At 46.5% G+C, this 144,179-nt stretch overlaps 1 protein-coding gene and 2 long non-coding RNA genes across 3 annotated transcripts; all 3 read right to left on the bottom strand.

Moving 5' to 3' along the window:
• Positions 1 to 15,821: 15,821 nt before the first annotated feature.
• On the bottom strand, positions 15,822 to 103,175 carry LOC138367736 (uncharacterized). The gene is made up of 3 exons (XR_011229424.1): positions 103,030 to 103,175; positions 102,680 to 102,780; positions 15,822 to 16,583 (listed from the first exon to the last, which is right to left on the bottom strand). It is a non-coding gene; the product is annotated as an uncharacterized lncRNA (long non-coding RNA).
• Positions 103,176 to 126,853: 23,678 nt separating this feature from the next.
• Positions 126,854 to 130,027, bottom strand: LOC138367923 (uncharacterized). The gene is made up of 2 exons (XM_069330206.1): positions 128,002 to 130,027; positions 126,854 to 127,610 (listed from the first exon to the last, which is right to left on the bottom strand). Exon 1 carries the CDS (start codon positions 129,901 to 129,903, stop codon positions 128,743 to 128,745), a length of 1,161 nt encoding a protein of 386 aa, XP_069186307.1. The 5' UTR covers positions 129,904 to 130,027; the 3' UTR covers positions 126,854 to 127,610; positions 128,002 to 128,742.
• A 2,160-nt stretch (positions 130,028 to 132,187) lies between these two features.
• LOC138367735 (uncharacterized) lies at positions 132,188 to 133,670 on the bottom strand. Its single transcript, XR_011229423.1, has 2 exons — positions 133,336 to 133,670; positions 132,188 to 132,944 (listed from the first exon to the last, which is right to left on the bottom strand). It is a non-coding gene; the product is annotated as an uncharacterized lncRNA (long non-coding RNA).
• Positions 133,671 to 144,179: the final 10,509 nt, after the last annotated feature.

Below are 144,179 nucleotides of genomic sequence, written 5' to 3' on the forward strand. Positions count from 1 at the left end.
GGTTGCATACCCAGCAGGTGGCACACCCAGAAGGATGTATACCCATCAGGTGGTATACCTAGCAGTTGTTATACCCGGAAGGTGGTATACCCGGCAGTTGGTATAGCCAGCAGTTGGTATATCCAGCAGGTGGTATAGCCAGCAGGAGGTATCCCCAGCATGTTGTATACCCAGCAGGTGGTACACCCAGCATGTGAAATACCCGGAAGGTGGTATACCCGGCAGTTGGTATTCCCAGCAGTTGGTATATTCAGCAGGTGGTATAGCCAGCATGTTGTATACCCAGCAGGTGGTACACCCAGCATGTGGTATACCCGTAAGGTGGCATAACCGGCAGTTGGAATTCCCAGCAGTTGGTATACCCAGCAGGTGGTATTCCCGGCAGTTGGTATACCCAGTAGGTCGTATACCCGGCAGGTGGTATACCCAGTATGCCGTATACCCGGCAGGTGGTATTCCCGGCAGTTGGTATACCTAGTAGGTGCTATACCCGCCAGGTGGTATACCCAATAGGAGTTATACCCAGCAGTTGGTATTCCCAGTAGGTGGTATACTCAACAGTTGTTATACCCAGTAGGTAGTATACCCGGCAGTTGGTATACCCAGCAGGTAGTATACCCAGCAGGTTGAATATCCAGCAGGTGGTGTACCCAGCAGGTGGTATACCCGGCAGTTGGTATACCCAGCAGGTGGAATAAACAGCAGATTGTATACACAGCAGATCGTATTCCCAGAAGGTTGAATATCCAGCAGGTGGTGTACCTAGCAAGTGGTATTCTCAGCAGGTGGTTTACCCAGGATGTTGTATACCCAGCAAGTTGTATACCCAGCAGGTGGTATACCCTGCAGGATGTATGCCCAGCGGGTGGTATAACCAGCAGGTTGTATACCCAGAGAGTTGTATATCCAGTAAGTGAAATACCCAGCCGTTGGTATACCCAGCAGGTAGTATACCCAGAAGGTTGTATACACAGTTGGTATACCCAGCAGGATGTATAACCAGCATGTGATATACCCAGCAGGTCGTATACCAAGCAGGTGGTATACCCAGCAGTTGGTATACCCAGCAGTTGGTATACCCAGCAAGTGATATAACCAGAAGGTGGTATACCCATCAGTTTGTATACCCAGCATGTAGTACACCTAGCAGGTGGTATACATAGAAGGTTGTGTACCCAGCAGGTTGTATACCCAGCAGGTGGTATACCCTGCAGGTAGTATACCCAGCAGGCTGTATACACAGCTGGTAGTATACCTAGCAGGTGATATACGCAGCAGGTAGTATACCCAGCAGGTGGTATTCCCAGCAGGTGGTATACCCAGCAGGTGGTATACCCAGCAGGTGATATACGCATCATGTGGTATACCCAGCAGTTGGTATACCCAGCCGAAGATATACCCAGCAGGTTGTGTACCCAGCAGGTGGTATACCCTGCAGGTAGTATACCCAGCAGGTGGTATACCCAGCAGGTGATATACGCAGCATGTGGTATACCCAGCAGTTGGTATACCCAACAGAAGATATACCCAGCAGGTTGTGTACCCAGCAGGTGGAATACCCAGCAGGTGGTATACCCAACAGGTGGTATACCCAGCAAGTAGTATACCCAGCAGGTGGTATACCAAGCAAGTGGTATACCCAGCAGGTGGTATACCCAGCAGTTGGTATACTTAGTAGGTGGTATACCGGGCAGTTGGTATACCCAGCAGGTGTTAATCTGGCAGGTGATAAACCCGGCAATTTGTATACCCAGCAGGTAGTATAGCCAGCAGTTGGTATACCCGAAAGTTGGTATACCAGTTAGGTGGTATACCATGCAGGTGGTATACCCGGCAGTTAGTATACCCAGCAGGTGAAATACCCAGCAGGTGGTATACCCATCAGGTAGTATACCGAGCAGGTCGTATACCCAGCAGGTATTAGACCCAGCAAGTGGTATACCCAGCAGCTGGTATACCCAGCAGGATGTATACCCAGCAAGTGATATACCCAGAAGGTGGTATACCCATCAGTTTGTATACCCAGCATATAGTACACCTAGCAGGTGGTATACATAGAAGGTTGTGTACCCAGTAGGTTGTATACCCAGCAGGTGGTATACCCTGCAGGTAGTATACCCAGCAGGTTGTATACACAGCTGGTAGTATACCTAGCAGGTGATATACGCAGCAGGTAGTATACCCAGCAGGTGATATACGCAGCAGGTATTATACCCAGCAGGTGGTATACCCAGCAAGTGGTATTCCCAGCAGGTGGTATACCCTGCAGGTAGTATACCCAGCAGGTGGTATACCCAGCAGGGAATATACACAGCATGTGGTATACACAGCATGTGGTATACCCAGCAGTTGGTATACCCAGCAGAAGATATACCCAGCAGGTTGTGTACCCAGCAGGTGGTATACCCTGCAGGTGGTATACCCAGCAGGTGATATACGCAGTATGTGGTATACCCAGCAGTTGGTATACCCAGCAGGTTGTGTACCCAGCAGGTGGAATACCCAGCAGGTGGTATACCCAGCAGGTGGTATACCCAGTAGGTACTATACCCAGCAGGTGGTATACCCAGCAAGTGGTATACCCAGCAGGTGGTATACCCAGCAGTTGGTATACTTAGTAGGTGGTATACTGGGCAGTTGGTATACCCAGCAGGTGTTAATCTGGCAGGTGATAAACCCGGCAATTTGTATACCCAGCAGGTAGTATAGCCAGCAGTTGGTATACCCGAAAGTTGGTATACTAGTTAGTAGGTATACCAGTTAGGTGGTATACCCGGCAGTTAGTATACCCAGCAGGTGAAATACCCAGCAGGTGATATACCCATCAGGTAGTATACCGAGCAGGTGGTATACCCAGCAGGTATTAGACCCAGCAGGTGGTATACCCAGCAGTTGGTATACCCGGCAGTTGGTATACCCAGCAGGTGGTATACCCAGCAGGATGTATACCCAGCATTTGATATACCTAACAGGTTATATACCCAGCAGGTTGTATATCAAGCAGGTGGTATACCCAGCAGGTGGTATACCCAGCAGGTGATATACCCAGCAGGTGGTATACCCAGCAGGATGTATACCCATTAGGTGGTATACTTAGCTGATAGTATACCTAGCAGATTGAATACACAACAGGTTGTATACCCAGTAGGTCGTATTCCCAGCAGGTTGAATATCCAGCAGGTGGTGTACTCAGCAGGTTGTATACTCAGCAGGTGGTTTACCCAGTAGGTGTTATACCCATCATGTTGTATACCCAGAAGGTGATATACCCAGCAGGTTGCATTCCCAGCAGGATGTATACCCATCAGGTGGTATACCCGGAAGGTTGTATACCCGGCAGTTGGTATTCCCAGCAGCTGGTACCCCCAGCATGTGGTATACCCAGCAGGTGGTACACCCAGCATGTGGTATACCCGGAAGGTGGTATACCTGGCAGTTGGTATACCCAGCAGTTGGTATATTCAGCAGGTGGTATAGCCAGCAGGTGGTAACCCATAGCATGTGGTATACCCAGCAGGTGGTACACCCAGCATGTGGTATACCAAGCAGGTGGTATACCCGGAAGGTGGTATACCCGGCAGTTGACTTACCCAGCAGTTGGTATACCCAGCAGGTGGTATTCCCGGCAGTTGGTATACCCAGTAGGTCGTATACCCGGCAGGTGGTATACCAAGTAGGTGCTATTCCCGGCAGGTGGTATACCCAGCAGTTGGTATACCCAGTAGGAGTTATGCCCAGCAGTTGGTATACCCAGTAGGTGGTATACTCAACAGTTGGTATACCCAGCAGGTGGTATACCCGGCAGTTGGTATACCCAGTAGTTGGTATACCCAGCAGTTGGTATACCCAGCAGGTGTTAAACCGGCAGGTGATAAAACCGGCAATTTGTATACCCAGCAGGCCGTATTCCCAGCAGGTTAAATATCCAGCAGGTGGTGTACCCAGCAGGTGGTATACCCGGCAGTTTGTATGCCCAGCAGGTGGTATACACAGCAGGTGAAATACCCAGCAGGTGGTATGAACAGCAGGCGAAATACACAGCAGATTGTATACACAGCAGGTCGTATTCCCAGAAGGTTGAATATCCAGCAGGTGGTGTACCTAGCAGGTGGTATTATCAGCAGGTGGTTTACCCAGGATGTTGTATACCCTGCAGGTGGTATACCCTGCAGGATATGTGCTCAGCGGGTGGTATAACCAGCTGGTAGTATACTTACCAGGTTGTATACCCAGAGAACTGTATATCCAGTAAGTGAAATACCCAGCCGGTGGTATACCCAGTAGGTAGTATACCCAGAAGGTTGTATACACAGTTGGTAATATACCCAGCAGGAGGTATACCCAGTAGGTGGTATACCCAGCAGGATGTATAACCAGCATGTGATATACCTAGCAGGTTATATACCCAGCAGGTTGTATACCCAGCAGGTCGTATACCAAGCAGGTGGTATACCCAACATGTGATATACCCAGCAGTTGGTATACCCAGCAGGTGGTATACCCAGCAAGTGATATATCCAGAAGGTGGTATACCCAGCATGTAGTACACCTAGCAGGTGGTATACATAGAAGGTTGTGTACCCAGCAGGTTGTATACCCTGCAGGTAGTATACCCAGCAGGTTGTATACACAGCTGGTAGTATACCTAGCAGGTGATATTTGCAGCAGGTATTATACCCAGCAGGTGGTATACCCAGCAGGTGGTATTCCCAGCAGGTAGTATACCCAGCAGGTGGTATACCCAGCAGGTTATATACGCAGCATGTGGTATACCCAGCAGTTGGTATACCCAGCGGAAGATATACCCAGCAGGTTGTGTACCCAGCAGGTGGTATACCCAGCAGGTAGTATACCCAGCAGTTGGTTTACCCAACAGGTGGTATACCGGGCAGTTGGTTTACCCAGCAGTTGGTATACCCGAAAGTTGATATACCATGCAGGTGGTATACCCAGCAGGAGGTATACCCAGCAGGTGAAATATCCAGCAGGTGTTATACCCTGCAGGTGGAATACACATCAGGTTGAATATCCAGCAGGTGGTGTACCCAGCAGGTTGTATACCCAGCAGTTGGTATACCCGGCAGTTGGTATACCCAGCAGGTGGTATACCCAGCAGGTGGTATACTCAGCAGGTGGAATACATAGCAGGTTGTATACCCAGCAGGTCGTATTTCCAGCAGGTTGAATATCCAGCAGGTGTTGCACTCAGCAGGTGGTATACCCAAATGGTGGTATACCCGGCAGTTGGTATACCCAGCAGGTGGTATACCCAGCAGGTGAAACACCCAGCAGGTGGAATACCCAGCAGGTGGTATACTCAGCAGGTGGAATACACAGCAGATTGTATACCCAGCAGGTCTTATTGCCAGAAGGTTGAATATCCAGCAGGTGGTGTACCTAGCAAGTGGTATTCTCAGCAGGTGGTTTACCCAGGATGTTGTATACCCAGCAAGTTGTATACCCAGCAGGTGGTATACCCTGCAGGATGTATGCCCAGCGGGTGGTATAACCAGCAGGTTGTATACCCAGAGAGTTGTATATCCAGTAAGTGAAATACCCAGCCGTTGGTATACCCAGCAGGTAGTATACCCATAAGGTTGTATACACAGTTGGTATACCCAGCAGGATGTATAACCAGCATGTGATATACCCAGCAGGGCGTATACCAAGCAGGTGGTATACCCAGCAGTTGGTATACCCAGCAGGTGGTATACCCAGCAAGTGATATACCCAGAAGGTGGTATACCCATCAGTTTGTATACCCAGCATGTAGTACACCTAGCAGGTGGTATACATAGAAGGTTGTGTACCCAGCAGGTTGTATACCCAGCAGGTGGTATACCCTGCAGGTAGTATACCCAGCAGGCTGTATACACAGCTGGTAGTATACCTAGCAGGTGATATACGCAGCAGGTAGTATACCCAGCAGGTGGTATTCCCAGCAGGTGGTATACCCAGCAGGTGGTATACCCAGCAGGTGATATACGCATCATGTGGTATACCCAGCAGTTGGTATACCCAGCCGAAGATATACCCAGCAGGTTGTGTACCCAGCAGGTGGTATACCCTGCAGGTAGTATACCCAGCAGGTGGTATACCCAGCAGGTGATATACGCAGCATGTGGTATACCCAGCAGTTGGTATACCCAACAGAAGATATACCCAGCAGGTTGTGTACCCAGCAGGTGGAATACCCAGCAGGTGGTATACCCAACAGGTGGTATACCCAGCAGGTAGTATACCCAGCAGGTGGTATACCAAGCAAGTGGTATACCCAGCAGGTGGTATACCCAGCAGTTGGTATACTTAGTAGGTGGTATACCGGGCAGTTGGTATACCCAGCAGGTGTTAATCTGGCAGGTGATAAACCCGGCAATTTGTATACCCAGCAGGTAGTATAGCCAGCAGTTGGTATACCCGAAAGTTGGTATACCAGCTAGGTGGTATACCATGCAGGTGGTATACCCGGCAGTTAGTATACCCAGCAGGTGAAATACCCAGCAGGTGGTATACCCATCAGGTAGTATACCGAGCAGGTGGTATACCCAGCAGGTATTAGACCCAGCAAGTGGTATACCCAGCAGTTGGTATACCCAGCAGGATGTATACCCAGCAAGTGATATACCCAGAAGGTGGTATACCCATCAGTTTGTATACCCAGCATATAGTACACCTAGCAGGTGGTATACATAGAAGGTTGTGTACCCAGTAGGTTGTATACCCAGCAGGTGGTATACCCTGCAGGTAGTATACCCAGCAGGTTGTATACACAGCTGGTAGTATACCTAGCAGGTGATATACGCAGCAGGTAGTATACCCAGCAGGTGATATACGCAGCAGGTATTATACCCAGCAGGTGGTATACCCAGCAAGTGGTATTCCCAGCAGGTGGTATACCCTGCAGATAGTATACCCAGCAGGTGGTATACCCAGCAGGGGATATACACAGCATGTGGTATACACAGCATGTGGTATACCCAGCAGTTGGTATACCCAGCAGAAGATATACCCAGCAGGTTGTGTACCCAGCAGGTGGTATACCCTGCAGGTGGTATACCCAGCAGGTGATATACGCAGTATGTGGTATACCCAGCAGTTGGTATACCCAGCTGGTTGTGTACCCAGCAGGTGGAATACCCAGCAGGTGGTATACCCAGCAGGTGGTATACCCAGCAGGTACTATACCCAGCAGGTGGTATACCCAGCAAGTGGTATACCCAGCAGGTGGTATACCCAGCAGTTGGTATACTTAGTAGGTGGTATACTGGGCAGTTGGTATACCCAGCAGATGTTAATCTGGCAGGTGATAAACCCGGCAATTTGTATACCCAGCAGGTAGTATAGCCAGCAGTTGGTATACCCGAAAGTTGGTATACTAGTTAGTAGGTATACCAGTTAGGTGGTATACCCGGCAGTTAGTATACCCAGCACGTGAAATACCCAGCAGGTGATATACCCATCAGGTAGTATACCGAGCAGGTGGTATACCCAGCAGGTATTAGACCCAGCAGGTGGTATACCCAGCAGTTGGAATACCCGGCAGTTGGTATACCCAGCAGGTGGTATACCCAGCAGGATGTATACCCAGCATTTGATATACCTAACAGGTTATATACCCAGCAGGTTGTATATCAAGCAGGTGGTATACCCAGCAGGTGGTATACCCAGCAGGTGATATACCCAGCAGGTGGAATACCTAGCAGGTGGTATACCCAGCAGGATGTATACCCATTAGGTGGTATACTTAGCTGATAGTATACCTAGCAGATTGAATACACAACAGGTTGTATACCCAGTAGGTCGTATTCCCAGCAGGTTGAATATCCAGCAGGTGGTGTACTCAGCAGGTTGTATACTCAGCAGGTGGTTTACCCAGTAGGTGTTATACCCATCATGTTGTATACCCAGAAGGTGATATACCCAGCAGGTTGCATACCCAGCAGGATGTATACCCATCAGGTGGTATACCCGGAAGGTTGTATACCCGGCAGTTGGTATTCCCAGCAGCTGGTACCCCCAGCATGTGGTATACCCAGCAGGTGGTACACCCAGCATGTGGTATACCCGGAAGGTGGTATACCTGGCAGTTGGTATACCCAGCAGTTGGTATATTCAGCAGGTGGTATAGCCAGCAGGTGGTAACCCATAGCATGTGGTATACCCAGCAGGTGGTACACCCAGCATGTGGTATACCAAGCAGGTGGTATACCCGGAAGGTGGTATACCCGGCAGTTGACTTACCCAGCAGTTGGTATACCCAGCAGGTGGTATTCCCGGCAGTTGGTATACCCAGTAGGTCGTATACCCGGCAGGTGGTATACCAAGTAGGTGCTATTCCCGGCAGGTGGTATACCCAGCAGTTGGTATACCCAGTAGGAGTTATACCCAGCAGTTGGTATACCCAGTAGGTGGTATACTCAACAGTTGGTATACCCAGCAGGTGGTATACCCGGCAGTTGGTATACCCAGTAGTTGGTATACCCAGCAGTTGGTATACCCAGCAGGTGTTAAACCGGCAGGTGATAAAACCGGCAATTTGTATACCCAGCAGGCCGTATTCCCAGCAGGTTAAATATCCAGCAGGTGGTGTACCCAGCAGGTGGTATACCCGGCAGTTTGTATGCCCAGCAGGTGGTATACACAGCAGGTGAAATACCCAGCAGGTGGTATGAACAGCAGGCGAAATACACAGCAGATTGTATACACAGCAGGTCGTATTCCCAGAAGGTTGAATATCCAGCAGGTGGTGTACCTAGCAGGTGGTATTATCAGCAGGTGGTTTACCCAGGATGTTGTATACCCTGCAGGTGGTATACCCTGCATGATATGTGCTCAGCGGGTGGTATAACCAGCTGGTAGTATACTTACCAGGTTGTATACCCAGAGAACTGTATATCCAGTAAGTGAAATACCCAGCCGGTGGTATACCCAGTAGGTAGTATACCCAGAAGGTTGTATACACAGTTGGTAATATACCCAGCAGGAGGTATACCCAGTAGGTGGTATACCCAGCAGGATGTATAACCAGCATGTGATATACCTAGCAGGTTATATACCCAGCAGGTTGTATACCCACCAGGTCGTATACCAAGCAGGTGGTATACCCAACATGTGATATACCCAGCAGTTGGTATACCCAGCAGGTGGTATACCCAGCAAGTGATATATCCAGAAGGTGGTATACCCAGCATGTAGTACACCTAGCAGGTGGTATACATAGAAGGTTGTGTACCCAGCAGGTTGTATACCCTGCAGGTAGTATACCCAGCAGGTTGTATACACAGCTGGTAGTATACCTAGCAGGTGATATTTGCAGCAGGTATTATACCCAGCAGGTGGTATACCCAGCAGGTGGTATTCCCAGCAGGTAGTATACCCAGCAGGTGGTATACCCAGCAGGTTATATACGCAGCATGTGGTATACCCAGCAGTTGGTATACCCAGCGGAAGATATACCCAGCAGGTTGTGTACCCATCAGGTGGTATACCCAGCAGGTAGTATACCCAGCAGTTGGTTTACCCAACAGGTGGTATACCGGGCAGTTGGTTTACCCAGCAGTTGGTATACCCGAAAGTTGATATACCATGCAGGTGGTATACCCAGCAGGAGGTATACCCAGCAGGTGAAATATCCAGCAGGTGTTATACCCTGCAGGTGGAATACACATCAGGTTGAATATCCAGCAGGTGGTGTACCCAGCAGGTTGTATACCCAGCAGTTGGTATACCCGGCAGTTGGTATACCCAGCAGGTGGTATACCCAGCAGGTGGTATACTCAGCAGGTGGAATACATAGCAGGTTGTATACCCAGCAGGTCGTATTTCCAGCAGGTTGAATATTCAGCAGGTGTTGCACTCAGCAGGTGGTATACCCAAATGGTGATATACCCGGCAGTTGGTATACCCAGCAGGTGGTATACCCAGCAGGTGAAACACCCAGCAGGTGGAATACCCAGCAGGTGGTATACTCAGCAGGTGGAATACACAGCAGATTGTATACCCAGCAGGTCTTATTGCCAGAAGGTTGAATATCCAGCAGGTGGTGTACCTAGCAGGTGGTATTCTCAGCAGGTGGTTTACCCAGCAGGTTGTATTCCTAGCAGGTTGTATACCCAGCAGGATGTAGGCCCAGCTTTTGGTATACCCAGCTGGTATTATGCTTAGCATGTTGTTTACCCAGAGGGTTGTATACCCAGTAAGTGAATTACTCAGCAGGTGGTATACCCAGAAGGTTGTATACACAGCTGGTATTATACCTAGCAGGTGTTATACCCAGCAGGTAGTATACCCAGCAGGAGGTATACCCAGCAGTTGGATATCCAGCAGGATGTATACCCTGCTGGTGATATACCTAGCAGGTGATATACCCAGCAGGTTGTATACCCAGCAGGTGGTATACCCAGCAGGTGGTATACCCAGCAGGTGATACACCCAGCAGGTGGTATACCCAGCAGGATGTATACCCATCAGGTGGTATACCTAGCTGATAGTATACCCAGCAAGTTTTAAACCCAGCAATTGAAATACTCAGCAGGTGGTATACCCAGCAGGTAATATACGTAGCTGGAGGTATACAAGAAGGTGGTATACCCACCAGAGGGTATATACCCAGCAGTTTGTATACCCAGCAGTTTGTATACCCAGTAGGTTGTATACCCAGCAGGTGGTATACCCAGCAGGTGATATATCCAGCAGGTTGTATACATAGCAGGTGGTATACCCAGCAAGTAGTATACCTAGCAGGTGGTATACCTTACAGGTAGTATACCCAGCAGGTAGTAAATCTAGCAGGTGGTATACACAGCATGTAGTATACCCAGCAGGTAGTATACCCAACAGGTGACATACCCAGCAGGTGGTATACCCAGCTGGTAGGATACCCAGCAGGTGGTATACCCAACAGGATGTACGCCCAGCTGGTGGTATACCAAGCTGGTAGTATACTTAGTAGGTTGTATACCCAGAGGGTTGTATCTCCAGTAAGTGAAATACTGAGCAGGTGGTATACCCAGCAGGTAGTATTCCCAGCAAGTTGTATACCCAGCAAGTTGTATACCCAGCAGGAGATATACCCAGCCGGTGGTATACCCAGCAGGTAGTATACCCAGAAGGTTGTATACACAGCTGGTAGGTTACCCAGCAGGTAGTATACCCAGCAGGTGGTATTCCCGGCAGTTGGTATACCCAGTAGGTCGTATACCCGGCAGGTGGTATACCCATTATGCCGTATACCCGGCAGGTGGTATTCCCGGCAGTTGGTATACCTAGTAGGTGCTATACCCGGCAGGTGGTATACCCAGCAGTTGGTATACCCAGTAGGAGTTATACCCAGCAGTTGGTATTCCCAGTAGGTGGTATTCTCAACAGTTGTTATACCCAGTAGGTGGTATACCCGGCAGTTGGTATACCCAGCAGGTAGTATACACAGCAGGTTGAATATCCAGCAGGTGGTATACCTAGCATGTGGTATACCCGGCAGTTGGTATACCCAGCAGGTGGTATACACAGCAGGTGAAATACCCAGCAGGTGGTATACCCAGCAGGTGGAATACACAGCAGATTGTATACACAGCAGATCGTATTCCCAGAAGGTTGAATATCCAGCAGGTGGTGTACCAAGCAGGTGGTTTACCCAGGATGTTTTATACCCAGCAAGTTGTATACCCAGCAGGTGGTATACCCTGCAGGATGTATGCCCAGCGGGTGGTATAACCAGCAGGTTGTATACCCAGAGAGTTGTATATCCAGTAAGTGAAATACCCAGCCGGTGGTATACCCAGCAGGTAGTATACCCAGAAGGTTGTATACACAGTTGGTAGTATACCCAGCAGGTGGTATACCCAGCAGGTAGTATACCCAGCAGGAGGTATACCCAGCATGATGTATAACCAGAATGTGATATACCTAGCAGGTTATATACCCAGCAGGTGGTATACCAAGCAGGTGGTATACCCAACATGTGATATACCCAGCAGTTGGTATACCCAGCAGGTGGTATACCCAGCAAGTGATATACCCAGAAGGTGGTATACCCATCAGTTTGTATACCCAGCATGTAGTATACCTAGCATGTACTCACCTAATTGTACTCACCTAATTGTGCTTGCGGGGGTTGAGCTTTGGCTCTTTGGTCCCGCCTCTCAACTGTCAATCAACTGGTGTACAGATTCCTGAGCCTACTGGGCTCTATCATACCTACATTTGAAACTGTGTATGGAGTCAGCCTCCACCACATCACTTCATGTGTGTTGTATGTGGTATACATAGAAGAATGTGTACCCAGCAGTTTGTATACCCAGCAGGTGGTATACCCTGCAGGTAGTATACCCAGCAGGTTGTATACACAGCTGGTAGTATACCTAGCAGGTGATATACGCAGCAGGTAGTATACCCAGCAGGTGATATACGCAGCAGGTAGTATACCCAGCAGGTGGTATACCCAGCAAGTGGTATTCCCAGCAGGTGGTATACCCTGCAGGTAGTATACCCAGCAGGTGATATACGCAGCATGTGGTATACCCAGCAGTTGGTATACCCAGCAGGTGGAATACCCAGCAGGTGGTATACCCAGCAGGTGGTATACCCAGCAGGTGGTATACCCAGCTGTTGGTATACTTAGTAGGTGGTATACCGGGCAGTTGGTATACCCAGCAGGTGTTAATCTGGCAGGTGATAAACCCGGCAATTTGTATACCCAGCAGGTAGTATACCCAGCAGTTGGTATACCAGTTAGGTGGTATACCATGCAGGTGGTATACCCGGCAGTTAGTATACCCAGCAGGAGGTATACCCAGCAGGTGAAATACCCAGCAGGTGGTATACCCATCAGGTAGTATACCGAGCAGGTGGTATACCCAGCAGGTATTAGACCCAGCAGGTGGTATACCCAGCAGTTGGTATACCCGGCAGTTGGTATACCCAGCAGGTGGTATACTCAGCAGGTGGAATAAACAGCAGGTTGTATACCCAGCAGGTCGTATTTCCAGTAGGTTGAATATCCAGCAGGTGGTGTACCCAGCAGGTGGTATACCCAGCAGGTAGTATACCGAGCAGTGTGGTATACCCAGCAGGTATTAGACCCAACAGGTATTAGACCCAGCAGGTAGTAGACCTAGCAAGTGGTATAACTAGCAGGTAGTATACCGAGCAGGTAGTATACCCAGTAGGTTGTCGGATGGTAATCTTGGGCATAAAATGCTATGCCCAAGATTACCATCCGAGTGCCGGCGGGGAAGTGGTTCGAATAGCTTCGGCTATCACTTCCTTATGTCCAGTCATGATGGTCAAGCGGATTAAGGCGTCCTGTAGATACCAGTTGCGTTGCTCCTGGGAGTATGGGTTCGAGTCACTTCTGGGGTGTGAGTTTTCAGTCGCTTATAGTCCTGGGGACCATTCAGGCTTGTTTGCATTATATATATATATATATATATATAATGCAAACAAGCCTGAATGTTCCCCAGGAGTATAAGCGACTGAAAACTCACACCCCAGAAGTGACTCGAACCCATACACCCAGGAGCAAAGCAACTGGTATGTACAAGACGCCTTAATCCACTTGACCATCACGACCGGACATAATGAGGTGATAGCCGAAGCTATTTGAACCACCCCACCGCCGGCACTCGGATGGTAATCTTGGGCATAGCATTTTACCAAATCACCTCATTCTTTGGGGCACACGTGAGGAACACAAATGCGAACAAGCCTGAATGGTCCCCAGGACAATATGCAACTGAAAACTCACACCCCGGCGGTGGGGTGGTTCAAATAGCTTCGGCTATCACCTCATTATGTCCGGTCGTGATGGTCAAGTGGATTAAGGCGTCTTGTACATACCAGTTGCTTTGCTCCTGGGAGTATGGGTTCGAGTCACTTCTGGGGTGTGAGTTTTCAGTTGCATATTGTCCTGGGGACCATTCAGGCTTGTTCGCATTTGTGTTCCTCACGTGTGCCCCAAAGAATGAGGTGATTTGGTAAAATGCTATGCCCAAGATTACCATCCGAGTGCCGGCGGTGGGGTGGTTCAAATAGCTTCGGCTATCACCTCATTATGTCCGGTCGTGATGGTCAAGTGGATTAAGGCGTCTTGTACATACCAGTTGCTTTGCTCCTGGGAGTATGGGTTCGAGTCACTTCTGGGGTGTGAGTTTTCAGTTGCATATTGTCCTGGGGACCATTCAGGCTTGTTCGCATTTGTGTTCCTCACGTGTGCCCCAAAGAATGAGGTGATTTGGTAAAATGCTATGCCCAAGATTACCATCCGAGGGCCGGCGGTGGGGTGGTTCAAATAGCTTCGGCTATCACCTCATTATGTCCGGTCGTGATGGTCAAGTGGATTAAGGCGTCTTGTACATACCAGTTGCTTTGCTCCTGGGAGTATGGGTTCGAGTCACTTCTGGGGTGTTAGTTTTCAGTTGCATATTGTCCTGGGGACCATTCAGGCTTGTTCGCATTTGTGTTCCTCACGTGTGCCCCAAAGAATGAGGTGATTTGGTAAAATGCTATGCCCAAGATTACCATCCGAGTGCCGGCGGTGGGGTGGTTCAAATAGCTTCGGCTATCACCTCATTATGTCCGGTCGTGATGGTCAAGTGGATTAAGGCGTCTTGTACATACCAGTTGCTTTGCTCCTGGGAGTATGGGTTCGAGTCACTTCTGGGGTGTGAGTTTTCAGTTGCATATTGTCCTGGGGACCATTCAGGCTTGTTCGCATTTGTGTTCCTCACGTGTGCCCCAAAGAATGAGGTGATTTGGTAAAATGCTATGCCCAAGATTACCATCCGAGGGCCGGCGGTGGGGTGGTTCAAATAGCTTCGGCTATCACCTCATTATGTCCGGTCGTGATGGTCAAGTGGATTAAGGCGTCTTGTACATACCAGTTGCTTTGCTCCTGGGAGTATGGGTTCGAGTCACTTCTGGGGTGTTAGTTTTCAGTTGCATATTGTCCTGGGGACCATTCAGGCTTGTTCGCATTTGTGTTCCTCACGTGTGCCCCAAAGAATGAGGTGATTTGGTAAAATGCTATGCCCAAGATTACCATCCGAGTGCCGGCGGTGGGGTGGTTCAAATAGCTTCGGCTATCACCTCATTATGTCCGGTCGTGATGGTCAAGTGGATTAAGGCGTCTTGTACATACCAGTTGCTTTGCTCCTGGGAGTATGGGTTCGAGTCACTTCTGGGGTGTGAGTTTTCAGTTGCATATTGTCCTGGGGACCATTCAGGCTTGTTCACATATGTATATATGTATATATATATATATATATATATATATATATATATATATATATATATATATATATATATATATATATATATATATGCATATATATATATATATATATGCATATATATATATATATATATATATATATATGCATATATATATATATATATATATATATGCATATATATATATATATATATATATATAATGTTGTACCTAGTAGCCAGAACGTCGTACTAGGCCCACTATGGAAAGCCCGATTTGCCTAATAAGCCAAGTTTTCCTAAATTTATATATTTGTAAAAAAAAATTCTAATGAAATGATAAAGCTGTCCATTTTATTATGTATAAGTTAATTTGTTTAAATTTTAGTTAAAACTAACGTAGATATATGACCGAACCTAACAAACCCTACCTAAGCTAACCTAACCTATTTTAACGTAATCTAAACTAACACAAGTCAATAAATTATGGTCTTGATATAAAATAATAATACTAATTCAAATAAACTATTTGGAAAAAAATTATTGATAATAAAGAAAATCACTCGGCCTATTAGGCAAATAGGGCCTTGCATAGTAGGCCAAGAAGTGCGTTCTGTCTACTAGGTACCACATGTATTTATAAATATCCCTGCTAGAGCAGCATATAAACAATCAAACACTTTATATTCATCCGTGTAAAGTGTGTTATAGAATTGTTCTGCGAAGTTAACACTTATTTAACACTTAAAACACTTGGTCTAGTTTACACTTAAAACTATAATGTCAAAAGGTAAACTGACGACAAAAAGAAGTCAGTGAACAATTTTAAGTTTGTTCAAATCATGGTGAGAATCATTATGATCTAGTATGATGTTATAGGTCCTACACAACGTGTATTATGTTATGGGTCCTAGACAATGTGTATGATGTTAGGGGTCCTAGACAAGGTGTATGATGTTATGGGTCCTAGACAATGTGTATGATGTTATGGGTCCTAGACAACGTGTATGATGTTAGTGGTCCTAGACAACGTGTATGATGTTATGGGTCCTAGACAATGTGTATGATGTTATGGGTCGTAGACCACATGTATGATGTTATGGGTCCTAGACAATGTGTATGATGTTATGGGTCGTAGACAACATGTATGATGTTATGGGTCGTAGACAACATGTATGATGTTATGGGTCCTAAACAACGGGCAAGTTAACAACAATAATGGTCTAATAAACAAAAATGTAAACTATAGTTACCTTGTCGTAGATCTTACACAACTCATCGTATTTAGCGATGAGTTGATGGGGATCCTGGCCGGGTTGACGGAACTCTTCCAGAAACTTCCCAGTAATCTCCTCCATCTCGTTCGTGCTGCTCATCTGATGAATCAAACAAACCCAGCTTCAGTATTTTGGAAATTAAACGTCAATTCAGAAAAAAAGCTTCAAGAAATTAAATTGCACTTGATTATATACATCTCCTCCAGGATGGTATATGGGAAAAAAATAGAAAGAACATTTACACACTAAAAGATTCAAAAGTCCCAGGTGTGGATGGAATCCTATCCAAAGTCATAAAGGAACTGTCAGAAGAACTATGCCTACCACTGAAACTACTTTTCCCAAAATCTCTGACCCAATTGGGGTAGTTCCCCAAGATGGGAAATATGCAAATGTTACCCGTATTTTCAAAAAAGGCAGAAAGACCTCAGCAAAAGACTACCGGCCGATTAGCTTGACATCACACATCTGCAAGCTCATGGTGAGAATCCTCAGGGAGAGAATCATTCACCATCAAAGTGAACGACCTTGTACAATCAACACATCATGGCATTGTTAAAGAGAGATCCTGCTCTACAAACTTGCTCACATTTTTTATAGCGGTTACCAGGTACTCAGCTACTGGATGTAGTATACATAGATTTTGTTAACGCTTTTGATAAGGTACCACATGAAAGACTGGCAAGGAAATTACAAGCACATGGAATAAATGGTAAAAATATTAGAATGGGTAAAACAATGGTTGAAGGAAAGAAAATAAAGGGTCGTGCTAAATAGGAATGAGTCAGAATGGAGAAATGTGATAAGAGGGGTGCCACAAGGGTCCGTTTTGGAGCCAACCCTTTTTGTCATATACATCAATGACATAGACGAGAATATTACAAACCACATCATCAAATTTCCAGTTGACAAAGATTTATGGTAAAGTGGAAAATTATAGTGAATTTGAATCTTTACAAAGAGATCTATATGAACTTCATAGATGGTCAGAACACTTGCAAATACTTTTTAATATCGACTCGTGCAACTACCAAATTAATAGCATTACATTACAGCAGATTGATGAAGAAAATGACCTTGCAGTCAAAATACACCACTCACAACAGGTGGGAACAGCAGTCAGAAAAGCTAACCAAACCCTTGGAATTATCAGGCGTACCTTTGACTTTAAGGAAATGAAGGTAATGATTCAACTGTATAAATCTCTGGTGCGTCCTCATTTGGATTACTGTATCCAAGCATGGCGACCTCATTTTTAGAAGGATACAGCTGCTCTAGAGAAAGTGCAACACCAAGCAACAAAAGTCATTCCAGAGTTAAGTCATCTCTCGTATCAGGAACGGCTGAAGGCCAGAGGGCTAACAACACTGCAAACCAGGCGTGACAAGGCGGATCTCATTGAAACTTTTAAAATACTGAACAATTTGGAGGATATTGATCCAGAAATTTTCAAATTTTCTTCAAGAGGTCAGATGTAACACTACTGTATTCTCATGCTTGGCTCAAGGAGCTAGTGACCACTGTATTCTTATGCTTGGCTCTAGGAGCTGGTGACCACTGTATTCTCATGCTTGCCTCTAGCAGCTGGTGACCACTGTATTCTCACGCTTAAAGACATAGTGAAATTGTCGGAGTTGGTGACACAAGTCCTCGGCTGAGGACATTGAAAAACTTCAAGCTGATATTAATAAAGTTTTCGACTGGGCATCAGAAAATAACATGATGTTCAACAGTGATAAATTCCAGGTACTCAGGTACGGTAAAAATGAGGACCTTAAACATAATACAGAGTACAAAACACAATCAAATGTACCCATAGTAGGAAAACAGCATGTAAAGGATTTGGGAATAATAATGTCTGACGACCTAACGTTTAAGGAGCATAACCAAGCAAATATTGCGACAGCCAGAAAAATGATAGGATGGATTACGAGAACTTTCAAATCAAGGGATCCCATCACAATGGTTGTACTCTTCAAGTCACTTGTGTTGTCCCGTCTTGAGTACTGCTCAGTACTCACTTCCCCCTTCAGAGCAGGAGAGATTGCTGAAATAGAGGGAATACAGAGAACATATACGGCACGCATAGACGCAATAAAGCACCTAAATTATTGGGATCGTCTCAAAGCCCTCCAAATGTACTTACTAGAAAGAAGACGAGAGAGATATCAAATAATATACACCTGGAAGATACTGGAGGGCCAAGTACCAAATCTACACAGTAAAATAACAACGTACTGGAGTGAACGACATGGAAGAAAATGTAGAATAGAACCAGTGAAGAGCAGGGGTGCCATAGGCACAATCAGAGAACACTGTATAAACATCAGAGGTCCGCGGTTGTTCAACGTCCTCCCAGCAAGCATAAGAAATATTGCCGGAACAACCGTGGACATTTTCAAGAGGAAACTAGATTTATTCCTCCAAGGAGTGCCGGACCAACCGGGCTGTGGTGGGTATGTGGGCCTGCGGGCCGCTCCAAGCAACAGCCTGGTGGACCAAACTCTCACAAGTCGAGCCTGGCCTCGGGCCGGGCTTGGGGAGTAGAAGAACTCCCAGAACCCCATCAACCAGGTATCAACCAGGTAAGGAAACCTGTTGAAGATATGAGAATTACAAAAAATGAACTTTCTGTGTGAAATTGAATGGGAAAGACAAATGGAAGGGAAGATAACACATGTGATGATGGAATTTATTGCTGGGATATGTGCTGATGCAACGAGCAGTTCGTTCCTCTCAAGAATTAGGGGAACGAGAAAATTAAAGCTCAAAAGGATATGCAGAGAAGCTATGAACGAAACCCCTGAAAAAGTACAGAGAAATAAGAACAGAGGACAATAGAGATGTACCTGCCGGATCATCTGGAGACTACCAACTACCTGACAGAGTAACTGGAGACTACCAACTACATTAACTACAGGACGGAGCATCTCGAGATTACCAACTACATGACGGAGCCTCTGGAGACTACCAACTACATCATCAATCTAACGGAGCATCTGGAAACTACCAACAACATCAACTAAATGACAGAGGATCTAGAGACTACCAACTACCTGACGGAGCATCTGAAGACAACCAAATACATCAACTACCTGCCAGAGCATCTAGAGGCTACCAACTACCTTGCGGAACATCTGGAGACTACTAACTACATGACGGAGCATCTGGAGACTACAAACTATGTGACGGAGCATCTGGAGACTACCATCTACCTGACGGAGCATCTGGAGACTACCAACTACCTGACGGAGCATCTGGAGACTACCAACTACATCAACTAGATGAGAGAGCATCTGGAAACTACCAACTACTTGACAGAGCATCTGGAGACTACCAACTACCTGACAGAGAAACTGGAGACTACCAACCTCATTAACTACATGATGGAGCATCTGGAGACTACCAACTACATGACGGAGCCTCTGGAGACTACCAACTACATCATCAACCTAACGGAGCATCTGGAGACTACCAACAACATCAACTACATGACGGAGCATCTAGAGACTACCAACTACCTGACGGAGAATGTGAAGACTACCAACTATATGACGGAGCCTCTGGAGACTACAAACTACATAAACAACCTGACGAAGCATCAGGAGACTACCAACTACATGACGGAGCATCTGGAGACTACCAACTACATGACGGAGCTTCTGGAGACTACCAACTACATGACGGAGCATCTGGAGACTATCAACTACCTGCCGGAGCATCTGGAGACTATCAAATACCTGACGGAACATCTTTAGGCTATTATCTACCTTACGGAGCATCTGGCGACTACAAACTACATGACGGAGCATCTAGAGACTACCAATTACCTGACGGAGCATCTGAAGACAACCAAATACATCAACTACCTGCCAGAGCATCTAGAGGCTTCCAACTACCTTGCGGAACATCTGGAGACTACTAACTACATGACGGAGCATCTGGAGACTACCAACTATGTGACGGAGCATCTGGAGACTACCAACTACCTGACGGAGCATCTGGAGACTACCAACTACCTGACGGAGCATCAGTGGACTAACAACTACCTAAAGGAGCATCTAGAGACTACCAACTACCTAACGGAGCATCTGGAGACTACCAACTACCTGACGGAGCATCTGGAGACTACCAACTACCTGACGGAGCATCTGGAGGCTACCAACCAGCTGAGGGAGCATCTGGAGACTACCAACTACCTGACGGAGCATCTGTAAATTACCAACTACCTGACGGAGCATCTGGAGACTACCAACTATGTGACGGAGCATCTGGAGACTAGCAAATACCTGACGGAGCATCTGGAGACTACCAACTACCTGACGAAGCATCTGGAGACTAGCAAATACCTGACGGAGCGTCTGGAGACTACCATCTATCTGAAGGAGCATCTGGAGACTACCAACTACCTGACGGAGCATCTGGAGACTACAAGCTATCTGAAGTAGCATCTGGAGACTACCAACTACCTGACTGAGCATCTGGAGACTACAACTATCTGAAGTAGCATCTGGAGACTACCAACTACCTGACGGAGCATCTGCAGACTACCATATATCTGAAGGAGCAACTGGACACTACCAACTACCTGACGGAGCATCTGGCGACTACCAACTACCTGACGGAGCATTTGGAGACTACCAACTACATCAACTACCTGTCGGAGCACCTGGAGACTACCAACTACCTGACGGAGCATCTTGAGATTACCAACTCCCTGGCGGAGCATCTGGAGACTACCAATTACATGACGGAGCATCTGGAGACTTCAGACTACTGGAGAATACTGGAGCATTTGCAGACTACCAGAGTACTGGAGACTATCAGAAAACTTCCTGACGGAGCATCTGGCGACTACAAACTACCTGACGGAGCATCTGGAGATTACCATCTACCTGACCGAGCATCTGGAGACTACCAACTACCTGACGAAGCATCTGTAGACTACCAACTACCTTACAGAGCATCTGGAGACTACCAACTACCTGACCGAGCATCTGGAGACTACCAACTACCTGACGAAGCATCTGGAGACTACCAAGTACCTGATGGAGCATCTGTACGCTACCAACTATATGACGGAGCATTTGGAGACTACCAACTACCTGAAAAAGCATCTGGAGACTACCAACTACCTGACGGAGCATCTGGAGGCTATCAACTACCTGCAGGAGCATCTGGAGAGTACCAACTACCTGATGAAGCATCCGGAGACTACCAACTACATGACGGAGCATCTGGAGACTCCCAACTATCTGAAAGAGCATCTGGAGACTACCAACTACCTGAAGGAGCATCTGGAGACTACCAACTACCTGACGGACCATCTGGAGACTACCAACTACCTGACGGAGCATTTGGAGACTACCAACTTCCTGACGGAGCATTTGGAGACTACTAAGTACCTGACGGACCATCTGCAGACTACCATCTATCTGAAGCGGCATCTGGAGACTACCAACTTCCTGACGGAGCATCTGGAGACTACCAACTACCTGACGGAGCATCTGGACACTACTAAGTATATGACGGAGCATCTAGATGTTACCAAGTAGCTGACGGAGCATTTGGAGACTACCAATTGTATCAACTACCTGACGGAGCGTCCGGAGACTACCAACTACCTGACGGAGCATCTGGAAACTACCAACTATATGACGGAGCATCTGGAGACTACTAACTATTTGACGTAGCATCTGGAGACTACCAACTACCTGACGGTGCATCTAGAGACTACGAACTACCTGCCGGAGCATCTGGAGACTATCAACTACCTGACAAAGCATCTGGAGACTACGAACTACCTGACGGAGTATCTGGAGACAACCAACTACCTGAAGGAGCATCTAGAGACTACTAACTACCTGTCGGAGCATCTGTACACTACCAACTATCTGAAGGAGCATCTGGAGACTACCATCTACCTGACGGAGCATGTGGAGACTACCAACTACCTGACGGAGCATCTGGAGACTACCAACTATCTGAAGTAGCATCTGGAGACTACCAACTACCTGTCGGAGCATCTGGAGACTACCATCTATCTGAAAGAGCATCTGGAGACTACCAACTACCGGACGGAGAATCTGGAGACTACCAACTACCTGACGGAGCATCTGGAGACTATCAACTACCTGACGAAGCATCTGGAGACTACCATCTATCTGAAGGAGCATCTGGAGACTACCAACTACCTGACGGAGCATCTGGAGACTACCAACTACCTGACGGAGCATTTGGAGACTACCAACTACATCAACTACCTGTCGGAGCACCTGGAGACTACCAACTACCTGACGGAGCATCTTGAGATTACCAACTCCCTGGCGGAGCATCTGGAGACTACCAACTACCTGCCGGAGCATCTGGAGACTACCAATTACATGACGGAGCATCTGGAGACTTCAGACTACTGGAGAATACTGGAGCATTTGCAGACTACCAGACTACTGGAGACTATCAGAAAACTTCCTGACGGAGCATCTGGAGACTACAAACTACCTGACGGAGCATCTGGAGACTACCAACTACCTTACGGAGCATCTGGAGACTACCAACTACCTGACCGAGCATCTGGAGGATACCAACTACCTGACCGAGCATCTGGAGGATACCAACTACCTGACGGTGCATCTAGAGACTACGAACTACCTGCCCGAGCATCTGGAGACTACCAACTACCTGACGAAGCATCTGTAGACTACCAACTACCTTACGGAGCATCTGGAGACTACCAACTACCTGACCGAGCATCTGGAGGATACCAACTACCTGACGAAGCATCTGGAGACTACCAAGTACCTGATGGAGCATCTGTACGCTACCAACTATATGACGGAGCATTTGGAGACTACCAACTACCTGAAAAAGCATCTGGAGACTACCAACTACATTAACTATGTGTCGGAGCATTTGGAGACTACCAACTACCTGACGGAGCATCTGGAGACTACCAACTACCTGACGGAGCATCTGGAGGCTATCAACTACCTGCCGGAGCATCTGGAGAGTACCAACTACCTGATGAAGCATCTGGAGACTACCAACTACATGACGGAGCATCTGGAGACTCCCAACTATCTGAAAGAGCATCTGGAGACTACCAACTACCTGACGGAGCATTTGGAGACTACCAACTTCCTGACGGAGCATGTGGAGACTACCAACTACCTGACGGACCATCTGCAGACTACCATCTATCTGAAGGAGCATCTGGAGACTACCAACTTCCTGACGGAGCATCTGGAGACTACCAACTACCTGACGGAGCATCTGGACACTACTAAGTATATGACGGAGCATCTAGATGTTACCAAGTAGCTGACGGAGCATTTGGAGACTACCAATTGTATCAACTACCTGACGGAGCATCCGGAGACTACCAACTACCTGACGGAGCATCTGGAAACTACCAACTATATGACGGAGCATCTGGAGACTACTAACTATTTGACGGAGCATCTGGAGACTACCAACTACCTGACAAAGCATCTGGAGACTACGAACTACCTGACGGAGAATCTGGAGACAACCAACTACCTGAAGGAGCATCTAGAGACAACTAACTACCTACCGGAGCATCTGGAGACAACCAACTACCTGTCGGAGCATCTGTACACTACCAACTATCTGAAGGAGCATCTGGAGACTACCATCTACCTGACGGAGCATGTGGAGACTACAAACTACCCGACGGAGCATCTGGAGACTACCAACTATCTGAAGTAGCATCTGGAGACTACCAACTACCTGTCGGAGCATCTGGAGACTACCATCTATCTGAAAGAGCATCTGGAGACTACCAACTACCGGACGGAGAATCTGGAGACTACCAACTACCTGACGGAGCATCTGGAGACTATCAACTACCTGACGAAGCATCTGGAGACTACCAACTACCTGACGGAGCATCTGCAGACTACCATCTATCTGAAGGAGCATCTGGAGACTACCAACTACCTGACGGAGCATCTGGAGACTACCAACTACCTGACGGAGCATTTGGAGACTACCAACTACATCAACTACCTGTCGGAGCACCAGGAGACTACCAACTACTTGACGGAGCATCTTGAGACTACCAGGTCCCTGGCGGAGCATCTGGAAACTACCAGCTACCTGACGGAGCATCTGGAGACTACCAATTAGATGACGGAGCATCTGGAGACTACAGACTACTGGAGAATACTGGAGCATTTGGAGACTACCAGACTACTGGAGACTATTAGAAAACTACCTGACGGAGCATCTGGAGATTACCAACTACATGACGGTGCATCTAGAGACTACGAACTACCTGCCGGAGCATCTGGAGAATACCAACTACCTGACGAAGCATCTGGAGACTACCAAGTACCTGATGGAGCATCTCTACACTATCAACTATATGACGGAGCATTTGGAGACTACCAACTTCATAACGGTGCATTTGGAGACTACCAACTCCATCAACTATGTGTCGTAGCATCTAGAGACTACCAAATACCTGACGGAGCATCTAGAGACTACCAACTACCTGACGGAGCATATGGAGGCTATCAACTATCTGACGAAGCCTCTGTAGACTACCTAGTACCTGATGAAGCATCTGGAGACTACCAACTACCTGACAGAGCATCTGGAGACTACCAACTACCTGCCGGAGCATCTGGAGACTACCAACTACCTGACGAAGCATCTGGAGACTACCAACTACCTGACGAAGCATCTGGAGACTACCAACTACCTGACGAAGCATCTGGAGACTACCAACTACATCAACTCCCTGCTGGAGCATCTGGAGACTCCCAACAATCTGAACGAGCATCTGGAGACAACCAATTACCTGACGGAGCATCTGGAGACTACCAATTACATGACGGAGCATCTGGAGACTACCAACTACCTGACGGAGCATCTTGAGACTACCAACTGCATCAGCAACCTGACGGAGCATCCGGAGACTATCAACTACCTGACGGAGCATCTGGAGATTACCAACTATATGACGGAGCATCTGGAGACTACCAACGATATGAAGGAGCATCTGGAGACTACCAACTACCTGACGGAGCATCTTGAGACTACTAATTACATGACGGAGCATCTGGAGACTACCAACTACCTGACGGAGCATCTTGAGACTACCATCTAACTGACAGAGCATCTGCAGACTATTATCTATCTGAAGGAGCATCTGGAGACTACCAACTACCTGACGGAGCATCTGGAGACTACCAACTATCTGAAGTAGCATCTGGAGACTACCAACTACCTGACGGAGCATCTGCAGACTACCATATATCTGAAGGAGCAACTGGAGACTACCAACAACCTGACGGAGCATCTGGAGACTACCAACTACCTGACGGAGCATTTGGAGACTACCAACTACATTAACTACCTGTCGGAGCACCTGGAGACTACCAACTACCTGACGGAGCATCTTGAGACTTCAGACTACTGGAGAATACTGGAGCATTTGTAGACTACCAGACTACTGGAGACTATCAGAAAACTACCTGACGGAGCATCTGGAGACTACAAACTACCTGCCGGAGCATGTGGAGACTACCAATTACATGACGGAGCATCTGGAGACTTCAGACTACTGGAGAATACTGGAGCATTTGCAGACTACCAGACTACTGGAGACTATCAGAAAACTAACTGACGGAGCATCTGGAGACTACAAACTACCTGACGGAGCATCTGGAGGTTACCAACTACATGACGGTGCATCTAGAGACTACGAAATACCTGCCCGAGCATCTGGAGACTACCAACTACCTGACGAAGAATCTGGAGACTACCAACTACCTTACGGAGCATCTGGAGACTACCAACTACCTGCCGGAGCCTCTGGAGACTACCAACTACCTTACGGAGCATCTGAAGACTACCAACTACCTGCCGGAGCATCTGGAGACTACAACCCATATCAACTCCCTGCTGGAGCATCTGGAGACTTCCAACTTCATGACGGAGCATCTGCAGACTACCATCTACCTGATGAAGCATCTGGAGACAACCAACTACCTGATGGAGCATCAGGAGACAACCAACTACCTGACGGAGCATGTGGATACAACCAACTACCTGACGGACCATCTGGAGACAACCAACTACCTGACGGAGCATCTGGAGACTACCAACTACCTGACGGAGCATCTAGAGACTACCAACTACTTGAAGGAGCATCTGGAGACTCCCAACTATCTGAAATAGCATCTGGAGACTACCAACTACCTGACGGACCATCTGGAGACTACCAACTACCTGACGGAGCATCTGGAGACTACCAACTACCTGACGGACCATCTGGAGACTTCCAACTACCTGACGGAGCATCTGGAGACTTCCAACTACCTGACGGAGCATCTGGAGACTACCAAATACCTGACGGAGCATCTGGAGACTACCAACTACCTGACGAAGCATTTGGTGACTACCAACCACATCAACTACGTCACGGAGCATCTGGAGACTACCAACTACCTGACGGAACATCTGCAGACTACCATCTATCGGAAGGAGCATCTGGAGACAACCAACTACCTGACGGAGCATCTGGAGACTACCAACTACCTGACGGAGCACCTGGAGACTACCAACTACCTGACGGAGCACCTGGAGACTACCAACTACCTGACGGAGCACCTGGAGACTACCAACTACCTGACGGAGCATCTACAGACTACCATATACCTGATGGAGCATCTGGAGACTACCAACTACCTGACGGAGCATCTGGAGACTACCAACTACCTGACGGAGCACCTGGAGACTACCAACTACCTGACGGAGCACCTGGAGACTACCAACTACCTGACGGAGCATCTACAGACTACCATATACCTGATGGAGCATCTGGAGACTACCAACTACCTGACGGAGCATCTGGAGACTACCAACTACCTGACGGAGCATTTGGAGACTACCAACTTCATGACGGAGCATCTGGAGACTACCAACTACCTGACGGACCATCTGCAGACTACCATCTATCTGAAGGAGCATCTGGAGACTACCAACTTCCTGACGGACCATCTGCAGACTACCATCTATCTGAAGGAGCATCTGGAGACTACCAACTACCTGACGGAGCATCTGGAGACTACCAACTACCTGACGAAGCATTTGAAGACTACCAACCACATCAACTACCTCACGGAGCATCTGGAGACTACCAACTACCTGACGGAGGATCTGGAGACTACCATCTATCTGAAAGAGCATCTAGAGACTACCAACTACCTGACGGAGCATCTGGAGACTACCAACTACCTGACGGAGCATCTGGAGACTACCAACTACCTGACGAAGCATTTGGAGACTACCAACTACCTGACGGAGCATCTGGAGACTTCCAACTACCTGACGGAGCATCTGGAGACTACCAACTACCTGACGGAGCATATGGAGACTACCAACTACCTGACGGAGCATTTGGAGACTACCAACTACATCAACTACCAGACGGAGCCTCTAGAGACTGCCAACTACCTGACGGAGCATCTGGAGACTTCCAACTACCTGACGGAGCATATGGAGACTACCAATTACCTGACGGAGCATTTGGAGACTACCAACTACATCAACTACCTGACGGAGTCTCTGGAGACTTCCAACTATATGACGGAGCATCTGTAGGTTACCAACTATATGACGGAGCATCTGGAGACTACCAACTACCTGACGGAGCATCTGGAGACTACCAACTACTTGACGGAGCATCTGGAGACTAGCAAATACGTGACGAAGAATCTGGAGACTACAAACTACCTGACGGTGCATCTAGAGACTACGAACTACCTGCCGGAGCATCAGGAGACTACCAACTACCTGACGGAGCATCTGGAGACTACCAACTACCTTACGGAGCATCTGAAGACTACCAACTACCTGCCGGAGCATCTGGAGACTACAACCCATATCAACTCCCTGCTGGAGCATCTGGAGACTTCCAACTACATGACGGAGCCTCTGCAGACTACCATCTACCTGATGGAGCATCTGGAGACAACCAACTACCTGATGGAGCATCTGGAGACAAATACTACCTGACGGAGCATGTGGAGACAACCAACTACCTGACGGACCATCTGGAGACAACCAACTACCTGAAGGAGCACCTGGAGACTACCAACTACCTGACGGAGCATCTAGAGACTACCAACTACTTGAAGGAGCATCTGGAGACTCCCAACTATCTGAAGGAGCATCTGGAGACAATCAACTACCTGACGGACCATCTGGCGACAACCAACTACCTGACGGACCATCTGGAGACTTGCAACTACCTGACGGACCATCTGGAGACTACCAACTACCTGACGGACCATCTGAAGACTACCAACTTCATGACGGAGCATCTGGAGACTACCAACTACCTGACGGACCATCTGCAGACTACCATCTATCTGAAGGAGCATCTGGAGACTACCAACTTCCTGACGGACCATCTGCAGACTACCATCTACCTGACGGAGCATCTGGAGACTACCAACTACTTGACGGAGAATCTGGAGACTCCCATCTATCTGAAAGAGCATCTGGAGACTACCAACTACCTGACGGAGCATCTGGAGACTACCAACTACCTGACGAAGCATTTGGAGACTACCAACCACATCAACTACCTCACGGAGCATCTGGAGACTACCAACTACCTGACGGAGCATCTGCAGACTACCATCTATCTGAAGGAGCATCTGGAGACTACCAACTACCTGACGGAGCATCTGGAGACTACCAACTACCTGACGGAGCATCTGGAGACTACCAACTACCTGTCGGAGCATCTGCAGACTACCATTTACCTGATGGAGCATCTGGTGACAACCAACTACCTGACGGAGCATCTGGAGACTACCAACTACTTGACGGCGCATCTGGAGACTCCCAATTATCTGAAAGAGCATCTGGAGACTACCAACTACCTGACGGAGCATCTGGAGACTACCAACTACCTGAAGGAGCATCTGGAGACTACCATCTACCTGACGGAGCATCTGGAGACTACCAACTACCTGAAGGAGCATCTGGAGACAACCAACTACCTGACGGACCATCTGGAGACAACCAACTACCTGAAGGAGCACCTGGAGACTTGCAACTACTAGACGGACCATCTGGAGACTACCAACTACCTGACGGACCATCTGAAGACTACCAACTTCATGACGGAGCATCTGGAGACTACCAACTACCTGACGGACCATCTGCCGACCACCATCTATCTGAAGGAGCATCTGGAGACTACCAACTTCCTGACGGACCATCTGCAGACTACCATCTATCTGAAGGAGCATCTGGAGACTACCAACTACCTGACGGAGCATCTGGAGACAACCAACTACCTGAAGGAGCATCTAGAGACTACTAACTACCTGCCTGAGCACCTGGAGACTACCAACTACCTGTCGGAGCATCTGTACACTACCAACTATCTGAAGGAGCATCTGGAGACTACCATCTACCTGACGGAGCATGTGGAGACTACCAACTACCTGAAGTAGCATCTGGAGACTACCAACTATCTGAAGTAGCATCTGGAGACTACCAACTACATGACGGAGCATCTGGAGACTACCATCTATCTGAAAGAGCATCTGGAGACTACCAACTACCTGACGGAGCATCTTGAGACTACCAGGTCCCTGGCGGAGCATCTGGAAACTACCAGCTACCTGACGGAGCATCTGGAGACTACCAATTACATGACGGAGCATCTGGAGACTACAGACTACTGGAGAATACTGGAGCATTTGCAGACTACCAGACTACTGGAGACTGTCAGAAAACTACCTGACAGAGCATCTGGAGACTACAAACTACCTGACGGAGCATCTGGAGGCTATGAACTATCTGACGAAGCCTCTGTAGACTACCTAGTACCTGACGAAACATCTGGAGACTACCAACTACATCAACTCCCTGCTGGAGCATCTGGAGACTTCCAACTACATGACGGAGCATCTGGAGACTTCCAACTACATGACGGAGCATCTGCAGACTACCATCTACCTGACGGAGCATCTGGAGACTACCAACTACTTGACGGAGCATCTGGAGACTCCCAACTATCTGAACGAGCATCTGGAGACTACCATCTACCTGACGGAGCATCTGGAGACTACCATCTACCTGAAGGAGCATCTGGAGACTACCATCTACCTGACGGTGCATCTAGAGACTACGAACTACCTGCCGGAGCATCTGGAAACTACCAACTGCTTGACAAAGCATCTGGAGACTACCAACTACCTGATGGAGCATCTGGATACTACGAACTACCTGACGGAGCATCTAGAGACAACCAACTACCTGTCGGAGCATCTGTACACTACCAACTATCTGAAGGAGCATGTGGAGACTACCATCTATCTGAAAGAGCATCTGGAGACTACCATCTACCTGACGGAGCATCTGGAGACTACCAACTACCTGACGAAGCATTTGGAGACTACCAACCACATCAACTACCTCACGGAGCATCTGGAGACTACCAACTACCTGACGGAGCATCTGCAGACTACCATCTATCTGAAGGAGCATCTGGAGACTACCAACTACCTGACGGAGCATCTGGAGACTACCAACTACCTGTCGGAGCATCTGGAGACTCCCAATTATCTGACGGAGCATCTGGAGACTACCAACTACCTGACGGAGCATCTGGAGACTACCAACTACTTGACGGCGCATCTGGAGACTCCCAATTATCTGAAAGAGCATCTGGAGACTACCAACTACCTGACGGAGCATCTGGAGACTACCAACTACCTGAAGGAGCATCTGGAGACTACCATCTACCTGACGGAGCATCTGGAGACTACCAACTACCTGACGGAGCATCTGGAGACTACCAACTACCTGACGGAGCATCTGGAGACTATCAACTATCTGCCGGAGCATCTGCAGACTACCATCTATCTGAAGGAGCATCTGGAAACTACCAACTTCCTGACGGAGCAACTGGAGACTACCAACTACCTGATGGAGCATCTGGAGACTACCAACTACCTGACGGAGCATTTGGAGACTACCAACTACATCAACTACCTGTCGGAGCACCTGGAGACTACCAACTACCTGACGGAGCATCTTGAGACTACCAACTCCCTGTCGGAGCATCTGGAAACTACCTGCTACCTGACGGAGCATCTGGAGACTACCAATTACATGACGGAGCATTTGGAGACTACGAGACTACTGGAGAAAACTACCTTAAGGAGCATCTGAAGACTACAAACTACCTGACGGAGCATTTGGAGATTACCAAATACATGACGGTGCATCTAGAGACTACGAACTACCAGCTGGAGCATCTGGACACTACCAACTACCTGACGAAGCATCTGGAGACTACCAACTACCTTACGGAGCATCTGAAAACTACCAACTACCTGCCGGAGCATCTGGAGACTACGAATTACCTGACGGAGCATCTGGAGAATACCAACTACCTGACGGAGCATCTGGAGACTACCAACTACCTGACGGAGCATTTGGAGACTACCAACTACATCAACTCCCTGCTGGAGCATCTGGAGACTTCCAACTACATGACGGAGTATTGCAGACTACTATCTACCTGATGGAGCATCTGGAGACAACCAACTACCTCACGGAGCATCTGGAGACTACCAACTACCTTACGGAGCATCTGGAGACTTCCAACTACATGATGGAGCATCTGGAGACTACCAACTACTTGACAGCGCATCTGGAGACTCCTAACTATCTGAAAGAGCATCTGGAGACGACCAACTACCTGACGGAGCATCTGGAGACTACCAACTACCTGAAGGAGCATCTGGAGACTACCATCTACCTGACGGAGCATCTGGAGACTACCAACTACATCAACTATGTGTCGGAGCATCTCGAGACTACCAACTACCGTACGGAGCATCTAGAGACTACCAACTACCTGACGGAGCATTTGGAGACTACCAAGTACCTGACGAAGCATCTGGAGACTACCAACTACCTGACGGAGCATCTGGAGACTACCAACTACCTACCGGAGCATCTGCAGACTACAATCTATCTGAAGGAGCATCTGGAAACTACCAACTTAATGACGGAGCATCTGGAGACTACCAACTATCTGACGGAGCATCTGGAGACTACCATCTATCTGACGGAGCATCTGGAGACTACCATCTACCTGACGAAGCATTTGGAGACTACCAACCACATCAACTACGTCACGGAGCATCTGGAGACTACCAACTACCTGACGGAGCATCTGGAGACTACCAACTACCTGACGGAGCATCTACAGACTACCATTTACCTGATGGAGCATCTGGAGACTACCAACTACCTGACGGAGCATCTGGAGACTACCATCTATCTGAAAGAGCATCTAGAGACTACCAACTACCTGACGGAGCATCTGGAGACTACCAACTACCTGACGAAGCATTTGGAGACTACCAACTACCTGACGGAGCATCTGGAGACTTCCAACTACCTGACGGAGCATATGGAGACTACCATATATCTGAAGGAGCATCTGGAGACTACCAACTACCTGACGAAGCATTTGGAGACTACCAACTACCTGACGGAGCATCTGGAGACTTCCAACTACCTGACGGAGCATATGGAGACTACCATATATCTGAAGGAGCATCTGGAGACTACCAACTACCTGACGGAGCACCTGGAGAATACCAACTACCTGACGGAGCAACTGGAGACTACCAACTACCTGACGGAGCATTTGGAGACTACCAACTACATCAACTACCTGACGGAGCCTCTGGAGACTGCCAACTACCTGACGGAGCATCTGGAGACTTCCAACTACCTGACGGAGCATATGGAGACTACCAACTACCTGACGGAGCATTTGGAGACTACCAACTACCTGACGGAGCATTTGGAGACTACCAACTACATCAACTACCTGACGGAGCCTCTGGAGACTGCCACCTACCTGACGGAGCATCTGGAGACTTCCAACTATATGACGGAGCATCTGGAGGTTACCAACTATATGACGGAGCATCTGGAGACTACCAATTACCTGACGGAGCATCTGGAGACTACCAACTACTTGACGGAGCATCTGGAGACTAGCAAATACCTGACGAAGAATTTGGAGACTACAAACTACCTGACGGTGCATCTAGAGACTACGAACTACCTGCCGGAGCATCTGGAGACTACCAACTACCTTACGGAGCATCTGAAGACTACCAACTACCTGCCGGAGCATCTGGAGACTACAACCTATATCAACTCCCTGCTGGAGCATCTGGAGACTTCCAACTACATGACGGAGCATCTGCAGACTACCATCTACCTGATGGAGCATCTGGAGACAACCAACTACCTGATGGAGCATCTGGAGACAACCAACTACCTGACGGAGCATCTGGAGACTACCAACTACCTGACGGAGCATCTGGAGACTCCCAACTATCAGAAAGAGCATCTGGAGACCACCAACTACCTGACGGACCATCTGGAGACTACCAACTACCTGACGGAGCATCTGGAGACTACCAACTACCTGAAGGAGCATCTGGAGACAACCAACTACCTGACGGACCATCTGGAGACTTCCAACTACCTGACGGACCATCTGGAGACTACCAACTACCTGACGGAGCATTTGGAGACTACCAACTTCATGACGGAGCATCTGGAGACTACCAACTACCTGACGGACCATCTGCAGACTACCATCTATCTGAAGGAGCATCTGGAGACTACCAACTTCCTGACGGACCATCTGCAGACTACCATCTATCTGAAGGAGCATCTGGAGACTACTAACTACCTGACGGAGCATCTGGAGACTACCAACTACCTGACGAAGCATTTGAAGACTACCAACCACATCAACTACCTCACGGAGCATCTGGAGACTACCAACTACCTAACGGAGCATCTGCAGACTACCATCTATCTGAAGGAGCATCTGGAGACTACCAACTACCTGACGGAGCATCTGGAGACTACCAACTACCTGACGGAGCATCTGGAGGCTACCAACTACCTGACGGAGCATCTGGAGACTACCAACTACCTGACGGAGCATCTGCAGACTACCATTTACCTGATGGAGCATCTGGAGACTACCAACTACCTGACGGAGGATCTGGAGACTACCATCTATCTGAAAGAGCATCTAGAGACTACCAACTACCTGACGGAGCATCTGGAGACTACCAACTACCTGACGGAGCATCTGGAGACTACCAACTACCTGACGAAGCATTTGGAGACTACCAACTACCTGACGGAGCATCTGGAGACTTCCAACTACCTGACGGAGCATCTGGAGACTACCAACTACCTGACGGAGCATATGGAGACTACCAACTACCTGACGGAGCATTTGGAGACTACCAACTACATCAACTACCTGACGGAGCCTCTAGAGACTGCCAACTACCTGACGGAGCATCTGGAGACTTCCAACTACCTGACGGAGCATATGGAGACTACCAATTACCTGACGGAGCATTTGGAGACTACCAACTACATCAACTACCTGACGGAGTCTCTGGAGACTTCCAACTATATGACGGAGCATCTGTAGGTTACCAACTATATGACGGAGCATCTGGAGACTACCAACTACCTGACGGAGCATCTGGAGACTACCAACTACTTGACGGAGCATCTGGAGACTAGCAAATACGTGACGAAGAATCTGGAGACTACCAACTATCTTACGGAGCATCTGAAGACTACCAACTACCTGCCGGAGCATCTGGAGACTACAACCCATATCAACTCCCTGCTGGAGCATCTGGAGACTTCCAACTACATGACGGAGCATCTGCAGACTACCATCTACCTGATGGAGCATCTGGAGACAACCAACTACCTGATGGAGCATCTGGAGACAACCAACTACCTGACGGAGCATGTGGAGACAACCAACTACATGACGGACCATCTGGAGACAACCAACTACCTGAAGGAACATCTGGAGACTACCAACTACCTGACGGAGCATCTAGAGACTACCAACTACTGGAAGGAGCATCTGGAGACTCCCAACTATCTGAAAGAGCATCTGGAGACTACCAACTACCTGAAGGAGCATCTGGAGACAATCAACTACCTGACGGACCATCTGGCGACAACCAATTACCTGACGGACCATCTGGAAACTTCCAACTACCTGACGGACCATCTGGAGACTAACAACTACCTGACGGACCATCTGAAGACTACCAACTTCATGACGGAGCATCTGGAGACTACCAATTACCTGACGGACCATCTGCAGACTACCATCTATCTGAAGGAACATCTGGAGACTACCAACTTCCTGACGGACCATCTGCAGACTACCATCTATCTGAAGGAGCATCTGGAGACTACCAACTACCTGACGGAGCATCTGGAGACTACCAACTACCTGACGGAGCATCTGGAGACAACCAACTACCTGAAGGAGCATCTAGAGACTACTAACTACCTGCCTGAGCATCTGGAGACTACCAACTACCTGTCGGAGCATCTGTACACTACCAACTATCTGAAGGAGCATCTGGAGACTACCATCTACCTGACGGAGCATGTGGAGACTACCAACTACCTGAAGTAGCATCTGGAGACTACCAACTATCTGAAGTAGCATCTGGAGACTACCAACTACCTGACGGAGCATCTGGAGACTACCAACTACCTGACGGAGCATTTGGAGACTACCAACTACATCAACTTCCTGTCGGAGCACCAGGAGACTACCAACTACCTGACGGAGCATCTTGAGACTACCAGGTCCCTGGCGGAGCATCTGGAAACTACCAGCTACCTGACGGAGCATCTGGAGACTACCAATTACATGACGGAGCATCTGGAGACTACAGACTACTGGAGAATACTGGAGCATTTGGAGACTACCAGACTACTGGAGACTATCAGAAAACTACCTGACGGAGCATCTGGAGACTACAAACTACCTGACGGAGCATCTGGAGGCTATGAACTATCTGACGAAGCCTCTGTAGACTACCTAGTACCTGACGAAGCATCTGGAGACTACCAACTACATCAACTCCCTGCTGGAGCATCTGGAGACTTCCAACTACATGACGGAGCATCTGGAGACTTTCAACTACATGACGGAGCATCTGCAGACTACCATCTACCTGACGGAGCATCTGGAGACTACCAACTACTTGACGGAGCATCTGGAGACTCCCAACTATCTGAACGAGCATCTGGAGACTACCATCTACCTGAAGGAGCATCTGGAGATTACCAACTACCTGACGGTGCATCTAGAGACTACGAACTACCTGCCGGAGCATCTGGAAACTACCAACTACTTGACAAAGCATCTGGAGACTACCAACTACCTGATGGAGCATCTGGATACTACGAACTACCTGACGGAGCATCTAGAGACAACCAACTACCTGTCGGAGCATCTGTACACTACCAACTATCTGAAGGAGCATGTGGAGACTACCATCTATCTGAAAGAGCATCTGGAGACTACCATCTACCTGACGGAGCATCTGGAGACTACCAACTACCTGACGAAGCATTTGGAGACTACCAACCACATCAACTACCTCACGGAGCATCTGGAGACTACCAACTACCTGACGGAGCATCTGGAGACTACCAACTACCTGACGGAGCATCTGGAGACTACCAACTACCTGACGGAGCATCTGGAGACTACCAACTACCTGTCGGAGCATCTGCAGACTACCATTTACCTGATGGAGCATGTGGTGACAACCAACTACCTGACGGAGCATCTGGAGACTACCAACTACTTGACGGCGCATCTGGAGACTCCCAATTATCTGAAAGAGCATCTGGAGACTACCAACTACCTGACGGAGCATCTGGAGACTACCAACTACCTGAAGGAGCATCTGGAGACTACCATCTACCTGACGGAGCATCTGGAGACTACCAACTACCTGACGGAGCATCTGGAGACTACCAACTACCTGACGGAGCATCTGGAGACTATCAAGTATCTGCCGGAGCATCTGCAGACTACCATCTATCTGAAGGAGCATCTGGAAACTACCAACTTCCTGACGGAGCATCTGGAGACTACCAACTACCTGATGGAGCATCTGGAGACTACCAACTACCTGACGGAGCATTTGGAGACTACCAACTACATCAACTACCTGTCGGAGCACCTGGAGACTACCAACTACCTGACGGAGCATCTGGAGACTACCAATTACATGACGGAGCATTTGGAGACAACGAGACTACTGGAGACTATCAGAAAACTACCTTAAGGAGTATCTGAAGACTACAAACTACCTGACGGGGCATTTGGAGATTACCAAATACATGACGGTGCATCTAGAGACTACGAACTACCAGCTGGAGCATCTGGACACTACCAACTACCTGACGAAGCATCTGGAGACTACCAACTACCTTACGGAGCATCTGGAGACTACGAATTACCTGACGGAGCATCTGGAAACTACCAACTTCCTGACGGAGCATCTGGAGACTACCAACTACATCAACTCCCTGCTGGAGCATCTGGAGACTTCCAACTACATGACGGAGCATCTGCAGACTACTATCTACCTGATGGAGCATCTGGAGACAACCAACTACCTGACGGAGCATCTGGAGACTACCAACTACCTTACGGAGCATCTGGAGACTTCCAACTACTTGACGGAGCATCTGGAGACTACCAACTACTTGACAGCGCATCTGGAGACTCCTAACTATCTGAAAGAGCATCTGGAGACGACCAACTACCTGACGGAGCATCTGGAGACTACCAACTACCTGAAGGAGCATCTGGAGACTACCAACTACCTGCCGGAGCATCTGCAGACTACCATCTATCTGAAGGAGCATCTGGAAACTACCAACTTAATGACGGAGCATCTGGAGACTACCAACTACCTGACGGAGCATTTGGAGACAACCAACTACATCAAATACTTGTAGGAGCATCTGGAGACTACCAACTACCTGACGAAGCATCTGGACACTACCAACTACATCATCTACCTGACGGAGCATCTGGAGACAACCAACTACCTGACGGAGCATCTTTAGACTACCAACTACCTGACGCAGCATTTGGACACTACCAACTACATCATCTACCTGACGGAGCATCTGGAGACAACCAACTACCTGACGGAGCATCTGGAGACTACCAACAATATGGCGGAGCATCTGGAGACTACCAACTACCTGACGGAGCATCTGGATACTACCAAGTATATGACGGAGCATCTGGAGACTACCAACAATATGACGGAGCATTTGGAGACTACCAACTGCATCAACTACCTGACGGAGCATCTGGAGACTACCAACAATATGACGGAGCATCTGGAGACAACCAACTACCAGACAGAGCATCTAGAGACTACTAACTACCTGCCGGAGCATCTGGAAACTACCAACTACCTGACGGAGCATTTGGAGACTACCAACTATATGACGGAGCATCTGGAGACAACCAACTACCTGACGGAGCATCTGGAGACTACCAACTATATGACGGAGCATCTGGAGACTACCAACTACCTGACGGAGCATCTGGAGACTACCAACTATATGACGGAGCATCTGGAGACAACCAACTACCTGACGGAGCATCTGGAGACAACCAACTACCTGACGGAGCATCTGGAGACAACCAACTATATGACGGAGCATCTGGAGACAACCAATTACCTGACGGAGCATATAGAGACTACCATATATCTGAAGGAGCATCTGGAGACTACCAACTACCTGACGGAGCACCTGGAGAATACCAACTACCTAACGGAGCATCTGGAGACTACCAACTACCAGACGGAGCATTTGGAGACTACCAACTACATCAACTACCTGACGGAGCCTCTGGAGACTGCCAACTACCTGACGGAGCATCTGGAGACTTCCAACTACCTGACGGAGCATAAGGAGACTACCAACTACCTGACGGAGCATTTGGAGACTACCAACTACATCAACTACATGACGGAGTCTCTGGAGACTTCCAACTATATGACGGAGCATCTGGAGGTTACCAACTATATGACGGAGCATCTGGAGACTACCAATTACCTGACGGAGCATCTGGAGACTACCAACTACTTGACGGAGCATCTGGAGACTAGCAAATACCTGACGAAGAATCTGGAGACTACAAACTACCTGACGGTGCATCTAGAGACTACGAACTACCTGCCGGAGCATCTGGAGACTACAACCTATATCAACTCCCTGCTGGAGCATCTGGAGACTTCCAACTACATGACGGAGCATCTGCAGACTACCATCTACCTGATGGAGCATCTGGAGACAACCAACTACCTGATGGAGCATCTGGAGACAACCAACTACCTGACGGAGCATCTGGAGACTACCAACTACCAGACGGAGCATCTGGAGACTCCCAACTATCAGAAAGAGCATCTGGAGACCACCAACTACCTGACGGACCATCTGGAGACTACCAACTACCTGACGGAGCATCTGGAGACTACCAACTACCTGAAGGAGCATCTGGAGACAACCAACTACCTGACGGACCATCTGGAGACTTCCAACTACCTGACGGACCATCTGGAGACTACCAACTACCTGACGGAGCATTTGGAGACTACCAACTTCATGACGGAGCATCTGGAGACTACCAACTACCTGACGGACCATCTGCAGACTACCATCTATCTGAAGGAGCATCTGGAGACTACCAACTACCTGACGGAGCATTTGGAGACAACCAACTACATCAAATACTTGTAGGAGCATCTGGAGACTACCAACTACCTGACGAAGCATCTGGACACTACCAACTACATCATCTACCTGACGGAGCATCTGGAGACAACCAACTACCTGACGGAGCATCTTTAGACTACCAACTACCTGACGCAGCATTTGGACACTACCAACTACATCATCTACCTGACGGAGCATCTGGAGACAACCAACTACCTGACGGAGCATCTGGAGACTACCAACAATATGGCGGAGCATCTGGAGACTACCAACTACCTGACGGAGCATCTGGATACTACCAAGTATATGACGGAGCATCTGGAGACTACCAACAATATGACGGAGCATTTGGAGACTACCAACTGCATCAACTACCTGACGGAGCATCTGGAGACTACCAACAATATGACGGAGCATCTGGAGACAACCAACTACCAGACAGAGCATCTAGAGACTACTAACTACCTGCCGGAGCATCTGGAAACTACCAACTACCTGACGGAGCATTTGGAGACTACCAACTATATGACGGAGCATCTGGAGACAACCAACTACCTGACGGAGCATCTGGAGACTACCAACTATATGACGGAGCATCTGGAGACTACCAACTACCTGACGGAGCATCTGGAGACTACCAACTATATGACGGAGCATCTGGAGACAACCAACTACCTGACGGAGCATCTGGAGACAACCAACTACCTGACGGAGCATCTGGAGACTACCAACTATATGACGGAGCATCTGGAGACAACCAATTACCTGACGGAGCATATAGAGACTACCATATATCTGAAGGAGCATCTGGAGACTACCAACTACCTGACGGAGCACCTGGAGAATACCAACTACCTAACGGAGCATCTGGAGACTACCAACTACCAGACGGAGCATTTGGAGACTACCAACTACATCAACTACCTGACGGAGCCTCTGGAGACTGCCAACTACCTGACGGAGCATCTGGAGACTTCCAACTACCTGACGGAGCATAAGGAGACTACCAACTACCTGACGGAGCATTTGGAGACTACCAACTACATCAACTACATGACGGAGTATCTGGAGACTTCCAACTATATGACGGAGCATCTGGAGGTTACCAACTATATGACGGAGCATCTGGAGACTACCAATTACCTGACGGAGCATCTGGAGACTACCAACTACTTGACGGAGCATCTGGAGACTAGCAAATACCTGACGAAGAATCTGGAGACTACAAACTACCTGACGGTGCATCTAGAGACTACGAACTACCTGCCGGAGCATCTGGAGACTACAACCTATATCAACTCCCTGCTGGAGCATCTGGAGACTTCCAACTACATGACGGAGCATCTGCAGACTACCATCTACCTGATGGAGCATCTGGAGACAACCAACTACCTGATGGAGCATCTGGAGACAACCAACTACCTGACGGAGCATCTGGAGACTACCAACTACCAGACGGAGCATCTGGAGACTCCCAACTATCAGAAAGAGCATCTGGAGACCACCAACTACCTGACGGACCATCTGGAGACTACCAACTACCTGAAGGAGCATCTGGAGACAACCAACTACCTGACGGACCATCTGGAGACTTCCAACTACCTGACGGACCATCTGGAGACTACCAACTACCTGACGGAGCATTTGGAGACTACCAACTTCATGACGGAGCATCTGGAGACTACCAACTACCTGACGGACCATCTGCAGACTACCATCTATCTGAAGGAGCATCTGGAGACTACCAACTTCCTGACGGACCATCTGCAGACTACCATCTATCTGAAGGAGCATCTGGAGACTACCAACTACCTGACGGAGCATCTGGAGACTACCAACTACCTGACGAAGCATTTGAAGACTACCAACCACATCAACTACCTCACGGAGCATCTGGAGACTACCAACTACCTAACGGAGCATCTGCAGACTACCATCTATCTGAAGGAGCATCTGGAGACTACCAACTACCTGACGGAGCATCTGGAGACTACCAACTTCCTGACGGAGCATCTGAAGACTACCAACTACCTGACGGAGCATCTGCAGACTACCATTTACCTGATGGAGCATCTGGAGACTACCAACTACCTGACGGAGGATCTGGAGACTACCATCTATCTGAAAGAGCATCTAGAGACTACCAAATACCTGCCGGAGCATCTGGAGACTACGAATTACCTGACGGAGCATCTGGAAACTACCAACTTCCTGACGGAGCATCTGGAGACTACCAACTACCTGACGGAGCATCTGGAGACTACCAACTACCTGACGGAGCATTTGGAGACTACCAACTACATCAACTCCCTGCTGGAGCATCTGGAGACTTCCAACTACATGACGGAGCATCTGCAGACTACTATCTACCTGATGGAGCATCTGGAGACAACCAACTACCTGACGGAGCATCTGGAGACTACCAACTACCTTACGGAGCATCTGGAGACTTCCAACTACATGACGGAGCATCTGGAGACTACCAACTACTTGACAGCGCATCTGGAGACTCCTAACTATCTGAAAGAGCATCTGGAGACGACCAACTACCTGACGGAGCATAAGGAGACTACCAACTACCTGACGGAGCATTTGGAGACTACCAACTACATCAACTACATGACGGAGTATCTGGAGACTTCCAACTATATGACGGAGCATCTGGAGGTTACCAACTATATGACGGAGCATCTGGAGACTACCAATTACCTGACGGAGCATCTGGAGACTACCAACTACTTGACGGAGCATCTGGAGACTAGCAAATACCTGACGAAGAATCTGGAGACTACAAACTACCTGACGGTGCATCTAGAGACTACGAACTACCTGCCGGAGCATCTGGAGACTACAACCTATATCAACTCCCTGCTGGAGCATCTGGAGACTTCCAACTACATGACGGAGCATCTGCAGACTACCATCTACCTGATGGAGCATCTGGAGACAACCAACTACCTGATGGAGCATCTGGAGACAACCAACTACCTGACGGAGCATCTGGAGACTACCAACTACCAGACGGAGCATCTGGAGACTCCCAACTATCAGAAAGAGCATCTGGAGACCACCAACTACCTGACGGACCATCTGGAGACTACCAACTACCTGACGGAGCATCTGGAGACTACCAACTACCTGAAGGAGCATCTGGAGACAACCAACTACCTGACGGACCATCTGGAGACTTCCAACTACCTGACGGACCATCTGGAGACTACCAACTACCTGACGGAGCATCTGGAGACTACCAACTACCTGACGGACCATCTGCAGACTACCATCTATCTGAAGGAGCATCTGGAGACTACCAACTTCCTGACGGACCATCTGCAGACTACCATCTATCTGAAGGAGCATCTGGAGACTACCAACTACCTGACGGAGCATCTGGAGACTACCAACTACCTGACGAAGCATTTGAAGACTACCAACCACATCAACTACCTCACGGAGCATCTGGAGACTACCAACTACCTAACGGAGCATCTGCAGACTACCATCTATCTGAAGGAGCATCTGGAGACTACCAACTACCTGACGGAGCATCTGGAGACTACCAACTTCCTGACGGAGCATCTGAAGACTACCAACTACCTGACGGAGCATCTGCAGACTACCATTTACCTGATGGAGCATCTGGAGACTACCAACTACCTGACGGAGGATCTGGAGACTACCATCTATCTGAAAGAGCATCTAGAGACTACCAAATACCTGCCGGAGCATCTGGAGACTACGAATTACCTGACGGAGCATCTGGAAACTACCAACTTCCTGACGGAGCATCTGGAGACTACCAACTACCTGACGGAGCATCTGGAGACTACCAACTACCTGACGGAGCATTTGGAGACTACCAACTACATCAACTCCCTGCTGGAGCATCTGGAGACTTCCAACTACATGACGGAGCATCTGCAGACTACTATCTACCTGATGGAGCATCTGGAGACAACCAACTACCTGACGGAGCATCTGGAGACTACCAACTACCTTACGGAGCATCTGGAGACTTCCAACTACATGACGGAGCATCTGGAGACTACCAACTACTTGACAGCGCATCTGGAGACTCCTAACTATCTGAAAGAGCATCTGGAGACGACCAACTACCTGACGGAGCATAAGGAGACTACCAACTACCTGACGGAGCATTTGGAGACTACCAACTACATCAACTACATGACGGAGTATCTGGAGACTTCCAACTATATGACGGAGCATCTGGAGGTTACCAACTATATGACGGAGCATCTGGAGACTACCAATTACCTGACGGAGCATCTGGAGACTACCAACTACTTGACGGAGCATCTGGAGACTAGCAAATACCTGACGAAGAATCTGGAGACTACAAACTACCTGACGGTGCATCTAGAGACTACGAACTACCTGCCGGAGCATCTGGAGACTACAACCTATATCAACTCCCTGCTGGAGCATCTGGAGACTTCCAACTACATGACGGAGCATCTGCAGACTACCATCTACCTGATGGAGCATCTGGAGACAACCAACTACCTGATGGAGCATCTGGAGACAACCAACTACCTGACGGAGCATCTGGAGACTACCAACTACCAGACGGAGCATCTGGAGACTCCCAACTATCAGAAAGAGCATCTGGAGACCACCAACTACCTGACGGACCATCTGGAGACTACCAACTACCTGACGGAGCATCTGGAGACTACCAACTACCTGAAGGAGCATCTGGAGACAACCAACTACCTGACGGACCATCTGGAGACTTCCAACTACCTGACGGACCATCTGGAGACTACCAACTACCTGACGGAGCATTTGGAGACTACCAACTTCATGACGGAGCATCTGGAGACTACCAACTACCTGACGGACCATCTGCAGACTACCATCTATCTGAAGGAGCATCTGGAGACTACCAACTTCCTGACGGACCATCTGCAGACTACCATCTATCTGAAGGAGCATCTGGAGACTACCAACTACCTGACGGAGCATCTGGAGACTACCAACTACCTGACGAAGCATTTGAAGACTACCAACCACATCAACTACCTCACGGAGCATCTGGAGACTACCAACTACCTAACGGAGCATCTGCAGACTACCATCTATCTGAAGGAGCATCTGGAGACTACCAACTACCTGACGGAGCATCTGGAGACTACCAACTTCCTGACGGAGCATCTGAAGACTACCAACTACCTGACGGAGCATCTGCAGACTACCATTTACCTGATGGAGCATCTGGAGACTACCAACTACCTGACGGAGGATCTGGAGACTACCATCTATCTGAAAGAGCATCTAGAGACTACCAAATACCTGCCGGAGCATCTGGAGACTACGAATTACCTGACGGAGCATCTGGAAACTACCAACTTCCTGACGGAGCATCTGGAGACTACCAACTACCTGACGGAGCATCTGGAGACTACCAACTACCTGACGGAGCATTTGGAGACTACCAACTACATCAACTCCCTGCTGGAGCATCTGGAGACTTCCAACTACATGACGGAGCATCTGCAGACTACTATCTGCCTGATGGAGCATCTGGAGACAACCAACTACCTGACGGAGCATCTGGAGACTACCAACTACCTTACGGAGCATCTGGAGACTTCCAACTACATGACGGAGCATCTGGAGACTACCAACTACTTGACAGCGCATCTGGAGACTCCTAACTATCTGAAAGAGCATCTGGAGACGACCAACTACCTGACGGAGCATCTGGAGACTACCAACTACCTGAAGGAGCATCTGGAGACTACCAACTACCTGCCGGAGCATCTGCAGACTACCATCTATCTGAAGGAGCATCTGGAAACTACCAACTTAATGACGGAGCATCTGGAGACTACCAACTACCTGACGGAGCATTTGGAGACAACCAACTACATCAAATACTTGTAGGAGCATCTGGAGACTACCAACTACCTGACGAAGCATCTGGACACTACCAACTACATCATCTACCTGACGGAGCATCTGGAGACAACCAACTACCTGACGGAGCATCTTTAGACTACCAACTACCTGACGCAGCATTTGGACACTACCAACTACATCATCTACCTGACGGAGCATCTGGAGACAACCAACTACCTGACGGAGCATCTGGAGACTACCAACAATATGGCGGAGCATCTGGAGACTACCAACTACCTGACGGAGCATCTGGATACTACCAAGTATATGACGGAGCATCTGGAGACTACCAACAATATGACGGAGCATTTGGAGACTACCAACTGCATCAACTACCTGACGGAGCATCTGGAGACTACCAACAATATGACGGAGCATCTGGAGACAACCAACTACCAGACAGAGCATCTAGAGACTACTAACTACCTGCCGGAGCATCTGGAAACTACCAACTACCTGACGGAGCATTTGGAGACTACCAACTATATGACGGAGCATCTGGAGACAACCAACTACCTGACGGAGCATCTGGAGACTACCAACTATATGACGGAGCATCTGGAGACTACCAACTACCTGACGGAGCATCTGGAGACTACCAACTATATGACGGAGCATCTGGAGACAACCAACTACCTGACCTGACGGAGCATCTGGAGACTACCAACTATATGACGGAGCATCTGGAGACAACCAATTACCTGACGGAGCATATAGAGACTACCATATATCTGAAGGAGCATCTGGAGACTACCAACTACCTGACGGAGCACCTGGAGAATACCAACTACCTAACGGAGCATCTGGAGACTACCAACTACCTGACGGAGCATTTGGAGACTACCAACTACATCAACTACCTGACGGAGCCTCTGGAGACTGCCAACTACCTGACGGAGCATCTGGAGACTTCCAACTACCTGACGGAGCATATGGAGACTACCAACTACCTGACGGAGCATTTGGAGACTACCAACTACATCAACTACATGACGGAGTCTCTGGAGACTTCCAACTATATGACGGAGCATCTGGAGGTTACCAACTATATGTCGGAGCATCTGGAGACTACCAATTACCTGACGGAGCATCTGGAGACTACCAACTACTTGACGGAGCATCTGGAGACTAGCAAATACCTGACGAAGAATCTGGAGACTACAAACTACCTGACGGTGCATCTAGAGACAACGAACTACCTGCCGGAGCATCTGGAGACTACCAACTACCTGACGGAGCATCTGGAGACTACCAACTACCTGACGGAGCATCTGGAGACTACAACCTATATCAACTCCCTGCTGGAGCATCTGGAGACTTCCAACTACATGACGGACCATCTGCAGACTACCATCTATCTGAAGGAGCATCTGGAGACTACCAACTTCCTGACGGACCATCTGCAGACTACCATCTATCTGAAGGAGCATCTGGAGACTACCAACTACCTGACGGAGCATCTGGAGACTACCAACTACCTGACGAAGCATTTGAAGACTACCAACCACATCAACTACCTCACGGAGCATCTGGAGACTACCAACTACCTAACGGAGCATCTGCAGACTACCATCTATCTGAAGGAGCATCTGGAGACTACCAACTACCTGACGGAGCATCTGGAGACTACCAACTACCTGACGGAGCATCTGGAGACTACCAACTACCTGACGGAGCATCTGCAGACTACCATTTACCTGATGGAGCATCTGGAGACTACCAACTACCTGACGGAGGATCTGGAGACTACCATCTATCTGAAAGAGCATCTAGAGACTACCAACTACCTGCCGGAGCATCTGGAGACTACGAATTACCTGACGGAGCATCTGGAAACTACCAACTTCCTGACGGAGCATCTGGAGACTACCAACTACCTGACGGAGCATTTGGAGACTACCAACTACATCAACTCCCTGCTGGAGCATCTGGAGACTTCCAACTACATGACGGAGCATCTGCAGACTACTATCTACCTGATGGAGCATCTGGAGACAACCAACTACCTGACGGAGCATCTGGAGACTACCAACTACCTTACGGAGCATCTGGAGACTTCCAACTACATGACGGAGCATCTGGAGACTACCAACTACTTGACAGCGCATCTGGAGACTCCTAACTATCTGAAAGAGCATCTGGAGACGACCAACTACCTGACGGAGCATCTGGAGACTACCAACTACCTGAAGGAGCAACTGGAGACTACCAACTACCTGCCGGAGCGTCTGCAGACTACCATCTATCTGAAGGAGCATCTGGAAACTACCAACTTAATGACGGAGCATCTGGAGACTACCAACTACCTGACGGAGCATTTGGAGACAACCAACTACATCAAATACTTGTAGGAGCATCTGGAGACTACCAACTACCTGACGAAGCATCTGGACACTACCAACTACATCATCTACCTGACGGAGCATCTGGAGACAACCAACTACCTGACGGAGCATCTTTAGACTACCAACTACCTGACGCAGCATTTGGACACTACCAACTACATCATCTACCTGACGGAGCATCTGGAGACAACCAACTACCTGACGGAGCATCTGGAGACTACCAACAATATGGCGGAGCATCTGGAGACTACCAACTACCTGACGGAGCATCTGGATACTACCAAGTATATGACGGAGCATCTGGAGACTACCAACAATATGACGGAGCATTTGGAGACTACCAACTGCATCAACTACCTGACGGAGCATCTGGAGACTACCAACAATATGACGGAGCATCTGGAGACAACCAACTACCAGACAGAGCATCTAGAGACTACTAACTACCTGCCGGAGCATCTGGAAACTACCAACTACCTGACGGAGCATTTGGAGACTACCAACTATATGACGGAGCATCTGGAGACAACCAACTACCTGACGGAGCATCTGGAGACTACCAACTATATGACGGAGCATCTGGAGACTACCAACTACCTGACGGAGCATCTGGAGACTACCAACTATATGACGGAGCATCTGGAGACAACCAACTACCTGACGGAGCATCTGGAGACTACCAACTATATGACGGAGCATCTGGAGACAACCAATTACCTGACGGAGCATATAGAGACTACCATATATCTGAAGGAGCATCTGGAGACTACCAACTACCTGACGGAGCACCTGGAGAATACCAACTACCTAACGGAGCATCTGGAGACTACCAACTACCTGACGGAGCATTTGGAGACTACCAACTACATCAACTACCTGACGGAGCCTCTGGAGACTGCCAACTACCTGACGGAGCATCTGGAGACTTCCAACTACCTGACGGAGCATAAGGAGACTACCAACTACCTGACGGAGCATTTGGAGACTACCAACTACATCAACTACATGACGGAGTCTCTGGAGACTTCCAACTATATGACGGAGCATCTGGAGGTTACCAACTATATGACGGAGCATCTGGAGACTACCAACTACCTGACGGAGCATCTGGAGACTACCAACTACTTTTGGAGACTACCAACTACATCAACTACATGACGGAGTCTCTGGAGACTTCCAACTATATGACGGAGCATCTGGAGGTTACCAACTATATGACGGAGCATCTGGAGACTACCAACTACCTGACGGAGCATCTGGAGACTACCAACTACTTGACGGAGCATCTGGAGACTAGCAAATACCTGACGAAGAATCTGGAGACTACAAACTACCTGACGGTGCATCTAGAGACTACGAACTACCTGCCGGAGCATCTGGAGACTACCAACTACCTTACGGAGCATCTGAAGACTACCAACTACCTGTCGGAGCATCTGGAGACTACAACCTATATCAACTCCCTGCTGGAGCATCTGGAGACTTCCAACTACATGACGGAGCATCTGCAGACTACCATCTACCTGATGGAGCATCTGGAGACAACCAACTACCTGACGGAGCATCTGGAGACAACCAACTACCTGACGGAGCATCTGGAGACTACCAACTACCTGACGGAGCATCTGGAGACTCCCAACTATCAGAAAGAGCATCTGGAGACCACCAACTACCTGACGGACCATCTGGAGACTACCAACTACCTGACGGAGCATCTGGAGACTACCAACTACCTGAAGGAGCATCTGGAGACAACCAACTACCTGACGGACCATCTGGTGACTTCCAACTACCTGACGGACCATCTGGAGACTACCAACTACCTGACGGAGCATTTCGAGACTACCAACTTCATGACGGAGCATCTGGAGACTACCAACTACCTGACGGACCATCTGCAGACTACCATCTATCTGAAGGAGCATCTGGAGACTACCAACTTCCTGACGGACCATCTGCAGACTACCATCTATCTGAAGGAGCATCTGGAGACTACCAACTACCTGACGGAGCATCTGGAGACTACCAACTACCTGACGAAGCATTTGAAGACTACCAACCACATCAACTACCTCACGGAGCATCTGGAGACTACCAACTACCTAACGGAGCATCTGCAGACTACCATCTATCTGAAGGAGCATCTGCAGACTACCAACTACCTGACGGAGCATCTGGAGACTACCAACTACCTGACGGAGCATCTGGAGACTACCAACTACCTGACGGAACATCTGCAGACTACCATTTACCTGATGGAGCATCTGGAGACTACCAACTACCTGACGGAGGATCTGGAGACTACCATCTATCTGAAAGAGCATCTAGAGACTACCAACTACCTGCCGGAGCATCTGGAGACTACGAATTACCTGACGGAGCATCTGGAAACTACCAACTTCCTGACGGAGCATCTGGAGACTACCAACTACCTGACGGAGCATCTGGAGACTACCAACTACCTGACGGAGCATTTGGAGACTACCAACTACATCAACTCCCTGCTGGAGCATCTGGAGACTTCCAACTACATGACGGAGCATCTGCAGACTACTATCTACCTGATGGAGCATCTGGAGACAACCAACTACCTGACGGAGCATCTGGAGACTATCAACTACCTTACGGAGCATCTGGAGACTTCCAACTACATGACGGAGCATCTGGAGACTACCAACTACTTGACAGCGCATCTGGAGACTCCTAACTATCTGAAAGAGCATCTGGAGACGACCAACTACCTGACGGAGCATCTGGAGACTACCAACTACCTGAAGGAGCATCTGGAGACTACCAACTACCTGCCGGAGCATCTGCAGACTACCATCTATCTGAAGGAGCATCTGGAAACTACCAACTTAATGACGGAGCATCTGGAGACTACCAACTACCTGACGGAGCATTTGGAGACAACCAACTACATCAAATACTTGTAGGAGCATCTGGAGACTACCAACTACCTGACGAAGCATCTGGACACTACCAACTACATCATCTACCTGACGGAGCATCTGGAGACAACCAACTACCTGACGGAGCATCTTTAGACTACCAACTACCTGACGCAGCATTTGGACACTACCAACTACATCATCTACCTGACGGAGCATCTGGAGACAACCAACTACCTGACGGAGCATCTGGAGACTACCAACAATATGGCGGAGCATCTGGAGACTACCAACTACCTGACGGAGCATCTGGATACTACCAAGTATATGACGGAGCATCTGGAGACTACCAACAATATGACGGAGCATTTGGAGACTACCAACTGCATCAACTACCTGACGGAGCATCTGGAGACTACCAACAATATGACGGAGCATCTGGAGACAACCAACTACCAGACAGAGCATCTGGAGACTACCAACTATATGACGGAGCATCTGGACACTACCAACTACCTGACGGAGCATTTGGAGACTACCAACTATATGACGGAGCATCTGGAGACAACCAACTACCTGACGGAGCATCTGGAGACTACCAACTATATGACGGAGCATCTGGAGACTACCAACTATATGACGGAGCATCTGGAGACTACCAACTATATGACGGAGCATCTGGAGACAACCAACTACCTGACGGAGCATCTGGAGACTACCAACTATATGACGGAGCATCTGGAGACAACCAATTACCTGACGGAGCATATAGAGACTACCATATATCTGAAGGAGCATCTGGAGACTACCAACTACCTGACGGAGCACCTGGAGAATACCAACTACCTAACGGAGCATCTGGAGACTACCAACTACCTGACGGAGCATTTGGAGACTACCAACTACATCAACTACCTGACGGAGCCTCTGGAGACTGCCAACTACCTGACGGAGCATCTGGAGACTTCCAACTACCTGACGGAGCATATGGAGACTACCAACTACCTGACGGAGCATTTGGAGACTACCAACTACATCAACTACATGACGGAGTCTCTGGAGACTTCCAACTATATGACGGAGCATCTGGAGGTTACCAACTATATGACGGAGCATCTGGAGACTACCAATTACCTGACGGAGCATCTGGAGACTACCAACTACTTGACGGAGCATCTGGAGACTAGCAAATACCTGACGAAGAATCTGGAGACTACAAACTACCTGACGGTGCATCTAGAGACTACGAACTACCTGCCGGAGCATCTGGAGACTACCAACTACCTTACGGAGCATCTGAAGACTACCAACTACCTGCCGGAGCATCTGGAGACTACAACCTATATCAACTCCCTGCTGGAGCATCTGGAGACTTCCAACTACATGACGGAGCATCTGCAGACTACCATCTACCTGATGGAGCATCTGGAGACAACCAACTACCTGACGGAGCATCTGGAGACTACCAACTACCTGACGGAGCATCTGGAGACTCCCAACTATCAGAAAGAGCATCTGGAGACCACCAACTACCTGACGGACCATCTGGAGACTACCAACTACCTGACGGAGCATCTGGAGACTACCAACTACCTGAAGGAGCATCTGGAGACAACCAACTACCTGACGGACCATCTGGAGACTTCCAACTACCTGACGGACCATCTGGAGACTACCAACTACCTGACGGAGCATTTGGAGACTACCAACTTCATGACGGAGCATCTGGAGACTACCAACTACCTGACGGACCATCTGCAGACTACCATCTATCTGAAGGAGCATCTGGAGACTACCAACTTCCTGACGGACCATCTGCAGACTACCATCTATCTGAAGGAGCATCTGGAGACTACCAACTACCTGACGGAGCATCTGGAGACTACCAACTACCTGACGAAGCATTTGAAGACTACCAACCACATCAACTACCTCACGGAGCATCTGGAGACTACCAACTACCTAACGGAGCATCTGCAGACTACCATCTATCTGAAGGAGCATCTGGAGACTACCAACTACCTGACGGAGCATCTGGAGACTACCAACTACCTGACGGAGCATCTGGAGACTACCAACTACCTGACGGAGCATCTGCAGACTACCATTTACCTGATGGAGCATCTGGAGACTACCAACTACCTGACGGAGGATCTGGAGACTACCATCTATCTGAAAGAGCATCTAGAGACTACCAACTACCTGACGGAGCATCTGGAGACTACCAACTACCTGACGGAGCATCTGGAGACTACCAACTACCTGACGAAGCATTTGGAGACTACCAACTACCTGACGGAGCATCTGGAGACTTCCAACTACCTGACGGAGCATCTGGAGACTACCAACTACCTGACGGAGCATATGGAGACTACCAACTACCTGACGGAGCATTTGGAGACTACTAACTACATCAACTACCTGACGGAGCCTCTAGAGACTGCCAACTACCTGACGGAGCATCTGGAGACTTCCAACTACCTGACGGAGCATATGGAGACTACCAATTATCTGACGGAGCATTTGGAGACTACCATCTACATCAACTACCTGACGGAGTCTCTGGTGACTTCCAACTATATGACGGAGCATCTGTAGGTTACCAACTATATGACGGAGCATCTGGACACTACCAACTACCTGACGGAGCATCTGGAGACTACCAACTACTTGACGGAGCATCTGGAGACTAGCAAATACGTGACGAAGAATCTGGAGACTACAACCCATATCAACTCCCTGCTGGAGCATCTGGAGACTTCCAACTACATGACGGAGCATCTGCAGACTACCATCTACCTGATGGAGCATCTGGAGACAACCAACTACCTGATGGAGCATCTGGAGACAACCAACTACCTGACGGAGCGTGTGGAGACAACCAACTACCTGACGGACCATCTGGAGACAACCAACTACCTGAAGGAGCATCTGGAGACTACCAACTACCTGACGGAGCATCTAGAGACTACCAACTACTTGAAGGAGCATCTGGAGACTCCCAACTATCTGAAAGAGCATCTGGAGACTACCAACTACCTGAAGGAGCATCTGGAGACAATCAACTACCTGACGGACCATCTGGCGACAACCAACTACCTGACGGACCATCTGGAGACTTCCAACTACCTGACGGACCATCTGGAGACTACCAACTACCTGACGGACCATCTGAAGACTATCAACTTCATGACGGAGCATATGGAGACTACCAACTACCTGACGGACCATCTGCAGACTACCATCTATCTGAAGGAGCATCTGGAGACTACCATCTACCTGACGGAGCATGTGGAGACTACCAACTACCTGAAGTAGCATCTGGAGACTACCAACTATCTGAAGTAGCATCTGGAGACTACCAACTACCTGACGGAGCATCTGGAGACAACCAACTACCTGAAGGAGCATCTAGAGACTACTAACTACCTGCCTGAGCATCTGGAGACTACCAACTACCTGTCGGAGCATCTGTACACTACCAACTATCTGAAGGAGCATCTGGAGACTACCATCTACCTGACGGAGCATGTGGAGACTACCAACTACCTGAAGTAGCATCTGGAGACTACCAACTATCTGAAGTAGCATCTGGAGACTACCAACTACCTGACGGAGCATCTGGAGACTACCATCTATCTGAAAGAGCATCTGGAGACTACCAACTACCTGACGGAGCATTTGGAGACTACCAACTACATCAACTTCCTGTCGGAGCACCAGGAGACTACCAACTACCTGACGGAGCATCTTGAGACTACCAGGTCCCTGGCGGAGCATCTGGAAACTACCAGCTACCTGACGGAGCATCTGGAGACTACCAATTACATGACGGAGCATCTGGAGACTACAGACTACTGGAGAATACTGGAGCATTTGGAGACTACCAGACTACTGGAGACTATCAGAAAACTACCTGACGGAGCATCTGGAGACTACAAACTACCTGACGGAGCATCTGGAGGCTATGAACTATCTGACGAAGCCTCTGTAGACTACCTAGTACCTGACGAAGCATCTGGAGACTACCAACTACATCAACTCCCTGCTGGAGCATCTGGAGACTTCCAACTACATGACGGAGCATCTGCAGACTACCATCTACCTGACGGAGCATCTGGAGACTACCAACTACTTGACGGAGCATCTGGAGACTCCCAACTATCTGAACGAGCATCTGGAGACTACCATCTACCTGACGGAGCATCTGGAGACTACCATCTACCTGAAGGAGCATCTGGAGATTACCAACTACCTGACGGTGCATCTAGAGACTACGAACTACCTGCCGGAGCATCTGGAAACTACCAACTACTTGACAAAGCATCTGGAGACTACCAACTACCTGATGGAGCATCTGGATACTACGAACTACCAGACGGAGCATCTAGAGACAACCAACTACCTGTCGGAGCATCTGTACACTACCAACTATCTGAAGGAGCATGTGGAGACTACCATCTATCTGAAAGAGCATCTGGAGACTACCATCTACCTGACGGAGCATCTGGAGACTACCAACTACCTGACGAAGCATTTGGAGACTACCAACCACATCAACTACTTCACGGAGCATCTGGAGACTACCAACTACCTGACGGAGCATCTGGAGACTACCAACTACCTGACGGAGCATCTGGAGACTACCAACTACCTGTCGGAGCATCTGCAGACTACCATTTACCTGATGGAGCATCTGGTGACAACCAACTACCTGACGGAGCATCTGGAGACTACCAACTACTTGACGGCGCATCTGGAGACTCCCAATTATCTGAAAGAGCATCTGGAGACTACCAACTACCTGACGGAGCATCTGGAGACTACCAACTACCTGAAGGAGCATCTGGAGACTACCATCTACCTGACGGAGCATCTGGAGACTACCAACTACCTGACGGAGCATCTGGAGACTACCAACTACCTGACGGAGCATCTGGAGACTATCAAGTATCTGCCGGAGCATCTGCAGACTACCATCTATCTGAAGGAGCATCTGGAAACTACCAATTTCCTGACGGAGCATCTGGAGACTACCAACTACCTGATGGAGCATCTGGAGACTACCAACTACCTGACGGAGCATTTGGAGACTACCAACTACATCAACTACCTGTCGGAGCACCTGGAGACTACCAACTACCTGACGGAGCATCTTGAGACTACCAACTCCCTGTCGGAGCATCTGGAAACTACCAGCTACCTGACGGAGCATCTGGAGACTACCAATTACATGACGGAGCATTTGGAGACTACGAGACTACTGGAGACTATCAGAAAACTACCTTAAGGAGCATCTGAAGACTACAAACTACCTGACGGGGCATTTGGAGATTACCAAATACATGACGGTGCATCTAGAGACTACGAACTACCAGCTGGAGCATCTGGACACTACCAACTACCTGACGAAGCATCTGGAGACTACCAACTACCTTACGGAGCATCTGAAAACTACCAACTACCTGCCGGAGCATCTGGAGACTACGAATTACCTGACGGAGCATCTGGAAACTACCAACTTCCTGACGGAGCATCTGGAGACTACCAACTACCTGACGGAGCATCTGGAGACTACCAACTACCTGACGGAGCATTTGGAGACTACCAACTACATCAACTCCCTGCTGGAGCATCTGGAGACTTCCAACTACATGACGGAGCATCTGCAGACTACTATCTACCTGATGGAGCATCTGGAGACAACCAACTACCTGACGGAGCATCTGGAGACTACCAACTACCTTACGGAGCATCTGGAGACTTCCAACTACATGACGGAGCATCTGGAGACTACCAACTACTTGACAGCGCATCTGGAGACTCCTAACTATCTGAAAGAGCATCTGGAGACGACCAACTACCTGACGGAGCATCTGGAGACTACCAACTACCTGAAGGAGCATCTGGAGACTACCATCTACCTGACGGAGCATCTGGAGACTACCAACTACATCAACTATGTGTCGGAGCATCTCGAGACTACCAACTACCGTACGGAGCATCTAGAGACTACCAACTACCTGACGGAGCATTTGGAGACTACCAAGTACCTGACGAAGCATCTGGAGACTACCAACTACCTGACGGAAGCATCTGGAGACTACCAACTACCTGACGGAGCATCTGCAGACTACCATCTATCTGAAGGAGCATCTGGAAACTACCATCTACTTAATTTAATGACGGAGCATCTGGAGACTACCAACTACCTGACGGAGCATCTGGAGACTACCAACTACCTGACGAAGCATCTGGACACTACCAACTACATCATCTACCTGACGGAGCATCTGGAGACAACCAACTACCTGACGGAGCATCTTTAGACTACCAACTACCTGACGCAGCATTTGGACACTACCAACTACATCATCTACCTGACGGAGCATCTGGAGACAACCAACTACCTGACGGAGCATCTGGAGACTACCAACAATATGGCGGAGCATCTGGAGACTACCAACTACCTGACGGAGCATCTGGATACTACCAAGTATATGACGGAGCATCTGGAGACTACCAACAATATGACGGAGCATTTGGAGACTACCAACTGCATCAACTACCTGACGGAGCATCTGGAGACTACCAACAATATGACGGAGCATCTGGAGACAACCAACTACCAGACAGAGCATCTAGAGACTACTAACTACCTGCCGGAGAATCTGGAGACTACCAACTACCTGACGGAGCATTTGGAGACTACCAACTATATGACGGAGCATCTGGAGACACCCAACTACCTGACGGAGCATCTGGAGACTACCAACTATATGACGGAGCATCTGGAGACTACCAACTACCTGACGGAGCGTCTGGAGACAACCAACTACCTGACGGAGCATCTGGAGACTACCAACTATATGACGGAGCATCTAGAGACAACCAACTACCTGACGGAGCATCTGGAGACTACCAACTACCTGACGGAGCATCTGGAGACTACCAAGAATATGACGGAGCATCTGGAGACTACCAACTACCTGACGGAGCATCTGGAGACAATCAACTACCTGACGGAGCATCTGGAGATTACCAACTACCTGACGGTGCATCTAGAGACTACGAACTACCTGCCGGAGCATCTGGAAACTACCAACTACCTGACAAAGCATCTGGAGACTACCAACTACCTGATGGTGCATCTGGAGACTACGAACTACCTGACGGAGCATCTAGAGACAACCAACTACGTGACGGAGCATCTAGAGACTACTAACTACCTGCCGGAGCATCTAGAGTCTACCAACTACCTGACGGAGCATCTAGAGACAACCAACTATCTGAAGTAGCATCTGGAGACTACAAACTACCTGATGGAGCATCTGGAGACTACCATCTATCTGAAAGAGCATCTGGAGACTACCATCTACCTGATGGAGCATCTGGAGACAACCAACTACCTGACGGAGCATCGGGAGACTACCAACTATCTGAAAGAGCATCTGGAGACTACCAACTACCTGACGGAGCATTTGGAGATAACCAACTAAATCAACTACCTGTAGGAGCATCTGGAGACTACCAACTACCTGACGGAGCATCTGGAGACTACCAACTACCTGACGGAGCATCTGCAGACTACCTTCTATCTGAAGGAGCATCTGGAGACTACCAACTACCTGACGGAGCATCTGGAGACTACCAACTACCTGACGGAGCATTTGGAGACTACCAACTACATTAACTACCTGTCGGAGCATCTGGACACTACCAGCTACCTGACGGAGCATCTGGAGACTACCAATTACATGACGGAGCATCTGGAGACTGCAGACTACAATAGAATACTGTAGCATTTGGAGACTACCAGACTACTGAAGACTATCAGAAAACTACCTGACGGAGCATCTGGAGATTACCAAATACATGACGGAGCATCTAGAGACTACGAACTACCTGCCGGATCATCTGGAGACTACGAATTACCTGACGAAGCATCTGGAGACTACCAACTACCTGAAGGAGCATCTGGAGACTACCAACTACCTGACGGAGAATCTGGAGACTACCAACTACCTGATGGAGCATCTGGAGACTACCAACTACCTGACGGAGCATCTGGAGACTACCAACTACCTGACGGAGCATCTGGAGATTACCAACTATATCAACTATGTGTCGGAGCATCTGGAGACTACCAACTACCTGACGGAGAATCTGGAGACTACCAACTACCTGATGGAGCATCTGGAGACTACCAACTACCTGACGGAGAATCTGGAGACTACCAACTACCTGACGGAGCATCTGGAGACTACCAACTACCTGACTGGAGAATCTGGAGACTACCAACTACCTGATGGAGCATCTGGAGACTACCAACTACCTGACGGAGCATCTGGAGACTACCAACTACCTGACGGAGTATCTGGAGACTACCAACTACCTGACGGTGCATCTGGAGACTATTATCTATCTGACGGAGCATCTGGAGACTATTATCTATCTGACGGAGCATCTGGAGACTATTATCTATCTGACGGAACATCTGGAGACTATTATCTATCTGACGGAACATCTGGAGACTATTATCTATCTGACGGAGCATCTGGAGACTTATCTATCTGACGGAGCAGGTAGTTGGTAGCCTAGCCTTCGTTTCCACACACCTCTCCCAGCTTCCTCCTCCACACACTCACACACACACACTTCTCCCAGCCTTCTTCACCACAACACACACCTACACAACACACCTCCCAGCCTTCTTCACCACACACACACACACACATGCACACACACAGCCTTTGACACAGTACCGCATAAGAGGCTGGTACATAAGCTGGAGAGACAGGCAGGTGTAGCTGGAAAGGTGCTCCAGTGGATAAGGGAGTATCTAAGCAATAGGAAGCAGAGAGTTACGGTGAGGGGGTGAGACCTCTGATTGGCGTGAAGTCACCAGTGGAGTCCCACAGGGCTCTGTACTCGGTCCAATCTTGTTTCTGATATATGTAAATGATCTCCCGGAGGGTATAGATTCATTTCTCTCAATGTTTGAGGACGATGCTAAAATTATGAGAAGGATTAAAACAGAAGAGGAATGTTTGAGGCTTCAAGAAGACCTAGACAAGCTGAAGGAATGGTCGAACAAATGTTTGTTAGAGTTTAACCCAACCAAATGTAATGTAATGAAGATAGGTGTAGGGAGCAGGAGGCCAGATACAAGTTATCATCTGGGAGAGGAAATTCTTCAGGAGTCAGGGAAGGAAAAAGACTTGGGGGTTGATATCACGCCAGACCTGTCTCCTGCAGCACATATCAAGCGGATAACATCAGCGGCATATGCCAGGCTGGCCAACATACGAACGGCATTCAGAAATTTGTGTAAAGAATCATTCAGAACTTTGTATACCACATATGTCAAGCCAATTCTGGAGTATGGAGCCCAGCATGGTGTCCATATCTAGTCAAGGATAAGACTAAACTGGCAAAGGTTCAAAGATTTGCCACCAGACTAGTACCCGAGCTGAGAGGTATGAGCTACGAGGAGAGACTGCGGGAATTGAACCTCACTTCGCTGGAAGACAGAAGAGTTAAGGGGGACATGATCACTACATTCAAGATTCTCAAGGGAATTGATAGGGTAGATAAAGACAGGCTATTTAACACATGGGGCACACGCACAAGGGGACACAGGTGGAAAGTGAACGCCCAAATGAGCCACAGAGATATCAGAAAGAACTTTTTTAGTGTCAGAGTGGTTGACAAATGGAATGCATTAGGAAGTGATGTGGTGGAGGCTGACTCCATACAGAGTTTCAAGTGTAGATATGATAGAGCCCAATAGGCTCAGGAATCTGTACACCTGTTGATTGACGGTTGAGAGGCGGGACTAAAGAGCCAGAGCTCAACCCCCGCAAACACAACTAGGTGAATAGGTGAGTACACACACACACCTCTCCCAGCCTGCTTCCCCACACACACACACACACCTCTCCCAGCATTCTTCACCACACACAGACACACACCTCCAACTACAGGTTTTTCTACTCCAACTACTTGTCCCACAACTACAGTGGAATCAACAGAAACTGAGGATGGACAGAAGAGAGTCAGCTTCAAGGTCATGTCCTCGAACATAGATGGGATCACAAGCAAGGTAAGTGTACTTTGGGAAAAAGCACAAGAAGCGAACCCAGATGTAATTAGACTCAAGGAAACAAAACTCTGACGAATCATAACGAATGCGTTGTTGCCCAAGGACTACACTGTAATAAGGAAAGATAGCGAAGGAAGTGGGGAAGGTGGAGTGGCTCTACTAATGATAAAGGAATGGAGTTTCGAGGAGATGGTTATTCCGGGTTGCAAGGGGTTCAGAGACTTCATAAGAGGCACCATGATGATGGGAGGACGAAGAGTACTAGTAGCAGTGATATATAACCCACCACAAATTGACAGAAGACCCAGGCAAGAGTACGATAGAAACAACATGGAGGTTAACTCAGTAATTGAAAGAGCAGCAGCTGCTGCCTGTATAAATCAATCCATCTGCTCATCATGGTGGACTTAAATCATGGAAGAATAGACTGGGAAAACAAGGGACCGCATGGAGGTGAGGAAACATGAAGAGCTAAACTGTTGGAAGGGGCGACAAGAAACTTTTTAAGTCAGCATTTCAGGGGGACAAAACAGAATGAGAGGCAATGATGAACCATGGAGACTCGACCTAGTCTTCACTCTGAACGATTCCCACATAAGGGAAATCGATTTCGAAGCTCCAGTGGGAATGAGTGTCCACAGTGTATTGATGTTTGAGTACCTTGTCAAAGTAGGGTTAAAGTACTCAATGAAGTGCCCAGAAAACAAAAAACCGGCATTCCGGATTAAATTAATTATCATGGGGGGAAAGTGCCAAACCACAACAACTTTATAGCACTTGGAAGGGGTTAGGAAAAGGATTTGGGATGGGACGGGGGGACGGAACAGTGCCCAGCCACTTGGACGGTCGGGGATTAAACGCCGACCTTCAGGAAACGAGACAGTCGCTCTACCGTCCAGTCCTAGTGGCTGCAGCAGCAGCATTTCTGAAGGGAAACTATGAGGCGATTAGGAAATTTCTAACAGATATAGTTTGGGAAAAAGAGCTCAGGGGAAAGACGGCCCAAAACATGATGGATTACATCACGCAGAAGAGTAAGGAGGCAGCAGACAAGTTCGCCCCAGTTCAAATGGAATAAAAGGAAATGGAGAGAAGAAACCCTTGGTTTAATCAGAGATGTAATCTTGCAAAGCAACTAAGTACAAGGGCGTGGAGAAACTATGAAAATAAAAGGCCACTAAAGAGCAGAGAAAGATAAAAGAGTGCCAGGAATGAATACGTCATGGTAAGAAGAAAGGCAGAAACACAATATAAAAAATGACATAACGAGAGAGACAGTGATTTAAGCTAAATTGCTGCACAGGCACATCAGGAGAAAAACAACGGTGAAGGAACAAGTATTGAAACTGAGGATAGAGACTGTTAGATTCACAACAAACGAAAATGAAGTGTGTGAAGAACTCAATAAGAAATTTCAAGAGGTCTGCACAGTAGAGCAAGGAGAAGTCCCAGGAATAAGAGAGGGAATATCTAACTAGACACCACTAGAGGAGTTTGTGATTACCAGTGGTGAGGTAAGGAAGCATCTGCTTGATTTGGATGTGACAAAGGCTATAGGCCCGGATGGAATCTCACCATGGATACCAAAGAAAGGAGCCAGAGCGCTGTGCCTACCACTCTCCATAGCGTATAACAAATCACTGGTAACAAGTGAATTTCGAAGACGGCCAATGTAGTACCGATATGCAAGATGGGTGATAGGCAGGAGGCACTGAACTACAAGCCAGTGTCCCTAACTTGCATACCATGCATGATGATAGAGAAGATTGTGCGAACAAAAAACAGTGGAACACCTGGAGCGAAAGAACTTTGTAACACAACATCAACATGGGTTCAGGGATGGTAAATCATGCCTCACAGGATTAATTGAATTCTATAACCAGGCAACACAAATCAGGCAAGAGAGAGGGCTGGGTAGACTGCATATTTTGGATTGCCAGAAAGCCTTTGACACAGTACCATACAAGAGGTAGGTGCAAAAGCTGGAGATGCAGGCAGGAGTCTCACAGGGATCAGTCCTTGGACTTATACTGTTTCTGATATGTGTACATGATCTCCCAGAGGGAATAGACTCGTTCCTTTCAATATTTGCTGATGATGAAAAAATTATGAGGAGGATTAAGACGGAATAAAACACTGAGCTATAAGATGACCTAGACAAACTGAATAAATGGTCCAACAAATGGCTACTAAAGTTCAACTCAAGTAAATGTAAGGTGATGAAACTAGATGGAGGAAATAGGAGGCCAGACACTGGATACCGAATGGGAGATGAAGGCCTTCACGAAATGGACAGAGAGAAGGACACAGGAGTTGATATCACACCAACCTTGTCTCCTGAATCCCACATCAAAAGAATAACATCGGTGGTTTATGCAAGACTGGCTAACATCAGAACTGCCTTCAGAAACCTGTGCAAGGAATCTTTTGGAACCTTGTATACCACATATGTAGGACCAATCCTGGAGTATGCGGCCCCAACATGGAGCCCCGTACCTTGTCAAGCACAAGACGAAGCTGGAAAAAGCTCCACACACGCACACATACGTCTCCCAACACATACACACACACATACTTCTGGATACCGAATGGGAGATGAAGGCCTTCACGAAATGGACAGAGAGAAGGACACAGGAGTTGATATCACACCAACCTTGTCTCCTGAATCCCACATCAAAAGAATAACATCGGTGGTTTATGCAAGACTGGCTAACATCAGAACTGCCTTCAGAAACCTGTGCACGGAATCTTTCGGAACCTTGTATACCACATATGTAAGACCAATCCTGGAGTATGAGTGTGTGTATACATACACACACTCCTCTCCCAACCTTTTCCAGAAACACACACACCTCTCCCAGCCTTCTTCTCCACACTCACTATTAGAAGATATTAAAGGGAATATCTAACCAGGCATCGCTGGAGGAGTTTGAGATTACCGGTGGGGAGGTGACAAAGCATTTGGTAGAGTTGGATGTGACAAAGGCTGTAGGCCCAGCCGGAATCTGACCTCGGATACTAAAAGATGGAGCAGAGTTTATACCTATTACTCTCCATAGTGTATAACAAATCACTGGTAACAGAGAAACTGCCACAAAATTGGTATACAGCTAATTCAGTCAGGATATACAAGAAGGGAGACAGACAAGAAGCACAGAACAACAGGCCAGTGTCCCTAACTTGGATTCTGTTACGGCGTCACTTAGCCAGTAATAGTCTTTCTTTCCACTCAAACTTTCTATGGAGCCTAATTGCCTCTTCTTACCAGATCCAACATCGAGTCAAAGGCAAGTAATTAGGAACTGGCAGTAATAGTCACTCAACAGGAATGGGAGTTAACAACACCAAACAAAACCATCACCACGTGTACTTCGTCACTATATACACTTATTACATATGTACAACACATATCACCGCAGGTGTCACTTTCATATAAAACCCTTTTGTCTTCTATGCATAACACTCTAGGTACATTCTCTGAGCCTTTCTTCTACGGTACTCACTCCGGCGAGTTCACCTTTCTCAGTAAATCATGGGCCAGTCCTACACAGTGTCAAAACAGCACTTCGACTCTACAGAAACACTCCTCTAGTGTGTTGCTGATCTCCAGCAAATCACTAGCTGGCTTCCCTTATAATAAGCCTTGACTTAGAGGACAGACAGATGTAAATTCCATCTATTTACAAATCTAGGTCATACCGTGAGCGTCGTCCCAGACATCAATATTTCACTGGTTATCACAGACAATTTACAGTCTCCACCGACTTGGCCCAACTTTTTTCCACAGGAACAAGTCTTGAGTTCAGGACTGTCCTGAGTAAACTGACATGTAGACCATGGTACTACCCACATCACTTCTGAGGAGTAAAAATTGTGTAGTAAGAAGAAAACTACTCAGGTGTCAATAAGATGCCTTCCACCGGGAAATAGAAATGTGGTCGGCTGCACTCAACAGATGGCGTTAACTTCGTCACTCCTCCCATCCTAATAAATTTGTTTTATTTGTTGACAAAAACAAATTATCATTTTAGATGCATGATAAGGCATGTACTACTCAACAATCTCAACTCCATTAATGTGTTCAATACTAAGGTGTAGGCTGCATGTGGTTAACCTGAGATTCTTATGGCTGAACTGTCCTAAAGATCCTAAAGGATTATGGTAAGATCTGACCAAAATCGGATAACCGTTACTCATCAGACGTCAAAGTGTTGCACATCGCTCACCTGGGCCAATGTTTCTTTTTCTATCACTGAATAATTCCGTTGACAATCAGACAATCCACAGTCGTGTTGGGTGTCGTTGGACAGCCCATGACATTTGCTAGCCATTGATTTCATTCTGATCGCTGTATCAGGTCTGTGAAGGAAATTACAGGAGGGAGATGATTTCAGGGAAATTTTGTACAAGTCAAGTGTAGAGAGGGAGCTATGGGGGGTTAATGGCCGTAGACCACCCCCCCCCCCTATCACGTGTCCACCTCGTGAGAGAGGGGGTAGCGTCATGGAGCAGGTGCGCCATTGGCCAAGGGCTCCTGGGCCTCAGAAATGCTGAACCGTGATTGGCCAAGACGCTGAGGGGTACCGCATGGTACCCCAGAGGCAACCTTGGCGGGAAAAGACATTCTTACCTAGAACGTTGATGACAGAGGACGTAATTTCCTGTGCTAGGCCAAGCATCGGGAAGTACCGCCTGCAACGTTACTAAAGTCACGCCTATCATCTTGCTATCTTCCCGTGTGCCATGCGTAAGAATCCGGTAATCGGAAAGGTGCTTGTACCGAACCGTGTGAACTTGTCATCTAGCCGCGTAATTGTGGGACACCATCTTAGAGTAACTGGACTGAGTGAGGCTGTTAATTATCGGGCTACGAAAGTGACATCCTCCGTCTATCGTATCTGTGCTTGAAGGTACTGCTGTGAGACGTGCTAGAGAAGGTTTCAGTGTTATGAGAGAAACCTTAAAAGTTCTAATTCTGAGGAACAGTGAACGACTCCATCTCGGGTCTCATGTACCGTCATATCCTGGGATATCGTGTCAAGTGGAAGGGCGTGGTACCGCATCCCTGCTGTTGTGCGCGCACCCTGGCCTGCCTGAGCCGACGTGTCGCGCCACCCTGGTCTCTGTGTGTGGAACTAACCCCGTGGTCTAGGACCCTGTGCTCCACCTGACAACGTGTAGGAAGTGAGGACTCCTACGTCATCAACCAGCAGCAGCAGTGGGAGTGTGATTTTGACGTGTGTATGAGTGAGTGGGAGAAGGTTGCGGGCCCGCATAATTGATGTAAGTACACTGTTTCCATTTGGGTAATAAAACTCTGAAGCTGGGTTCGCCCCCAGTGTTCCGTCTGTCCTCTGTCCCTGTGACCACCTGGTGAGGTGAATGGGAATTGGAGACGTGTGAGTCTACCCTGTTTGCCGTCATCAAGTTGAGGTTGGGCCCAACTGTGATTTTTGACGTGTGTGAAGACACCTAGTGACACATTCAGAGGAAGAGTAAAGTGAGTTATTTGCTTCTATTTTTTTCTATGTGCCGCGTATGTATTCGCTGTAATTTGATCCTCTTTTTCAGCAGTGGAAGTGGTAACAGGGAGGTTTCCCTTGGTTATAAATTTTACTGTTGTGTTGTGGTAAAGTGTGAATTATTGGTGGATAATTTACTGGGGGAAGTCATTTACAAGTTTTGCCGTGAGTGGCAAGGATGTACTGTGTTGTACTGTGATGTACTGTGTTGTACCGTGTGTAAACCGTAGACAAGTTGTCCTTGGTAGAAGGCGTTGTGTACTGTGAAGGATTCCGTGAGAATTAAAGTCAGTTAACGTCACCGGGAGTCACAATTTACTTAACGAGGTCACTTGTTCGTTGAACATTGTTGTGATTAACGTAGGGACGTGTAAAGGCAACAGTCACAGTGAAGTTCACGCAGTGGAGGAATTGTCAAGTGAAGACTAACGTAGTGTTAACGATTTAACGAGCTGTCGTTAATTGAGTGATTAACGTAAGGGGTTGATGGTCTGTTATGATCGGAGTCAATTGCGCTGTAATTAAGCTGCTGTAATTCGTTGGACTGATCAGATCTGTCTGCGGACAGAGTGATTAAGTACTCGTAGCTAATTAAAGATAATTAGTAATCGCCACTTAGTGAATTCACCAGGTGTTGATGTTGTTGTTTACACGGAGTGTTGTAACCTTGTGTGTGGTACAGTAGTCTACCCTCGTTAAGGTAATCTTGTCGTAAGACCGGAAGAAAACTGTCAGTTGAGAGACAGTAGGCTTTATCAATACTCGTCTGAATTAATAGGCTGTTGTATTCAGTAATTAATTGGGAATTACTCACCGAATGCTTGACTTTCAAGTTGATGTAATTAATTGATTTACAAGTTATTGCTGCCATTTAAGTGTCGTTGTGACACGTGTGTATTAACGTAATTGTTTAAATTCAATTAGAGTAACTTTTGTTTTGATTGTCCTGAGAGACAAGTGTTAACGTAAGATTTTTATAAGGGGTTATCATTCTTGGATTAACCGCCTTTTGTTACTTGGTACCTCGTTGTGGGCAGCGAGCGCCAGTCAAGTTTTTGTGATTATAGTATTGGTCACCGTGAAGCCGTGACAATATTGATTGCAAGCTTGCGTCACAGTGGGCACCACAGTGTTCAGTTAGTGTCATTAGTCAGTCAGCGACGACGGGATAAGGATACCGTGGGTCCATCAGGCTGTTGATTAGCTGTTCTTGAATGTGCCACTGGAGTGACAGTAAAGGAACGTAAATTCACTGTGTAGTAGTTTTAGTTTTGTTTTGTGAATAAATTGTTTTGTTATTGAAAACGGTCGTTTACGTCAAACCTTCCAATATTACTGCCCCACATTTTATGTTCTGCAACGCTTTGCCTGCTTATGTTCATATCAAGTCTGTATCTAAAGCTCGAGTCCATTGTACAGCACTACACATCTATAAATAAGAGGTGAGAATCCGTCGGCTGCCCTTTATTAGTTGTCAACTAGGAGGAGCCAGCGACCTAAGTGACAGGTGTTACCCGAGTGGTTTCGCCTGGCGGTTTGCTCCCGCGGTCCTATGATCTTAGGCTTTAAGATTAAATATCTGCCACTGGCAGCTCTTGCTGTTTAAGGTCTGCCTCTCTTGCCAGGTAGTTACAATTAACCTAACATCAATAGGACTTAATTCTTTTGATAACCTGTCAAAGAAAAAAAATCTCACAATCTTTTTAATGTATAAAAATACATTAATTTTAATCAAATCGTAGATCTTTTTAGCAAACGTTCAAATGAAGTTTTAAAAAATGTCTAATTTAAATTAAATACAATTACTTAATCTGTGGGTTGTAACACCAGATCATAACACCAGCATGTAACTCCCACTTTGACCCAAAAGTGTACTTAATAATTCTCTGTTAAATGTATTCTTAAAATCGGGGATTGGTGCTATGCTTTAATCTAAAACACTGTCACAACTCCCCCTGAACATGTGAGTATGACTGAGTAACTGGTCCCCAGGAGAAGACCGGGTCCAGTAAGATTCAAGTAAGTAGGAACTGGGAATTTAAATACTGGGAATAATTTATGGGATCTTTTTAACTCATTTTTAAAGACAAGGAGATATATTATACTCCTTATACTCCAAAAGGAAGTAAGTAGGGACACAGGGAAACTTCCAAAAATAATTAGGATCTTTAGGACTCAGATTAATATGGAGGGAAAATTAGCTAGACACAGGAAATTAGTTAATTGAAAACTTTATTAATCACATGACATTTCGATACCTAGAGACAATGGCTGGGGGTATTACTGTGCACATAAGTCTCATGAGCACTGTACCTTCTCCCTGCAATGTACAACCCAATGGTGTTGACCTCCCAGTCTTGGTGTTCCCACCTCTTCCTGCATCCACGACCACACTATCTCACAATCTGCTGACTCCTCCAAGGTAGGCCTCTTGGCTCCACCCACTAAGTCTTCTTTGGCCCTCTAAGATTTGCCTATCTATGTTTATTGTCAATCATTATAAACTAGGCCTGTAGTCTGGGCACTCTATCCTATGGCTACCTCCCCACCCCCCACCCTCTTCCTCGAGATCTCCAACGAATCAGCGACCACAGCCTGGGCACCCTAGCTCGTAGCCAATGACACCCCCAGGTCAGGTTAGGGCTTTCCCGGAAAGGTAAGTTTTACTACCGTAGGCTGGCACTTAAAACTGGTACAATCCAAACTGTGAGAACAGGCCTCGCCTGTCCTCCCGACATTTACACAACCCAGACTTTGGAACACGTATCCTTGTTCGGCCCAAGGGTAAAAAGAGAGAATGTTATGGTCCTGGACTGAGTGATTGCTCTACCTGTTATGGCCATGGTTAGGGAAATGGAGAGGGAGGGAAAAAGGTGTGGAGAAAGGGCTGATATGAGAGGGGTAGAGAGGGGAGTGGGAATGGGGGAGGGCGGAGGGAGTGAGTCTGGCCCTAGCTTCGGTGCGGGGCGGACGTGTTGAATCGGCGCTCCAGCAGTTTGGTGTTGTTTGCCCGTTTCGGCCGGTTGGGGGCGGGTGTGTGTCTGCTCGCCTGTGCTGACGTGGCGTAACGATGGGGGTCCCTCTACCCCCAGTCGTCCGGGCTCAGTCTGTGGGACTAGAGTTCTCTGTGCGGGCTGGTTACCCGGAGATTGCCCTGGCTTGTGAAATGCTCTCTGTCCCTGTGTTTGCGATTTATGGGGTCGAGTTGGTAACGGCCCGTAGGGCCATTGTGAAGTTTGCAGAGGAGGCGGCGTATCGCGATTTTCTCCGGCGATACGAGGGGCGGACACTGCCCCTGCCGGATGGTGCGGGCACTGTCACCCTCTCGGATAGAAGTGGTGCACTTACTTACATCAGTGTGCATGGGGCTCCCTTGGAGTTTCCAGAGGCTCTGCTACGGCGGTATTTCGGGCGGTTTGGCGCAGTTGTTAGTGTGAGAGTGAACGTGGTGTCTTCTAGTCCTCTTAAGGGTGTGAGGTCTAACATTCGCACCCTGGGCATGAGACTCCGGGCGGATATTCCGTCCTCTGTGCGCCTTATGGGGTACAACGTTCGGGTGTTTTACGCCCGTCAGCCGCGGACGTGTTATCGTTGTGGTCTTTTGGGCCATCAGGCTGCTGCCTGTTCTGCGCCTCCTGTTGCACCAGTGAACCTCTTCAGTGAGGAGGATTTTCCGCCCCTTCCTGTGGGGGATGATTCGGTGGGTATGGACGTCTCTTCGGCTGAGGAGGTGCCCTCTGTAGCAGCTGTTGCTCCGCCTGTTGCGCCCCCTGTTGTTGCCGTATCTCTTCCAGAGGTTGGGTCCTCGCCTAGTGCTCCGGCTGATGTCCCTGCGCCTCTTCCGCCTGCCGTTTGCTCAGACCCCTCGTCTTCCAGTTCTTCCTCTGCTGTGTCTGTCCCGGTCCCTGCACCCTCGCCGTCTGTTCCGGCTGCGCTGGGAGATGAGGTGGATCCGGAATTCCCTCCTGTGCCTGGCCTGGTGCCCCGTGTGGTTGAGGAGGCTGCCGTGCTGCGGCGTGCGTCGGTTCGCTCGGTTGGTGCTGCGCGGGTCGCTGAGTCTGCCTCCGGGTCTGATGATGTGCGGCCCGAGCCTAAGCGTTCCCGGCGTTCTTCTGTGTGGGCTGATGTTGGCGAATTCGACGAGTGTCGTCCTTCCGTTGACGGTGGCGTGGCTCCGGATGTGGTGCACACTACGGTGGTGGCGGAGGTACACTTGCCTGAGGATGCCGGTGCCGGCGTTTCGGCCTCCACTTCTGGTCCGGTGTCCGAGGGTCCTGCTTCAGGTGCGTTGCCTGCGTCGGATGGCTCCGGTTCTTCGTGGGCGGTGGTTCCCCCTGCTGTAGTTGGTGGAGAGCGGGGTGGCCTGGTGGTGATGTTGAGAAAGGATGCTCGCTCTGGATGTTCTGTGGCCCCTTCCTCGTTACCCGTTTCCTCGGCAGCGGTCTTGCCGCCTCTTCCGTTTCCTGCAGTCCCTTCCGTGTCTCCTGCGGTATCCGTGGAAGTGTTATCGTCTCAGCGTCCGACACCTGCTCCGATGGCGAAGGCGTGGCAGGCTCGGCGTCCCTCGTCCGCTTCTCCGGTGTCATCTGCTTCCTCGCAGGGCGTGGTTGGCGCTCCCCAGCCTCGTTATGCGACTTGCGTCAGTGACCTTAGACATTGGCCGATGCCGCCAGATATAGATGTTCCTGAGTTTATGATACCCGCTCGAGCGCAGGGGATCAAAAACCCTACCGACCTTGAAGATCTCGTCTGGGAAGCTTACAAGTCGAAATATCCTTGTGAGCTGTTCCCGGAGAAGTACGTTTCTTCCGATGTTCCTCGCAAGTGATTTCTCTGTATTTTGTGTTGCCTGGTTGTGGGGTGTGTGTATGTGTGTGGGTGGGGTGGGTATTGTTTCCCGGTTCCTGCGTGCTCCGGTTTGTTTTTTTTTTTTTTTTTTGTATGGCTCGTGGGGGGGTGTGCGGTTCCTATGCGTTTGTGTGTTCGGTTATGGATGTCGTGTGCGCTTGTTTGTCATATTGTGTGCCCTTCAGGCTGTTGGCGTGTGCTCTTTGTTATGTTTTGCCTTCCGTTTGTTATGGCGGATCTGTTTTCTTTATTGTTATTGTCCTTATTCTTGTATGTTTCTCGCCTCTCTGTATGTATTTGAGGTGTTAGCAGGCTTGTTTTGTGTGCATTTTGTCCTGGGGTTTTCCCTTATGTTTGTATTACACTGTGTTACTAATTGTGTATTGTTTGTATATGCATTTTTTTGTGGTCAGCCCTTCTGGCTGGTCTTCTATTGATTTGTTCCTTTGTCCTTGTACATATATGTGCTTTGTACTTTTGTTCTATGTTATATTTATGTTTTTCTTGTACATTATACGCATGCTTGCATGTAAAAATAAAAATAAAAAAAAAAAAAAAAAATTAGTCAGTCAGCGACGACGGGATAAGGATACCGTGGGTCCATCAGGCTGTTGATTAGCTGTTCTTGAATGTGCCACTGGAGTGACAGTAAAGGAACGTAAATTCACTGTGTAGTAGTTTTAGTTTTGTTTTGTGAATAAATTGTTTTGTTATTGAAAACGGTCGTTTACGTCAAACCTTCCAATATTACTGCCCCACATTTTATGTTCTGCAACGCTTTGCCTGCTTATGTTCATATCAAGTCTGTATCTAAAGCTCGAGTCCATTGTACAGCACTACACATCTATAAATAAGAGGTGAGAATCCGTCGGCTGCCCTTTATTAGTTGTCAACTAGGAGGAGCCAGCGACCTAAGTGACAGGTGTTACCCGAGTGGTTTCGCCTGGCGGTTTGCTCCCGCGGTCCTATGATCTTAGGCTTTAAGATTAAATATCTGCCACTGGCAGCTCTTGCTGTTTAAGGTCTGCCTCTCTTGCCAGGTAGTTACAATTAACCTAACATCAATAGGACTTAATTCTTTTGATAACCTGTCAAAGAAAAAAAATCTCACAATCTTTTTAATGTATAAAAATACATTAATTTTAATCAAATCGTAGATCTTTTTAGCAAACGTTCAAATGAAGTTTTAAAAAATGTCTAATTTAAATTAAATACAATTACTTAATCTGTGGGTTGTAACACCAGATCATAACACCAGCATGTAACTCCCACTTTGACCCAAAAGTGTACTTAATAATTCTCTGTTAAATGTATTCTTAAAATCGGGGATTGGTGCTATGCTTTAATCTAAAACACTGTCACAACTCCCCCTGAACATGTGAGTATGACTGAGTAACTGGTCCCCAGGAGAAGACCGGGTCCAGTAAGATTCAAGTAAGTAGGAACTGGGAATTTAAATACTGGGAATAATTTATGGGATCTTTTTAACTCATTTTTAAAGACAAGGAGATATATTATACTCCTTATACTCCAAAAGGAAGTAAGTAGGGACACAGGGAAACTTCCAAAAATAATTAGGATCTTTAGGACTCAGATTAATATGGAGGGAAAATTAGCTAGACACAGGAAATTAGTTAATTGAAAACTTTATTAATCACATGACATTTCGATACCTAGAGACAATGGCTGGGGGTATTACTGTGCACATAAGTCTCATGAGCACTGTACCTTCTCCCTGCAATGTACAACCCAATGGTGTTGACCTCCCAGTCTTGGTGTTCCCACCTCTTCCTGCATCCACGACCACACTATCTCACAATCTGCTGACTCCTCCAAGGTAGGCCTCTTGGCTCCACCCACTAAGTCTTCTTTGGCCCTCTAAGATTTGCCTATCTATGTTTATTGTCAATCATTATAAACTAGGCCTGTAGTCTGGGCACTCTATCCTATGGCTACCTCCCCACCCCCCACCCTCTTCCTCGAGATCTCCAACGAATCAGCGACCACAGCCTGGGCACCCTAGCTCGTAGCCAATGACACCCCCAGGTCAGGTTAGGGCTTTCCCGGAAAGGTAAGTTTTACTACCGTAGGCTGGCACTTAAAACTGGTACAATCCAAACTGTGAGAACAGGCCTCGCCTGTCCTCCCGACATTTACACAACCCAGACTTTGGAACACGTATCCTTGTTCGGCCCAAGGGTAAAAAGAGAGAATGTTATGGTCCTGGACTGAGTGATTGCTCTACCTGTTATGGCCATGGTTAGGGAAATGGAGAGGGAGGGAAAAAGGTGTGGAGAAAGGGCTGATATGAGAGGGGTAGAGAGGGGAGTGGGAATGGGGGAGGGCGGAGGGAGTGGCCCGCACTCAACAAGAAGGCACTTCAATGATTTACTGCTGAAATGCCAGGCCTCCATATTGCTCACCACGACAACGGACCGCCGGTGGTGAAGGGGAGGGGAGGAGAGGCGATGATAGGGGGTTGGAGTAGAAGGGGTAGGGGGCAGGAAGGGGAAAGCAGTCGGCTACAGTTTGATTGTTTTGTGTTAATTGGTTGGTGTGTACTTACCTAATTGTGCTTGCAGGGGTTGAGCTCTATCTCTTTGGTCCTGCCTCTCAACCGTCAATCAACAGGTGAAGGACTGTGTGTGTGTGTGTACTCTCCTAGTTGTACTTACCTACATGGGTTTCAGGAGTTGACCTCTGGCTCTTTGGTCCCACCTCTCAACTGTCAATCAACTGGTGTACAGGTTCCTGAGCCTACTGGGTTCTGCCATATCTATATTTCAAACTGTGATTGGAGTCTGCCTGTTAACTACTCTGACACTGAAAAGTAAAGTTCATTTTTTCAGTTCAGTTCAAGTTCTGTCCATTTCATGGAGTACTTCATTTCCCATTCAGTATCCTGTGTCTGGCCTCCTGTTTCCACTGCCTAGTTTTATTACCTCATATTTACTTGGATTGAACTTTAGTCGCCATTTCTTGGTCCATTCATTCAGTCTGTCTAGGTTATCTTGTAGCCTCCTACTATCATTCTCTGCTTTAATCTTCCTCGTAATTTTTGCCTCATCAGCAAACAATGAGGGGGGAACGATTCTATACCACTCTGGGAGATAATTTACGTATATCAGAAAGGTCCAAGGACTTAACCCTGCGGGACTCCACTGGTGACGTCTCGTCAATCTGAGGTCTCACCCCCTCACAGTGACTCGCTGTCCTCTGTTGCTTAGGTACTCCCTTATCCAATGGAGTAACTTCCCTTTCACTACTGCCTGCATCTCCAGAATTTGCACTAATCTCTTTTGAAGTACTGTGTCAAAGGCATTCTGGCAATCCACAAATATGCAGTCTGCACAACCTTTCATTTCTTGCCTGATTTTTGTTGCCTAGTTGTTGAATTCAATTAATCCTGTTAGGCATGACTTGCCATCCCTGAACCCATGCTGCTGTTGTGTTTCAAAGTTCCTTCAATCCAGATGTTCCACTAACTATTTTTAGCACAATCTTCTCCATCATCTTGTATGGTGTTCACGTTACGGACACTGGCCTGTAGTTCAGTGCCTCCTGTCTATCCCCCTTCATGTATATCAGTACAACATTTGCTGTCTTCAAAATTTTTGACAGTTCACCTGCTACCAGTGATTTGTTATACATCATGGAGAGTGGCAGTCAAAATACTTCTGAAAAATCCTTTAGTATTCATGGTGATATTCCATCCGGGCCTATAGCCTTTGTCACATCCAACTCTAGGAAAAGCTTCCTTACATCCCCACTGATAATCTCAAACTCCTTTAGTGGTGCCTAGTTAACTATTCCCTCTCTTATCATTGGGAGTTCTTCTTGCTCTAATGTGAAGACCTCCTGATAATTCTTATTGAGTTCCTCATACATTTCCTTGTCGTTTGTAGTGAATCTGTCTGTTCCTATGCTCAGTTTCATTACCTGTTCCTTCACTGTTGTTTTTCTCCTGATGTGGTTGTTGATGTCTCCTGATTTATTAAAAGCAATTTATTTCTTTGCCTTACTTGCTACGTCATTTTCATATTGTCCTTCTGACTCTCTTCTCACCCTGACATATTCATTCCTGGCACTTTGATATCTTTCTCTGCTCTATAGTGTCCTGTTATTTCTATAGTTTGCCCATGTCCCTTGTACATGGTTGCTGGGCTAGTTTACATCTCTGATTAAACCATGGGTTTCTCATCTCCATTTAATTTTTTTTTTCCTTTTGGACTGGGACAAACTTGTCTGCTGCCTCCTTAAACTTCTGCATGATGTAGTCCATCATGTCTAGGGGCCGTCTTTCCCCGGTCTCTGTCTTTCCCTGATGGATCTCTGTTTCCAAGTAATATCTGTTAGGAATTTTCTTATCTCCTCATAGTTTCCTTTTTGGAATGCCAGCCTTTTCTTTTCAGGTCCCATCCATGAGTAGAATACCCTCTTCTTCGACCAGATACTAATACATCAGTACACTTTGATACCTCATTCCTACTAGGGCCTCGAAAGCGATTTCTCTTATGTCGGAGTCGTTCATAGTTAAGATTAGGTCGAGTCTCGCTGGTTCATCATTTCCTCTCATTCTTGTGGGTCAACTGGTATGCTGGCTTAAAAAGTTTTTCATCACCACCTCCAATAGTTTAGCTCTCCATGTTTCCAGACCTCCATGCAGTTCCTTGTTCTCCCAGTCTATCCTTCTGTGATTGAAGTACCCCCTCATAATGAGCAGATGGGATCGATTTATGCAGGTAGCAGAGGCTGCCCTCTCATTTATTGTGTTAACTGCCATGTTGTTGTTGTCATACTCTTGCCTGGGTCTTCTGTCATTTGGTGAAGGGTTGTATATGACTGTTACTACTATTCTTGGTCCTCCCATTGTCATGGTGCCTGTTATATAGTCTCTGAATCCGTCGCAGCCCAGGATAGCAATCTCCTTGAAACTCCATTCCTTTCTCATTAGTAGGGCCACTCCACCTCCTCCTCTACCTTCCCTCACTTTCCTTATTACTGTGTAGTCCAGGGGAAACACGGCATTCGTTATGATTCCAGAGAGTTTTGTTTCAGTGAGTCTGATTACATCTGGGTTTACTTCTTGTGCTCTTTCCCTTAGTTCACTTGCCTTGCTTGTAATCCCTTCTATGTTCGAGTATATCACCCTGAAACAGACTCTCTTCTTTCCAACCTCTATACCTACGACACTATACTCCACAACACTGTCCTACCTACAACACTATACTCCACACCACTATACACCACAACACTATACACCATAACACTATACACCACAACACTATACACCACGACACTATACACGATAACACTATACACCACGACACTATACTCCACGACACAATACTCCACGACACTATACTCCACGACACTATACTCCACAACACTATACTCCACGACACTATACACAACGACACTTGTGACAGTAATCTCTTTCAAGAAAGATTGAGCCTACTCTTCCCTTCATAAAGTTACTTATATATATATACAACACTAAGATGCTACCTTCAAGATACGTCTACCAGTAGCACAAAACGTTTTGACCAGGAGGCAAACGTACCCTAAACTCCCCCCACTCCTCACTCCCTCCATGCCAGCCCGCCACAGACGTCAACCAGCAAACTACCATTCCAGCCTGCCTGCTTCTGATTGGTGACCCGCCGACTGCGCACCTGCACCTCAGCGCCCTCTACCAAGTCGATGCCTGGGCTTGAACCAGCCATTGAAGTCAGAATATCCTTGTGCTCTCAAGCTGTGAACTGATATACGCTCTGTTTATTGGTGGAGGTTCTCAGCTAGCGCTATATTCTCAGCACCTGTTAATCATTTTTCTGTCTTTATTTTATTTGTAGAGTAACGTCACCCTAGTTCTTAATTTTTATGTTATATTTTTTGACTTGTTTGTTTGCACTGTACATAGCCAAAGGATTCTCTTTGTTCATAATTTTTAAAGTTAATTAAAGTTTCATTGTTCATACTATGTGTTTTGCGTGTCTTCCCTTACTTTACCACAGACAACAGCCAAGCAGTCGATCTTTTTTTCTAAAATGTGATAGGCATTGACACCAGCCATTAGGAGGACTACCGAACACCTACACTTCTACACTTTCCCGTCACACACTATACTCCACGACACTATACTCCACGACACTATACACCACGACACTATACACCATGATACTATACACCACGACACTATAATCCACGACACTATACAACCACAACACTATACACCATGACACTATAAATCATGACACTATACTCCATGACACTATACTCCACGACATTATACTCAACGACACTATACACCATAACACTATACACCACGACACTATAAACTACGATACTATACTCTATGCCACTATACTCCACGACACTATACACCACGACACTATACACAACGACACTATACTCCACGACACTATACTCCACGACACTATACTCCACGACACTATACTCCAAAACACTATACTCCACGACACTATACACAATGACACTATACTCCACGACACTATACACCACGACACTACACCATGACACTATACTCCACGACACTATACTCCACGACACTATACGCCACGACACTTTACTCCACGGCACTATACTCCACAACACTATACTCCACAACACTATACACAACGACACTATATTCCACGACACTATACACCATGACACAACGACACTATACTCCACGACACTATACACCATGACACTATACACCATGACACTATACACCATGACACTATACTCTATGACACTATACTCCACGACACTATACACAACGACACTATAAACTACGATACTATACTCCATGCAACTATATTCTACGACACTATACACCACGACACTATGCTCCACGACACAATACTCCACGACACTATACTATACTCCACAACACTATACTCCACGACACTATACACAACGACACTATATTCCACTAATCCCTTCTATGTTCGATGAAGACATTGAGTCTCAATGAAGACATTGAGTTAAAACGACAGTGGTATGCCTGGTCAAGTCTCCTAGTACTGGCAGCCTTGGTGATATATTTAGCGCTATATGCTATATGTAATACTAGACCTTTTAGCTTGCTTGGGTAAATACGTGGTGGGGGTTTGTAGAGCTTATACGAAACTGCAGGAGACTGACTGCTGGCCAAGCGGGCAGATGTTGGGGTTAATGACCTGGGGGAACCACGAGGCCAGGGGTGTCTCGCGCGCCTGGCAACACACTCCCAGTACGACGCGGTCTCCCGCGCCACACACGAAACTTTCTTATTTACCCCGAGGAGCGAGTTTACTGGCAGTACGCCACTCATCCTGGGAGTGGACACACCGCCATAGCAGCATGTACAACACTCCCCAAAAAGGAAGAAAGAACTTGTTACTGCTCTACACCAGGGGAGGAGAAGCAACTTTATGCACTTTTCAACATTGGAAAAAATAAACATTTCAACCTTGGACTAAATAAACACGTTCACTAAATGTTTATCGTTCATAACACTATACATCATAACACTATACACAACGACACTATAAACTACGATACTATACTCCATGCCACTATACTCTACGACATTATACACCACGACACTATGCTCCACGACACTATACTCCACGACACTATACTCCACAACACTATACTCCACGATACTATACACAACGACACTATATTCCACGACACTATACACCATGACACAACGACACTATACTCCACGACACTATACACCACGACACTATACTCTACGACACTATACACCACGACACTATACTCCATGACACTATACACCCCGACCCTATACACCACGAACGTATACTCCACGACACTATACTCCACTACACTATACAACACGACACTATACACCACGACACAATACTTCACACCACTATACTCCACGACAGTATACTCCACGACACCATACTCCACGACACTCTACACCACGACACTATACTCCAAGACACTATAATCCACACTATACACCATGTCACTATACTCCACGACACTATACTCCACGACACTATACTCCACGACACTATACTCCACGACACTATACACAATGCCACTTTACACCACGACACTATACACCACGACACTACACACCACGACACTATACACCACGACACTATACTTCACGCCACTATGCACCACGACACTATACAGCACGACACTATACTTCACGCCACTATACACCACGACACTATACTCTACTAGACTATGCACCACGACACAATACTTCACACCACTATACTCCACGACACTATACTCCACGACACTATACTCCACGACACTATACACAACGACACTATACTCAACGAAACTATGCTCCACGACACTATACTCCACGACACTATACTCCACGACATTATACACAACGACACTATACACCACGACACTATACACCACGACACTATACTTCATGACACTATACTCCACGACACTACACTTCACACAACTATACACAACGACACTATACACCACGACACTATACTCCACGACACTATACACCACGACACTATACTCCACAACACTATACTCCAGACACTATACACCATGACACTATACTCCACGACACTATACGCCTCGACACTATACACCACGACACTATACTCAACGACACTATACACCATGACAGTATACACCACGACACTATACAACACGACACTATACCCCATGACACTATACTCCACGACACTATAATTCACGCCACTATACACAACGACACTATACTCCACGTCACTATACACCACGACACTATACACCAATGCACTATACTCCACTACACTATACTCCAGCATACTATACACCACGACACTATACACCACGTCACTATACTACACGACACTATACTCCACGACACTATACACCACGACACAATAATCCACGACACTATACGCCACGATACTATGCTCCACACCATTTTACTCCACGACACTATACACAACGACACTATACTCCACGATTCTATTCTCCATGGCACTATACACCACGACACTCTTCTCCACGGCACTATACTCCACAACACTATACTCCACGACACTATATACAACGACACAATACTCCACGACACTATACACCACGACACTATACACCATAACACTATAAACTACGATAATATACTCCGTGCCACTATACTCCACGACACTATACACCATGACACTATACACCATTACACTATACACCATGACACTATACACCATGACACTATGCTCCGCTACACTATACACCACGACCCTATACACCACGACAGTATACTCCAAGACACTATACTCCACGACACTATACACCATGACACTATACTCCACTACACTATACACCACGACACAATACTTCACACAACTATTCTCCACGACACTATGCACCACAGCACTATAATCCACACCACTATACTCCACAACACTATACCCCACGACACTATACTCCACGACACTATACTCCACTACACTATAATCTATACTTCTTGTTTGAAGAACTGTTCACTTGAGACAGTTAAAATAAGCACACGTCAATATATAAGACAAGAAAAAGTTTTAGAATGTTTCACACCTCAATCAAGCAACATTTACAATTTATATAAATTATTTTAGGGAATAATACAAAAAAATTATATTTAAACATGATATTAGTGTTTACCTGGACACATAAAGAGTCAAATTGTGTTATAAAAATCGATTTTAAGCAAAATTATGAAAATTAATTTGATCTGATCATAGAATAACTAAATGTATTTTGAATGTTTCATACAACCATTAAATATCATTCACAATTGACTAATGAATTTTACAAAAAAGACCATAAAATATATATTTAAACATGTAAAAACTATTTGTAATACATTAGAATCAACATAGTTTACAAAAAAAAACGTTTATTATAAAAGATATATATCTTTATATATATGTTTGATATATTATATCAAACATATATATGTTTGGATTTTTGGAGTAAAAGTTTCTCAAATGCTCTCTTGCACCATTCTCAAGACAAGTTATTCATACACCTATGGGAAACCGAAAATGTTTTCCTCCATCTTAATCCTCATAATTTTTGCATCATCAGCAAACAATGAGAGCAATGATTCTATACCATCCGGAAGATCATTTACATATATAAAAAACAGTATGGGTCCAAGGACTGAACCCTGGGGAACCCCACGGGTGACGTCTCGCCAATCTGAGACCTCAACCTGCACTGTGACTCGCTGCTTTCTGTTACTTAGGTACTCCCTTATCCAAGGGAATACCTTTCCTTTCACTCATCCCTGCATCTCCAGCTTTCGCACTAGTCTCTTGTTTGGCACTGTGTCAAAGAATTCCATTAATCCTGTGAGGCATGACTTGCCATCCCTGAATCCATGTTGGTGTTGTGTCACAAAGTTCCTTCGCTGCAGATGTTCGACTAGCTTTTTTTGCACAATTTTCTCTATTATTAAATTGCATGGTATGCAATTTAGGGACACTGGCCTGTAGTTTAGTGCCTCCTGTCTATCCCCCCTTCTTGTATATCGGGACTACATTTGCCGCCTTCCAAATCTTTGACAGTTCACCTGTTACCAGTGATTTGTTATTCACCATGGAGAGTGGCAGGCACAGTGCTTCTGCTCCTTCCTTTAGTATCCATGGTGATATTCCATGTGGGCCTATAGCCTTTGTCACATACAACTCTAGCAAAAGCTTCCTTTCATCCCCACTGGTAATCTCAATTTTCTCTAGTGGTGCCTGATTAACTATTCCTTCTCCTGTCTCAAGAACTTCTCCTTCCTCTAATGTGACGACTTTCTGGAATTTCATATTGAGTTCCTCGCTCACTTCTTTGTCGTTTGTAGTGAATCTGTCTGCCCCTATCCTCAGTTTCGTTACCCGTTCCTTCTCTGTTGTCTTTCACCTGATGTGGCTATGCTGCAATTTGGGCTGGGTCTGGCCTTGCTTGCTATGTCGTTTTATATTGCCCTTCTGCCCCTCTTCTTACCCTGACGTATTTATTCCTGGCTCTCTGGTAATATTCCCTCCTCTCAAATGTCCTGTTATTTCTATAGTTTCTTCATGCTTTTTTAATGTGTCAACTTTGTGAAAGAGAAAAAATGCACTGTCTTGAACATTATATTGTAGAATGTCCCATACTGACTGACTTTCGCCCTCCTGGGCTAAGGTATGCTGAACAATGTAATTACTATATGAGTACTGGAACACTTGATGATATATTGGACTTGTACCCAAGACTGACCATGTAATTAATCAATTATACAATTTATGTATGTGATATAACTATATAACCTGAGCTTGTAAAATCACCTTAATCACCTTCAGTGATTAAGTGCTTATTTGCACTCTAGTTTCTCTAGCAGCTATCTCACCCTGTCAGAGTAAAATAGACAAATGTATGTGAATGCATGTGTGTGTGTATATATATGTATTTGAACATATATGTGTGTGTGTATGTATATGTATGTGTATAAAGTATGTATGGAAGCTGATCAGAATTACATTTCACCTTTGTAAATGCACATTTTTTTTTTTGAGATATATACAAGAGTTGTCACATTCTTGTACAGCCACTAGTACGCGTAGCGTTTCGGGCAGGTCCCTGGAATACGATCCCCGCCGCGAAGAATCGTTTTTTCATCCAAGTACACATTTTACGGTTGCGTTAAACAGAGGCTACAGTTAAGGATTTGCGCCCAGTAAATCCTCCCCGGGCAGGATACGAACCCATGACATAGCGCTCGCGGAACGCCAGGCGAGTGTCTTACCACTACACCACGGGGACTAATGACACTATGTAAAAGACACATTGAACACTTTATGTAGGGCATATGTAAATCTGGGTATCTATGTATTTACGTATGTAGGTTAGCTTAGCACCGAATCACCTTCTGTAGTTGATTGTTCAATAAACCCCTGAACTATATGTTTAACACATCTCTAACCCTGTCCATGGAGGACAGAAGAAAATGTATATATTCTGGTTAGCATTGTAAATGTGTGGCCACGTCTGTGGTAGAAAATAATAATAATAAAAAAATTGTGTTGCTTAGCTAGCTTACATCTCTGATTAACCACTGTGCTGCACCAAGTTATTGTGCAATTCCCCCTGTGCGCATGAGATAAAGTGTTCCCAAAAAATTATTTTTTTTTTCAGTAAAATGATAAATTTCCTTCCTTGAACATGTCTATGTAAAAATAAATACCAAATTCCACTTACTTTGGCTGTAGAGACGTGGACAAGGTGCGATGTGACGTCATCAGGGCCTGGTCGCCCGTGCATGAATCGCCCAGACACGGTCGCGCAGGCCATTCAAGCACCGGGGGTTGCCACAAATATATTTTCAATTATTTGTTCTATGTATTTCCAATGCGGTTTTATTTGTTTCTTTATCGTATATGATGCATATTTGTGTCCTTTACAATATGTATACAGTAGAACGTTCATAATGTTCCATGGAACTGTGATACATGTGTCAGTAATGTGTCCACAATAAATGTTTCTCGCAATATTACTTGTCAAAAATTCACTAAAATTACAATATGTACAGTTTCACACACTATTTACACAGTAACACCCTGTATTACACACTCAGTACTTCAGAAGTGAGTAATAATCAAGGAAGTAGCCCATGGTGCACACCGCGACTTCGCTCTCGATGCACCAGGTACAGATAGATTTTCGCTTCATGCCTCTTTGTTCTGTGTGCTTGCAAATAATGCACTCACATACACCCTTGGCTTTAGTACTTGTAGGTCGTATGTAGCCAAGCTTGTAAAGCACAAGGTAGTATTGAAAACATTATAGAAAAAGATCAATTTGTAAGGTAGTCTTGAAAAGATCTCTTTGTAAGATCCAAAACTGGAAGAGATTTATCTAGCCTCAAAGAGTGTCCATCAGTCAGGAAGAGATTCAGTTAGCCTCAAAGAGTGTCAGTCTGGAAGAGATTCAACTATTCTTGAAAATATCTATGGAAAACACCACCATGGAAGCCGATAACACTGTTCATCTATGCTACTTGTATCAGATGCATCATCACTGAATGCAGAAAACGATTCATCTATATATCTTCTATATAAATTGGAGATAACATGGGTGGGCAAGGGTGCTGCTCAGAGCTACAATTGGATACTCTCGCTGTATCATCCTCATAGGTGCTGTATCATTTGCATCCAATCTTTGTGTTAGGTCCTTATTGCGCCTAGCTTCACCAATATTATGATCCTTATGTTCTTCAAACAATAAGGTTTGAATTTCACTGACAGAGCGCGATCTTTCAACACCCCGTCGGACAGGTGTTTGGGAGCCAGAGACGCGGGCGCCACCCATGGTTGCTCACTGAGTACTAACCCAGCCAGCAGCCCTAGGGTATTCTGAGAATTTTTTCCAAGATGGCTGCCTTTCACTGGAGGTCCTAAGAGTCCATTTCGTACACAGCCAACCTCGCACACATTTAGAATGGGCATGGAAAAATCAAAAAGAGTTTTCTCGGTTGGCTTAGTTTTTCCCGTCGACCGAGAATACTCGGTTGGCGCAGTTAAGTGGCTAAACCATGGGTTTCTCATTTGCATTTCATTTTTAACCTTTTGGGCTGGAATAAACTTTTCTGCTGCCTCCTTGCACTTCTGTGTGATGTGTTCCATCATGTCTTGAGCCGTCTTTCCCCTTAGCTCTGATTCCCATGTTATATCCATTAGGAATTTTCTTATCTCTTCGTAATTTCCCTTTCGAAATTCTAGCCTTTTGCTTTCAGATCCTTTTCTTGAGCACTTTAGCCCTTCTTCGAGCAGATATTCAAACGTCAGTACACTGTGATCACTCATTCCTACTGGGGCCTTGAAGTCAATTTCCCTTATGTCGGAGTCATTCAGAATGAGGACTAGGTCGAGTCTTGCTGGTTCATCGTTTCCCTTCATCCTAGTTGGTTCACTGACATGTTGGCTTGGAAAGTTTCTTGTCGCCACCTCCACTAGTTTGGCTCTCCATGTATATCCTCTCCTCCATGCGGTTCCTTGTTCTCCCAATCAATCCCTCCATGATTGAAGTTCCTCATGATGAGCAGATGGGTTTTATTTCTACAGGCAGCAGAGGCTGCCCTCTCAATTATGTTATTAACTGCCATGTTGTTTCTGTCATACCCTGGCCTGGGTCTTCTGTCATTTGGTTGAGGGTTATATATCACTGCTACTACTACTCTAGGTCCTCCCATTTTCAAGTTTCCTGTTATGTAGTCTCTAAACCCTTCACAGCCTGGGATAACCATCTCCTTGAAACTCCATTCCTTACTCAATAGGAGGGCCACTCCGCCTCCTCCCCTACCCTCCCTCTCTTTCCTTATTACAGTGTAATTCTCGGGGGAACCCCGCATTCGTTATGATTCCTGAGAGTTTTGTTTCCGTGAGTCCAATTACATCTGGGTTTGCTTCTTGTGCTCTTTCCCTAAGTTCACTCGCCTTGCTTGTAATCACATCTATGTTCATGTACATTACCTTGAAGCTGATCTTTTCTGTCCATCCTCAGTTTCTGTTGATTCCACTTGAGTAGGTAAACATGGAGGGTCTGGATGGTGAGGGGGAAGGGGGCCCCTGGGTTGTGAGGGGAGCTGAGAGAGAGGGAGGACCTGGGTTGTGGGGGGCTGGGAGGATCTGATTTGGAGAGGGTAGAGGCAAAGTCAGGGCATGGAGGGGTGGGGGAGAAGGGAGGGCTTGGGGTGAAGTGAGAGAAAAGAGGGGTTTGGCAGGGAAATGGGGGAGGGAGGGCATTGGGGGGAGGTAAGGAAGGCTTTGGGGGAGGGGGGAGTAAAGAGGGCTTGTGGGAGCAGGAGAGAAGAGAGGGTTTGGGGGGGTTGGGGAGAAGGGAGGACTTAGGGGGGTGGGAGAGGAAGCAGAGGATAGGGGGCTGGGGGAGAAGGGAGGGCTTAGGTTGGTGGAGAAATGTAGGGGCTTGGGCAGTTAGGGCTTCTAATGGGTGGGAGATAGGTGTTATCCTAATCCCACTGGGGCTGTTGAAACGCCTGTGGAGGGGTTCCCCACTCCTACATCCTCAAGTACATCTAGTTGAGTACATCCTAAAGCGATACATCTAGTCCTCCTCCTCCCTCTGTGTTACGTCTGCTCCCTGCCATGTTTGTTTCCAATTCCAGATGTCCAATCCAATGTGTGTGTGTGTTCACCTAGTTGTTGTGCTTGCGGGGGTTGAGCTCTGCTCTTTCAGCCCGCCTCTCAACTGTCAATCAACTGTTTCTACTACTACTATTTTTTTCCGCACCACACACACACACACCCTAGGAAGCAGCCCATGACAGCTGACTAACTCCCAGATACCAATTTACTGCTAGGTAACAGGAGCATAGGGTGAAGGAAACTCTGCCCATCGTTTCTCGCCAGCGCCGGGGATCGAACCCGGGACCACAGGATCACGTGTCTAGCGTGCTTTCCGCTTGGCCATCGGCTCCCTGTGTGTGTGTGCATGTGTGTGTGTGTTTGTGCGTGTGTATGCGTGTGCATGTGTGTACTCACCTAGTTGTACTCACCAAGTTGTGCTTGCGGGGGTCGAGCTCTTTGGTACCGCCTCTCAACTGTCAATAAACAGGTGTAAAGGTTCCTGAGCCTATTGGACTCAATCATATCTACACTTGAAACTGTGTATGGAGTCAGCCTCCACCCCATCACTTCCTAATGCATTCCATTTGTCAATCATTCTGACACTAAAAAAGTTCATTTTAATATCTCTGCAGCTCATTTGGGCACTGCTACTAGATAATAATTTTAGTTAATAACTCTCGGTTTTTTATTATTGGGAGTCATATTATCCGTAGTTAATTATTACACGGAATACTGATAATTTTAGAGAACCACATTCAATTCTCTAACATAATGGTAATAAGCGTGTCTAGATAGACATTATCTGATGCAATTTTGTTACTCGATGTCGTGAGAATTCTAGCACTAATGCGCAGATAAAAACTGTTAATTTATGTTGACATTACCGTTAGCGAAATTAATAACTATTGTAGTTAGTATATAATAATAATGATGTATTATACAATGGTAATTTGTTAGTGTTGGAAATTTCCAACACCTGTGACTCATCTGAGTTTCCAGCTTCAACCCATGTCCACACGTTCTGTTACTATTCCGTGTGAACATTTCGTCTATGTCAACTCTGTCATTCCCCCTGAGTATTTTGTACGTTCCTATCATGTCCCCCCTCTTCCTTCTTCTTTCTAGTGTCGTAAGGCTCAGTTCCTTCAGGCGCTCCTCATATCCCATCCTTTGTAACTCTGGGACGCGTCTTGTTGCAAACCTCTGAACCTTTTTCAGTTACCTTATATGCTTCTTTGGATGGGGGACTCCATGATGAGGCGGCATACTCTAAGACTGGTCTCACGTAGGCAGTGTAAAGCTCCCTAAATGCCTCCTTACTTAAGGTTCTGAATGATGTTCTAACTTTTGCCAGTGTAGAGTACGCTGCTGTCGTTACTCTATTTATATGTGCTTCAGGAGATAGATTAGGTGATACGTTTTTGCCCAGGTCTCTTTCACGCGTCGTCACAGGTATGCAGTTACCCTTCATTGTGTACTGGCCCTTTGGTCTCCTATCACCTAGTCCCATTTCCAGAACTTTACATTTGCTCTTGTTGAACTTTAGTAGACATTTCTCTGTCCATCTCTGCAACCTGTTCAGGTCCTCTTGGAGGATCCTGCAATCCTCATCTGTCACAACTCTTCTCATCAACTTTGCGTCATCCGCGAACATTGACATGTAGGACTCTACTCCTGTAACCATGTCGTTAACATATATTAGAAATAGAATTGATCCAAACATCGATCCTTGATGTACTCCACTCGTTACTGTTCTCCAGTCCGACTTCTCGCTCCTTACCATAACTCTTTGGCTCCTTCTTGTTAGGTTGTTCCTTTTCCATGCTAGGGCCTTTCCTCCCACCCCTGCCTGCCTCTCGAGTTTGAACAGCAGGTTAATGTGCAGTACTGTATCAAAGACTTTTTGCCAGTCCAGAAATATAGTCTGATTTCCCTTTCCAGAACCCATGTTCTGGAAAGGGAAATCGTGCCTGTTTGTTCACAAACCTAACGTTCTCCAGGTGTGCAACCAGTCGTAGCCTAATTATTCTCTCAAGTATTTTGCAGGGGATGCTTGTCATTGATACAGGTCTATAGTTAAGTGTCTCCTCCGTATCACCTTTCTTGAAAATCGGTACGCCATTTGCTTTCTTCCAGCAACTGGGCAATTCTCCCAACATAAGTGATTCATTAAAGATCATTGCCAGAGGCACGCTGAGAGCCTGCGCTGCTTCTTTTAGTATCTACGGTGAAACTTTGTCTGGTTCAACTGTTTTAGTTGCATCCAGGGTTGTCAACTGTTTCATTACCTCCTTTGCTGCCACCTCTATATCTGATAGTCTTTCATCTAGGGCAATCTCTTCTAACAATGGGAGCTGCTCAGGCTCAGTTGTGAACACTCCATGGAAACTGGCATTCAGTGCCATGCTGATTTCCTTCTCACTTTCAGTGTATGCCCCCTCTGTTTTTCTTAGTCTTGTCACTTGGTCGTTCAACGACATTTTTCTTCTTAAATGAATGTAGTAATTTAGGTTGCTTTTTCGCTTTGATCGCAATATCGTTCTCATAGTTCCTTTCCGATGTTCGGCTTATGATAATGTAATCGTTCCTAGCTCTGTTGCATCTGATCCTGTTGTCCTCTGTCCTTTGTCTTCGGTACTTCCTCCACTCCTACCAGCTGGCCATCTTTGCGTCCTGAAACTGTCTATTAAATCATTGGTTATTATATTCCCTCTTATTTTTTCACTTTACTGTTGGTATAAATCTCTCATCGGCCTCCTGGCATTTCCGTATGACTAGGTCCATCATATCTTGGAATGTTTTTCCTCTAATTTCTTCCTCCCACTGCACTTCTACCAGATATATCTCCCTTATCCTCCTGAAGTCCCCTTTCCTGAAGTCAACTATCCTTTCCCAGACCTCTTGTCCCATGGTCACAAGTTTGAATTCCATCATGCAGTCAAAGAGTAGGATACAATGGTCGCTGGCCCCTAGAGGTATTTCATGCTCCAAATTCTCGATATCTTCTACGTTCTGGGTGAAAATCAGGCCTAATAGGCTCGGTGCATCTCCTCCTCTTTCTCTTGTGTCTTCCTTCACATGTTGTGTTAGGAAATTCCTGTCTATAACATTTTCTAACCTTGCTCCCCACGTTTCGTCCCCTCCATGGGGATTCCTTGCTTCCCAATTTATCTCTACATGATTTAGGTCCCCCCATGACCAGCAACTTCGCTCTCATTCTGTGAGCTAATGTTGCTGCCTTCTGCAGTTCATCTATGCATATCTTGTTGTTGTCCTCATACTCCTTCCTTTGTCTTCTACTGTTTGGTGGGGGATTGTAGTTTACCAAGATCACAATCTTCCTCCCATCTGCTGTCAGAGTTCCATGTATGAAGCTTTTGCTCTCATTGGTAACCCGATTTCCCAGGTCTTCAAACTTCCATTTCCGCTTTATTAGGCGTGCCACTACCCCTCCCTATCTCTTTGTCCTCTCTTTTCTTATCACCTGGTAGCCCATTGGAAAGATTGCATCTGAGATCATGGCATTTATTTTAGTTTCCACTATTGTAACTATGTCAGGATCTGCCTTACTCACTCTCTCTTCTATCTCTTCTGCTTTATTAGATACCCCATCAGCATTGTTGCACCAAACCTTGAAATTCTTCATGGAAACTCTGGTACCAGAGTTCGCCCTTTCTCTGGGGGTCTGGGAGAGGGGGGATCTGGCGGGTGTCTGGGGGTGAATGGGGGCTGGGGGGATCTGGGGGGTGGACGGAGTCTGGAGGGGGTGCTTGGGGGGCGAAAGGGGGCTGGGCATCTAGGACGGAAGGTAGAAAGGTCTGGGGTAGAGCCTGGGTAGGTAGTTTTGGTGTAGAAAGGGCATACTGGGTTTGAAGATTAGGCATAGTCTGAGAGGCATAGAGGAGTTGGGAAGTAGCGTAATGTTGAGAGTCAGATAGAGGTTGAGAGGTTGGGGAGGGAGGAGAAGGATAGAGGGGGGTCGGGGGAAGAGGGGCAGATGGAACATGGATAGAGATAGTGGGAGGGAGGTTGTATTAGTCAGGGAAAACTCAGGGGTAGGTGTGGGCATTAGGGCAGAAGGGGGGAAAAGAGAAATGGAGTAAGAGGTGGGTGGGTCCCTCCATCCCCCACGGGAGGTCCATGTGCCCCCCGCCCCCTCGCAAGGGTAGAGGGTCACATGGAAGATGAGGGGATTAGGAGGGGTGAGGGCTGGGCCGTTTTGGGGGGTTGAGGGGATGAGGGCTGGGCGGGTTTTGGGGGTTGAGGGGATGAGGGCTGGTCAGGTTTGGGGGTTGAGGGGATGAGGGCTAGTCGGGTTTTGGGGGTTGAGAGGATGAGGGGGGGGGGGGGCTTGGAATGTGGGATGATTCAGATGGATTCGAATACAATGGGGTCAGAGGAATCAGGGGAGGTGTTGGGGAGATAAGCAGGGGCAGGGACGGCTGATTTGAGGAGGGAGTAACCTGGAAAGCAGGTGTGGGCTTGTTAGCACAGGGTGGGTCACGGGGTGGGTTAGCACTGGGGTAGGTAACTACGCTCAAATTTGAGGAGATATGTCGAGTACGGCTCACCCTGTGGGCTATCTGCTCATCTTTGGTCATGTATTTGTCAGTATTCACGTTGTAATAGTTTTCGCTACCTCTGAGTAAGTGCTTGTGTTGCAATATGTAATCCACAGCCTCCTTATTAGTGAACTGTACCAGGACAGATCGTTTCTTGTTACAGTTATACGCCCCAATGCGGCGGTGGATTCCCACCTCATTCCCTGCTATCTCGGCTCTGATATCTCTCAAGATCCCCTGTAGCTCAAAATCTTCAATCTCCATCCTATCCTGCCTCGCTGATGCATTGGCTTCAAGTAATCCATGGATTATGATTGACCTCCTCAGTGAAGGGTCATGTTGGTCGCCTTCCCCACTGGTTGACCCCCACCACTCCAACACTCACTACTTTGCCACTCCCCCTCCACTTTGCCATGCTACCCTTATTCCAGCCAAATTCAGTTGTAAGCCTAGTTATCTCACTTTCCCACGCCACTCTGCTCTTCTTGATTTTTTCTTGAATATAGATGTGTGTGTGTACTCACCTAATTGTACTCACCTTATTGTGCTTGCGGGGGTTGAGCTTTGGCTCTTTGGTCCCGCCTCTCAACCGTCAATCAACTGGTGTACAGATTCCTGAGCCTACTGGGCTCTATCATATCTACATTTCAAACTGTGTATAGAGTCAGCCTCCACCACATCACTTCCTAGTGCATTCCATTTACTAACTACTCTGACACTGAAAAAGTTCTTTCTAATGTCTCTGTGGCTCATTTGGGTACTCAGCTTCCACCTGTGTCCCCTTCTTCGCGTCCCTCCAGTGTTGAATAGTTCATCCTTGTTTACCCGGTCGATTCCCCTAAGGATTTTGTAGGTTGTGATCATGTCCCTCCTTACTCTTCTGTCTTCCAGTGTCGTAAGGTGCATTTCCCGCAGCCTTTCCTCATAACTCATGCCTCTTAGTTCTGGGACTAGTCTAGTAGCATACCTTTGGACTTTTCCCAGCTTCGTCTTGTGCTTGACAAGGTACGGGCTCCATGCTGGGGCAGCATACTCCAGGATTGGTCTTACATATGTGGTGTACAAGATTCTGAATGATTCCTTACACAGGTTCCTGAACGCCGTTCTGATGTTAGCCAGCCTTGCATATGCCGCAGACTTTATTCTCTTTATGTGGGCTTCAGGAGACAGGTTTGGTGTGATATCAACTCCTAGATCTTTCTCTCTGTCTGTTTCATTAAGTACTTCATCTCCTATTCTGTATCCTGTGTCTGGCCTCCTATTTCCACTGCCTAGTTTCATTACTTTGCATTTACTCGAGTTGAACTTCAACAGCCATTTGTTGGACCATTCACTCAATCTATCTAGGTCATCTTGTAACCTCCTACTATCCTCCTCTGTTTGAATCCTCCTCATAATTTTTGCATCGTCGGCAAACATTGAGAGGAACGAATCTATACCCTCTGGGAGATCATTTAAATATACCAAAAACAGTATAGGTTCAAGGACTGACCCCTGCGGGACTCCACTTGTAACGTCTCGCCAATCTGAGACTTCACCCCTCACACAGACTCGTTGTCTCCTGTTGCTTAGGTACTCCTCTATCCACCGGAGTACCTTCCCTTTCACTCCAGCCTGCATCTCCAACTTTCGCACTGGCCTCTTGTGTGGCACTGTATGAAAGGCTTTTTGACAATCCAAAAATATGCAGTCTGCCCACCCTTCTCTTCTTGCCTTATTTTTGTTGCCTGGTCGTAGAATTCAAGTAACCCTGTGAGGCAGGACCTGCCATCCCTGAACCCATGTTGATGCTGTGTTACAAAGTTCCTTCACTCCAGATGCTCCACTAGTTTTTTTCGCACAATCTTCTCCATCAGCTTGCATGGTATGCAGGTTAGGGACACTGGGTGTAGTTCAGTGCCTCCTGTTTATCCCCTTTCTTGTATATCGGGACTACGTTAGCTGCTTTCCAAATATCTGGCAGTTCTCCTGTTGCCAGTGATTTGTTATACACAATGGAGAGTGGTAGGCACAGTTCTTCTGCTCCTTCCTTTAGAACCCAAGGGGAGATTCCATCTGGGCCTATAGCCTTTGTCACATCCATCTCTAGTAAACACTTCCTTACTTCCCCGCTGGTAATCTCAAAGTCTTCCAGTGGTTCCTGGTTAGCTATTCCCTCTCTTACCTCTGGAATTTCTCCTTGCTCTAAGTTGAAGACCTCCTGGAATTTCTTATTCAATTCCTCACACACTTCCTTGTCATTTGTAGTGAATCCTTCCGCCCTTATCCTTAATTTCATAACCTGTTCCTTTACTGTTGTTTTTCTCCTGGTGTGGCTATGCAACAATTTAGGCTGAGTCTTTGCCTTGCTTGCGATGTCATTTTCGTATTGTCTTTCTGCCTCTCTTCTCATCCTGACATATTCATTCCTGGCATTCTGGTATCTTTCTCTACTCTCCAGTGTCCTGTTATTCCTATAGTTTCTCCATGCCCTTTTACTTTGCTGCTTAGCAAGCCTACATCTCTGATTAAACCATGGGTTTCTCATCTTCGTTTCTCTGTTTTCCTTTTGGACTGGGACAAACTGTGTGTGTGTGTGTGTGTGTGTGTGTGTGTGTGTGTGTGTGTGTGTGTGTGTGTGTGTGTGTGTGTGTGTGTGTGTGTGTGTGTGAGTAATTACCTAAATGTAGTTACAGGATGAGAGCTACGCTCGTGGTGTCCCGTCTTCCCAGCACTCTTTGTCATATAACGCTTAGAAACTACTGACGGTCTTGGCCTCCAACACCTTCTCACCTAACTTGTTCCAACCGTCTACCACTCTGTTTGCAAAAGTGAATTTTCTTATATTTCTTCGGCATCTGTGTTTAGGTAGTTTAAATCTATGACCTCTTGTTCTTAAAGATCCAGATCTCAGGAAATCTTCGCTATCGATTTTATCAATTCCTGTTACTATTTTGTATGTAGTGATCATATCACCTCTTTTTCTTATGTCTTCTAGTTTTGGCATATTTAATGTCTCTAACCTCTCCTCGTAGCTCTTGCCCTTCAATTCTGGGAGCCACTTAGTAGCATGTCTTTGCACCTTTTACAGTTTGTTGATGTGCTTCTTTGGATATGGGCACCACACAACCGCTACATATTCTAGCTTTTGCCTAACAAAAGTCGTGAACAATTTCTTTAGTATATCGCCAACCATGTATTTGAAAGCAATTCTGAAGTTAGAAAGCGTGACATAGGCTCCTTGCACAATATTCTTTATGTGGTCCTCAGGTGATAGTTTTCTATCTAGAACCATCCCTAGATCTCTTTCTTTATCAGATTTTTTTAAAGATTTCTCACATAATATATAGGTTGTGTGGGGTCAATGTTCCACATTCCATAACATGGCATTTATTTACATTAAATTCCATTTGCCAAGTGGTGCTCCATATATTTATTTTGTCCAGATCATCTCGAAGGGCATGACAATCATCTTAATTTCTTATCCTTCCTATTTTCTTAGCATCATCAGCAAACATGTTCATATAATTCTGTATACCAACTGGTAGATCATTTATGTAGACAATAAACATCACTGGTGCAAGAACTGAACCCTGTGGTACTCCACTTGTGACATTTCTCCAGTCCGATACATTACCTCTGATCACTGCCCTCATTTTTCTATCGGTCAGAAAATGTTTCAGCCATGTTAGAAGCTTACCTGTCACCCCCCTCCAATATTTACCAGTTTCCAGAACAACCTCTAATGTGGAACTCTGTCAAAAGCATTTTTTAGATCCAGATAGATGCAGTCAACCCACCCGTCTCTTTCCTGTAATATCTCGGTTGCTCGATCATAGAAACTGAGTAAATTCGATACACAGGATCTTCCAGATCGAAAACCATACTGTCTGTCTGATATTATATCATTTCTCTTCAGGTGATTTACCCATTTAGTTTTTATTATTTTTTCCAATATTTTGACTATTACACTTGTCAATGATACAGGTTTATAATTAAGGGGGTCTTCCCTGCTTCCACTTTTGTAGATTGGAACTATGTTAGCCTTTTTGCACACATCAGCTAAAACTCCTGTAAACAGGGATGCCTGAAAAATCAGTTGAAGTGGAATGCTGAGCTCAGGTGCACATTCTCTCAGAACCCATGGTGAAATTCCATCTGGACCAACTGCTGTGTTCTTGCTGAGCTCCTTTAGCATTTTTTCCACTTCGTCTCTAGACACCTCTATGTGCTCTATGTTGTTCTCTGGAATTCTTATTGTGTCTGGTTCCCTGAAGATTTAATTTTGTACAAACACACTTTGGAACTTTTCGTTTAATGTTTCACACATTTCCTTTTCATTTTCCGTGAATCTATTTCCCATTTTCATCCTCTGAATATTATCCTTTACCTGCAATTTGTTGTTTATGAATTTATAAAATAGACCTGGTTCTGTTTTACATTTTTCTGCAATCCCTTTTTCAAAATTTCTTTCTGCCTCTCTCCTCACTGCCGTGTAGTTGTCTCTCACATCTTTGTATCGCTGGTATGTTTGGGGGTTTGGCCTCTTCCTGTATTGATTCCATTTTTGTGTCTTTTGGTCTCTGGCCCTCTCCCAATTTCTGTTGAACCAATCCTGTTTCTTAGTTCTGCATCTCTGTTTTGGTATAAATTCATTCACTTCCTTGCCTAGCAACAAGTCTGTCCAATTATACTCACTAAATTTTTTCTAAGGTTGCCATAATGTCCTCTCCAAAAGCCAGGCTTTTCAATTGCATCAACCTTCTTATTTTCTTCCAGATTATAACGCATTGCATACTTTATTCCCAAAAAGACATGGTCACTTTTACCCAAGGGAGGAATGCACTGAATATCAAATATTTCTTCCTCCTTCCTGGTAAATATCAAACATAGCATGGAGGGAACGTCCCCTTCCCTCATCCTCGTAGCTTGTTTAACATGTTGATACAAGAATGTTTCCAGGATTAGGTCTACAAATTTACAGGTCCAAAAATCTTCTGTTTTAGCTTCATATGCTTCCCAATCTATGGATTTCAAGTTGAAGACGCCGACTATCAACAGTCGTGATCATATCAACAGATATGATCTATAGTCATAGCGAGATCTGCACTCGCTATGATCTCTCTCATTATAGTTATAAGACCTTCTGGTTTACTATCTAGCTCCTAATTTGACCATGTGCTGCTTGGCGGTGGACTATATGCATTTATGATCATTAGTTTGTCATCCTCATGGCAGATCTCTAGTGCTATTATGTCAACTTGTGGATTGGCAGTCATTATTTCGTTCACCTTTAGGTGTTCTTTCACGAGCACAGCAACGCCACTGCCTTTCCTAATTTTTCCGTCCCGTTTCCAAATTGAGTAGCTCCTTGGGAATATGACCTCATTTAAAATAACATCTTCAAGTTTTGTCTCCTTGAGTGCAACAATGTCTGGTGTCTGCAGCTGTATTACATCACTTAACTTCAGTATCTTCGATCTTACTCCATCTATGTTGGTGTATGCAATCTTGAGGAACTTGTTCCCCCTCTTCTTATTTTTCACTCCCCCTCTCTCTAATGATTTTGTTGGTTTGCCTTTATGTACCACTTTACTGGCCTACCTACCCCTATCACTTTGTAGAAAAAAGAATTGATTTCTTCTTCATTCCTGCTCTCATTTAAACGTTTTGCCTCGGCGAGGTTCAGTTTCAGCTTCTCCCTATCTTCTTTTGAAAGATCTTGTCTTAATGACCACACTTTCCCATCCTCATCACTTTGTAATTTTCTAGCATTCCTTAGTACTTCCATCTGTTTGGCACAATTTAGGGTGATCCTCAGAGGTCGATCTTTTACACACACACACCTCTCCTCCCCCCCTCCCCTTCTACTTTCTTCTCACTTCAGTGGAAGGGTCGGATCGCCCCCACCCACCCATTTATCTCTCCCTTTATCACTCCCTTTCTCTCTCTCTCTCTTTCTCTCTCTCTTCCTCTCTCTCTCTCTCTCCCTCCCCCATCCCGCTCTGCCCTCCTGACAAATCGTATGACGGCACAACTATAGGAACAGGGGCAAGCATGGCATCCAGAGGTACCAGGGGAACAGGGAAGAGCCAAGATGACGAAATGAAGGAAATGTTCGCCCAGTTTCTGGAGGACATCAAGAGTGAGATGCAAGAAATGATGCAGGAAATGAAGAACGAAATAAGCAACCTGAAAAGAGAGCTGACAGCAGCAAAGACGGAGATTAGAGCCCTCAAAGAGAATGGTATCGAGACTGAGAATCAAAAAACCATCCAGGGAGAAGGTGGTAATAGTTTTTTGGATGAGAATGCCACAATAAAAGCAACATTTGGGAAATACTAAAAAAAAAAACTCTGAAGTAATGACTGCAGTGATGGAGGTGGCCATGAAAGCAGCCACCTCACAGGAGGTGGCACGCTCCACTAGCCAAGTGCTGGAAAGGAACAGATCAGTGGTTGCTGTGGGTATTAAAGAGCAGGAAGGCTCTAATAGGACAGAGTGGAATGACAAGGAAAAAGCAGCAGTGAATGAAGTACTAAAGGCACTAGACATGGAAGAGGCTGAGCATAGCATTGAGAAGGTTTTCAGGCTAGGTTGGTACAACAAAGACCGAGACCGAATGATAAAGATAGTGTTTGCAAACGAGAGCACAAAGGAGAAGATCCTATCAAGGAAGAGCTCCCTGAAAAAACGTGGGAAAATTAAAAAATGTATTCCTCCAGAGAGACATGACAAGGGAGGAGAGAGCTGTGGCGGTAGAAGCAAGGAAGAGGCACAGGGCGAGAGGGGAAAACCAGGAAGTTACAGCTCCCAACATAACACCCCCAGAGGCGAGGGGGGAACCCACAACCAGCTACCCAGTAACACCAGAAGGTAGGACAACCTCGCTACCCTCCTCTGCATAGAAAACCCCCCCTACCCCAAACCCTCCCTGCCCCCACTCAAATGTTCAGCCAAATCTCCCTCCCCCACACCCAATCCCCACCCTTCTACCCCTCCCCTCCTCCCAAGTCCTCCCTTCCCCCCTTTCCTTCCCGTCCTCCCTCCCCTTTCACCGCATACCCTCCCTGTCCCTTCCCCTTCACTGGATCCCCCGCCCCTCATCCCAGTATCCTCTGAGACCCTGTTATCCGCCTCACAGGTCCTCACACCCATGGAACAGCCTCCCCCACCAGCAGAACACTCACCAAGGAGGCGATTTGAGAAGGGACAGAAGAAAGTGAGTCTCAAAGCGATGTACACTAACATAGATGGAATTACAAATAAAGCAAATGAGCTTGGAGAATGGGTACTAGAGGAAAACCCAGACATAATAGCCCTCACAAAAACAAAGCTCACGAAAACGATAACAAACGCAGTGTTCCCACAGGACTATTATGTTATGAGGAAAGAGAGGGAAGGAAGAGGTGGGGGTGGTGTAGCTCTGCTGGTAAGAAAAGGCTGGGATTTTGAGGAGATGAATATTCAGGGCTGTGAAGGTTTCAGTGACTACATAGAAGGTACTGTAACAAATGGAGGGAAAAAATTATAGTCGTAGTCATATATAATCCACCACCAAATGACAGAAGACCTAGACAGGAATATGATAGAAACAACATGGCCACCATTAACATAATAGAAAGAGCAGCTTCTGTTGCAAGCAGGAATGGATCTGGACTACTAATTATGAGACTTCAACAATGGGAAGATAGATTGGAAGAACAGAGACCCGCATGGAGGACCAGAAACATGGAGAGCTAAGCTGCTGGACGTGGCAACAAGAAACTTTCTAAGCCAGCGCATCAAAGAACCAACAAGAATGAGAGGAGAAGATGAACCAGCAATGCTTGATTTGATATTTACCCTAAATGAGTGGGATATAAGGGAAGTTAAAATGGAAGCGCCCTTGGGAATGAGTGACCACAGTGTATTGAACTTTGAGTACCTGGTAGAGCTAGGACTTATCTCCCCCAAAAAAGAACTAGGAATCAAAAGGCTGGCATACCGAAAGGGAAATTATGAACAGATGAGAAGTTTCCTAAGTGAAATACCTTGGCACAGACCTCAGAGATAAGTCTGTACAGGGTATGATGGACTATGTTACCCAAAAGTGTCAGGAGGCAGTAAACAGGTTCATCCCGGCCGAAAGGAAAAAATCCGAGATGCAACAGAAGAATCCATGGTATAATAGGGCATGTATGGAAGCGAAGAAACTGAACAAATGAGCGTGGAGGAACTTCCGGAATAACAGAACACCAGAAAGCAGAAAGAGATACCAGAGAACCAGAAATGAGTACGTCTGGGTGAGAAGAGAAGCAGAGAAAAGTTTTGAAAATGATATAGCAAACAAAGCCAAGACCGAACCAAAGCTACTCCACAGTCACATCAGAAGGAAAACAACAGTAAAAGAACAGGTATTGAAACCTCGAACAGGCGAGGACAGGTATACAGAGAATGACAGAGAGGTGTGTGAACAACTCAACAAGAGGTTTCAGGAGGTCTTCACAATAGAACAAGGTGAGGTCACTGTGCTAGGAGAAAGGGAGGTAAACCAGGCGGCCTTGGAAGAGTTCGAAATTACGAGAGAGGAGGTGAAGAGACACCTGCTGGATCTGGATGTTAGAAAGGCTGTTGGTCCAGATGGGATCTCACCATGGATACTGAAAGAGTGTGCAGAGGCACTTTGCTTGCCACTCTCCATAGTGTATAGTAAGTCACTGGAGACGGGAAACCTACCAGAAATATGGAAGACGGCGAATGTGGTCCCAATATACAAAAAGGGCGACAGGCAAGAGGCACTGAACTACAGGCCAGTGTCCTTGACTTGTATACCATGCAAGGTGATGGAGAAGATCGTGCGAAAAACTTGGTAACACATCTGGAGAGAAGGGACTTCGTGACAAATCGCCAAAATGGGTTCAGGGAGGGTAAATCTTGCCCTACAGGCTTGATAGAATTCTACGATCAGGTGACAAAGATTAAGCAAGAAAGAGAGGGCTGGGCGGACTGCATTTTCTTGGATTGTCAGAAAGCCTTTGACGCAGTACCGCATAAAATGCTGGTACATAAGCTGGAGAGACAGGCAGGTGTAGCTGGTAAGGTGCTCCAGTGGATAAGGGAGTATCTAAGCAATAGGAAGCAGAGAGTTACGGTGAGGGGTGAGACCTCCGATTGGCGTGAAGTTACCAGTGGAGTCCCACAGGGCTCTGTACTCTGTCCTATCTTGTTTCTGATATATGTAAATGATCTCCCGGAGGGTATCGATTCATTTCTCTCAATGTTTGCGGACGATGCTAAAATTATGAGAAGGATTAAAACAGAAGAGGACTGTTTGAGGCTTCAAGAAGACCTAGACAAGCTGAAGGAATGGTCGAACAAATGGTTGTTAGAGTTTAACCCAACCAAATGTAGTGTAATGAAGATAGGTGTAGGGAGCAGGAGGCCAGATACAAGGTATCATCTGGGTGAGGAAATTCTTCAGGAGTCAGAGAAGGAAAAAAGACTTGGGGGTTGATATCACGCCAGACCTGTCTCCTGCAGCACATATCAAGCGGATAACATCAGTGGCATATGCCAGGCTGGCCAACATACGAACGGCATTCAGAAACTTGTTTAAAGAATCATTCAGAACTTTGTATACCACATATGTCAGGCCAATCCTGGAGTATGCAGCCCCAGCATGGAGTCCATATCTAGTCTAGGATAAGACTAAACTGGAAAAGGTTCAAAGGTTTGCCACCAGACTAGTACCCGAGCTGAGAGGTATGAGCTACTAGGAGAGACTACGGGAATTAAACCTCACTTCGCTGGAAGACAGAAGAGTTAGGGGGGACATGATCACCACATTCAAGATTCTGAAGGGAATTGATAGGGTAGATAAAGACAGGCTATTTAACAAAAGGGGAACACGCACAAGGGGACACAGGTGGAAACTGAGTGCCCAAATGAGCCACAGAGATATTAGAAAGAACTTTTTTAGTGTCAGAGTGGTTGACAAATGGAATGCATTAGGAAGTGATGTGGTGGAGGCTGACTCCATACACAGTTTCAAGTGTAGATATGATAGAGCCCAATAGGTTCAGGAATCTGTACACCTGTTGATTGACGGTTGAGAGGCGGGACCAAAGAGCCAGAGCTCAACCCCCGCAAACACAACTAGGTGAGTACAACTAGGTGAGTACACCTCAAAGGTGTGTGTGTGTGTATGTGTGTGTTTGTATGCTCACTTAATTGTATTCACCTTATTGTGCTTGCGAGAGTTGAGCTTTGGCTCTTTGGTCCCGCCTCTCAACTGTCAATCAACAGGTGTACAGATTCCTGAGCCTACTGGGCTCTATCCTATCTACATTTGAAACTGTGTATTGAGTCAGCCTCCACCACATCACTTCCTAGTGCATTCCATTTATTAACTACTCTGACACTGAAAAAATTCTTTCTAACGTCTCTGTTGCTCATCTGGGTACTAAGTTTCCACCTGTGTCCCTTGTTCGTGTCCCACCCGTGCTGAAGAGTTTATCTTTGTCCACCCTGTCAATTCCCATGAGAATTTTGTAGGTGGTTATCATGTCTCTCCTTACTCTTTTGTTTTCCAGGGATGTGAGGTTCAGCTCCTTTAGCCTTTCCTCGTAGCTCATTCCTCTCAGTTCCGGGACGAGCCTGGTGGCATACCGCTGAATCTTCTCTAACATTGTCTTTTGTTAAATAGGTATGGACTCCAGGCTGGAGCTGCATACTCCAGGATTGGTCTCACATAAGTGGTATACAGGGTCCTGAACGATTTCTTACACAAGTTTCTAAAGGCAGTTCTTATGTTGGCCAGTCTAGCATATGCCGCTGATGATATTCTTTTGATAGGGGTCTCTGGGGACAGATTCGGTGTGATATCAATCCCCAGATCTTTCTCTCTATTTGACTCTTGCAGGATTTCACTTCCCAGATGATACCTTGTGTTCAGCCTCCTGCTCCCTTCGCCAAATTTCATTACCTTACGCTTCCCCGACCAGGCGACAAAAAATAAGCAAGAAAGAAAAGAGTGGGCAGACAGCATTTGCTTAGACTGTCAGAAAACCTTTGACACAGTACTCCATAGAAGGTTGCTACAAAAGTAGGAGAAACAGACATGCATAAAAGGTAAGGTTCTCCAGTGGATAAGGGAGTATCTAAGCAACAGGAAACAGCGAGTAACTGAGAGGGTATCAATATGTAAGTGTGGTACGTGAGTATTAGGCCTTCAATTAGATGATCTTTGTTGTTTACCTTTATTGTAATTCTCTGAAGCTGCGTTCCCAGAGACGCAAATTCTTTAAGTGCCTGTATTTCTTCTCCCTTTTTTACTTCTCGCCTCCTCCCAGCTCTTCCTGCAGTATAGAACAGACTCTCACTAGTTCATCCATGCTTTTCCAAAGTTCTACTATGCTAACTGCTCTCCGTAGCTACTCATTTTGCGTTTCTTAAATGCCATAAATCTTGTCCATATGGTTAGGCTTATACCCTTCCATCGTTCTATATCGATCATATTCTTCACTCTTTGCTATCCCTATGAAATCCTAGCAAAATTGCAGGTAGTCTAGCTGAGAATGGCTTGCATTAATTGCATAACAACTCACCCTTCAGATGACACTTATATACGCAGTGGTAGTTCCTGGTCAGTGCCGCTGTACGGGCAAGTGATGAGATGGTTGGTGTGGAAGCTGGTGAAGCTGGTGGTAGTTGTGTCTAGTCTTCTCGACGGTCCCTTTCCTACTGGTCTCTTCACAGTGCGTTACAACCAGGGGCACAGTGCCAATATTATTGGTGCCGGAGCTCTGGTGGGCCTGACAAAAGACTGTCATTTCCTATCTTGTTTCTATATATGTCACACGTCTTAAACCCTTCGAAGTGAAGAGCGTTACATCAGAAGTTAGCATGAAGTTAGACTTCAAAGCACCATTACTTTCTGAATTGCACATGGTCCCAGTTTGAACATTTGAACTAGAAACAGTTGTAACACAACTTTTGCTACTTTCACTGTTATCATTATCAGTCTCGAGTACGTTATTCTTCTTACACTCCTCATTTTGTTTATGAAAGAAGGAAGTCAACATTGTTTGCATAGAAGCCATGATGGTATTGTCTGTGAGAAAAAAATGCTTCTGCATTAGAGATAAATCCAGGGACCACAATCCACTGCTTTACTAATGCCACTGAAATACAGAAGCAGAGTTGCCAACTCATTATTTCACACGACGCTTGAATCAGCTCAAAAAGCACTAAATAATGTAAAGTTATGTGCAGCAGTTTTGTCGTTTTACTGCGTAGTATTTAATACTAAAATATTCTATTGTATGATAAAGAATACCTGTCATATGAACTACTGCTAAAGCCATGAACATTACCGCTGAATATTGGTATCCAAAGTGGTAGGTTGGCACCCTTGTCTCATACTGTTTGTCTGGCATAAATGGACAGGAAGCGTTCAATGTATTATGTGTCCACATTCCTACCACTACAGTTATCCCTCTTTACTGTTTATATATATATATATATATATATATATATATATATATATATATATATATATATATATATATATATACATATATATATACATATAAATATATATATATATATACATATATATATATATACATATATATATATATATATACATATATATACATATATATATACATATATATATACTAGTATGTTTTGGTAGCAGTCTTTCCTGTAGACATATATTATTAAATATGACCGAAAAATCGGTCATATATTTTCATATATCGGTCATATTTAATAATATATACATACATATATATATATATATATATATATATATATATATATATATATATATATATATATATATATATATATATATATATATATATATATATATATATATATATATAATGTCGAACCTAGTAGCCAGAACGTCGTACTCGGCCTGCTATGCAAGCCCCGATTTGCCTAACAAGCCAAGTTCTCCTGAATTAATATATTTTCTCTAATTTTTTTCTTATGAAATGATATAGCTACCCATTTCATTATGAATGAGGTCAATTTTCTTTTATTGGAGTTAAAATTAACGTAGATATATGACCGAACCTAACCAACCCTACCTAACCTAACCTAACCTATCTTTATTGGTTAGGTTAGGTTAGGCAGCCGAAAAAGTTAGGTTAGGTTAGGTAGGTTAGGTAGTCGAAAAACAATTAATTCATGAAAACTTGGCTTATTAGGAAAATCGGGCCTTGCATAGTAGGCTGAGAAGTGCGTTCTGGCTACTAGGTACGACACACACACACACACATATATATATATATATATATATATATATATATATATATATATATATATATATATATATATATATATATATATATATATATATATATATATATATATATATATATATGTCGTACCTAGTAGCCAGAACGCACTTCTCAGCCTAATATGCAAGGCCCGATTTGTCAATTTGCCTTTGCTAATTTACCAATATATAAATATATATATATATATATATATATATATATATATATATATATATATATATATATATATATATATATATATATATATAATATATATATATATATATATATATTATATATATATATATATATATATATATATATATATATATATATATATATATATATATATATATATATATATATATATATATATATATATATATATATATATATATATATATATATATATATATATATATGTCGTATCTAGTAGCCAGAACGCACTTCTCAGCCTACTATGCAAGGCACAATTTGCCTAATAAGCCAAGTTTTCATGAATTAATTGTTTTTAGACTACCTAACCTACCTAACCTAACCTAACCTAACTTTTTCGGCTACCTAACCTAACCTAACCTATAAAGATAGGTTAGGTTAGGTTAGGTTAGGTTAGGTATTGTTGGTTAGGTTCGGTCATATATCTACGTTAATTTTAACTCCAATAAAAAATAATTGACCTCATACATAATGAAATGGGTAGCTTTATCATTTCATAAGAAAAAAATTAGAGAAAATATAATAATTTAGGAAAACTTGGCTTATTAGGCAAATCGGGCCTTGCATAGTAGGCTGACAAGTGCGTTCTGGCTACTAGGTACGACATACATACATATACATATATATATATATATATATATATATATATATATATATATATATATATATATATATATATATATATATATATATATATATATATATATATACAGTGTTTTCCAGTGATCAGTGTTTTTGTGATCATTGTTGCATATATATATATATATATATATATATATATATATATATATATATATATATATATATATATATATATATATATATATATATGTGTGTGTGTATGTAATATAACAATTTAAATATTATTGAATCTTTAAAATAACGAAGAAATATCATAACATTATTAAATTATTGGTGATATAATACTAATATTTTCCTGCCACGATCAACCATCAGCCATTAGCCATTATCTGCCTTTCCTCTCATTTTCTCTCCCTTTCCCCTCATCCTCTCTCCCTTTCCCCTCGTCCTCTCTCCCTTTCCCTCATCCTCTCTCCCTTTCCCCCCATCCTCTCTCCCTTTCCCTCATCCTCTCTCCCTTTCCCCTCATCCTCTCTCCCTTTCCTCCATTCCTCCATTCCACTTGTAGAGGTGCTGGAGCAGCGCTCTGGCAGCACTGCTACACTGGTTGCGACACTTTCTTCAAAACACACTATTTCTGATTTGTTTTTTCAACATTGTTGTTTGGCTTCGGTCAGCTTGCCAAATATTTGTTAACTTGTAATCATTTTTTCACTGCGATATTGCCTGCTTGTCCCTCGTATATTAATAGACAACACAGGAGCTGCCCAGCCCACACACCCCACCACCGTTCAGGTGCTGGTGGAAGATAGTGGTGTGTGTATTTACTGTACTATTTGTATTTACTATTTCTAACCAATCTATTTTCCCTCTAATGTATCTATTACATATATTTATCTCAGAAACACTCACACACACACACACACACACACACACACACACACACACACACACACACACACACACACACACACACACACACACACACACACACACACACACATTTTTTCACTGCGATATTGCCTGCTTGTCCCTCGCATATTAATAGACAACACAGGAGCTGCCCAGCCCACACACCCCACCACCGTTCAGGTGCTGGTGGAAGATAGTGGTGTGTGAGTTACGAGGAAAGGCTGCGGGAAATGCACCTTACGACACTGGAAGACAGAAGAGTAAGGAGATACATGATCACAACCTACAAAATCCTCAGAGGAATCGACCGGGTAATCAAGAATAAACTATTCAACACTGGTGGGACGCGAACAAGGGGACACAGGTGGAAACTGAGTACCCACCTGAGCCACAGAGACGTTAGAAGGAACTTTTTCAGTGTCAGAGTAGTTAACGGATGGAATGCATTAGGCAGTGATGTGGTGGAGGCTGACTCCATACACAGTTTTAAATGTAGATATGATAGAGCTCAGTAGGCTCAGGAATCTGTACACCAGTTGATTGACAGTTGAGAGGCGGGACCAAAGAGCCAAAGCTCAACCCCTGCAAGCACAAATAGGTGAGTACAAATAGGTGAGTACACACACCTTAATGATAAGAGTTGTGACAGATGAGGATTGTAGGATCCTCCAAGAGGACTTAAACAGGTTGCAGAGATGGTCAGGGAAATGGCTACTGGAGTTCAACACCAGTAAATGTAAAGTTATGGAAATAGGATCAAATGATAGGCGACCAGAGGGACAGTACACAACGAAGGGGAACTGCTTACCTGTAATGATTTGAGAAAGAGACCTGGGAGTGGATGTGACACCTAATCTAACTCCTAAGGCACAAATAAATAGGATAACGACAGCAGCTTACTCTACACTGGCGAAAATTAGAACATTCAGAAACCTAAGTGAGGAGGCTTTTAGGGGGCTTTACACTGCCTACGTGAGACCCGTCTTAGAGTATGCCGCGCCATCATGGAGCCCCCACCTGAAGAAACACATAAGGAAACTGGAGAAGGTTCAGAGGTTTGCTACGAGGCTTGTCCCAGAGTTACGAGAGATGGGATATGAAGAGCGTTTGAAGGAACTGAACCTTACGACACTAGAGAAAAGAAGGGAGAGAGGAGATATGATAGGGACATTTAAAATACTCTGGGGAATTGACAAAGTGGAAATAGATGAAATGTTCACACGTAATAATAACAGAATGAGGGGACATGGGTGGAATCTGGAAACTCAGATGAGTCACAGAGATGTTAGGAAGTTTTCTTTTAGCGTGAGAGTAGTGGAAAAATGGAATGCACTTGGGGAATAGGTTGTGGAAGCTAACTCTATTCATACTTTTAAAATTAGGTATGATAGGTAAAAGGACAGGAGTCATTACTGTAAACAACCGATGGCTGGAAAGGCGGGATCCAAGAGTCAATGCTCGTTCCTGCAAGCACAAATAGGTGAGTACAAATAGGTAAGTACACACACACATACACACACACACACACACACACACACACACACACACACACACACACACACACACACACACACACACACACACACATGGAGGGTAAATCTTGCCTTACAGGCTTGATAGAATTCTACGATCAGGTGACACAGATTAAGCAAGAAAGAGAGGTCTGGGCGGACTGCATTTTCTTGGATTGTCGGAAAGCCTTTGACACAGTACCGCATAAGAGGCTGGTACATAAGCTGGAGAGACAGGCAGGTGTAGCTGGTAAGGTGCTCCAGTGGATAAGGGAGTATCTAAGCAATAGGAAGCAGAGAGTTACGGTGAGGGGTGAGACCTCCGATTGGCGTGAAGTCACCAGTGGAGTCCCACAGGGCTCTGTACTCGGTCCTATCTTGTTTCTGATATATGTAAATGATCTCCCGGAGGGTGTCGATTCATTTCTCTCAATGTTTGAGGACGATGCTAAAATTATGAGAAGATTAAAACAGAAGAGGACTGTTTGAGGCTTCAAGAAGACCTAGACAAGCTGAAGGAATGGTCGAACAAATGGTTGTTAGAGTTTAACCCAACCAAATGTAATGTAATGAAGATAGGTGTAGGGAGCAGGAGGCCAGATACAAGGTATCATCTGGGAGAGGAAATTCTTCAGGAGTCAGAGAAGGAAAAAGACTTGGGGTTGATATCACGCCAGACCTGTCTCCTGCAGCACATATCAAGCGGATAACATCAGCGGCATATGCCAGGCTGGCCAACATACGAACGGCATTCAGAAACTTGTGTAAAGAATCATTCAGAACTTTGTATACCACATATGTCAGGCCAATCCTGGAGTATGCAGCCCCAGCATGGAGTCCATATCTAGTCAAGGAGAAGACTAAACTGGAAAAGGTTCAAAGGTTTGCCACCAGACTAGTACCCGAGCTGAGAGGTATGAGCTACGAGGAGAGACTACGGGAATTAAACCTCACTTCGCTGGAAGACAGAAGAGTTAGGGGGGACATGATCACCACATTCAAGATTCTGAAGGGGATTGATAGGGTAGATAAAGACAGTCTATTTAACACAAGGGGAACACGCACAAGGGGACACAGGTGGAAACTGAGTGCCCAAATGAGCCACAGAGATATTAGAAAGAACTTTTTTAGTGTCAGAGTGGTTGACAAATGGAATGCATTAGGGGGTGATGTGGTGGAGGCTGACTCCATACACAGTTTCAAGTGTAGATATGACAGAGCCCGATAGGCTCAGGAATCTGTACACCTGTTGATTGACGGTTGAGAGGCGGGACCAAAGAGCCAGAGCTCAACCCCCGCAAACACAACTAGGTGAGTACACACACACACACTTGTGTGTGTGTGTGAATCTTGTGTTGTGACCATCGTGTTGGGTGGCCACGGGTTGGGTGCTCCTGGTCCACTAGTGGAGTGGGAGGGGTAATCAGGCAACTTCAAAGTGAAAAAGTGTGTACAAGTGAATGAAAAAAACCTTGGGTTTTGACCAAAGTCATAAGGTAGTGAAGAAAATCAGTTTAAGTAGCGTAATTGAAAATAGTTGATGAAGTACTGTGGCAGTGTGCAGTGTGGAGCAAACCTCACCGACCTCTGACCGTGACCTCACCCCCGGCAGCAACCCTCCTACCACCCGTGGGGAGACGCTTGGAGATTCACTCACCTATTGTGTTAACAGGACGGTAAGATACTTGGAACCCCTGTGGGTAAGGTTGCATTATAGCAATGACTAGGTCAGGAAGGGCGTCTAGATCCAGCAGTTTTATGATTGAAGAAGATAGGTTTGTGGAGAAGATGATTGGGAAATTTGTAGAGAAGAGGGATGTTTGGATAGATGATCTTATCCAGGGGGTTAAAAGTGAAGTCTTTAATAAGATACAGGACGAGGTGCAAAGACTCAAACAAGAGTTTATGGATTATATTCAAGAGGAAATCAGGAAGAGCAGGGTAGAATGGCAAGGAGAAATATCTAGGCTTACTAATGAATTTGGCAGGAATAAGGGAAGCTTGGCAGGGGAAGGGGGAGTAGTAGTAGGTGGAGTAGCGGGAGTGGGAGGGTTGGGGGTCAGCCAGGGAGGGGGCCACCAGCATGACCCTGAACTGAGAATGAGGACAATCATAATCCATGGATTGCTTGAAGCCAGGGCACAATCGAGGCAGGAAAGGATGGAGATTGAGGATTTGGAGATACAGGGGATCTTGAGAGACATGAGAGCCCAGATGGCAGGGAATGAGGTGCAAGTCCACTGACGCATTGGGCCATACAACTGTAACAGGAAACGACCTGTCCTGGTACAGTTCACTAACGAAGAGGCAGTGGATTACGTACTGCATCACAAACACTTACTCAGAGGTAGCGAAAATTACTACAACGTATATATTGACAAATTCATGACGAAGGAGGAGCAGATAGCCAGCCCACATAGCAAGCAAACAACAATACAACTCTTCCCATTTGAGCGTAGATACACACCCCAATGCAAATCCACCCCATGCTAACCAGCTCACACCTTCTCAGATCACTCCCTCCCCAAATCAGCCCTCCCTGCCACTGCTTATCTCCCCAAAACCTTCCTTGACCCCTCTGACCCCACTGCAGTCAAATTCATCCCACATTCCAAGGACCCATTCATCACCTGAACCCCCAAAACCCGTCCAGCCCTCACTCCCTCAACCCCCAAAACCCACCCAGCCCTCATCCCCTCAACCCTAAAAACCCACCCAGCCCTCATCCCCTCAATCCCCAAAACCTACCCAGCCCTCACCCCTCCTCACCCCCTCTCCTTCCATGTGACCCCCACCCTTGCGAGGGGGGTCGGAGGTTCCCCCACCCCCTAAATCCTTCCCCCTCCCAACCTCTCAACCTCTATCTGACTCCCAACCTTACGCTATCTCCCAACCCCTCTATTCCTATCAGACCCTCCCTAATCTTCAGACCCAGTATGCCTTCCTTCCTACCTACCTTCCTAGAAGCCCAGCCCCCATTAGCCCCCCAAGCACCCCTCCTGACCTCTTTCACCCCCCATACACCCCCTGGACCCCCCAGACACCCCTCGGATCCCCCCGGACATCCCCCGGATCCTCCCCGCCCCCAGTCATCCCCCAGACACCCCCCAGATCCCCCAGGTCCCCCCCTGCCCCAGTCACCCCCAAACACCCCCCAGATCCCACCAAACCCCTAGAGAAAGGGAAAACTCTGGTACAAGAGTTTCCATGAAGAATCTCAAGGTTTGGTACACCAATGCTGATGGGGTATCTAATAAAGCAGAAGAGATAAAAGAAAGAGTAAGTGAAGCAGATCCTGACATAGTTGCAATTGTGGAAACTAAAATTAATGACATGATCTCGGATGCAATCTTTCCTCAAGGGTACCAGGTGATACAAAAAGAGAGGACACAGAGACAGGGAGGGGGAGTGGCACTCCTAATAAATCGGAAATGGAAGTTTGAAGACCTGGGAAATCGGGTTACCAATGAGTGCACAAGCTTCATACATGGAACTCTGACAGTAGATGGGAGGAAGATTGTGATCTTGGTAATCTACAATCCCCCACCAAACAGTAGAAGACCCAGGCAAGAGTATGATGACAACAACAAGGCATGTATAGATGAACTGAAGAAGGCAGCAACACTAGCCCACAGAATGAGAGCAAAGCTGCTGATCATGGGGGATTTAAATCATGGAGAGATAAATTGGGAATCAAGGAATCCCCATGGAGAGGACGAAACATGGGGAGCAAAATTAGTAGATGTTATAGACAGGAATTTCCTAACACAACATGCGAAGGAAGACTCAAGGGAAAGAGGAGGAGATGCACCGAGCCTATTATACCTGATTTTCACCCAGAACGTAGATATCGAGAATTTAGAGCATGAAATACCTCTAGGGGCCAGCGACCACTGTGTCCTAGTCTTTGACTGCATGATGGAATTCAAACTTTTGACCATGGGACAAGAGATCTGGGAAAGGAGAGTTGACTACAGGAAAGGGGACTATAAGAGGATAAGGGACTATCTGGGTGAAGTGCAGTGAGAGGAAGAAATTAGAGGAAAAACAGTCCAAGATATGATGGACCTAGTCATACAGAAATGCCAGGAGGCCGAAGAGAGATTTGTACCAACAGTACAGGGAAACAAAAAGAAGGAATATAATAACCCATGGTTTAATAGACAGTATCAGGAAGCAAAAATGGCCAGCAGGCGGGAGTGGAGGAAGTACAGAAGACAAAGGACAGAGGATAACAGGATCAGATGCAACAGAGCTAGGAACGATTACATTAACATAAGACGAACATCGGAAAGGGACTATGAGAACGATATTGCAATCAAAGCGAAAAAACAACCTAAGTTACTACACAGTCAAATAAGAAGAAAAATGTCGGTGAACGACCAAGTGACAAGACTAAGGAAGACAGAGGGTGCATATACTGAAAGTGACAAGGAAATCTGCGAGGCAGTGAATGCCAGTTTCCATGGAGTGTTCACTACCAAGCCTGAGCAGCTCCTATTGTTGGAAGGGGTTATTCTAGATAAAAGACTATCAGATATAGAGGTGAGAGCAGAGGAGGTAATGAAACAGTTGACAACTCTAGATGCAACTAAAGCAGTTGGACCAGACAAAGTATCACTGTGGATACTAAAAGAAGCAGCGCAGGCCCTCATCGTGCCTCTGGCAATGATCTCTAATGAGTCACTTATGTTGGGAGAATTGCCTAGTTGCTGGAAGAAGGCAAATGTCGTGCCGATCTTCAAGAAAGGCGATAGGGAGGAGGCCCTTAACTATAGACCTGTATCACTGACAAGCATCCCCTGTAAAATACTGGAAAAAATAATTAGGCTATGACTGGTTGCACACCTGGAGAACATTAGGTTTGTGAACAAACATCAACATTGGTTCCTGGACAGGGAAATCGTGCCTAACAAACCTTCTGGAATTCTGTGATAAAATAATGAGGATAAGACAGGACAGAGATGATTGGGCAGACTGCATATTTCTGGACTGCCAAAAAGCTTTTGATACAGTACCGCACATGAGAGTGCTGTTTAAGCTCGAGAGGCAGGCGGGGGTGGGGGGAAAGGTCCTAGCATGGATAAGGAACTACCTAACAGGAAGGAGCCAAAGAGTTACGGTAAGGGGCGAGAAGTTGGACTGGCGAACAGTAACAAGTGGAGTACCACAAGGATCGGTGCTGGGCCCAATTCTATTTCTTGTATATGTTAACAACATGTTTACAGGCGTAGAGTCCTACATGTCGATGTTTGCGGATGACGCAAAGTTGATGAGAAGAGTTGTGACAGATGAGGATTGCAGGATCCTCCAAGAGGACCTGAACAGGTTGCAGAGATAGTCAGAGTAATGGCTACTGGATTTCAACACGAGCAAATGTAAAGTTAAGGAAATGGGACTAGGAGATAGGAGACCAAAGGGACAGTACCCAATGAAGGGGAATAGCCTACCTGTGACGACGCGCGAAAGAGACCTGGGTGTCGACGTAACACCTAATCTATCTCCTGAGGCACATATAAACAGGATAACGACAGCAGCGTACTCTACACTGGCAAAAGTTAGAACATCATTCAGAAACCTAAGTAAGGAGGCAGTTAGGGTGCTTTATACTGCCTACGTGAGGCCAGTCTTAGAGTATGCCACCTCATCATGGAGTCCCAATCTGAAGAAGCATATAATGAAACCGTAAAAGGTTCAGAGGTTTGCAACGAGACTCGTCTCAGAGCTACGAGGGATGGGGTATGAGGAGCGCCTGAGAGAACTGTGCCTTACGACACTAGAAAGAAGAAGGGAGAGGGGGGACATGATAGGAACGTATAAAATACTCTGAGGGATTGACAGAGTGGACATAGACGAAATGTTCACAAGGAATAGTAACAGAACGAGGGGACATGGATGGAAGCTTGAAACTCAGATGAGTCACAGAGATGTTAGGAAGTTTTCTTTTAGCGTGAGAGTAGTGGGAAAATGGAATGCACTTCAGGAACAGGTTGTGGAAGCAAATACTATTCATAATTTTAAAACCAGGTATGATAGGGAAATGGGACAGGAGTCATTGCTGTAAACAACCGATGCTCGAAAGGCGGGATCCAAGAGTCAATGCTCGATCCTGCAGACACAACTAGATGAGTACAACTAGATGAGTACACATAAATATTTTTGTATTTACTATTTCTAACCAATCTATTTTCCCTCTATTGTATCTATTACATATATTTATCTCAGAAACACACACACACACACACACACACACTGCATGCATTAGGAAGTGATGAGGTGGAGGCTGACTCCATACACAGTTTCAAGTGTAGATATGATAGAGCCCAATAGGCTCAGGAATCTGTACACCTGTTGATTGACGGTTGAGAGGCGGCACCAAAGAACCAGCGCTCAACTCCCGCAAACACAACTAGGTGAGTACACTTTGAGTTCAGTTCAGCCAGCCATGGAGGGAGGGTCGCTGGGGTCACGCGCTACAATAAACGCCAATATTTTGGGGTTAATTAAGGCTACAGTGACAGATCACAGATCTTGAGGTATCACAAAGCGTATAACCGCCGCGAATAGGAAAGAAAAAATACAGTGCTATCACCAGAACTCTGTGTTAAACAGTGAATTCACAAGCCAGGCCACGTGGGAAGGCCCACGAGGCTTTGTTTACATATTGGGTCAAGTGATCAGTGGTACAGTGAATTGGTGAGCTGTAACCAACAGACACATCGATACAGTGACTGACTCCAGAGATTTGTGTTAGATAGAGAAGAACCACCATCATCAATCTACTGGATTGGTCATCATCTCCCACCACGTGGGAGGCGATGACGGATCACTTCGTCATCCAGCATCGTAATTATTTACCTGGTTGTGTGAGCGGGAGGCTGACAGGTAGGTACCCCTCTCTGGTTAATTCTAGAGGTGTACAGAGTGAGGTAAAATATTATCAAATTCTTGTTTAGTATATCATATACATTTAAAATATCAAAGTGGCTCATTTTGGGTAGAGGTTGACATTTTACGGGGCCCCCGTAACACACGCACGCACGCACTCACACGTACGTTTGTAACAGGGGGTGGCGGAAATAGATCTCTCTGATCCATTATTCACCCCCCCCCCCCCAGTTAACTAACGAGGGCGGGGGAAACAGTTCTCTTTAGTCCGTTACCCCGCCTTCAGCTAACTATTTTAGAGCACCCCCAGAGTTCCTACGGCAGCATCTCTCGTTCAACACCTTGTAACCTAGGTATTCGATTACCTAGGTGCACTGACTACTAAACGCCGTAACTTGATCAGCTACCCGAAACTCTAGGGAACTCTAGAACACATTTCACTGCCACAAACTTAAAAGAGAAACGAAAGGAAAGAGATGAATAATGAAGTACTTAGTGAGGGTTTGGGGTGAGAGAGGGAGAGGTGGGAGGAGCGAGGAGGGTCGTCAGTTGAAAAAGAGAGTTTGGAGGGGGAGGAGTAGATAGGTAGAAGTAGAAAAACAGATAGTAGAAGTAGAAGAGTAGACAGTAGAAGAGGAAATGCTGCCACCATCCATTCATTTGTCCGTACCTACAAGACTAGGACTGGAACTTGTCTGTATCACAATATTCTCAAAGATGTTATCAAGAGGTCATTATTAGTATGTTCCATCTGTATCATGTACTCATTAAAATCATGAAACTAGTAACTGCAGAGGCTTTCTCATCTCAACTCAAAAACTCTAGGGAACAAAGTTAAAGACAATTTAAATAATAAATTCATTAAATATATTTCACATATTAAGTATCATAATTTAAGCAATTCAACTTAATGTTCAAGATTAATATGAAAAGTGAGTCATCATCCAAGAATTCGAGAACCCTACAACTGTCTGCCCCTGATCATCACAAAACACTTGTAAACACGACTAAGTCACCTTTCATGCTCAACTCACCAAGTGTCTGCCTATAGCTGGATAGAGAGGGAGGAGGTGGGGTCTGTAGTTGACAGAGACTGTCCCTCCCCGCCGGCTGACAGCTTTCCTGGCTAGGCTGTCTTCTGTTCTGCTCCGCTGGTAGTTCTCCTATTGCTTATCCTGCTATGCTCTCGAATCGACAGCTCTCCGAGTATATATTGGGAAACCTAGTAACTAACTCCGCCCACAAGTAGATAGCCCCAGGTTCTCTACCAAACCGCTCCTTAAACTTGCGGCTTGTTTGAAGGTTCTCAGGCTACAATTATAAGATTAGCAGAAGCAAGGTGAAATTTGCATGAGCTGACCTCAGGTCACTAACACTGTAGAGGTGTGACTTTCAGGCCAACAGACTGGCGCCTCTCAAATCTTGTCTGGCTTGACTTATGTACTATATATATATATTAAATAAAACTAAACGAAACACCTTTACGGTGTTATACATTTGCAAGCACACATGCACACATATGCAAAAAGAAACACACACACACACACGCACGCACACACATACGTCCAGTCAGGCTAGAAAGGAATAACACCTTTCGTTGAAAGGGGATAAAACCTCACTTATAATCCACCCCCTCTCTTACCTGCAGTAATCTGAAGACAACACCTCACCCACCTCCTCTTAACCCCCATCACACCCACACACACACACACACACACCACCCTCCCTCTCTCTCGTTCTCTCTGTGCTCTCTCTCTCTCTCTCTCTCTCTCTCTCTCTCTCTCTCTCTCTCTCTCTCTCTCTCTCTCTCTCTCTCTCTCTCTCTCTCTCTCTCTCTCTCTTCCTCTCTCTCTATCATACTCTCTCTCTTGATAGGGGACAAAATGGCAGGAGGACGCAACAGGGACACAGGGAATAGTCAAAGTGACCAAACGAAGGAAATGTTAACCCAAGTTCTGGAGGAATTCAGGAGGGAGATACATGAAATGAGGATTACAATTAACAACCTGCAAAGTGAGCTGGCATCAGCAAGGGAGGAGATCAAATCCCTCACAGAGAAAAATAAAGAGACCGAGCATCAGATTATCATCCAAAGAGAAGGTGGGAATGTTACATTGAAAGGAAATGCCTCTGTACCTGAAACATTTGCAGAAAGACTGAGTAAGAGCTCAAAAGCAATGGACACAGTTAGGGAGATAGCCATGCAAGCAGCTACCTCACAGGAAGCAGCAAGGTGTACCACTCAGCTGCTGGAGAGAAAAAGACCAGTGGTAGTTGTAGGCATCAAAGAACAGAAAAGTTCCAACAGGCAAGAATGGAATAGCAAGGATAGAGAGGCAGTACATGGGCTACAGAAGGGTGACAGATAGAAGGAGCTGAACAAAACATTGAGAAGGTTTTCAGGTTGGGCTGGTACAACAAGGACAGAAACCGACTTGTAAAGGAGGTGTTTACAAACGAAGCCACGAAAGAGGATATTCTCGAAAGGAAGAGTCGTCTGCAGTATGTGGAGGAATACAAAAAATTATTCCTGCAGAGGGACAGGACGAAGGAGGAGAGAGTCAAGGTAGCAGAGGAGAGGACGAAGCGCAGGGAGAGAGGAGTAAACCAGGAAATCGCAGCCCCCAACACAACAGTCCCAGAGACAAGAGAGGAACCCAAAACCAGCATCCCAGCAACACCAGAGGGGAGGGCAACACCACCATCCCCCTCTGCATAGAAACTCTCCCTTTCCCTCGCCCTTCGTGCCCCCCCACCCCATTCTGACCCTGTCAACCCTTCCCCATTCCCATCATGTCCCCCCCTCCCACTTTTCACCTCTCCCCCCTTCATCCCATACCCTCCCTATCCCTCCTCCCTCCTCACCCCGTATCCTCCATGTCCCCCCTTTCTCCTTTACCCACACCCTACCTGTCCCCCCTTCCCTTAAACCCCCACCCCCCACCCCAAACTCCTTTGAGACCCTGCAAACCACCTCACAGATCTTCTCACCCAGGGAACAGCTTCCCAAACCAGCAGAATGCTCGCCAAGAAGGGGACAATAAAATGAACAGAAGAAAGTGAGCTTCAAGGCAATGTACACTAACATAGACTGGATTACAAATTAAACAAGTGAACTCGGAGAATGGGCACTAGAAGAAAACCCAGACATAATAGCACTCACAGAAACAAAGCACAGAAACAAACCATAACAAACGCAGTGTTTCCACAGGGCTACTATGTAGTGAGGAAAGAGAGAGAAGAGAGAGGAGGAGGAGGTGTGTAGCTTTGCTAATAAGAGAAGGTTGGAGTTTTGAAGAGATGGTAATTCAGAACTGTGAAGGTTTCAGTGACTACATATCTAGCACCATAGCAACTGGAGGACAGAAAATTATAGTAGTAGTCATATATAACCCCCCCAACCCGAACGACAGAAGACCCAGACAGGAATATGATAAAAACAACTTGGCCACCATCAGCATAATAGAGAGAGAGCAGCTTCTGAGGCTAGCAGGAACGGATCCAGACTACTAATCATGGGAGACTTCAACCATGGGAAGATAGATTGGGGAAACAGAGACCCACATGGAGGACCAGACACATGGAGAGCTAAGCTGCTGGATGTGGTAACAAGAAACTTTCTAATTCAACACGTCAAGGGACCGACAAGAATGAGAGGAGGGGATGAACCAGCCTTGCTTGATCTGATATTTACCCTAAATGAGTCGGATACAAGGGAAGTTAAGTTCGAAGCCCCCTTGGGAATGAGTGATCATAGTGTATTGAGCTTTGAGTACCTGGTTGAGCTAGGAATTATCACCCACCAAAAAGAACTGGGAAACAAAGGGCTGGCTTACCGAAAGGGAAACTATGAGATGAACAAATTCCTAAGGGATATACATTGGGACACAGAACTCAGAACCAAGTCCATACAAAATATGGTGAACTATGTCACCCAAAACTGTCAGAAGGCTGTAAGCAGGTTTGTCCTAGCCCGACAGGAAAAAACAGAGATGCAAAAGAAGAATCCGTGGTTTAATAGGGAATGTATGAAAGCAAAGGAGCTGAACAAAAGGGCATAGAGGAACTTCCGTAATAACAGAAAACCAGAAAGTAGAGAGATACCAGAGAACCAGGAACGAGTATGTTAGTGTGAGAAGAGCAGCTGAGAAAAGGTATGAAAATGATATAGCTAATAAAGCCAAGACCGAACCACAGCTACTACACAGTCACATCTGGAGAAAGACAACAGTGAAGGAACAGGCGATGAAACTTAGGATGGGCGAGGACAGGTACACAGAGAATGAAAAAGAGGTGTGTGAAGAACTCAACAAAAGGTTCCAGGAGGTCTTTACAATAGAACAGGGAGAAGTCACGGCGCTAGGAGAGGTGGCAGCAAACCAGGTGACTTTGGAAAGGTTCGAAGCTACAAGATATGAGGTCAAGAAGCGCCTATTGGAGCAGGACGTGAGAAAAGCTGTTGGGCCGAACGGAATCTCACCATGGGTATTGAAGGAGTGTGCAGAAGCACTTTGCTTGCCATTCTCCATAGTGTATAGTAGGTCACTGGAAATGGGAGACCTACCAGAAATATGGAAGACTGCTAATGTAGTACCAATATACAAAAAGGGTGACAGACAAGAGTCACTGAACTACAGGCCAGTGTCCTTAACTTGTATACCATGCAAGGTCATGGAGAAGATTGTGAGAAAAAAACTAGTAACACATCTGGAGAGAAGAGACTTCGTGACAACCCATCAACATGGGTTCAGGGAGGGTAAATCTTGCCTTACAGGATTGATAGAATTCTACGATCAGGTGACAAAGATTAAGCAAGAAAAAGTAGGATGGGCGGACTGCATTTTTTTTTGGGCTGTCGGAAAGCTTTTGACACAGTACCCCATAAAAGGGTACTGTGCCTAAGCAATAGGAAGCAGAGAGTTACAGTGAGGGGTGAGACCTCAGAATGGCGTGAAGTCACCAGTGGAGTCCCACAAAGTTCTGTACTCGGACCTATCCTGTTTCTGATATACGTAAATGATCTCCCAGAGGGTATAGACTCATTCCTCTCAATGTTTGCTGACGACGCCAAAATTATGAGAAGGATTAAGACAGGAGGACAGCTTGAGGCTTCAAGAAGACCTGAACAAGCTGCAGGAATGGTCGAATAAATGGTTGTTAGAGTTTAACCCAAGCAAATGTAATGTAATGAAGATAGGGGTTGGAAGCAGGAGACCAGATACAAGGTATCATTTGGGAGATGAAATACTTCAAGAGACAGAGAGAGAGAATGACCTGGGGGTTGATATCATGCCAGACCTGTCCGATGAAGCTCATATCAAGAGGATAACATCAGCAGCATATGCCAGGTTGGCTAACATAAGAAAGGCCTTTAGAAACTTGTGTTAGGAATCTTTCAGAACAGTATATACCACATATGTCAGACCAATCCTGGAGTATGCATGGAGTCCATATCTACCCACCAAACACACACCGAAACTACGACGTTAGTATAACGCTCGAACAAGTTTTAACACCTAACCAGTTATAACAACCAATATAGCAAGTTGTAACAACCGTCTAATACGTCATAAACACGTTAAGCCAAGATGTAACAACTTTATTACAAGTTGTAACATGCGGAAAATAGAGACAGTTTCGGTTTGTGTTTCTAGGATAGTCAAGCACAAGACTAAACTGAAAAAGGCTCAAAGGTTTGCCACCAGACTAGTACCCGAGCTGAGAGGTATGAGCTACGAGGAGAGACTACGGGAAATAAACCTCACTTCGTTGGAAGACAGAAGAGTTAGGAGGGAACATGATCACCACATTCAAGATTCTCAAGGGAATCGACAGGGTTGATAAAGACAGGCTATTTAACAAAAGGGGCACACCCACTAGGGGACACAGGTGGAAACAGTGTGTAAATTAGCCACAGAGATATTAGAAAGAACTTTTTTAGTGTCAGAGTGGTTGACAAATGGAATGCATTAGGAAGTGATGTGGTGGAGGCTGACTCCATACACAGTTTCAAGTGTAGATATGATAGAGCCCAATAGGCTCAGGAACCTGTACACCTGTTGATTGATGGTGGAGAGGCGGGACCAAAGAGCCAGAGCTCAACCACCGAAAGCACATCTAGGTGAGTACAACTAGGTGAGTACACACACACCCAACGGGGCGCCGGTGCCCGAGAGGACATCACGCTAGATACGTAATCCTGTGGTCCTGGGTTTGATTCCCGGTGCCGGCGGGAAACAAAATGGACAGTTTTTTCACCCAGATGCTCCTGTTACCTAGGTATCTAGTCTACCTAGTCTAGTCTTACCTAGTCTACCTAGCCGTAAATAGGTACCTGGGTGTTTGTTACGGCCACAATGGGACGCAACCAGGTTCTTTTCAGGTGGTACGAAAGTTCATATATTCGGCTCCAAGTTAGTAGAGGCTTTCAAGAGGTGAGCTCAGTAATGCAATTAAAATAAAAAGGGGAGGTACATTAAATACACAAGTTCGTCACTTTAACCATATATAATTAATCTTCTCATCACCATATATATATAAAAGTCTTAAACGGAAAATATTACTACACTATGTACATCATCGTCTCTTTCTGAAGACACTGAACACTCGGCGAAGCTCACTCCGTGCAGTCTTGTACTGGGTTTCCTTATCCGTGGCACTACCCTCAGCAGGTACCAGGAAACAGCGATGAGTCTACCCTGGCCACTGGCCAGTCAAATCACAATTCCACTAGGTGCCTCGTCGTGAAGGCCCACAACCACAGTCCAGCCTGTTGCTGGCAGGTACCAATCAGCCTCACGCTGTTAGGCCACTTCACGAGTGAATACTAGGGTTGCGAGCCCTAGGCAGGAGCTTCGTGTAACTCGCTGGTTACTCTCCTCTTTTGGCACCACAGTCGGTTGTCTTTTCCACCAGCCAGCCCCAGGTACGGCGAATCCCATCACTGCCACTCCTCAGGCAGACAGTTGAACACTACAGTTCTCGTCCAGCGGCGGCTCACTGCTTCTGTAAAGCAGAATGGTGTAGAGACCTTGGCTGCTTTGGGTAGACTGACTCTTCTTGCATCACAGCAGCCCTACGTTGACTCTGTGAATACAGACACGTCATCAGTACACTGGGACACTACATGGGGACCACTGGGAAACATCACTTACTGGGTTAGACACAAATGAACACCTTTTCGTTCCATAGATGGCGCTGATTGTCTAAGCGTCACCTCACCAGAGGTCATCACCGGCTACCTCTCGAGCTAATAGGACAAGAATCTAGCATTTCTGGCTGGTATAGTCTTGTCACTACTAGATGGCCTCGTCCAATTAGTGAGGGTTTTGGGAGCGGACTCACAGATGGAGTTGATGTCGCTGCTCCGTGCTCTGACGCTGAACTTGGGTTCGTAACAGAGTTAGACAGCTGTTACGGGTTGCTACCTAAGTGTGTGTTGTGCCACCTATTTGTACTCACCTATTTGTGCTTGCGGGGGATGAGCTTTGTCTCTTTGATCCTGCCTCTCAACTGTCATTCAACTAGTGTACAGATTCCTGAGCGTACTGGGCTCTATCATATCTACATTTTAAACTTTGTATGGAGTCAGCCTCCACCACATCACTGCTTAATTTATTCCACTTGTTAACTACTCTGACACTGTAAAAATTCTTTCTAATGTCTCTGTGGCTCATTTGGGTACTAAGTTTCCACCTGTGTCCCCTTCTTCGTGTTCCAGCCGTGTTAAAGAGTTTGTTTTTGTCCACCCTGTAAATTCCCCTGAGAATTTTGTAGGTGGTTATCATGTCTCCCTTTATTCTTCTGTTTTCCAAGGACGTGAGGTTCAGCTCCTTCAGCCTTTCCTCGTAGCTCATACCTCTCAGTTCCAGGACAAGTCTGGTGGCATACCTCTAAATCTTCTCTAACTTTGTCTTGTGTTTAACTAGATATAGACAGCAGGCTGGAGCTGCATATTTCAGGATTCGTCTAACATAAGTGGTATACAGAGTCCTGAACGATTCCTTACACAAGTTTCTAAAGGCAGTTCTTATATTGGCCAACCTAGCATATGCCGCTGATGATATCTTTTTGATGTGGGCCTCTGGGGACAGGTTCGGTGTGATATCAACCCCCCCCCCCAGATCTTTCTCTTTATTTGACTCATGCAGGATTTCCCCTCCCAGATGGCACCTTGTGTTCAGCCTTCCGCTTCCTTCGCCTAATTTCATTGCTTTACACTTTCCTGAGTTGAACTTTAGTAGACATTTTCTAGACCATTCCTCCAGTTTGTCCAGATCATCGTGTAGTCTATGTCTATCTGCATCAGTCTTGTTTCTTCTCATAATTTTTGCATCATCAGCAAACTATGAGAGTAACGAGTCTATAACGAGTTACATATATTAGAAACAGGATGGGTCCAAGTACAGAGCCCTGTGAGACTCCACTGGTGACATCTCGCCACTTTGAGGTCTTCCCCCCGTCACAGTTATTCGCTGTTTCCTGTTGCTTAGATACTCCTTTATCCACTGGAGCACCTTACCTTTTACTCCTGCCTGTTGCTCCAACTTTTGTATCAGCCTTTTATGGGGTACTGTGTCAAAGGCTTTCTGACAGTCCAAGAAAATGCAGTCTGCCCACCCTTCTCTTTCTTGCCTAATTTTTTGTTGTTTGGGCATAGAATTCAATTAAACCTGTGAGACACGATGTACCATCTCTGAAACCCTGTTGGTGGTGTGTCACAAAACTATTTCCCTCTAGATGCTCTACGAGCCTTTTCCTCGCGATCTTCTCCATCACTTTGCATGGTATACTAATTAGGGAAACTGGCCTATAGTTCAGTGTCTCTTGTCTGTCACCCATCTTATATATTGGGACTACGTTAGCTGTCTTCCAACTTTCTGGTAAGTCTCCTGTTTCCCGTGACCTGTTATACACCATTGAAAGTGGCACACATAGTGTCTCTGCACCTTCTTTTAGTATCCAAGGTGAGATTCTGTAAGATCCAATAGCCTCTGTTAAATTCAGCTCCAACAGATTCCTTTTGACCTCATCACTGGTGAGGTCAAAAGCCTCCAAGGTTGCTTGGTTTGCCTCATTAAGTGCAGGGGCTTCTCCTTGTTCTTCTGCGAAGACCTCCTGGAATCTCTTGTTGAGCTCTTTACACACCTCCATATCATTCTCTGTGTATCTGTTCTCTCCTTTTCTCAGTTTCATCACCTGTTCCTTCTACTGCTGTTTTCCTCGTGATGTGGCTGTGGAGCAGTTTTGGTTGGGTCTTATCTTTACTCGCATTATCATTTTCATACTATCTCTCTGCTTCTCTCCTCACTCTGATGTCCTCATTTCTGGCCCTCTGGTATCTCTCCCTGCTCTCTGGTGTTCTGTTATTCCTGTAGTTTCTCCATGTTCTTTTACTCAATTGCTTCGCTACCTTACATTCCTGGTTGAACCATGGATTCTTCTGATATTTTTCGTTTATCTCCTTTTGGACTTTGGTAAAATTGTCTGCAGCTTCCTGGCACTTCATTGTGACAAAATCCATCATATCCTGCACAGTCTTCTCCAGTGGTTAAAACCAGTGGTACAAATTGATATGGGTGTTTCATTAGCAGTGACAAAGAGAATACTTAAACAAATATCTAATGAAATTCTCACCGACCTAACAAATTCTCAAAGACCTGAAAGTTGTAGCATTAAATATTATGATAGATATCGTGAGGAGACATTCACATATGGGACTAATAGAACAAGAACCCGGCAATGTGATGTTATAGTGGCCAGAATACGCCTGGGATATAGACGTATCTGGCAGCTTTCTCATAACCCAAATGTCGAGTACACAATGTGTCAACTTTGTGAAAGAGAAAACATGCACTCTCTTGAACATTATATTGTAGAATGTCCCATACTGACTGACTTTCGCCCTCCTGGGCTAAGGTATGCTGAACTCTGTAATTACTATATGAGAACTGGAACACTTGATGATATATTGGACTTGTATCCAAGATTGACCATGTATTATATCAATCATACAATGTATATATATGATGTAACTATATAATCTGAGCTTGTAAAAGCACCTTCAGTGATTAGGTGCTTAATGGCACACTAGTTTCTTTATCAGCTCTCTCACCCTGTCAGAGTAAATGAGACAAATGTATGTGAATGCATGTGTGTGTTTATATATGTATGTATATGTGTGTGTGTATGTATATGTATGGGTATAAAGTATATATGGAAGCTGATCAGAATTAAATTTCACCTTTGTGAATGTACATTAATGACACTATGTAAAAGACACATCAAACACTTTATGTTGGGCATACCGTAAATCCGTGTATCTATGTATTTACGTATGTAGGTTAGCTTAGCATTTTAAAAGCACCGAATCACCTTCTGTGGTTGAGTGTTCAATAAACCCTTGAACTATATGTTTAACACTTCTCTAACCCTGTCCATGGAGGACAGAAGAAAATGTATATATGCTGGTTAGCATTGTAAGTGTGTGGCCACGTCTGTGGTAGAAAATAATAGTAAAAAAAAAACATACATACATACATACATGCATACATACATACATACGTACATACATGCATTCATACATGCATACATACATACATATTAAATTTTGCCCAGAGGGGCGAGGTTATTGGGCAGCGCCACTCATCTTGTGAGTGGACATACCGCCATAGCAGAAAGTACAACACTCCCCAATAGGAAGAAAACCCGCTGGGTTGTTCATCCTGTCACTTGTACCCAGACACAGCTGGGACTTGCTTAACTGTCTCAAGTGAACAGCTCCTCAAACAAGAAGATTAACATTTATCAACCCTTAAAAGCTTACGATATCTTGCGGGTGCAAAATGGGGAAAACAGTATCAATATTTGACAAATAGTGTTTTTCCTAACTCAAACAATGTGGGGTTTATTATTCTACACATATTCCTAATGTCTCTCAGGTGTTCACATTCACGTAGATAGTGGTCAAGGCGGTGTCCATCACTCTCACCACAGATTCTGCAACTTCGCTGATCAACTGTTGTTTCCATTCCAAATCTCCATGGATATTTGTATCCAAGACGGATTCTCGCTATTACTGATTCTCTCCCTAGTCGTCCTCCTCTTCGGCCATAATGATTGGGATTGCCAGCTGCAACCATGTTCTACCATCGTACAGATTCACTGGTTTGTGCTTCTATCCTCCTTTCCTCAGTTACCTTGTCACGGTGATGTTGCCTGATAATACCTCTAATTTGTAGTTGAGTCTTGGGTATGAAGTATTCAATATGGTCTCCTTCAGCACCTTCAGCAGCCAGCACATCTGCTCGTTCATTCCCACATATTCCAACATGGGAGGGGATCCACAGAAACTTGATGACTCTTCCCTGATTGGTAAGTACTCTCACAGCTCTCTTAATTTCAGCGACTATTGCAAGATTTTCTGCCTGATTTTTACTTAGGCTTTGCAGTGCTGCTTTTGAATCGGTGCAAATCACTGCACCATTAGTGTTCCGTTCAAAACCTTAACGCCATAACAATGGCAGTTAGCTCTGCTTGCGTTGAAGAGGCATAGTTCTCAATACGTGCTTTTTCTTCATTTCTGCGTTGAAGAGTATTATCCTTGATTACCGTGTATGCTGCACCAGCCCTGCCATTGACAGGAATAGATGACCCGTATTATATACTGTGGGTTGGTTGGTGTAGTCGTCGTTGATCCTCCTCTACGGACAACCCAACCCACAACTCGGTAGAGTGCTTATACTAGGAGATCACCCTTGGCGCTTCTGGCTCTTGGAGAGGGGCTCAACGTCACACGTTCAGGGGATGCGGCTCCAACACTTAGCCTCGTCGTCACGTGCACACACCCACTCGAGCCGCTGTGACTCCCCACTCTCTCCTTATGAGATATGATCTCCTCAATCCCCCTATGACTTACTAGTATTACCTCCTACCCTGTCCACAGCAGTGGTTCATGGTTCTTTCTCTCTCTCTCTCTCCTTCTTTACTACCTCCTGGGAAGCCTCACTAGGACAAGGGCAAACACCAGCAAATTGTGACACATTTACTGAACAAAGCACATACACGATACATACACACATATAATAATAATGAATCCTATACTCTATAATATCACAATCAGGTTGCACTCCAATACCATCAGAACTCTATTATCAGCTTATCAAGTGGTATCCTACCTCCTGGTTCACCACCTGATACTATTAACTTCCTCAAGTTGGTCAAACCTACACACTGTTGCACCATCAGCAAGATAACATATATATATAGAAAACCAGCATTTGAATGCAATAACATATACCAGTATAAATGTTCATTGATACTTCAATATAAGAAACTCCTTGACATAAGGATGCCCACAGTCACTCACCTCTCACTGCGTCTTGCACGCTACTGACAACCAAACACTATCAACTCCCTACTAGTAATCCACCAGAACTTCCCCTTCCACCTCTGGAAGTTCACAACCCTAATATCCTTAGGTTCTGCCGGGCTTCACTACCAGGATCCTCTGCAGCTCCTCCAGGCTGCTATCATGAAGTTTCCTTGAGCAACTACGGTGCTTCACCCTTCTGCTAGGCTCCTCCACAGCTCTCTTGGCTGCTACACCCTGAAGTTTCCTCGAGTAACTATGGTGCTTCACCACCTCTACAGAAGCACGTGACACTCCTCTTCACTGCTGCTTCTCCTCACAGCTCGAGGTCCTCTGCTCCACTACCTTGGAGTCTCATCAGCTACTTCATCTGCTGGCTTCGAAGTTCTCAGCAACTTCTTCCCCAAAAGACAAACCTGCAACCCATCGACGTTCCAATAAAATGTTCCCCATTAACACATAAACAAAAATAACCACACAATATGCTTGCCTCAAACCTCTATCTGTTCTCTACATACAGTGAGAGTGGACTCCCCCGTTTTGGGCGGGTCCATACTCCACCTCGCCTGGCGGCGGCGTCCTCACTCGCTGGGAGGGTCTTCCTCCATCCGGAGCCAGGCTCCCTCAGTCGTCCGCCAGCGCTCAGAGAGGACGGACGTCGCTCCGTGTTCCTCCCTCTTCACTCTCCTATTTCAGGCCTTCTGCCTTATTAAAACATGTCTAACTTATAAATAAACATCGCTACTGTCGCTGGGCACACGACCAACTACAATGCAATCACTATGAACTGGCGTATATCGTGCTTACCACAGATTAACTGATCGAGGGCGCTTTCCCTCTGACGGCGTCTGGTCAGGGCGCTCCACACAGCCCACAATAATGTCTCTGGCCGGCTTGATACTCTCTTCTTCGACCAGGACTTGAGACCACAACGTTCCCAGCTCGGTTCCACAGCTGGCACGTCTGCACACTTCTCTTCTCTCAGAGATATATCACTAGGGGTTCCCTTCTGACGGGAGCTCAACGGAGCGCGGCTTCCCCCTGCGATGTCTGGCACTCAAGTGAGGTCAAGGTCCTCCAGAAGCGAGCCTCAAGCCTCCAGCAAAATGTCCACATCTCCTAGCCAGTCATTTATCTATTTTCTTCTGCATTGCCCATAATCTCAAACTGTTACACATATCCAACCAACTATTTTACATATGCGTTATCACCTCAATACTTGCTAGACCTTCTAGTTAGGTCAGGCTTGCTGAATAACTCTCAAGAAGGGAGACTCGTTTCTCCTGCAGGCTGAGATCATAACACTCCCCTCCCCTTATTTTTGAGAGTTATTCCAGTGGCAAAGCTCGGGATAGTACATCCGCCGCTACACTGTCTCGTTCTTCACCCGATATACTCTCTTAGGAGTCTACAATTAGTTCGTTGCTCCTTGCAACATCTGGCTCACCTCTCTCCAGAACCATGATCTTCTCATAAACGATTTGACCTCTGACACCTCTTAGCTAGGCTGTCCTCCGTGGACGCCTGCACTCTATCGGTCCACTCTACTTATTGTCTCCACCCTCCGTTTCCTCGTCTTCTCTTCACGTCCAGAGTCAGACATCTGCTGTCTGTACCTCCTCTGTCGTCTTCACACTTCCATCTACTGCCATTATACTTTCGTCTCCTGCCATCATACTTCACTCCCTGGTCTTCACCGACGATCCTCCTTTTCGTCTCCTCATTTATCTGAGACCTCATCCTGTTCGACTCCCATCGAGTCCTCGGCTTTCTTCTATTCCTCCATGCTTGCATCATCATCCTCTTCCCACACTTTTCACTTCTATACCACTCCATTTCTTCTCCTTCAACTCTTCTTCGTTCCCTAAAAGTTTCTTCGAGCGCTGTACTACATCCAACAGCATTCGACCGTACGCGTCGTCTTGCCTCTCCCAGAGTGCTCGTAAGCATCTCTCCACACATACTGTCTCTTCTCCTTTCATTTTCCCGGCTATTACTCTTCTTCACTATCTCTCCTCCACGTTTTCTGTGAAACATGTCGACTCCTGACATCTCAAACAACTTAACTCCACTATCCATATGCCTCTGTGCTCGTGGACCACTTGACGCTCTATTCCCGTCCTCAGTCTGTCCACATCTTTCCTCATTCCTACTCAGCACAGTTGCATTCGCCTTCCGACTCTCAATTTCAGCAGTCTGGGCTCTACTCAGGTCCGCTCTCTTCACATGATTCTTCTTCGGCTGGGTCATCCTCACTTTCGACCTCACCGAGACTCCATTTGCCTGGGCTGGACCTTCATCAAACAGCCATGCTATATCTACATCGATATCTTCCACTGGTTGAATCGACACTGTATCATCTTCTCCAGCGTCTTCCTTGTCGGCCACCTCTGCCTTCCTCACTACCGAGACGGGGTATTCAATGGCTTGTCGGTCTCCTGACTCATCCCCTCGGATGTCAGTCAGGTTCACACTCTCAGGTGTCCCACACGTGCCGTGGCCTTCTGGGCACTCCTCTGGCACAGTCTCCACTATGACTCTTGGCAACACCTTTGTCCCGCACAAGTCATTCCCCAGGATCACTTGGACTCCTGGAACAGGTATGTCGGGGCACACTCCCAACATCACCTCTGCCGACACATATTCCGACCTTAGCTGGACAGTACATACGGGCATGTCACTCTCCGACAATAACCCATATACTTTCATCTTCCCACTGCCAGCTAACCGTCGACCATTCCCAATCAGGCTTCTCGCAATCAAGCTCTGATTAGCTCCGGTATCTCTTAAGATACCAACTTCTACCTCAGGTTGGCCTCCTACACTGATCCAACCTTTGCTCATGAACGGCCTATACCTCTCGTTCACTAAGTTTGATCTCTGTGGTTTGTCTCGGAACACATTAGTATATTTACTTTGGGGGTCACACATGGCCAGGGTCACAACTCTCTTGCCCTGCCGACAATATCGCATCACGTGATCCAATCCGTTACAATTGTAACATCTCATCTGGGAGAAATCTCTCCTATACGTACCAAAGCGGCTCTGACTTTGTCCACTCACATGAGAGTTCCTCGAGCCAGGCACACTACCTGCACTCTGTGAGGCTTTACTGGACTCTTGATTTCCAGGATCACGATTAGTTTCTCGTTTAGCTCCTCCATCTTCACTTTCAGATGAAGTGCGCGACCTACTCTTCTGAGTTTTAGGGTACTTACTTTTATCTGCCCATTTATCAAAATTTTTCTCACCCCAGACTCCTCTGGGTCTTTCATAATTTCTTCCTCCCCAGACTCCATTGGATCTGCCATTGCTGCGTCTCACCTCATTCTGCACTCTGTTCTCTCTTAAGCTCTTGTACGCTTCAGTAATCATATCCGCCCTATCTGCGGCATCTTTCACCTCCTTTATCCCTGCTTCTTGGATCTTGAACTTTGTTTCAGGATGCATCATCTCCAAGAACTTCTCCATGACCATCAGTTGCTTCAGGTCAGCATAAGATCCAACTCCAGCAGCCCCAATCCACTTCTGGAATCGTCTTTCCAGATCTCTTGCTGTCTCAGCAAACGTACATGCTCCAACTTTCACCATCTCTCTGAAGCGCTTCCTATAAGCTTCTGGGGTTAACTGAAACGAGCGCAATATGCTGCTCTTTACTGTGGCGTAATCCTGGCACTCTTCCAGTGACAATTGGGTGTATGCCTCCCTGGCTGCACCGGTCAATCTTAACTGGACCAGCTGGGCCCATTCCTCCTGTGGCCACTCCTTGATGCTGGCTACTTTTTCAAAGTGCTCGAAAAAGCTCTCTGCCTCTTCGGGAACAAACAAGGGAATGTCCTTCTCCCTAACCCTAACATCTGGTGGGTGTGATACCTGGGTGGTGCTCTCTGGCAACCCATGTTCAATCCTTTGCTCAGCCAAGGTTCTGTTCGCTTCTATCTGCATTTGTTTTGTTCTCTCTTTTTCTTTTTCGACCTCTAGTCTTGCTTTCTCTTTTTCTTTCTCTTGTTCCAACTCCAGTTCCCTTACTCTGGTTTTCTCTTTTTCTACTTCCAGTCTGGTTTTCTCTTTTTCCTTCTCGGCTTCATTTTTCATCTGAAGTTCTAATTTCATCTTTTCCAGCTGGAACTGTCTCTCCTTGTCCTCTCGTTGTTGCTGCATCTGGAGCTCTAACTGGAATCTCTCCAAGCTCCTATTTCGGCTACTCCTGCTACTCTTGCTGCTCCTACTCGATCCCTGGGATCTCACTTCATCCTGCCCATCATCCTCCTTTCTACTTTCAGCTCCTTCCTGGGCTCCTTGTTCTGCCGCTTCACTTCTGGCTCTCAACTGCCTCAGGATCTCATCCTTCATCCCAGCTACTTTAGATGCTTTCAACCTGATGCCACATTTTTCTGCTATTTGTTTCAATTGATCCCTCGTGCAACCTTCTAAATCCTCAGGCTTGCCTGACTCCACAAACGCTTGCACCTTATCCATCTTTGTCCTGTGAGTCTTCCCAAGAGAGAGAGTATACACCTGCGGTCACACAGTTTATCTATTTCAGCAAGGGTGTACAAATCCACTCTTGGACAGGGTGTGGGTGTGTCAGTTCACGCTCCCGGACACAGGCCCCCAATTTATTATATACTGTGGGTTGGTTGGTGTAGTCGTCGTTGATCCTCCTCTACGGACAACCCAACCCACAACTCGGTAGAGTGCTTATACTAGGAGATCACCCTTGGCGCTTCTGGCTCTTGGAGAGGGGCTCAACGTCACACGTTCAGGGGATGCGGCTCCAACACTTAGCCTCGTCGTCACGTGCACACACCCACTCGAGCCGCTGTGACTCCCCACTCTCTCCTTATGAGATATGATCTCCTCAATCCCCCTATGACTTACTAGTATTACCTCCTACCCTGTCCACAGCAGTGGTTCATGGTTCTTTCTCTCTCTCTCTCTCCTTCTTTACTACCTCCTGGGAAGCCTCACTAGGACAAGGGCAAACACCAGCAAATTGTGACACATTTACTGAACAAAGCACATACACGATACATACACACATATAATAATAATGAATCCTATACTCTATAATATCACAATCAGGTTGCACTCCAATACCATCAGAACTCTATTATCAGCTTATCAAGTGGTATCCTACCTCCTGGTTCACCACCTGATACTATTAACTTCCTCAAGTTGGTCAAACCTACACACTGTTGCACCATCAGCAAGATAACATATATATATAGAAAACCAGCATTTGAATGCAATAACATATACCAGTATAAATGTTCATTGATACTTCAATATAAGAAACTCCTTGACATAAGGATGCCCACAGTCACTCACCTCTCACTGCGTCTTGCACGCTACTGACAACCAAACACTATCAACTCCCTACTAGTAATCCACCAGAACTTCCCCTTCCACCTCTGGAAGTTCACAACCCTAATATCCTTAGGTTCTGCCGGGCTTCACTACCAGGATCCTCTGCAGCTCCTCCAGGCTGCTATCATGAAGTTTCCTTGAGCAACTACGGTGCTTCACCCTTCTGCTAGGCTCCTCCACAGCTCTCTTGGCTGCTACACCCTGAAGTTTCCTCGAGTAACTATGGTGCTTCACCACCTCTACAGAAGCACGTGACACTCCTCTTCACTGCTGCTTCTCCTCACAGCTCGAGGTCCTCTGCTCCACTACCTTGGAGTCTCATCAGCTACTTCATCTGCTGGCTTCGAAGTTCTCAGCAACTTCTTCCCCAAAAGACAAACCTGCAACCCATCGACGTTCCAATAAAATGTTCCCCATTAACACATAAACAAAAATAACCACACAATATGCTTGCCTCAAACCTCTATCTGTTCTCTACATACAGTGAGAGTGGACTCCCCCGTTTTGGGCGGGTCCATACTCCACCTCGCCTGGCGGCGGCGTCCTCACTCGCTGGGAGGGTCTTCCTCCATCCGGAGCCAGGCTCCCTCAGTCGTCCGCCAGCGCTCAGAGAGGACGGACGTCGCTCCGTGTTCCTCCCTCTTCACTCTCCTATTTCAGGCCTTCTGCCTTATTAAAACATGTCTAACTTATAAATAAACATCGCTACTGTCGCTGGGCACACGACCAACTACAATGCAATCACTATGAACTGGCGTATATCGTGCTTACCACAGATTAACTGATCGAGGGCGCTTTCCCTCTGACGGCGTCTGGTCAGGGCGCTCCACACAGCCCACAATAATGTCTCTGGCCGGCTTGATACTCTCTTCTTCGACCAGGACTTGAGACCACAACGTTCCCAGCTCGGTTCCACAGCTGGCACGTCTGCACACTTCTCTTCTCTCAGAGATATATCACTAGGGGTTCCCTTCTGACGGGAGCTCAACGGAGCGCGGCTTCCCCCTGCGATGTCTGGCACTCAAGTGAGGTCAAGGTCCTCCAGAAGCGAGCCTCAAGCCTCCAGCAAAATGTCCACATCTCCTAGCCAGTCATTTATCTATTTTCTTCTGCATTGCCCATAATCTCAAACTGTTACACATATCCAACCAACTATTTTACATATGCGTTATCACCTCAATACTTGCTAGACCTTCTAGTTAGGTCAGGCTTGCTGAATAACTCTCAAGAAGGGAGACTCGTTTCTCCTGCAGGCTGAGATCATAACACCCGTCAGTGTAGATTTGATCTAGTTCATCTCCGGCTTCTTTATAAATTTCCTCGAGATACTTGTGCCTCATTTCTTGTGGTATCATGTTGAATTTTTTCATTGCCATTTCATTGATGATGATCTTGCATGAGTCGTCCTCCCAGGGAGGTAACCTCTCTACAGGCAGGAGCTCACGAGCTTGCTCAGGCAGATGAAGCTCTTCAAGGTAGCAGACTGCTCTGTGATGCCATTTTTTGCTTCTCCCCCTGAAAGTAGCACAGAGCTCAGTTTTTTCTTAGCAATATCATTGTAATGGGGATCTCTAGCTACCCTAATTGCAAGCTTAGCATTCAGCTCCTGAATTCTGCTTTTAACACTGGGAAGGGACAACTTATCTCGTAGATTAGACGTTTTGGCAGTTCTTGGAACTCCAAGAATGATTGTCATGGCTTCATTTTGAATGCTTTCAAGCCTTTTCATATCGCTTTGGGAGTAGGTGCACAGAGCTGGTGCGGCATAGTCTATGACGGAGCGTACATAGGCTGTGTACATCATTTTAAGCACGGCAATAGAGGCTCTATGTCCATTCCAGGTCATAGCTTTCAGTGCCCTGAGTCGACTTTTGCATATTACTATGAGTTGATTGAGCTCCTCTTTCTTTCCCTTGTTAGAGCCGACAGTGACGCCAAGGTACCGATAGTGGTCAACCCATTCAAGTGTTACACCATTAATTTGCAGTTCTTCATTTGCTCTCCGCTTGTGATGGGAGTATGCCTTCGTCTTGTTTGTGGAGAGAGTGAAACCGAGCTCAATACATTTCCTTCCAAGGCGTTCAATGGACTGTTAAATTTTTCCCAAGGTGGGAGCTTGTATTAGGACATCATCTGCATATCCCACTTGTTGTGTTCCTTCCGGAAAATCAATATTTGCAATGGCGTTCATAAGTACATTGAATAGGGTAGGGCTTAAGACTCCGCCTTGGGGGGTCCCGAGTTCCATATTCATTGTTCTGGAGACTGCTCCATTGAAGCAAACCTTGGCTTTCCTTCCTGTGAGGTAGTCTTCAACCCATTTCATGAGTCTTCCCTTAACACCCATGCATGCAAGCTCGTCCAGAATCGCAATCCCCTGTGCTTTGTCGAAGGCTCCTTTCAAGTCAACAAATACAGAGTACCTAGCCGTGTCATTAGCCAAGTAATTAACTATACAATTTGCTGTGCTCCGTCCTTTAACAAATACATTGACCCCCTCCCCTAACCTGCCTATTTTGTGCAACAGTCGGTTTAGGATGATCCTTTCAAGCATCTTACAAGTGCATGACACGAGATTGATAGGTCTGTAATTACCATGGTCATTACGCTTCGGTATGGAAATAATTAGTGCGTGTTTCCATTGTGTGGGCAACACTCCACTTAGGAATGACTTGTTAAACAGGTGGAGTAGTGGATTCCCAGACACTTCACACAGTGCATTGAGTATGTCGTAGGTGACGCCATCTTCACCAGGTGCTGTACTTTTACCCTTTTTCATAGCGCCCCTTACTTCTTGGGCTGTGATTGGTTCCCCATATTCGTCATCACTAGACAGTGCTCTTGTTATCCTAATTCTTCTGTCATCATGTCGCAGGAGCTGTTCCCTGCTGATTTCTGCAGGGAGGGAGGAGCAGGGTGCTGCATCACTCCACTTGTAAATTAGTACCTCAGCCTTACCCTTGGGGTCTTTGTGAGCCGCAGGCCGGGCTCTGCCACCCTTAGCTATCTGAATTTTTGCCCACACTTGTCTTGCAGATGTTTCCCGTCCAATAGAGCTAGTGAACTCATGCCATTGTCTTTCCCGCTCTTTAATCTTCTCTTCCCTGGCTACTTGACACACAGTTTTAAACAACTCTTGGTTACTTTCAGTGGGATGTCTCCGGTACTCTCTACTCATGTCTCGCACATTTGCATTAAGCATCTTTATGTAATCATTCTCATACCATTTTATTTTCTTCCTCTGAGGGTTACTTCGCCCAGGCGTACGGCGCAGTACTCTTAGGCAGCTCTCAATGTGGTGGTTAAGGTCATCAACAAATGTGTCAATGTCTTCTGGGATTTGGTATTCCGTGAACCAGTCACTCATCCTGTTTATGAAGTGCGGCCTCATATCTGGTCCGAGTGATAACCTTTTTCTTTTATTCGTCTCTTTCCTTCTCTTGCTCATGTCGACGGTGGTAATTAGTGCCCAGTAGTCACTACATAAACTGTGCACAATGTGTGTACTGGCATCTGTGTCCTGTGCATTCAGCAGGAGAGCATAGTCTAATCTTCCTCCTCTGAGGTGAGTTGGCTGTTCATCACCCAGGACCCTAAGGTTTTCACTTCCCCTGACAAAGAGTGACAGTTTCCGTCCATTGCCATTGGGCTGATGACAGTTGGCACCAAAGTGTGGGTGTCTTGCATTCAGGTCACCGACCAGCAGGGTAGGTTCTTCATTAACAAACTCAGGCAGTGTGTCAAGGTCAAGTTTACTCTGTGGCACATATAGGTTGATTATATGTAGAGCATTATTGTTTAAGTAAAGGGTTACTCCCAGTGATTCAAACTCATCCCCCATGTGCAGGTCATCAATAATCTGTGCGGGAATGTTGTTATTTACAAAAGTGATGAGACCCCGTTTTCTTTCCCCAGAGGGCAGGGAGAACTTGCGATAACCGCTGAACCTTGGGTTGATGTCATCACCTACCATCGTCTCCTGTAGCACTGTGACGTCAGTTTGGTGTTCACGGACGTACTGTATGATGTCATTAATTCTATTGCGAACTCCATTACAGTTTCATTGCAGTATAGTGAGATGTTGTTCATTGTGATTATTCATTTTGAGGTTGTTTGTCATCAGCTGCACGTGTGTAATTTTTATGTTCACATGTGTCATCGTGTATTCCATGGTGTGTGGTGTTACTGTGTGTACTGGCGTTACTGTGTGCACTGGTGTCACTGTGTGCACTGGTGTTACTGTGTGCACTGGTGTTACTGTGTGCACTGGTGTCACTGTGTGCACTGGTGTCACTGTGTGCACTGGCGTTACTGTGTGCACTGGTGTTACTGTGTGCACTGGTGTTACTGTGTGCACTGGTGTCACTGTGTACACTGGTGTTATTGTGTGTACTGGCGTTACTGTGTGCACTGGTGTCACTGTGTGCACTGGCGTTACTGTGTGCACTGGTGTCACTGTGTGCACTGGCGTTATTGTGTGCACTGATGTTACTGTGTGCACTGGTGTCACTGTGTGCACTGGTGTTACTGTGTGCACTGGCGTTACTGTGTGCACTGATGTTACTGTGTGTACTGGTGTCACTGTGTGCACTGGCGTTACTGTGTGCACTGGTGTCACTGTGTGTACTGGCGTTACTGTGTGCACTGGTGTCACTGTGTGCACTGGTGTTACTGTGTGCACTGGCGTTACTGTGTGCACTGGTGTTACTGTGTGCACTGGTGTTACTGTGTGCACTGGTGTTACTGTGTGTACTGGCGTTACTGTGTGCACTGGTGTTACTGTGTGCACTGGTGTCACTGTGTGCACTGGTGTCACTGTGTGCACTGGTGTCACTGTGTGCACTGGTGTTACTGTGTGCACTGGCGTTACTGTGTGCACTGGTGTCACTGTGTGCACTGGTGTTACTGTGTACACTGGTGTTACTGTGTGCACTGGCGTTACTGTGTGCACTGGTGTTACTGTGTGCACTGATGTTACTGTGTGTACTGGTGTTACTGTGTGCACTGGCGTTACTGTGTGCACTGGTGTCACTGTGTGCACTGGTGTTACTGTGTGCACTGGTGTTACTTTGTGCACTGGTGTTACTGTGTGTACTGGTGTTACTGTGTGCACTGGTGTTACTGTGTGCACTGGCGTTACTGTGTGCACTGATGTTACTGTGTGCACTGATGTTACTGTGTGTACTGGGGTTACTGTGTGCACTGGTGTCACTGTGTGCACTGGTGTTACTGTGTGCACTGGTGTTACTGTGTGCACTGGTGTTACTGTGTGCACTGGTGTTACTGTGTGTACTGGTGTTACTGTGTGCACAGGTGTTACTGTGTGCACTGGTGTCACTGTGTGCACTGGTGTTACTTTGTGCACTGGTGTTACTGTGTGCACTGGTGTTACTGTGTGTACTGGTGTTACTGTGTGCACTGGTGTTACTGTGTGCACTGGCGTTACTGTGTGCACTGGTGTCACTGTGTGCACTGGTGTTACTGTGTACACTGGTGTTACTGTGTGCACTGGCGTTACTGTGTGCACTGGTGTTACTGTGTGCACTGATGTTACTGTGTGTACTGGTGTTACTGTGTGCACTGGCGTTACTGTGTGCACTGGTGTCACTGTGTGCACTGGTGTTACTGTGTGCACTGGTGTTACTTAGTGCACTGGTGTTACTGTGTGTACTGGTGTTACTGTGTGCACTGGTGTTACTGTGTGCACTGGCGTTACTGTGTGCACTGATGTTACTGTGTGCACTGATGTTACTGTGTGTACTGGGGTTACTGTGTGCACTGGTGTCACTGTGTGCACTGGTGTTACTGTGTGCACTGGTGTTACTGTGTGCACTGGTGTTACTGTGTGCACTGGTGTTACTGTGTGTACTGGTGTTACTGTGTGCACTGGTGTTACTGTGTGCACTGGTGTCACTGTGTGCACTGGTGTTACTTTGTGCACTGGTGTTACTGTGTGCACTGGTGTTACTGTGTGTACTGGTGTTACTGTGTGCACTGGTGTTACTGTGTGCACTGGCGTTACTGTGTGCACTGGTGTCACTGTGTGCACTGGTGTTACTGTGTGCACTGGTGTTACTTTGTGCACTGGTGTTACTGTGTGTACTGGTGTTACTGTGTGCACTGGTGTTACTGTGTGCACTGGTGTTACTGTGTGCACTGGTGTTACTGTGTGCACTGGTGTCACTGTGTGCACTGGTGTTACTTTGTGCACTGGTGTTACTGTGTGCACTGGTGTTACTGTGTGCACTGGTGTTACTGTGTGCACTGGCGTCACTGTGTGCACTGGTGTTACTGTGTGCACTGGTGTTACTTTGTTCACTGGTGTTACTGTGTGCACTGGTGTTACTGTGTGCACTGGTGTCACTGTGTGCACTGGTGTCACTGTGTGCACTGGTTTTACTGTGTGCACTGGTGTTACTTTGTGCACTGGTGTTACTGTGTGCACTGGTGTTACTGTATGCACTGGTGTTACTGTGTGCACTGGCGTCACTGTGTGCACTGGTGTTACTGTGTGCACTGGTGTTACTTTGTGCACTGGTGTTACTGTGTGCACTGGTGTTACTGTGTGCACTGGTGTTACTGTGTGCACTGGTGTTACTGTGTGCACTGGTGTTACTTTGTGCACTGGTGTTACTGTGTGCACTGGTGTTACTGTGTGCACTGGTGTCACTGTGTGCACTGGTGTTACTGTGTGCACTGGTGTTACTGTGTGCACTGGTGTCACTGTGTGCACTGGTGTTACTGTGTGCACTGGTGTTACTTTGTGCACTGGTGTTACTGTGTGCACTGGTGTTACTGTGTGCACTGGTGTTACTGTGTGCACTGGTGTTACTGTGTGCACTGGTGTTACTGTGTGCACTGGTGTTACTGTGTGCACTGGTGTTACTTTGTGCACTGGTGTTACTGTGTGCACTGGTGTTACTTTGTGCACTGGTGTTACTGTGTGCACTGGTGTTACTGTGTGCACTGGTGTCACTGTGTGCACTGGTGTTACTGTGTGCACTGGTGTTACTGTGTGCACTGGTGTCACTGTGTGCACTGGTGTTACTGTGTGCACTGGTGTTACTTTGTGCACTGGTGTTACTGTGTGCACTGGTGTTACTGTGTGCACTGGTGTTACTGTGTGCACTGGTGTTACTGTGTGCACTGGTGTTACTGTGTGCACTGGTGTTACTGTGTGCACTGGTGTTACTGTGTGCACTGGTGTTACTGTGTGCACTGGTGTTACTGTGTGCACTGGTGTTACTGTGTGCACTGGTGTTACTGTGTGCACTGGTGTTACTGTGTGCACTGGTGTTACTTTGTGCACTGGTGTTACTGTGTGCACTGGTGTTAATGTGAACACTGGTGTCACTGTGTGCACTGGTGTTACTGTGTGCACTGGTGTTACTGTGTACACTGGTGTCACTGTGTGCACTGGTGTTACTGTGTGGACTGGTGTGCTGGTGTCCTGGTTGTGTCTGCTGACGTACCTCGGCAGTATGTGTTGCATCATCTTGCACCAGGCTCTGGCTTGCAGGACCTCCACTTGATGGACTCTGCCGTTGCAGGATTTGAAGGATGTGTTCCTGAGTCGTCTTAATCTGGCAGAGGGCTTTCTCAAGTTCCGTCTGCTTTTGCAATATTTGGTGGACGACTGGATGAGATCTTATCATGCAGTCTAATATTGCTGCAACACAAACCTGAGTGACGACCTCCTGGGGGTCAGGAGTGCCTGGAGGGGGAGGCAGATGGGAGACAGTGGAGGGGTCTGATTCATTGGTATGGATTGGGAGGGTAGGTGGTGGTAGTGGTGTGACACCGTGGGTAGAGATTGAGGTATGGGTGGGTGGGTTTCCTGGAGGGGAGAGAGGTGGAAAGGCCTCAGGGATGGGGGAGCGGTGGTGGCTGGCTACACTGCCCCCGCCCCACGCCTGATTCCCCCCACCACCCCACCCTGGGTTTCCCTGTTCACTGAGTGATCACTACCCCAGACTGTTGTCGGTCTACTGTGAGCTGGACCCTGGGCTGGTCCCTGAACTGGACCCTGGCTTGCTGTGGTACTGTTAACGGTGCCATTCCCGCCCCTGTTCACTGGTCCACCTGTGGTTTGATTCGGTGGTTTCGAGCCCCGCCATGCAGGCCTCGCGCTGCAATACCTGTTCCAAGCATGGTGGGGTTGCTTGCAGTTGGCACATTTAGGTGTTACCCCGCCACCCCCACCCGATGCAAGCTTAGCTAGGCACTGCTTGGTGTCGTGAGAGCCACTGCAACACCCACACCTAATTGGGCGATCACATTGCCACGTTCTGTGATCCCACCGTTGACAGTTGCCACACAAGGACGGGCTGCCAATATACCTCTCCACTTTGCACTCCCTCATGCCTGGTATTTGAATGACTTGGGGCAGGTCTTCCTTCCACATAGCAATTGCTTGATTTTTGGCCAGTCCCCCTGGTCCAGTGTTGCGCTCGACCCAAACAATCTGTTCATAGTCCTTGAGAAATTCCACGTCAACATGAATACTATAGTTCTTAATTATAATTTTAGTTTGTCTTGTCTGTGGGTTTGCTTCCAACAATTCTTACCTTGATGCTCGAGACTGGTCTCTGTGAAGTACTTCAGGGCACGGTGACCCTGCACCCGTGCACTAACATTGCCACCTACACACCTGGTCTCTATACGATACTCTGCTCTGTGGGCGCGGGCGGCCTCAATAATCCATCTGTACTTCTCTGCTGCTGTCAATCCCATTGCAGGAAAGATTAGGGTGTGCCACTCACTGTCTTCGTCTTGTCGTCGTTGTTGTTGTTGTTGTTGTTGAGGTTGCTGTTGCTGCTCACCCTGTCGCTGTAACCTGTCCCGTTTCTTGCCACTTCTGCCTTGGACTAGGCAGTAACCTTCATCGTCTGTTGTAGAGTCACCTGTACCAGTACTGTTGGAGGGCCCCGGGTCGGGATCCTCACCGGAGGGCCCCAGGTGGGAATCAGCACCCAGGGGCCCCCGGCAGGGACGGGGGCCCCCGCCGGGGGGGCCGTTATGGTTCCCGGGTACACCAGCCATGGTCACTTGTTGTCTCGAAGTCTTACTCCTTGTGTCAACAACCATCTATTTGCTGCGGCTCACTTCATGTGTTGTTGGGTGGTATGTCTTCAACACTGCACTCTGCCCTTCACACACATGTACATATAGACACCTACAAGGCACAAGGTTTACACTCACACGCAGTGTAGGGGCACTATATGGGGTGTCCTGGCAGTCTCTCGTGTAAACACACTAGTCGCGCACACAAACCACGACCTTGAGTAGGGAGGGCACAAAGGCTATTTTTCACGCGCGTGGTGCCCCAGGCTTCAGGTACCGCAGGGCAGCCCACCTACTTCACGACTCTCCCCTCAGCAGGCCTCGATATTGCCACATTAACAATTCCTGCCTTAATTTCTGGCCAATCCACACATCCAGGGCCTACCACAGTTGGTAGGAGGGACGGTGCACACTTAGTGCCGCTGTAGCTAACCTATTTGGCGCACTGAAGACTAGACCTTAGGCCTAGGCCTATGTCAAACAGGAGGATGGATACATCCTGCCTGCTCCCCCTCTAGCTTGAGGGCAACTGTACATACATACATACATACATACATACATACATACATACATACATACATACATACATACATACATACATACATACATACATACATACATACATACAAACATACATACATACATACATACATACATACATACATACATACATACATACATACATACATACATACATACATACATGCATACATACATGATTACATACATGCATGCATAGAGATATTAGAAAGAACTTTTTTAGTGTCAGAGTGGTTGGCAAATGGAATGCATTAGGAAGTCATGTGGTAGAGGCTGACTCCATACACAGTTTATAGTGTAGATATGATAGAGCCCAATAGGCTCAGGAACCTGTAGACCAGTTGATTGACAGTTGAGAGGCGGGACCAAAGAGCCAGAGATCACCCCACGCAAGCACAATTAGGTGAGTACATACATACATACATTCATGCATGTATACATAAATACATACATACATACATACATACATACATACATACATACATACATACATACATACATACATACATACATACATACATACATACATACATACATACATACATACACATACATACTTACATACATACATGCATACATGCATGCATACATACATACATACATACATACATACATACATACATACATACATACATACATACATACATACATACATACATACATACATACATACATAAACGTCCAGTCAGCATATTGCTATTTCGGGACAAAATCCAATACAGTTTATATTGGTGAGACGCCACTGTGATGAGGAGTTTAAATATCACAGGAACTGTAGGTTAATGTGTGACATAGGTGAGGTTAGATGAGGCATCTACAAGCACCAGCTGGAGGCTGGGGGAGTGTTGTGGAGGCTGCTGGTACCTTGCCCAGATGTTGGAGGGTGGGTTTGAACACCCCCCCCCCCCACCACCGACCCCACGTTGCACGTTGACCGCAGAACGTCTAAGGTTACCTACCACTCTCGCTTACCAAGGGTATCGCCCCCCCCCCAAACACACACATGCATCAGATTCTTAACTTACAATATTTATGATTTACCAATTTATGTTACTACATAAACTCAATTTTACAATATGTATAAACTTGGAACTTAAAATTTGTCAATCTGTTTCATAAATTGATAACTTTGTGGTAACGGATCCCATACCCCATCTTGTTGGTGGTAGTGGACCCCATACCCATCTTGTGGGCGTTAGTGGACCCCATACCCATCTTGTGGGCGGTAGTGGACCCCATGCTCATCTTGTGGGCGGTAATGGACACCATACCCATCTTGTGGGCGGTAATGGACACCATACCCATCTTGTGGGTGGTAATGGACACCATACCCATCTTGTGGGCGGTAATGGACACCATACCCATCTTGTGGGCGGTAATGGACACCATACCCATCTTGTGGGCGGTAATGGACCCCATACCCATCCTGTGGGTGGTAGTAGACCCCATACCTATCAAGTCGGTGGTAGTGGACCCCATACCTATCAAGTCGGTGGTAGTGGACCCCATACCCATATTGTGGGTGGTAGTGGACCCCATACCTATCTTGTGGGTGGTAGTGGACCCCATACCTATCTTGTGGGTGGTAGTGAACCCCATACCCATCTTGTGGGTGGTAGTGGACCCCATACCCATCTTGTGGGTGGTAGTGGACCCCATACCTATCTTGTGGGTGGTAGTGGACCCCATATATATCTTGTGGGTAGTAGTGGACCTCATATATACCCATCTTGTGGGTGGTAGTGGACCCCATACCTATCTTGTGGGTGGTAGTGAACCCCATACCCATCTTGTGGGTGGTAGTGGACCCCATAACTCTCTTGTGGGTGGTAGTGGACCCCATACCCATCTTGTGGGTGGTAGTGGACGCCATACCAATCTTGTGGGTGGTAGTGGACCCCATACCTATCTTGTGGGTGGTAGTGGACCCCATAACTATCTTGTGGGTGGTAGTGGACCCCATACCAAACTTTAGGGTGGTAGTGGACCCCATACCCATCTTGTGGGTGGTA

This window comes from Procambarus clarkii, chromosome 23 (assembly GCF_040958095.1).
Source record: "Procambarus clarkii isolate CNS0578487 chromosome 23, FALCON_Pclarkii_2.0, whole genome shotgun sequence".
Taxonomy (NCBI): Eukaryota; Metazoa; Arthropoda; class Malacostraca; order Decapoda; family Cambaridae; genus Procambarus; species Procambarus clarkii.

Bases quoted from the DNA above. Each gene is read 5' to 3' on its own strand.
- LOC138367923 (XM_069330206.1), bottom strand. From the start codon at position 129,903: ATGAAAGTATATGGGTTATTGTCGGAGAGTGACATGCCCGTATGTACT.